The 144,179-nt window shown below is 43.0% G+C and overlaps 2 protein-coding genes across 2 annotated transcripts; both read left to right on the top strand.

The window, feature by feature from the left end:
- Positions 1-27,010: 27,010 nt before the first annotated feature.
- Positions 27,011-86,076, top strand: ARL8B (ADP ribosylation factor like GTPase 8B). Its single transcript, XM_003264925.4, has 7 exons — positions 27,011-27,296; positions 75,056-75,136; positions 77,013-77,086; positions 77,511-77,604; positions 78,881-78,948; positions 79,207-79,277; positions 83,806-86,076. Exons 1-7 carry the CDS (start codon positions 27,174-27,176, stop codon positions 83,853-83,855), a joined length of 561 nt encoding a protein of 186 aa, XP_003264973.1. The 5' UTR covers positions 27,011-27,173; the 3' UTR covers positions 83,856-86,076.
- A 6,780-nt stretch (positions 86,077-92,856) lies between these two features.
- Positions 92,857-125,576, top strand: EDEM1 (ER degradation enhancing alpha-mannosidase like protein 1). Its single transcript, XM_030801510.1, has 12 exons — positions 92,857-93,498; positions 100,673-100,745; positions 105,176-105,279; positions 107,345-107,516; positions 108,557-108,740; positions 110,645-110,819; positions 112,759-112,879; positions 113,703-113,873; positions 115,806-115,879; positions 116,754-116,850; positions 118,926-119,129; positions 121,433-125,576. The coding sequence occupies exons 1-12, from the start codon at positions 92,990-92,992 to the stop codon at positions 121,520-121,522; spliced, it is 1,974 nt and encodes a 657-aa protein (XP_030657370.1). The 5' UTR covers positions 92,857-92,989; the 3' UTR covers positions 121,523-125,576.
- The last annotated feature ends 18,603 nt before the right edge of the window (positions 125,577-144,179 follow it).

Raw genomic sequence — 144,179 nt, 5'->3', positions numbered from 1 at the left:
GGTGGCTCACGCCTGTAATCCCAGCACTTGGGAGGTCGAGGTGGTGGATCATAAGGTCAGGAGTTTGAGACCAGCCTGTCCAATATGGTGAAACCCTGCCTTTACATTAAAAATGCAAAAATTAGCTAGGTGTGGTGGTGTGCACCTATAGTCCCAGCTACTCAGGAGGCTGAGGCAGGAGAATCGCTTGAACTCAGGAGGCGGAGGTGCAATAAGCCAAGATCGTGCCACTGCACTCCAGCCTGGGCGACAGAGTGAAGCTCTGTCTCAGGGGGAAAAAAAAGTATCTACCACAAAGAAAAGATAAAAGCACAGTTCCTGACACGAAAACGAGTACCTGATCCGTTTTTTGCTATTATTGTCATTATTTTTATGAAGAGAAATTCATTAAATTGTCAACAGTGATTACCTCTAGGGAGTGATGCTAGAGGGTAAGGGAGGGGATGACAATTTGTATTGTCTACAGTATACACATCTGGGCTCTTCCATGCATTTACAACAATCAGACACCACTTCTATTACATGTTATAAAAGGTGTTTTATTTAAAAATACCCCTTGAGACCAGGGGCAGTGATTCACACCTGTAATTCCAGCACTTTGGGAGGCTGAGGTGGGAAGATCGCTTGAGCCCAGGAGTTCAAGCAGCCTGGGGAACATAGCAAGATCCTGTCTGTATTTAAAAATAAAAATAAAAATATCTTTTGAGGCTGGGCATGGTGGCTCATGCACGTAATTCCAGTACTTTGGGAGGCTGAGGCAGGAGGATTGCTTGAGCTCAGGAGTTCATGACCAGCCTGGGCAACATAGCTGAGCCTGTCTCTACTAAAAATTTAAAAAGTAAAAATAAAAACCCTCTCACGGGAGGCCGAGGTGGGTGGATCACCTGAGGTCAGGAGTTCGAGACCAGCCTGACCAACATAGTGAAACCTCATCTCTATTAAAAATACAAAATTAGCTGAGCATGGTGGTGCATGACTGTAATCCCAGCTACCTGGGAGACTGAGGCAGGAGAATCGCATGAACCCAGGAGGCGGAGGTTGCAGTGAGCCAAGATGGTGCCACTGCGCTCCAGCCTGGGCAACAAGAGCGAGAGGGAAACTCCATCTCAAAAAAACAAAACAAAGCAAAACACCCTCTCGTATCAAAATTTATTTCCCCAAATGCCTTTATTTTCTCCTACAAGCAACCATTAAAATAATAATGAACTCCTAAAAAAAAATCCGAAAGATCTATTCCAGTGCTTGTATTCCATAGCTTATTTTTGGCCCCAGACAGCGTGAAGAACCCGATGTTATCAACAGCGTTTTATTTGGACGCTCTGAATCCGTTTTCCCCTAGCACATCGGCAGAGCAGACCGCCTGCCTCGGCCTTGTCAACGCCAGGGGTATTTTGGACGGATGTGTCTATCCTGAAAGCTTCCAGCCTGGCTTTGAACTTGACTTGGCAACGGATGAAAACCTCCGCGAGCATCCCCAGACAACCCCGCTGCGCGTCAGAGCGCTGCTCCCGCGTCCTCCTGCCAGCAGAAGCCCCTGCAGTGCTCCCCGCGGCCACCAGCTGGAACCAAAAGGCGGCGCGCAGGCGGGGAGCCCACGGGGAGCCCAGGCTGGGGCGCGCGTCAGCTCCGCCTGACCTGCCACCTACCCTAGGCAGCGGGGGGCGGGGTGGGGGTGGTGGTGCGGGGAGTCACAGGCGTCCCTTCCGAAGCTGGGCTGGAGTTCATTTACAGCTCGCTTTTCTAGGACTGTCTCTTTATTCCATTATCAAAGATTACTTTAGGGGGTTCATAAAATCAAACTGAAGCGTTGTCAAAGGAGAGGAGTCCAAATGTCTCAGACTGGAAACCAGCCATTCTTCCATTCATTGGGAGACATTTACAGGCCCCCTGCCAGGGGTCAGTCCTGGGATACTGGGGATGCCACGTTGAGTAAGACAATCCCTACCTTCACAGGGCCTCCTTCTAGTTAATAATGATACAGTAAGGGAGGGTTGGAATGGAAGCATTTTGTTCTGCTTTTGGCTGAAGCACAGAGACAGATGTCACATGTCAGCGAGATATGTGAGATCCTCATGCAGGGCTTGCAAAAGGGTTGGCTTTGACGTGCTGAGCCCTTCGCCCCCACGGAGAGTATGAAAAGGGTCGAAAGAGGAACATTACAGGAAAAGACAGTATTTGGAAGGAGTTGATGATAAGCTGATCCTTTCCCCACCTTCCCCCCAACAGTGAGCAGGATGGGGGGCGGGGAGGGGGTGCCAGCCTGTCATCTTACACTAGAAAAAGGGGCTATAAAGGAATCACTCACAGGGGCTGGGGACACAGTGGACTCCTGTCTGAGTAATCTAAAAGTTGCAGGCCGAACACAGTCGCTGCAATCCCAGCACTTTGAGAGACTGAGGCTGGAGAATTGCTTGAGGCCAGGAGTTGGAGACCAGCCTGCACAACACAGTGAGGCCTTGTCTCTACAAAAAAGTTTTTAAAAATAAAATTAGGCCGGGCGCGGTGGCTCACGCTTGTAATCCCAGCACTTTGGGAGGCCGAGGCGGGCGGATCACGAGGTCAGGAGATCGAGACCACAGTGAAACCCTGTCTCTACTAAAAATACAAAAAAATTAGCCGGGCGTGGTGGCGGGCGCCTGTAGTCCCAGCTACTCAGACAGGCTGAGGCAGGAGAATGGCGTGAACCTGGGAGGCGGAGCTTGCAGTGAGCCGAGATCGGGCCACTGCACTCCAGCCTGGGTGACAGAGCAAGACTCCGTCTCAAAAAAAAAAAAAATAAATAAATAAATAAATAATAAAAATAAAATTAGCCAGGCATGGTGGCGCGTGCCTGTAGTCCTAGCTACTCTAGAGGCTGAGGCAGGAGGACTGCTTAAGCCCAAGAGCTCAGTCACTGTAGCTGTACAGCGAGCTACAATCGTGCCACTGAAAGAGTTAAACTGTCTCTCAAAAAATAAAAAAGACAAAATAAAATGTGTGGTACCAGGGCTGGCTAATTGTTCCGACTAAGGAACAAAGAGACATTGCCATATTGGGGTCATCCTGTCCCCATGGTTTGTGGGGGAAGTGTTCCTTGTCCCAGGGGACCATATGTGGATGGCCTGTCAAAGAGAACTGAGGTGGAGCTGCCTTAGATCTTGTCCATGGAGACCTTCTGGTGGAGTGAGGAGAAGTCAGCAGAAATAAGATAAACTAGATACTCTGGGTTCTAAAGGAAATTCTTAAGCCACCAGCTGGAATAGAGAGACATTTGCCTGAATTCAGTGAATTACAGGTGAGATCTTTCCAACGCCCCAGGAAAGAAAGAGCCAGCCCTAAACATCTGCCAAGCCCAGCAAGCACCAGCATCTACCATGGCAACGTTGGTCAACTCAACACTTTCCTGGCCCCCCTAACTACTCTCTAGCCTACACCCCACTGTCTACCTCCACTAGATCTGATGCTTCATGGGCATCAGTTTGCCACGGACACTTTTTTTTTTTTTTTTTTTTGAGAGGGAGTCTCGCTCTGTCACCCAGGCTGGAGTGCAGTGGTGTGATCTTGGCTCACCGCAACCTCTGCTTCCTGGGTCCAAGGGATTCTCCTGCCTCAGCCTCCCAAGTAGCTGGGACTACAGGCGTGCACCACCACAGCTGGCTAATTTTTTTTGTATTTTTGTAGAGACAGGGTTTCACCATGTTGGCCAGAATGGTCTTGAACTCCTGACCTCAATTGGTCCACCTGCCTCGGCCTCCCAAAGTGCTGGGATTACAGGCATAAGCCACCATACCCGGCCTGCCCAGGACACTTCTGATTTACATCCGCAGTCCTGAGGTAATTATTAATAGCACCCTCTTTCAATCTCAAGAGAGTCCCATTCTGGATGATAAATTACATGTTCGTCCTCCACATGGAAGGCTAGGAGGAGCTGATTAGGCAGGTGTAATGAGTTGAATCATATCCCCACAAAATGATATGTTGAAATCCAATATCTAGTACCTCAGATTGTAACCTTATTTGAAATAAGGTCGGGGGGGGGTGCGTTCAGGTGGGGAGGGGCGATCAATAGAATGAACAGTAACCTTCTAAAAAAAAAAAATACAGGGTGGGGCCTTACCATATAAAGCGAAAATGAAGAGGGGATAGCGAATTCAATAAAAAAAAAAAAAAAAAAAAAAAAAAAAAAAAAAAAAAAAAAAAAAAAAAAAAAAAAAAAGGTCTTTATAGAATCTAAGCAAATGACAAGGAAGTCATTAGGGTGCACCGTAACCCAATATGATGTCGAAAAGGAGAAATTTGGACAGAGACATACACACAGGGAGAATGTCAGGTGAAGACAGAGATTGGCGTGATGCATGTACTAGCCAAGGAATGCCAAAGATTGCCAGCAAACTCCACAAGCTAAGGAAGAGGCATGGAACAGATGCTTCCTCACAGCCCTCAGAAGAACACAAGTGTGCTGCCCTCTTGATCTTGGACTTCAAGCCTCTAGAATGGTGAGACAATACATTTCTGTTGTTTAAGCCACCCAGATTGTGTGCATTGTTACAGCAGCCCTAGCAAATGAATACATCAGGAAACAGAAGCAGCCGAGCTTGCCCTTTGTCCCTTCCCAAATGTCCAATCTGCAGCTGGCTCCAACTGAGGGCTAAGGGAAATATTTTACCTGAAATGCAATTTTTGGTTTTTTTAAATGTCTTTTTAAAAAATGATTTCAACTTTTATTTTAGATTCAAGGGGGTACATGTGCAGGTTTGTTACATGGGTACATGCGTGATGCTGAGATTTGGGTTACAGTTCATTCCATCACCCAAGTGGTGAGCATAGCACTCAATAGCTTTTCAGCTCTTGCCTTCCTCCCTCCCCATCTGGTAGTTCCTAGTGTCTATTGTTCCCATCTTTATGTCCATGAGTACCCAGTTTAGCTCCCACTTATAACTGAGAACACGTGGTGTTTGGTTTTCTGTTCTTGCATTAATTTGGTTAGGATAATGGCCTCCAGCTGCATCCATGTTGCTGCAAAGGATATGATTGTGTCCTTTTTTATGGCTGCATTTTATTTATTTTTTTTTTTAGATGAAGTTTCGCTCTTGTCATCCAGGCCGGAGTGCAGTGGCACAATCTTGGCTCACTGCAACCTCCACCTCCCAGGTTCAAGCGATTCTTCTGCTTCAGCCTCCCGAGTAACTGGGACTACAGGCACCTGCTGGCATGCCTGGATTTTTGTATTTTTAGTAGAGACCAGTTTTCACCACGTTGGCCAGGCTGGTCTCAAACTCCTGACCTCAGGTGATCTGCCCACCTTCGCCTCCCAAAGTGCTGGAATTACAGGTGTGACCCATTGTGCCCAGCTTGCATTTTAATTTCAGAAGACTAGACTATTTGTTACTGAACCTGAAATGTGTGTAGTGATTTAAAGGGACAGCAGGATGTTTTGTTACCTGAGTGACCAGGGGGACATCTGTTAGGAGCCAGTAGTTCTCCACACACCCAGCATCCAGTGAGACAAGCCACCACACTGAAGGAGGGGACATCAGCAGAGCAATGGTGGACAGGCTCAGGCTGGGGCTACTGCTTTTGGCACTGCCCCTACACACATAGATTCATTCAAATCATACAACTCTTATAACATTTTTCAAATAACTACTCCCGGAATACTTCAGCAGCCACAAATCCAGCTGATGCCACCACCAAGGTGGTTGGCAGTGCCTTGGAGTCAATAGCCAGTCTCCTCCTAGTCTTGCTTTCTCTCGCCCACCTCTAATGTTAGGAGACTCAGGCCAAGAAACATCTATATGTCCCCATCTTCTAAACCCATTTTAAATGGCATCTAGAAGTCCAACGTGACAAGGAAAAAACAAATCTTTGTTGAATGTACTAATCCCACACCTTCTTTTATTGACACAAAAACTGTTGAGAGGCCAGGAGTGGTGGCTCACACCTGTAATCCTAACACTTTTGGAGCCCGAGGCAGGCAGATCACCTGAGGTCAGGAGTTCAAGACCAGCCTGGCCAACATGATGAAACCCTGTCTCTACTTAAAATACAAAAATTAGCCGGGCATGGTGGCACATGCCTGTTATTCCAGCTACTCAGGAGGCTGAGGCAGAAGAATCACTCAAACCCAGGAGGCAGAGGTTGCAGTGAGTCAAGATGGTGTCACTGCACTCCAGCCTGGGCAACAGAGTGAGACTCTGTCTCAAAACAACAGTAACAACAACAACAACAAACCCTAAATTTGATTGGCTTGAAGAATGTGTGAAGGGTTTGACAAGATGATGAATGCCAATAGTATATCTGCTGGAGTTTCATGTACAAGATGAAGACAGGCAACGTCCAAAATTAGGTGAGACATGATTTCCTTGTATGTGGCTTAACAAATATGGACACTAAAACTCTGCTTTAAAAATAAGAATTGAGGCAGGGCACAGTGGCTCATGCCTGTAATCCCAGCACCTTGGGAGGCTGAGGCAGGTGGATCACTTGAGGTCAGGAGTTCAAGAACAGCCTGACCAACATCGTGAAACCCCATCCTTACTAAAAAAATACAAAATTAGCTGGGCGTGGTGGCATGCACCTGTAATCTCAGCTACTCAAGAGGCTGAGGTAGGAGAATCGCTTGAACCCAGGAGGTGGAGGTTGCAATGAGCTGGGATCACTCCGTTGCACTCCAGCCTGGGCAACGGGAGAGAAACTCTGTCTCAAAAAGAAAAAAAAAAGAAAGAAAAAAAAAAGAATTAAGACCAGGCATGGTGGCTCATGCCTGTAATCCCAGCACTTTGGGAGGCCGAGGTGGGCAGATCACTTGAGGCCAGGAGTTGGAGATCAGCCTGACCAACATGGTGAAATCCCCTCTCTACTAAAAATACAAAAATTAGGTGGGTGTGGTGGTGAATGTCTGTAATCCCAGCTACTCAGGAGGCTGAGGAAGGAGAATTGTTTGAACCTGGGAGGCAGAGGTTGCAGTGAGCTGAGATCATGCCACTCCACTCCAGCCTGGGCGACAGAATGAGACTCTGTCTCAAAAAAAAAAAACAAAAAAAAAACAGGTATCGATTTTGTCTTATCTGGAGATAAAGGATGGGATGTGGAATAGAGATTCAATTTCCATTTGGTTCATGAAATCTATAAGGCCATAAAACAGGTAAAATGAAAAGCTTCTTCCGTGATTCTGTTTATGTGTACATCAGAAGGAACTTCCAGGTATTACTGTAAGTCCTCAATGTATTGTTTTCACAGTACTAACTTAATGCTTTTATACCTAGATGTTTTACATTGTTAAGCTATCACTGTTCTCTTGGGAACTAAACACTTTTTTTTCTCCAAAGCTTTGGATTTGACATTGCATGTGACCTTCTATATAGTAATTGACATGTGCCAGGGCAGTCATGGATTATTAATAGAATTTACCCCCAAGTTCAAGCATCATGAGTAACTCTTGCTTATCCTCATAAAGTCAAATGGTAGGCATTTCCCATCATCTATTTTCATTCAGGAAGAGCACCCAATTTATTTAGCTAAACTGCATCCAAAGAGTAGAATTTTGTTGACCTCAAATAATTTCAAAATGCTGCTTTCTATTTCTGCATATGTTGAATACATTTTATAATTTAAAAAATCATCTGTTTTGGCCAGGTGTGGTGGCTCATGCCCGTAATTCCAGCACTTCGGAGGCTGAGGCAGGTGGATCACCTGAGGTCAGGAGTTTGAGACCAGCCTGGCCAACATGGCGAAACCCCATCTCTCCTAAAAATACACACACACACACACACACAAAAAAGCCAGGCGTGGTGACGTGCACCTGTAATCCCAACTATTTGGGAGGCTGAGGCAGGAGAATCGCTTGAACCGGGGAGGCAGAGGTTTCAGTGAGCCGAGATAGCACCATCGCACTTCAGCCTGGGTGACAAGAACAAAACTCAATCTCAAAAAAAAAAAAAAAAAAATCATCTGTTTTGAAGATAAAATAACCAATCTTGACATTAAAGACACGAAAATGAAAGCCAGGCACAGTGGTTCACGCCTGTAATCTCAGCACTTTGGGAGGCCGAGGCAGGTGGATCACTTGAGGTTAAGAGTTCGAGACCAGCCTGGACAACACAGCAAAACCGCATATCTACTAAAAATACAAAAATTAGCTGGGCATGGTGGCGCGTGCCTGTAATCCCAGCTACTCAGGAGGCTGAGGGAGGAGAATCACTTGAGCCTGGGAGGTGGAGTTTGCAGTGAGCTGAGATGGTACCACTGCACTCCAGCCTGGGTGACAGAGCAAGACTCTGTGCAAGAAAAGGAAGAAAGAAAGAGGAAGGAAGGAAGGAAGGAAGGAAGGAAGGAAGGAAGGAAGGAAGGAAAAGAAAAGGAAGAAAGAATGAAGGAAGGAAGAAAGGAAGGAAGGAAGGAAGAAAAGAAAAGAAAAGAAAGAAAGAAAGAAAAAAAGAAAGAAAGAAAGAAAGAAAGAAAAGAAAAGAAAGGAAGAAAGAAGGAAGGAAGGAAAGAAAGGAAAGAGAAAGAAAGAGAAAGAAAGAAAGAGCAAAAATGAAAAATGTGAAGGAGCCAAAACTGTAAATCAAGTATTTGGGAGGTGAAAACTGGAAGTTGTCTTGCATTAAATTCAGAAAGAAATTAATATTCAGTCTGTAAATATCTTTTAAAAATGGATCAGAACAGCCACATTTAAAACATATTGTTTTGCTGTCAGGCAATATTTTTACAAAGAACCTGGTCCCAAGCCTAAAAGTGAGCTTGACTCTGCAGTAAATATTTTACAATTGCCTCTACACACAGAAATCTCTTAAAAAATAGACACTTCTGAAGTCTTGAGTGCATGGTCATGCACAGAAGCTTAGATGTTGCAGTAATAAATATGGCCACAGTAGTATTGATAATCAATGTCATTTTTCCCCGTCTCCAGAACCTACATGGAGATGAGATCGAACAGATCTGAAGCTACTGTGTATGTGAATGAATACTCCTTTTGCTTCATACCTGAATGCTGCCAACCTAACTAACAGAGAGAGGCTCTCTAAAGGAAAAAGATATTTGGGAATAGAGCACTGGGATGGAGATATACACACCATAGTAAACTGTGTGTGTATTTAGAGAAGTAAAGGAAGAAAAAGGTTTTTAAAGGAAAGAAATGAACAGGATTACGTAATTGTTTTGAAAGAACCATCCTTGGCTACAAAGATCAATAACAAGGGTGATGCCAGTCTGAGGTTGGACAGGCAGTTACTGGGCAGATGTCCTTGCAGGAGTATCTTTTGTGTCAGGTTGACATGGCCTTTGTGTGAGACTGTAGTTTTTGTAGAGTCTCTTTTATTATCAGGCATAAAAGAATAAGAACCCTCTCTTCATGGTCTTTACTGGCTCTATTTGTCAGTGTTTTCTTTTTTTTTTTGAGACGGAGTTTCGCTCTGTCGCCCAGGCTGGAGTGCAGCGGCACGATCTCGGCTCACTGCAAGCTCCGCCTCCCGGGTTCACGCCATTCTCCGGCCTCAGCCTCCCGAGTAGCTGGGATTACAGGCACCCGCCACCGCGCCCGGCTAATTTTTTGTATTTTTAGTAGAGACGGGGTTTCACCGTGTTAGCCAGGATGGGCTCGATCTCCTGACCTCGTGATCCACCCGCCTCGGCCTCCCAAAGTGCTGGGATTACAGGCGTGAGCCACCGCGCCCGGCCTGTCAGTGTTTTCTTAACATTGCTCTGTCACCCAGGCTGGAGTGAAGTGGTGCCATCTCGGCTCACTGCAACCTCCACCTCCCTGGTTCAACTGATTCTCCTGCTTCAGCCTCCTGAGTAGCTAAGACTACAGGCACCTGCCACCAAACCTGGCTAATTTTTGTATTTTTAGTAGGGATGGGGTTTCACCATGTTGGCCAGGCTAGTCTCAAACTCCTGACCTCAGATGATCTGCCCGCCTCGGCCTCCCAAAATGCTGTAATTACAGGCATGAGCCACTGCACCTAGCTGACACCATTTTGATTCTGACCGCTTTCACAATGTTGTCCATCTATTTTGGGTTGTATATTGTGGTTTTTCTTTTTCTATTTTTTAGAGATGGGGTCTTGCCATGTTGCCCAGGCTGGTCTTGAATTCCTGGACTCAATGATACATCTGCCTCAGCCTCCCAAAATGCTGGGATTATAGGCATGAATCACCTTACCCAGCCAGTTTGTATGTTTATGCTTTGATTCAAAGTAACTTTGCATATTATTGAATTGATTTGCATTAAACACAAATTGTAAATAAAAACAAATAAATGACTGAAAGAGAAAAAAAGAAAAAAAAAGTGGCAGCAGGAAGGAAAGAACCAGTGCGCAGAGAGCAGTGGAATCCGGGTGCAGCAATAAATAAATGTATTGTCTGTAGAGAAGCTAAATACAGCAACAAACCAATACAAGTTAGTCTGCATTTTTTCCTCCGTCCTCCAACCTTGAGTTCTCTTATGTTTCTCCTTCTCCTCCTCCTCCTCCCTCCTCCCCCCTCCTACCCCCTTCTTCCACCTCCTTTTCCTTCTTCCTCCCTCCTGTCCTCTTCCTTCTTCCTCACCCCTGTCCTCTTCCTTCTTCCTCCCCCCCTACTTCCTCTCCTCCTCTTCCCCCCCAACCTCCTCCTCCCCCGCCCCTCTTCCTCCTTTGACAGGGGTCTCACTATGTTGACCAGGCTGGTTTTGAACTTCTGGCCTCAAGCGATCCTCCCACCTCAGCCTCCTAAAGTGCTAGGATTACAGGCATGAGCTGCTGCACCCAGCCAGGTCTACTTTTTTTTTTTTTTTTTTTTTTTTTGAGACAGAGTCTAGCCCTATGGCCCAGGCTAGAGTGCAGTGGCACAATCTCGACTCACTGTCACCTCTGCCTCCTGGGTTTAAACAATTCTCCTGCTTCAACCTCCCTAGTAGCTGATATTACAGGCACGAGCCACCATGCCAGGCTAAATTTTGTATTTTTTTTCTTTTTTATTTTTTTTTGAGACAGATTCTTGCCCAGTCGCTCAGGCTGGAATGCAATGGTGTGACCTTGGCTCACTCCAACCTCCACCTCCCGGGTTCAAGTGATTCTCCTGCCTCAGCCTCTCGAGTAGCTGGGATTTGAGGCATGCACCACCATGCCCAGCTAATTTTTGTATTTTTGGTAGAGCTGGGGTTTCCCTATGTTGGCCGGGCTGGTCTCGAACTCCTGACCTCATGATCCACCCACCTCGGCCTCCCAAAGTGCTAGGATTACAGGTGTGAGCCCCACAGCCCTAATTTTTGTATTTTTAGTAGAGATGGGGTTTCACCATGTTGGCCAGGCTGATCTTAAACTCCTGACCTCAAGCTATCCTCCTGCCTCAGCCTCCCAATGTTCTGGGATTACTAGCATGAGCCACTGTGCCCAGCCTCCAGGTCTACTTTTTATCACCACTATGCTAGCAATATTGAACACTGTCAGTGATAACACATTCCTCTCTGCTGGGGGTGCTGCTCCCACCACTCCCTACCTCTTTGGTACACCATTGCCCCAGAGATCGTTTAAAGGACATGGCAGTGGAAAATAGAAAAAGATTAAAAAAACTATTGTCTAATCTAGCGGTTTTCAACTGGTGGTTATTTTGCCCCATCCTACCATCCCCTCTCCCTGTCCTGGGGGTATCTAGCAATGTCGGGATATATTTTTATTTGTCCCAACTAGGAGTGGGATGGGGTGCTACCAGCACCTAGTGGATACAAGCCAGGGATGTTGCTCAGCATTCTGCAGTGCACAGGATGACTCCCAGCAACACATAATTGTCCGGCCCCAAACGCCAATAGTGCCAGGTTCAGAAAACCTGACCTTGACATTTTAATCGCAGGATGCACACGAAGCACCCCTTAACTTTGGGTGAGAAGGGCCCAGGGTGGATTCCCAGGGCCTATTGTTGTAGGCTGTAAACTCTCAGAAAGAGGGGATTATGTAGGTCGTTTTCTGGGTAGCTTGCCTGTCAAGGGAACACAGAAAGGAAGCTTATGCATTAGGCATTGGAATCTCAGATGCGAGGGGAAAGAACAGTATCATTTACACAGCCCCTTCTATGGGCAGAGCACTGTGCTGGGAGATTTTGTTTGTTGCTGCATTTGACTCTCTGAGAGGTAGATATTGGTATTCCCATTTTAGGCTCAGGGAGGTGAAGCAATATATCAAAGGTCAGAAGTGGGAGAATTGAGATGCAAACGCACACCTGCTTGATGTAAAAAATGCATGCATGCTTGCTTTTACCCATCAAACTACACCACTGATGGCTGGGTGCAGCAGCTCATACCTGTAATCCCAGTAGTCTGGGAGGACGAGGTGGAAGATTGCTTGAGCCCAGGAGTTCGAGACAAGCCTGGGCAACATAGTGAGACCCGCCCCCCGCCCGCGTCTCTACAAAAAATAAACAAATTAGTATGTATGTACTAATTTTGTATGTACTAATTTTAGTATGTATGTATTAGTAGGTATGGTGGCTCTCACCTGTAGTCCCGGCTACTTGGGAAGCTGAGGTGGGACATCTCTTGAGCCTGGGAGGTGGAGGCTGTAGAGAGCCAAGATCACACTACTGCACTCCAGCTTGGGTGACAGAGCGAGACCGTGTCTCAAAACAAACAAACAAAAACAAAACAAACAAACAAAAAAACCCTACACAACTGACCAGTAATCAGATCCAGCAAGAAGCAACCATGACCTTGATGAAGCTGCCCGCTTGAAAAAAAAGTTTCTATCCTGTACTTCTATTTTCCTTTTTTCTATTGTTCTCTGTACTTTGTTGCATTTTCTTTCACTTTCCTAACTTGGTTTCTTTCATAGATAGACTTGTTTGTGTTTTGATTACTTAGATCTATTTTAGATAAGATCTTTACCAGTGCACTTGACAGGAACCCAGATCCAACTAACTAGAGAGGGAGATTGATGGTATCTTTTTTTTTTTTTTTTTTTCGAGATGGAGTATCCCTCTGTCATCCAGACTGGAGTGCAGTGGTGCAATCTCGGCTCACTGCAACCTCCGCCCCCCCGCAGGTTTCAAGGGATTCTCCTGCCTCCGCCTCCTGAGTAGCTGGGATTACAGGCATGCGCCAACATGCCCGACTGTTTTTTGTATTTTTCATGGAGACGGGATTTCACCGTGTTGGCCAGGCTGATTTTGAACTTCTGTTCTCAAGCGATCCACCCACCTCGGCCTCCCAACGTGCTGGGATTATAGGCGTGAGCCACTGCGCCCAGCCAATGGAGTCACTTAAATGAAAAATTCAGAACAGCTTCAGGTCCAGATCAGTCAGGGTGCTCCACCAAAATAACACCAGAAACCTTTCTCCGCTGCTAAATGGTCACGCAGGTGTTTCTAGTTACAATGATGATCCTTGTCTTAGTGTTTATGCCACTTGATGTTCCTTTGTTTCCTATAGATATTCAAAACCATAGACTATCAAAATTGAAAGAGAGTTATCTCAGAGATGTGTGGCTGCAGCCAGGCACAGTGGTTACTATATAATCCCAGTACTTTGAGAAACTGAGGTGGGAGGATCATTTGAGCCCAGGAGTTTAAGACCAGCCTGGGCAACATAATGAGACCTTATCTCTACAAAAAAGTCAAAAAAGGAGCTGGATGTCATGGCACACGCCTGCAGTCCCAGCTACTTAGGAAGCTGAGGTGGGAGGATTGCTTGAGCATGGGAAGTCAAGGCTGCAGTGAGCTGTGGCTGTGTCACTGCACTCCAGCCTGGGTGATACAGCAAGACCCTGTCTGATTTTGAACTTCTGTCCTCAAGCGATCCACCCACCTCGTCATTAAAACAATTAAATTAAATTAAAAATAACAGAGATGAGTAGGTGGAACACAGGGAATTTTTAGATGAAGCAATTCTTTATGACACTGTAATTGTTGATACATAACGTTATACATTCGTCCAAACTCATCAAATATACAATGCTGAGGCTGAACCCCATTGTAAACTATGGACTTTAGTTAATAATAAGGTAGCAATATTGGTTCCTCAGTTAAAACAAAGGTAATTTGGGAAGCTATGGGGGTGAGAGGAAGAGTACAATGGAATCATCAGTACTATCTGCTCAATTTTGTATAAACCCGAAACTTCTCTAAAAAATATAAAGGCTATTTTATTTTATTTTATTTCAGTTTTGAGATGGAGTCTCACTCTGTTGCCCAGGCTGGAGTGCAGTGACACAATCTTGGCTCCCAGTAACCTCTGCCTCCTGGCTTCAAGCGATTCTCCTGCCTCAGCCTCCTGAGTAGCTGGGATTACAGGCATTCATCAACACACGCCCAGCTAATTTTTTTTTTTTTTTGAGACAGAGTCTCACTCTGTCACCCAGGCTGGAGTGCAGTGGCACGATCTTGGCTCGCTGCAACCTCCGCCTGCCGGGTTCAAGCAATTCTCCTGCCTCAGCCTCCCGAGTAGCTGGGATTATAGGCATGTGCCACCATGCCTGGCTAATTTTTATATTTTTAGTAGAGACAGGGCTTCACCATGTTGCCCAAGCTGATCTTGAACTCCTGACCTCAGGTGATCTGCACACCTCAGCCTCCCAAAGTGCTGGTATTACAGGCGTGAACCACCATGCCCAACTTATAAAGGGTATTTTTTTTTATTTTTATTTTTTGAGACAGGGTCTTTCTCTGTCACCCAGGCTGAAGTGCAGTGGTGCAATCTCGGCTCACTGCAGCCTCCACCTTCTGGGTTCAAGCGATTCTCCTGCTTTAGCCTCTTGAATAGCTGGGATTATATGCACATGCCACAACACCAAGCTAATTTTTGTATTTTTGGTAGAAATGGAGTTTCGACATGTCGGCTAGGCTGATCTTGAACTCCTGACCTCAGGTAATCCACCTGCCTCAGCCCCCAAAGTGCTAGAATTACAGGCATGAGCCACCGTGCCCAGCCTATAAAGGCTATTATAAAGAGAGAATTCTCATCTCTACCATGCAGGAATCCCTTCATCTTATCTCATTTCAGTCAGGTTGCTATGAAATGGGAAGGTTTTAGAGATAAAAGGTTCTTAAATTTTATCTTATCCAAACTTTTCAGTTCATAAATAAACTGAAGCTCAGAGAAAGGAAGTGACTTGCTGAAAGTCACACAGCCATTTAGTTTTCAAAGCCAAGAATTTTTTTTGAGACGAAGTCTTGCCCTGTCACCCAGGCTGGAGTGCAGTGGTGTGATCCTGGCTCCCTGCAAACTCTGCGTCCTGAGCACACGCGATTCTCCTGCCTCAGCCTCTTGAGTAGCTGGGATTACAGGTGCATGCCACCATGCCTGGCTAAGTTTTGATTTTTTGGAGAGATGAGGTTTCACCATGTCGGCCAGGCTAGTCTCAAACTCCTGACCCCCTGACCTCAGGTGATCCACCCACCTCAGCCTCCAAAAGTGCTGGGATTACAGGCATGAATCATTGCACCCAACCTAAGAACTCTTTAATTCAAGACACAGCTTTTCTTCCAGCAGCGTGGTCTTTTTATTTCCTGCACAGGACTCTTCGCACCACTCTACTTTGCACTGAGTATCTGTTTTCCACCTATGGAATTCTCATATGATTGGTTGTTCTTAAAATGGGGGTGACTAGCTCAATTTTTAAATAATGAAGAGGTGGGGCCTCATGGCTCATGCCTGGGATCACTTGAGCCTAGGGGTTTGAGGTTGCAACAAGCTATGATTGCACCACTGCCCTCAAGCCTGGGCAACAGAGCAAGACTCTGTCTCTAAAAAGCAAAATAAAATAAATAAAAATAAAATAACGGGCCGGGCACAGTTTCTCATGCCTGTAATCCCGGCACTTTGGGAGGCCAAGGTGGGCAGATCACTTGAGGCCAGGAGTTCAAGACCAGCCTAACATGTCTCTACTAAAAATACAAAAATTATCTGGGACTGGTGGGGCACGTCTCATAATCCTAGCTACTTGGGAGGCTGAGGCATGCGAATCACTTGAACCCGGGAGGTGGAGGTTGCAGTGAGCTGAGATTGCACCACTGCACTCCAGCCTGGGTGATTGAGTGAGACTCTGTCTCAAAATAAAAAAGACAGAAAGAATGATGAATGTTCCTTCTAAAGAGAATGTCCTAATAGAGTCTTGCTTCCCTTTTCCTGAAGGCCAAAACTCTTCCTTTAAAAGATGGAACTGACATTCTGCTCCTTGCAGATTTTGGGGAGGACCTGTAGTGACATCCATGGCTAATGAAAAATTGTGGCTCTCTAATTGACTTGGCCCAATGCAGAAATGTCCTGTAGATAAGGCTCAGGTGCTGTCACTTTCAGATGCTACTAGGTCGGTAATCAGGCCAGTGGGAACCTATGCAATGTGTCACACTCATTTCATTCTTTGGAGTCAAAACAATGATCACCTGAGACAAATGCAAAGGTAATAAAACAAATGCCTGAGAGATGAGATTTCAGGTTCCCCATGCTGGCTCACTCATTTAAAATGATTTTAGTAATTTAAGCAGAAATGGTTACTGTCCTTAAGAAGATTATGACTTAGCTGGGTGCAGTGGCTCACGCCTGTAATCCCAGCACTTTGGGAGGCCGAGGTGGGTGGATCACAAGGTCAGGAGACTGAGACCATCCTGGCTAACACGGTGAAACTCCATCTCTACTAAAAACACAAAAAACTAGCCGGGTGTGGTGGCACGCACCTGTAATCCCAGCTACTTGGGAGGCTGAGGCAGGAGAATCGCTTGAATCTGGGAGATGGAGATTGCGGCGAGCTGAGATCGCGCCACTGCACTCCAGCCTGGGTGACAGAGTGAGACTGTCGCTAAATAAATAAATAAATAAAGATTATGACTTAAATTCACATCTCTAACTGTGATATGTCCCTTCTCTGTGCCTCAGCTTTTCAGTAAGTAAAACTAGAATGGTCTTGAAGGATTCATTCAGCTGTGATGCCATAAAATTTTGCCTTTCTTACATAACAGCCACAAAGCAGATACATGAGTCAATCTTATCTCTCTCCCTTGTCCTTCCCCAACCACATTCCCAGGGCTCTGGGATTCCTGACCTTATAAAGGATGCATGAATGGGTCCATGTGTCTCAGCACGTGATCCTCAGTTCCCATTCCTGTAACTTAAATCTAGGCAAAGTTCAAAGGGAATAGCCACCCACATGACTTTGTACACTATTCCAGCGACTTCAGCAGAAAATACTTCCTCAGCTAAAACATCAGATAAGGGTGGTAACCTTACCCATATTTTACAGATAAGAAGCTAAGCCCCTGAATTGTTGATCATATGTCCTAAGTCACTATGTTCCAGAAATAATGACTAGGATTTAGAGAATGTTAATGCTGTGCTAGGGCTGTTTTTTTTTTGTTGTTGTTTGTTTGTTTAGATGGAGTCTTGGCCGGGCACAGTGGCTCGCGCCTGTAATCCCAGCACTTTGGGAGGCTGAGGCGGGTGGATTACTTGAGGTCAGGAGTTTGAGACCAGCATGGACAACATGACGAAACCCTGTCTCTACTAAAAATACAAAAATTAGCCAGACATGGGGGTGGGCACAGGTAATCCCAGCTACTTGGGAGGCTGAGGCAGGAGAATTGCTTGAACCCGGGAGGTTGAGGTTGCATTGAGCCAACATTGCACCACTGCACTCCAGCCTGGGCTACAGAGTGAGACTCACCCCCCCAAAAAAAAAAAAAAAAAGATGGAGTCTCACTCTGTAGCCCAGGCTGGAGTGCAGTGGTGCAATGTTGGCTCACTGCAACCTCAACCTCCCAGGTTTAAGCGATTCTCCTGCCTCAGTCTCCTGAGGTAGCTAGGACTACAGGTATGTACCACCATGCCCAGCTACTGATTTTTGTATTTTTAGTAGAGATGAGGTTTCACCATGTTGGCCAGGCTGGTCTTGAACTACTGACCTCAAGTGATCCACCCACCTGGGCCTCCAAAAGTGCTGAGATTACAGGCATGAGCCACCGAGCCTGGCCTGTGGTAGGCTATGTTCTAAGAGCTTGATGTGAACTCATTCATTTACTCTTCACAATAATCCTATGAGGCAGATAACAATGTTTTCTCCCTTTATAGTAAATGGAGGCAGAGAGAGGTTAAGCAACTTGCACAGTTCATACAGCTGCTAGGTAGAAAAGCTGGTATAAGGCCGGGCGCGGTGGCTCATGACTGTAATCCCAGCACTTTGGGATGCTGAGGCAGGTGGATTACTTGGGGCCAGGAGTTCAAGACCAGCCTGGCCAACATAGCAAAACCCGGTCTCTACTAAAAACACAAAAAATTAGCCAGACATGGCGGCATGTGCCTCTGTAGTCCCAGCTACAAGGCACAAGAACTGCTTGAACCAGGGAGGCAGAGGTTGTAGTGAGCTGAGATCATGCCACTGAACTCCAGCCAGGAGGGAAGAGGAGATTCTGTCTCAAAAAAAAAAAAAGAAGAAAGAAAAGAAAAGATGGTATGAAAATCAGTCATTTTAACTATGTAGACCATATTCAGGATAACTTTATCATCCTGTTTTTTTAATGTAATTTTTTAAAAACTGCTGGCATGGCTGGAATTATAATTTTATTTTTTTTACTCCTCGTTCTAACAGTATATTAGGTATTATCAGTAGTGGGGTGGTAAACAATCAACTCTCCAGGGGACAGGAAATACTGATTTGTAGTGTTTGCCAATTTCTGTGGTGTAAATATTTCCGCTGTGGCCAATTTCAAGCTACCAATGTGACATCAGTGAACACAGAGTTGAGATGTTCAGTAGCTCTCCGTTACATGACATTTCCATTATACAGATGCACTACCCATAAATAGCTACAGGAACATTGATAATAGCAAGCTACAGCAAAATAACTAGGAAATGATGAGTTTTTAGTATTTATTGCCTGTATATACTTATTTATTTTAGAGACTGGTCTTCCTATGTTGCCCAGGCTGGTCTTGAACTCCCGGCTTAATCAATCCTCCCACCTTGGCCTCCCAAAGTGCTGGGATTACAGGCATGAGCCACTGCTCCTGGCTGCCTTTATTTTTATTTTTTATTTTTATTTATTTATTTTTTGAGACAGAGTCTCGCTCTGTCACTCAGGTTGGAATGCAGTGGCGTGATCTCAGCTCACTGCAACCTCCGCCTCCCAGAGTCAAGCAATTCTCCTGCCTCAGCCTCCCGAGTAGCTGGGTTTACAGGCAGCTGCCACCACACCCAGCTAATTTTTGTATTTTTAGTAGAGACAGAGTTTTACCATGTTGGCCAGGCTGGTCTGCAACTCCTGACGTCAGGTGATCTGCTCACCTCGGCCTCCCAAAGTGCTGGGATTACAGGCGTGAGCCACCGCGCCCAGCCTATTTTTATTTATTTTTATTATTATTTTTTGAGACAGAGCTTTGCTCTTGTCACCCAAGCTGGAGTGCAATGGCAGTGGTCTTGGCTCACTGCAACCTCTGCCTCTTGGGTTCAAGCGATTGTCCTGCCTCAGCCTCCTGAGTAGCTGGAATTACATGCACCGGCCCCCATGCCCAGCTAATTTTTGTACTTTTAGTAGAGATGGGATTTCACCATGTTGTCCAGGCTAATCTCGAACTCCTGACCTCGGGTGATCCGCCCACCTCCACCTTCCAAAGTGCTGGGAATACAGGTGCTTGGCCTGCCTTTATTTTTAATAAAATGTATTTAACTGTACGTTAAGTGAATAAAGGGAGCTATTGAGTAATGCTTACATGTTCTCATTTTTGTAAATAAGAGAAACTCTCCCTGGGCATGGTGGTAGGTCCCAGTAACTTGGGAGGCTTAGGTAGGAGAATCCCTTAAGTTCAGGAGTTTTAGTGCAGTTTAGGCAATATAGCCTAATATAGACCCCGTCTTTAAACAAAATCATGAAGAAATAATGGCCAGGCGTGGTGGCTCATGCTTATAATCTCAGTACTTTGGGAGGCCAATGCCGGCAGATCATGAGGTCAGGAGTTCAAGACCAGCCTGGCCAACATGGTAAAACCTCATCTCTACTAAAAATACAAAAATTAGCCAGGTGTGGTGGCAGGTGCCTGTAATCCCAGGTACTCAGGAGGCTGAGGCACAAGAATTGCCTGAACCCTGGAGGCAGGAGTTGCAGTGAGCTGAGATCGTGCCACTGCACTCCAGCCTGGGTGACAGAGTGAGACTTTGTCTCAAAAAAAAAAAAAAACAAAACATAAAGAAATAGAAGCCTGGGCAACATAGCAAGAAGCTCTCCCTCCACAAAATTAAGAAATTAGCTGGGTATGGTGGTGCACACCTGTGGTCCCGGCTACTCAGGAGGCTGAGAGGGGAGGATGACATGGGCCCAGGAGGTCAAGGCTGCAGTGAGCCGTGATGACGCCACTGCACTCCAGCATGGGGTGACAGAGCAAGACCCTGTCGCAAAACAAAAAAACCAAAAAAAAAAAAAAAAAAACCAAAGAAACAAAAACTCTTTACCCCTTTGTATTTGTTTGCTAGGGCTGCTGTAATGAAGTACCACTAATTGGGTGCCTTAAAACCGCAGAAACTGACTGTCTTACAGTCTGAGGCTTAGAAGTCTAAAATCACAGTGCCCCAGAGCCATGCTCTTTCTGAAGCTCTTGGGGAAAATCCGTCCTCTCCTCTTCTGGCTTCTGGTGGTTTGCTGGCAATCCTCAGTGTCTCTGACTTGCAGCTGTAACAACTCAACCTCTGCCTCGGTCATCCATGATATTCTCTCTCATGTGTCGGTATTTCTTCTCCTCTTCTTAAAAGGATGCCAATCAAGTGGATGGAGGACCCACCCCATTCCAGTATGATTCATCTTAACTAATTACATCTGTAGTGACCCTCTTTCAAACAAGGTCACATGCTGAAGTACTGGGAGTTAGGACTTCCAAATCTCCCCTTCCCTCCTCTCCCCTCCTGCCTTTCTCTCTTTATTTTCCCTCCCTCCCTCCCTCCCTCCCTCCCTCCCTCCCTCCCTCCCTCCCTTCCTCCCTTCCTCCCTTCCTCCTTCCTTCCTCCCTCCCTCCCTCTCTCTCTCCCTTTCCCTCTCCCTCTCCCTCTCTCTCCTGACCTCTGGTGATCCACTTGCCTTGGCCTCCCAAAGTGCTGGGATTATAGGCGTGAGCCACCACACGCCCATCTTTCTCCTCTTCCCCCCTCCCCCTCCTCCTCTCCTTCCCCTTCCTCTTCCCTTTCTCCTTCCCTTCCCGTTCTATTTTTTAATTAGAGACAGGGTCTCACTTTGTTGCCCTGGCTGGTCTTGAACTCTTGAGTGCAAGCAATCTCCCACCTCGGTCTCCCAAATCCTGCAAGGATTACAGGCATGAGCTACCACATCCGGCCTTCAATATGTCTTTTTTTTAAGGAGGGAGGGGGCACAATTCAACCCCTAAAACCTCCTTACAGTCAATTTCCCACAGTTGTGCCATAGTGAGCTGCTGCTGCTTCTTTTTTCTTTTTAAATAATCAACAGACACAGAAAAACGAACCAAAAATATCAGTTGGATCACTCTCCTGGCTTCCCATCACACTGAGTAAAATCCAAGGTAGGCCCACCATGCCAACTTTCAATCTACTCCCTTCCTCCTTCTCCATCCACATCTGTTCCAACTCCCCGCTTTACTCATCTGTGCCAGCCACGCCGACTGTCTTTCTCTGCCCAGAGCATTCTGAACTCCTTCGCCCAAACTGGGTGTTTGCTGTTCCTTCTGCCTGGAATGTGCTTCCACCAGATGTCTGCCTGGATCTCTTTCTCACTTCCTCTAAGTCTTCCCACCCAGGGCCACCTGACCTGAAGTAGGACAGAGTCCTCTCCTGTTCCTTCTCTTGTTCAGCTTTCTTTATAATGTTCAGTACTACATGCTATTATGTCTCAGATTTATTTGTTTATTTTATTTTTTTGAGACAGGGTCTCACTTTGTTACCCAGGCTGGAGCACAGTGATGGCTCACTGAAGCCTCTGATCCCTCGGCTCAGGTGATCCTCCTGCCTCAGCTTCCCAAGAAGCTGGGACTACAGGCATGTGCACCACACCTGGCTAAGTTTTAAAATTTTTTGGTAGAGACAGGGTCTCATCTTGTCCAGGCTGGTCTTGAACTCCTGGGCTCAGGTGATCTCCCTGCCTCAGCCTCCCAAAGGGCTGGGACTGTAGGAGTGAGCTACCAGGCCTCATTTCTTAATTTGTTTATTATAGTATATGTCTCCCCCACTGGACTGTAGGCTCCATGAGGGAAGGAATTTTTTTTTTAATTTTAAAGCCTTAAAGATATTTTTAATTACCGTTACAGTAAATTATATTGTGACCAGGCACGGTGGCTCATGCCTGTAATCCCAGCACTTTGGGAGGCCGAGGTGGGCAGATCACTTGAGGGCAGGAGTTCGAGACCAGCTTGGCCAACATGGTGAAACCCCATCTCTACTAAAAATACAAAAATTAGCAGGGTGTGCCGGCATGTGCCTATACTTCCAGCTACTCAGTGGGCTGAGGCAGGAGAATCACTTGAACCTGGGAGGCAGAGATTGCAGTGAGCTGAGATCTCACCACTGCACTCTAGCCTGGGTGACAGAGCAAGATTCTATCTCAAAAAAACAAAAAGTAAATTGTATTTTGAACAATCCATTTATATGTTTGAAAAGTCAAAGTTTGCCTCTAGGGGTATGTTATAGAATAACTAAAATAGGCTGGGCACAGTGGCTCACGCCCGTATTCCCAGCACTTTGGGAGGCCCAGGTGGGCGGATCACTTGAGGTCAGGAGTTGGAGATCAGACTAGCCAACATGGTGAAACCCCGTCTCTACTAAAAATACAAAAAAGTTAGCCAGATGTGGTGGCACATGCCTGTAATCCCAGCTACTTGTGAGGCTGAAGCAAGAGAATTGCTTGAACCCTGGAGGTGGAGGTTGCAGTGAGCTGAGATTGTGCCACTGCACTCCAGTCTGGGCAACAGAATGAGACTCTGTCTCCAAAAAAAAAAAAAAACAATAAAATAAAATACGATAAATAAATAAAAGAAAAACAGAAAAGTCAAAGTGGTATAAAAGTTATCTAGACAAGTCTCATTTCCATTTCTGCCACCAGACATCCAGTTTATCCTACCCCCATAGGAAATAATTTTTGTTAGTTTCCCAGTATTTCTTTATGCAGATACCATACACATATGCTCATATATGTATATATATGTATAAGCATATGCATTATTATTTTCTCATCTTACATTCCAAATGTCATTATGTACACAGTCTGAACCCTGATTTTTTTTTTGAGACAGTCTTTTTTTTTTTTTGGAGAGGGAGTCTCACTCTGTCGCCCAGGCTGGAGTGCAGTGGTGCCATCTCAGCTCACTGCAAGCTCTGCCTCTCGGGTTCATGCCATTGTCCTGCCTCAGCCTCCCGAGTAGCTGGGACTACAGGCGTCCTCCACCACGCCCAGCTAATTTTTTGTATTTTTAGTAGAGATGGGTTTTCACCGTGTTAGATGGTCTCGATCTCCTGACCTTGTGATCTGCCTGCCTCGGCCTCCCAAAGTGCTGGGATTACAGGCATGAGCCACCACGCCCGGCTTTGAGACAGTCTTAATCTGTCACCCAGGCTGGAATGCAGTGGTGCAATCTCAGCTTATTGCAACTTCTGCTTCCTGGGTTCAAGGGATTCTCCTGCCTCAGCCTCATGAGTAGCTGGGATTACACGCATGCACCATCACGCTTGGCTAATTTTTGTAATTTTAGTAGAGACAGGGTTTTGCCATGTTGGTCAGGCTGGTCTCAAACTCCTGGCCTCAAGTGATCTGCCCTCCCAAAGTGCTGGGACTACAGGTGTGAGCCACTGTGCCCAGCCATGAACCTTGATTTTTTTGTTTCTTGAAAATATTTCCTGATTATTATTCCTTATCAGTTTACAGATAACTTTCTTCTTCTTACATATTTTTTTTACAGCTGCATAGTATTCCTTTTTGGGGACACATCCTGGTTAATCAGTTCCCTATTGATAGACACTAATTGCTTCCCATTGTAAACTAAAAATAAAATCCTGGGCTGGGCCCGGTGGGTCATGCCTGTAATCCCAGTACTTTGGGAGGCTAAGGCGGGCAGATCACGAGGTCAAGAGATCAAGACCATCCTGGCCAACATGGTGAAACCCCATCTCTACTAAAAATACAAAAATTAGCTGGGCTTGGTGGTGTGCCTGTAGTCCCAGCTACTCGGGAGGCTGAGGGAGGAGAATTGCTTGAACCCGGGAGGCAGAGGTTGCAGTGAGCCGAGATTGCACCACTGCACTCCAGCCTGGCAACAGAGGGAGACTCGTCTCAAAAAAAAAAAAAAATTCCTGGGCTGGGTGTGGGCATGGTGGCTCACGCCTGTAATCCCAACACTTTGAGAGACTGAAGCAGGAGGATGACTTGAGCCCAAGAATTCAAGGCTGCAATGAGCTATGTTCTACCATTGCACTCCAGCCTGGGCAACTGTGCTCCACTCTGTCACAAAATCAAATAAACAAACAAAAAAACTAAGCCCCCTCAACTGACTAAACAGATCCTTCCTAGACAAAGAGATCCTAGGAAAATCTTTTTTTTCTTTTTTTTTCTTCAGACAGAGTCTCGCTCTGTCGCCCAGGCTGGAGTGTAGTTGCGCAATCTCGGCTCACTGCAAGCCCCGCCTCCCGGGTTCACGCCGTTCTCCTGCCTCAGCCTCCCAAGTAGCTGGGACAACAGGCACCCGCCACCACGCCCAGCTAATTTTTTTGTATTTTTAGTAGAGACGGGGTTTCACCGTGTTAGCCAGGATGGTCTCGATCTCCTGACCTCATGATCCGCCCGCTTTGGCCTCCCAAAGTGCTGGGATTACACGCGTGAGCCACCGCGCCTGGCCAATCCTAGGAATATCTTAAAAACTGAGTTCCTTCCCTCGACAAGATGGGAAGTCAGTCACACCTGGTTATACCTCCTCCCTTACATCGTTTAGAAACAACAAACGACTGGCCAAGCGAGGTGGCTGACGCCTGTAATCCCAGCATTTTGGGAGGCCGAGGCGGGCAGATCAGGAGGTCAGGAGTTTGAGACCATCCTGGCTATGGTGAAAACCCCGTCTCTACTAAAAACACCAAAAATTAGCCGGGCGTGGTGGTGGGCGCCTGTAATCCCAGCTACTCAGGAGGCTGAGGCGGGAGAATGGCCTGAACCCAGGAGGCGGAGCTTGCAGTGAGCCAAGATCGCATCACTGCACTCCAGTCTGGGCAACAGAGCGAGACTCCGTCTCAAAAAGAAAAAGAAACAACAAATGACCAACATTAATGTTAAAATAGAGATCATAAGACTGACAGAACAGACTCTTTGTGACAATTAGATACCAGATTATAAACAGGACCTAAGGGCATACTAGGCAAGGGTTAAATTACTATGTGCAAGATTTTTCTTTCTCTCTACCAGCTAAACCAGCACTGGCCTGGAGATAAACACAATTAAAACAGTTACAACTCTCTGCCAGATGCAGGCTAACTGACCTGTTCCACAAGCCTAACTATGGCTTTGATTAGACAAGAGACTGATTTCTGTAACTTTCTCCCGTTAAGAGACAACTAACCATGCACCCATGCATTGGTTCTGGCTGGCTTTTTTTTTTTTTTGAGATGGGGTCTTGCTCTGTCACCCAGGCTGGTGTACAGTGGCATGATCTTGGTCACTGCAACCTCTGCCTCCTGGAGTCAAGCGATTCTCCTGCCTCAGCCTCTGGCATAGCTGGGATTACAGGCGTGTGCCACCATGCCTGGCTAATTTTTGTATTTTTAGTAGAGACGGGGTTTTACCATGTCGATCAGGCTGGTCTTGAACTCCCGACCTGAGGTGATCTGCCCGCCTTGGCCTCCCAAAGTACTGGGATTACAGGCGTGAGCCACTGCACCCGGCCTGGGATAATTTTTTGTATCTTCAGTAGAGACGGGGTTTCACCATGTTGGCCAAGCTGGTCTCAGACTGACCTCATGATCCACCCGCCTCAGCCTCTCAAAGTGTTGGGATGACAGGCCGTGAGCCACCGCGCCTGGCCCAGTTCTGGCTGGTTTTACAGAGGCCAAGCACTTGAATACCTTTCCCGTCCCTGATTTACTTTCTGATGTGGAGGGCCTGATTATAATACTTTTACTTTATTTATTTATTAATTGTTTTTTGAAACGGGGGTCTCACTCTATCACCCAGGCTGAAGTGCAGTGGCATGATCTCGGCTCACTGCAACCTTCGCCTCCTGGGTTCACACAATTCTCCCACCTCAGCTTCCCAAGCAGCTGAGGCTACAGGTGCATGCCACCACGTTCGGCTAATTTTGTATTTTTAGTAGAGATGGGGCTTCACTATGTCGGTCAGGCTGGTCTCAAACTCCTGACCTCAGGTGATCTGCCCGCCTTGGCCTCCCAAAGTGCTGGGATTACAGGCATGAGCCACCGCGCCCTGCCTGATTATAATACATTTAAATGTTAAGTCGCCACCCCCAAATGAACACAGATTATATGTAACATACAGATTTGTTCACTATGTATGTAAGACCACCTTCATACATATTAATAGCTCCTTCCATAAGTTAAATATGTTTACTTGGCCAACCCCTCAATATAAATTCTTGTTGCACCCTTCCGTCTCTCAAAGTGCTTACTTTTGTTTTTTTATCCTGAGGCTGCACGTCCTGCCTACAGGTTATAATCCCCTTCTTAAGAAATAAAGCTCTCCTTTCTGAATTTATAAACGGTGTGATTTTTAAGTTAACAGTATCTTTTGCTACTACCAAAAATGTAGGAGAGGAATTTTTATTCCTCGCCAACTCTTCCAGAGTCTTGAAGTCTTCCTGCAGGGTAGATTGTTAATGAACAATTATAGAAAAAAAAGAATGAATGAATTAACGAATTAATAAGTGGATGAATGACGAATGAACCAACAACGAAGGAATGTGGAGAAAGCCTCAAGGGGGCCCGCGGGTACGCTGTGCTGCGGGGCATGCCCACCAGGTGGCGATGCCAGCGGCGGGCGGGCCTGGCCAGACTGGCCGCGCCGCTCTTGCCGTGGGTGCCGACGGCAGCGCCGGGACGGACGTGGGGGGTAGGGCGAGTCATATGATCCGCTCGGCTTCCTGGGTCTGGCTGCTGCCGCCCGCCGGTGTCCGCCCGTGTCGCGCCGGGGCACCAAGGAGCCGTTGGGGGGTTCGGGCGGAGGCCCGCTAGTGTGGAAGTCGTCGACGCCGCCGCTCTTCCGTCCTTCCGTCCGTTCTCGTTCCCGGCCGCCATCATGCTGGCGCTCATCTCCCGCCTGCTGGACTGGTTCCGTTCACTCTTCTGGAAGGAGGAGATGGAGCTGACGCTCGTGGGGCTGCAGTACTCGGGCAAGACCACCTTCGTCAATGTCATCGCGGTGAGCGCCCGCCCACTCACTCACCCGGGGCTCCGCAGCCGGGAGTCCGGCCCGGCGCCTGTCGAAGGCCTGAGTTGGGGCTCCCCTCGGCGCGATGGGACTGATGGCGGGGGGCGTGCGAAGCTGGGCCTGTCATCTCCCGAGGGCCAGGATTTGGAATTTCCCGCGTGTTGGCGGCGCGGGGAGTAGCACTGAAATCAGCAGCGGAAGGGTTAAGTCAGTGTAGACATTTTCCAAGGGCTGTGTCCTCAACGCCGCGGGGGCTCGGAAAGAGTTAAATTGAGTTCGTCACATTTTTAAAGCGCTTGGGGATTGGGGTTTCCCTTGGGTTTGCCCAGTAGGGGCAGCCAAAGAGTTAAGTCCAGTCTGTCACTTTCCCAAAGGGTGGGATTTGACAAATCCGTCAGCCGTATGAGAAAGCGCAAGCATTAAGAGCCTCTCTTAAGTTGCCACTTTGGACCAATAGCCCCATTGTGAAAACGGGAGACCAGTGTGGGCGCCTTCCTGAATTCTGTGGGCAGCTCGTCCCATTTAATTCAGTTACTTGTTTTCACCCGTCCCCCAGGCGCGGAGACCAAGCTGATTGCTGAGCTCCAGCTAGCCCACGATACGTAGTATTTATTAAGCTAAGAGTTAATTGTCTTAAGCGAGTGGATAAGATGGATCTGCAGTCAGCGTAAAGTTAACTACCCTGCGAAAGAGGAGTTGGTCTTTAAATGGTGTTTTTCACTTGAAGAGAAAAGAAGGTACTGGGCAGGAACCAGGCTTAGCAGGCCCAGGGAATGGGTGGAAGGAAAATTGCGCTGAGGACTTACATAGAATGTGGTGTTTGTTCAGCAATGATTGAGTAGAAAGGTGATTATTTCGTTTTGCTTGTTTGGTTGGTTGGGAAATAAATAGGAGTGAAAGATTTCTCCTCGATCTTTATTTAGAGCCCAAGAGTTGCTGTGACTCAGTTTTAGCTGGTAGTGCTTGTACACGCCAGGGGAGTTTTAGAACTGTTCTGAAGGGAGATGGCAGCAGTTCTTCCACCTTTTCGATGACTGTTGAAATCCTGAAGACTAGCTGTCCGACTGGTTAGGTTACACAAGAATGATTCAAACACAGACAGCTTTCATGTTTGAGAAAATAGGTAACTTGTGATTCTTAGTCTTTGCAGTAATAAAGCAACAGGAGGGAGTAAGTCTTGGAGAAAAAGAGATTAGCAGAAACCCCAACGTTCTTTGAAGAATGATGTGTATAAGGAATATTTACCTGCTTGTTCGGCTCCTTTGTCCCCCAGGCTGGAGTGCAGTGGCGAGATCTCAGCTCACTGCAACCTCCACCTCTCAGGTTCAAGCGATTTTCCTGCCTCCACCTCCTGAGTAGCTGGGATTACAGCCGTCCTCCACCACGCCCGGCTAATTACTTTTAGTGGAGACGGGTTTTGCTTTGTTGCTCAGGCTGGTCTCAAACTCCTGACCTCCTGCGATCCGCCCAACTCGGCCTCTTAAAGTGCTGGGATTACAGGCGTGAGCCACCGCGCCTGGCCTCCTATCGTAATATTATGATTTTTTGCGCTTGGACTGACTATCTTTCCACAGGAATAGAAGAGTGGAATGTGTATCTAATACCACTAATTTTGTTTTTTTTTTTCTGGTAGAGACAAGATCTTTCTATGTTGCCCAGGTCAGCCTTGAACTCCTGGGCTCAAGCGAGTCTCCTGCCTTGGCCTCCCAAAGTGCTGGCATTACAGTCATGAGCCACCGTTCCTGGCCTAATACCACTAAAATTAATGAGGAAAGATGAACTTCGGGTTACATATTTATATTAGAATTTTTTTCTTTTCTTTTTTTTTTTTGAAGACAGAGTCTTGCGCTTTTACCCATACTGGAGTGCAGTGGTGCAGTCGTAGCTCACTGCAGCCTTCAACTCCTGGGCTCATGTGATCTTCCCTGTCTCAGCCTCCCAGGTAGCTGGGACTACAGGCATGTGCCACCACCATGGCTCGCTATTTATTTTTATTATTACTATTTTTTTAATAAAGTTGGGCTCTTGCTGTGTTGCCAGGGCTGGTCTTGAACTCCTGGCCTCAAGCAGTCTTCCTGCCTTGGCCTCCCAGCATACTGGGATTAGAAGCCCGCTAGAACTTTTATATAATATGGAAAAGATGAGGCATAAGCTTGAGTAAAGTTGAGCTCAGTTAACTGTAAATTTTCTCATATCCCCTCGAGATGAGAATTGGAGTCATCTTGTAAATCTTGTTCCTTTGACAACATTGAATTAATGTATCATGTAGATAGGTGTATTAATACAGCCAGTTGTATTTGTTGCAGTTGTTATGCATGGGAACTCTGAGCAAATCTTTGGGAAACTTCTTGCTGATTTTCATGCTTCTGTTTTCAGTAGACAGTGTAGCTTAATGAGCATGACCTTTGAAGTCAGACAACCCTGGATTTGAAATCTGGCTCTGCTGCTTAGCAGCCTTATATCCTCTTTGAGTCCTTACTTCTCCATCTATTAAGTGGAGGTAATGATATGTTTCTTACAGAGTTGCTCTAGGGATTACATGACATGAAAGATGTTAAGTGGCTAGCACTCATACCGGCCCACAGAAGGGGATAGGTAAATGGTAACTGTTGTTATTATTTGTAATTGGGCGTACCTGTTTAATGCAGGAACAATGGCTTGAAAAATACTGAGAAGAGACTCAACTGGTATCATTTTCTACTTTGAATCATTGTATCTGTCCAGATGTGGGCTGCAGTAGTGGATTTATGGATTGGGGAAAGTAATCGCATCATGTGTTCCCCCTACCCCCCCCACCATTAGATTATTATGTTTAACAACGACAAAACTTCTGCAAAGCTGTTGAAGTCAAAGTGAACCAGTGGCTCCACTATTATCTCTCTTTTTTTTTTGATGGAGTCCCGCTCTGTTGCCCAGGCTGGAGTGCATTGGCATGTGATCTTGGCTCACTGCAACCTCTGCCTCCTGGGTTCAAGCTATTCTTGTGCCTCAGCCTCCTGAGTAGCTGGGACTACAGGCGACTGCCACCATGCCCAGCTAATTTTTGTATTTTTAGTAGAGATGGGGTTTCACCATGTTGGGCAGGCTGTTCTCGAACTCCCGGTCTCAAGTAATGTGCCTGCCTTGGTCTCCCAAAGTGCTGGGATTACAGGCGTGAGCCACTGTGCCCAGCCCACTGTTACCATTAGACTATTCTTTTTAAAATTGTAATGGTGTGGGTAGCTTCAGTTAAAAAAAAAGTCACAAAGATAAGGTGATGGATGTGTTAATTAGCTTGGTTTAGTCATTCCACACTGTAAACATGTATCAGAACATCTCATTGTACTCCATAAATGTATACAATTATGATTTGTCAATTAAAAGTAATACTAATTTAAAAAAGAAAAAAGACATCTGGGCTGTAATTGGCTGTGGCTTTTAAGATGCTGGAAAGAGGACCTCAGTAAATTTCATACTTTTTTTTTTTTTAACCTCAAGGCTCTAACGTAACCCCTGATTCTTATAGAATATATTAAGGATGTAGTGATTACAATCCAAGGTAGTTATTAAAGATGATTTTACAGATTTTTAGGTAGAAACGAGTCCAAAATAGTAAGTTTAGCCTTTTAAAAAATCAGCTGCACTTTTTGTATTGTATATAAAATGTTTGCTTTATAGAATCAGAAATACAGATGTATTGAGTACTATGTGTCACTCTAGAAAGTTGACCATTTATTTATTCAAATTTAAGAAGCAACTTCTCAGGTTTGAAAAGCCTCAGCTGAAGCCAATTTTCTTTTTGTAAAAATCAACATTTTGTAAACAAATTAAAATGTCACTACATGTGCCTTAAACATTAAGGAAGATTTGATAGATGTCATTTAACTTACTCAAAAGGTTCATGAAGCTGAATTACTATTACATGTAAGGTTTGGTTTGAGTCTAAAAGATAATGCAGCTTAGTTGCAGAATGCTCAGACTTAAAATGCCTTTCCTTAGGAATTTAAAACTGAAATGATACCTAATTTAATCCAATTTTATGTAGAGACACTTGATATACATAGTGTTCTCTTTTGTTCTGAACATTATAAAAAAGAAACACCCTAGTCTTTACTTTTCTGACTAGTGTCAGGGAATGAAGTATTTTCCATTGCTAACTGTTCTGGCAGTTATTGTACAATAAGTCATGTGCCTGTATGTGTAATGTATATTGAGTAATCTTCATTTTTAACTGGGGCTCTTAGATATGTTATAGTTATTAAAAAATACCTAATAGGATTTACCAAAATAATACAGGATAAATCTTATGGACATTATGTATTGTTTAAATGGAAGTATAAAAATTTGTCTACACTTTTGCACATTGTTGATACCTGAAAGGTTAATCCAAGGAAAAGTTTATTACTGCTGAGAATTAGGAAAAGAAGATATTTGGGAAGACTGTAGAAATATGAACCTGGAATCATTTTTTAAAGAGATTGTAGAAACCTTAATGAAGTAGTCTAATTTTACCCTGATTTTTTAGATGTGGCTAGCAGATCCAGTGAGGTTAAGTGGAATTCCTAAGGCAACAAAGCTAATTAGCAGCAGAGATAGAATTAGAGTCTGGGGCCAGTGTACTTTCTACTTTTCCCACCTCTTTAGATCCAGCTGAGGTTAGAACCATAGAACTGTGGATTGGGAGATCTTAATCCATTAAACATCTTTTTTGTATTTAATTTAACTTAAAAAATCAGCTGCACTTTTTGTATTGTATATAAAATGTTTGCTTTATAGAATTAGAAATACAGACATAATTATGAGTACTATGTGTCACTCTAGAGACAGCATTTTAAATCCAGGCATCTTAACCATATTGACTAACATTTGAGGACTATATATTTATCTATGAACATGAATTAGGAGAAGGAATGATAATCTATAGAAAGTAAGAGTGGAATATTATGTTTGGATATTTAAATAACTGGCTAACAGGCATTATTGTGTTTTTGAACTACCTTTAATATCTTTAAAAAGCAGAGGGAGATCAAGACCATCCTGCTAACGTGGTGAAACCCCGTCTCTACTAAAAATACAAAAAATTAGCTGGGCGTGGTGGCAGGCGCCTGTAGTCCCAGCTACTCGGGAGGCTGAGGTAGGAGAATGGCGTGAACCTGGGAGGTGGAGCTTGCAGTGAGCCGAGATTGCACCACTGTACTCCAGCCTGGGCGACAGAGCGAGACTTCGTCTCAAAAAAAAAAAAAAAAAAAAAGCAGAGGGCCGGGCGCAATGGCCCACGCCTGTAATCCCAGCACTTTGGGAGGCTGAGGCGGCTGGATCATGAGGTCAGGAGTTTGAGACCAGCCTGACCAACATGGTGAAACCCCATCTGTACTAAAAATACAAAAATTAACCTGGCATTACTCAGGAGACTGGGGCAGGAAAATTGCTTGAACCTGGGAGGTGGAGGTTGCGTTGAGCCAAAATTGGGCTACTGCACTCCAGCGTGGGCAACAGAGTGAAAATCTGTCTCAAAAAAAAGCAGAAATAATTTTGTATTTGATTGCATTGCTTATTATTTAATTTCTTTGGAGATAAGAATGGCAAAAACCATTTTTAAAGAAAATGGGCTGTGGTTCAAGTCTAGATGTTTTACACATATGAAAACTCACTGGAGAAGCTAGTCTTCCAATAAGGTGGTCTTCAAGTATAGATTCCGAGTTGTGGAAAATGAGGCATCTTACAAAGGAACATCTCTACCTTCCATAAAGTTTCTACCCTTCATCCCCTCTCCAATTATTTGTTTTTCCTTTGCAGAACAAGAATCTTGAAAGCCAAATGTTCTCATTAAGAAGCTGTTAGAGTGCAATAATGCATTCTAAATGACTGTCTTAGAAGATATTTCACAAGTTAATGGATTTTTTTAAGTTTTTCAAAGATATAGTAAGTGGATGGTTATTGAACATGGATATAAAATACATTGAACCTATAAAAAAGTTACTCAAATATTATTAAAAATTTTTTTCTGAAATTTTTTTTGTGTTATCAAAACAATACAGGCTCATTAGCAGAGATGTGAAAAGAATAGTATAAGTTAGAAGAAGCCACTTACTTCTATCTAAGATTAACTACTGTCAACATTAAAAGCATTTCGTTTTTGTCTTCTTAATGTGTATATCCAGATGTCTTTTAAAAAGTTCTGAGATAATATTACTTATAGTGCTTTATATTCTGGTTTGTTACAGTGTATGCATTTTTCTATCTAAAACATTTTTCATGTCTTCATAGTTTATTCCATTGTCGTATATCTTGTAGATATACCATAACATATTTGGTAATTCCCTCATTGGACATTTGAGCGATTTCCTATGTTTTCCTTTTGTAATCAATTTGATCTGCATTTCCTGAGGATGTGTTCCAGAGTTGGTATTTCTGGGTCAAAAACGCATTTTATGTCATATGGCCAAATTGCTTTCCAGAAAGTGTACACTCCCACTGAGAAGGTCTGAACAGTTTTGTTTTTTTTTTTAGATAGAGTCTCGCTCTTGTTGCCCAGGCTGGAGTGCAGTGGCACGATCTTGGCACACTGCAACCGCCACCTCCCAGGTTCAAGCAATTCTCCTGCCTCAGCTTCCCGAGTAGCTGGGATTACAGGCGTTTGCCACCTCACCCAGCTAATACTGAACAGATTTCATATATAAAGTTGGACTTTGGTTAAGCACTTTGTCCTCTGGTATTTTTTAGGACAAACATAGTTTTGTTGATGAAGTAGAGCGGTATTTTAAAATTATCCTATTAGATACTGCTCTGTTTTGTGTTTAATATATTTTAAGAAGTTCCTTTTTATATTTCAGCAACTGCCAAGACTGATAACTATAGAGAACATAATTCTTTCTGAGACAAGTTCTTGCTCTGTTGCCCATGCAACAGAGTAGTGGCATGATCATGGCTTATTGCAGCCTCCACCTCCTGGGCTCTGGCTCAAGAGATCCTCCCACCTTAGCCTCCAAAGTAGTAGGGACCACAGGCGTATGTCACTACACCTGGCTAATTTTTTTAAAAAAGATTTTTGCTGCTGGGTGTGGTGGTTCACACCTGTAATTTCAGCATTTAGGGAGGCAGAGGCAGGAGGATTACTTGAGGCCAGGAGTTGAAGACCAGCCCGGGCAACATAGTGAGGCCACATTCTCCACATTCTCTCTCTCTCTCTTTTTTTTTTTCAGACGGAGTCTTGCTCTGTCACCCAGGCTGTAGTATAGTGGCATGATCTTGGCTCACTGCATCGTCTGCCTCCTGGGTTCAAGTGATTCTCCTGCCTCAGCCTCCCAAGTTGCTGGGACTGCAGGCACGTGCCACCTCACCCAGCTAGGTTTTGTATTTTTAGTAGAGACAGGGTTTCACCGTGTTGGCAAGGCTGGCCTCGAACTCCTGACCTCAGGTGATCTGCCTGCCTTGGCCTCCCAAAGTACTGGGATTATAGGCGTGCCTGCCTTGGCCTCCCAAAGTACTGGGATTATAGGCGTGAGCCACTGCACCTGACCAAGGCCATATTCTCTTAAAAAAAGATTGTTTTTTTTTGTAGAGACTGGATCTCAGTGTTGCCCAGGCTGGTCCCGGAACTCCTGGGCTCAAGAGATTCTCCTAGGCCAGGCACGGTGGCTCATGCCTGTAATCCCAGCACTTTGGGAGGCCGAGGCGGGCGAATCATGAGGTCGGGAGATCGAGACCATCCTGGCTAACACGGTGAAACCCCGTCTCTACTAAAAATACAAAAAAAAAAGCTGGATGTGGTGACGGGCGCCTGTAGTCCCAGCTACTCGGGAGGCTGAGGCAGGAGAATGGCGTGAACCCGGGAGGCAGAGCTTGCAGTGAGCCAAGATTGCACCACTGCACTCCAGCCTGGGTGACAGAGCGAGACTCTGTCTCAAAAAAAAAAAAAAAAAAAAAAAAGATTCTCCTGCCTCAGCCTCCCAAAGTGCTGAGATTACAGGCAGGAGCCACCACGCCTGCCCGAGAACATAGTTCTTTTTTGTTGACCTTCCAAGGCAAGCCATGTAAATATAAATATAGCTCATCCCCTTTACTTATCATGCTGCTATTTTGTTTTAGAAGTATTGGTAGATTGCGCTGGGCGTGGTGGCTCACGCCTGTAATCCCAGCACTTTGGGAGGCTGAGGCGGTCAGATCATGAGGTCAGGAGATCGAGACCATCCTGGCTAACACGGTGAAACCCTGTCTCTACTAAAAATACAAAAAATTAGCCGGGCATCGTGGCGGGCGTCTGTAGTCCCAGCTACTCGGGAGGCTGAGGCAGGAGAATGGCGTGAACCCGGGAGGCGGAGCTTGCAGTGAGCAGAGATTGCGCCACTGCACTCCAGCCTGGGCGACAGAGCGAGACTCTGTCTCAAAAAAAAAAGAAGTATTGGTAGATTGCATATTCCATAACCCTGATATATTTCAGTATAATCCTTACCTAATCTTGGACCTATTATGGTGGGATGCTGCTTGCTTGCGTGTGTTTTCTTTCTTTCTTTTTTTTTTTGGTGGGGGGGATGGAATCTTGCTCTGTTGTCCAGGCTGAAGGGCATTGGTGTGATCTCGGCTGACTGTAACCTCTGCCTCCTGGGTTCAGGTGATTCTCCTGCCTCAGCCTCTCTCCAGTAGCTGGGATTACAGGCGTGTGTCACCACACCTGGCTAATTTTTTGTATTTTTAGTAGAGATGGGGTTTTGCTATGTTGGCCAGGCGGGTCTTGAACTTCTGACCTCAAGTGATTTGCCCGCCTCAGCCCAGGCATGAGCCACCACACCCAGCCTATTAACCTATATTCTTACTTCAGTATGCAAAATGTAGCATAATGTTAAGAATGAGGTTGCTTAAAATCTAGGTTAGACACATTGTTAGGCCTGCCTTTTCTTCACTCTTTTCTTTTTCTTTCTTTCTTTCTTTCTTTTTTTTTTTGAGACGGAGTCTCACTCTGTCATCCACGCTGGGAGTGCAGTGGCACAGGGGTTCAAGTGATTCTCCTGCCTCAGCCTCACGAGTAGCTAGGACTACAGGCACCCGCTACCACGCCCAGCTAATTTTTGTATTTTTAGTAGAGATGAGGTTTCACCATGTGGGCCAGGCTGGTCTCAATTTCCTGTGATCCATCCACCTTAACTTCCCAAAGTGCTGGGATTACAAGTGTGAGCCACTGTGTCCGGCCACTATTTTCTTGAAAGCTGATTTTGTCCGGAGAATGTTTTAATGCGAATACATGGACTTCATCATTTGTAAATAGTTCTTATCAGAGGAAAATCTAGGAAAAGAAAAGAAACCTACATTTCTCTCCTTCATAATTTAGCTATTTCGTTTCTAGCTTTTGGCTTTCTTATTTTGATCTTATCTCAAAAAAAAAAAATAAATTTTTTTTTTTTTTTTTTTTTTTGAGACAGAGTCTCACTCTGTCACCCAGGCTGGAGTGCAATGGCGTGATCTCGGCTCACTGCAGTTTCCGCCTCCCGAGTTCAAGCGATTCTCCTGCCTCAGCCTCTTGAGTAGCTGGGATTACAGGTGCATGCCACCATGCCCAGATAATTTTTGTATTTTTAGTAGAGATGGGGTTTCACGATGTTGGCCACACTGGTCTCGAACTCCTGACCTCAGGTGATCCACCCACCTCGGCCTCCCAAAGTGTTGGGATTACAGGCGTGAGCCACTGCACCCAGCCTACCCGTTTCTTAAAAATATTAAATCGGCGTTACAGGTTTTCATTAACCTTTATATGAATATTTTGGTTACTGCCATTATTTTCTACTCTTAAGTGACTGAAATGTTTAATTTTGGTTTTTGTAATTTTTTTCAGAGTTCCAGTAATTTCAGAAATGAAATGATTTGACTAGTTTTAACCTTTGAATTTTTCTGTCATCCTTTCCTTTTTTTGAGGCAGGGTCTCACCCTGTTGCCCAGGCTGGAGTAAAGTTGCATAATCATGGCTCACTGCTGCCTCAACCTCTTGGGTTCAAGCAGTCCTCTGCCTCAGCTTCCTGAGTAGCTGGGGCTACAGGCATGTGCCGTCATGCCCAGCTAATTAAAAAAATTTGTTTTTTTGTAGAGATGGAATCTTGCTGTGTTGGCCCAGGTTGATCTTGAACTCCTGGGCTTAAGTTTTCCTCCTTCTTTGGCCTCCCAGTGTTGGGAGTACAGGCATGAGCCACGGTGCCTAAGTCCTACCATCCTTTCTGTAGTAGATATTGTCCTAAGTTAGGATTGATCATGTTCCCTATCATTATTATTATTATTATTTTTGAGACAGAGTCTCACTCTGTCTCCCAGGCTGGAGTGCAGTGGCGCGATCTCAGCTCACTGCAACCTCCGCCTCCCTGGTTCAAGCGATTCTCCTGCCTCAGCCTCAGGCTCCCCCCACCAGGCCCAGCTAATTTTTTTGTATTTTTAGTAGAGATAGGGTTTCACTATGTTGGTCAGGCTGGCCTTGAACTCCTCGCTTTAGGTGATCCACCAGTCTCGGCCTCCCAAAGTGCTGGGATTACAGGCGTGAGCCACTGCGCCAGGCCCCTGTCGTTATTTTTAACCATCAGAAATTATCTTGTTCTCTTGTTTCTAATAGTCCTTGTCCCTTTTCACAGAGGCAAGGCTTTATCATATTTTACAATGCTGTACCCCAGTGCTAAGAACAGTCCCTGCCACATGACAAGCTCTTTAAATACTGAATAAATGAATGAATGAATGAATAATAACAGCAAAGTGTATCTACTCTATGCATGCTTAAACTGTGTGCAAGGCATTGCGATAGATAACTTATAAATGTACCAGACAAGGTCACTTATGGTAGGGTATGTGCCATGTATAGGAGAGGAATATTAAGTGCCTTAAGATTGATACAAAATGCTATTGGAATTCTTCCCCGACCCACCCCATTAAGACATTGGAGGAGTTTTATTTAGTAAGGCTGTTTGCTGAATTTTGGTTGGACAGTAGCAGGAATGGCTTTTGAGCTGAGTTGTAAGAGTAGAGGAATTTCATTTATTCAACAAATATGTCAAGCAGTGTTTTCGGCAGCATAAATATAATGGGGAGCAAAGCAGACAATGTTCTTGCCCTTGTGGAACTTCCGGTATCATGTAGGGAGAAAAGGATATTCAAGCAGGAACAGTGGGAAAAGCAAAGGCACAGCTGAGGGAAATAAATTTTTTTGTTGGATTAGGCATAACCTTAGTGAAGGAAAAAGAAACAAAGGCTGCAAAAGTAGATTCAGTCAGCTCCCACAGGGCCTTGAGTGAGTGTGACATTAGGCATGGAGAGCCACTGAAGGTTTTTATTCAGAGGAATAAGATAAGACCGGTGTTTCCGAAGGATTAATTTAGCAGCAGTGTAGAGACCATCCACAAGGAAATTGGTTACAAGGTTATTACAGAGGTCTGGTTGAGAGACATTGGGGGAGACAGTTGGGGAGGAGGGGAAAGGTATACATTATTATGGAAGTAGGATGAGTACAAATTAGCAATTAAGTCAGAGGTACAGGACAAAGGGGAATTTGCCAAGTCCCTTTTAAGGATTTGATTGAATGGTGGGGAATAAGGTTGTACCATCAGCAAACAGCAGTTATAGGGTGGGGAAGAAAGAATGGGTTTAGAAGAAAAAGGGATGATTTGAGTATAAATTGTATTGTAGGCTGGACGTGGTGGCTCATGCCAGTAACCCCAGCACTTTGGGAGGCTGAGAAGGGTGTGGATCGTTTGAGCCCAGGAGTTCAAGGCCAGCTTGGGCAACACAGTGAAACTGGTCTCTACAAAAAATAATAAAAAAAAAAAAATTAGCTAGATGTGCTGCTGTGTGTCTGTGGTCCTAGCTACTGGGGAGGCTGAGGTAGTAAGGGGATGGCTTGAGTCCAGGAAGCTGCAGTGAGCCATGATGGTGCCACTGCATTCCAGCCTGGGTGACAGAGACCAGGTCTCCCCTGCACTGCATACCACACCGCACCCCCCTGGAAAAAAAAGTGTTACATAATGATATAAAGGGATTGCTGGATGGAAATGACAGGCTATGAATGCTACTTAAATGTAGTTTAAGTTCAGTGGCACAAAAACTGAGAATTAACATTTCATCCAATTCCTAATTTTGTCTTCAGGAGTAGTAAGAGATATAGGAAGTAGTTGAGATCCATTCCTAGTTTCTCTTCTAAAGAGTGAGTTGTAGGATCTTTTATTTCTACTGATTGCTGTCACTTACCGTACCCTGCTGATTACTCCTTTTGCCAATGTTTTGGACACAAGGACTAAGCAGAATGTTCTCCACTCCTCAGGATTGCTATTGGGCTATCTTGATTTATTCGTGGTATTTATGTACATTAATCTGTGGCCAGAATGCAGTCTGCCCAGAAGAGGTCTTTAATAGCTGGGACGAAGGCTGTATATTCAGAGTGGGTCAAATTCATTTGCAGGCTGGGAAGCCTTTGCTGTCTAATTCGAAGAGTAATTTTTCTATTTCTGGAAAGTGCCTGGCTTAGGTTTGTATAGTGACTTTCTAATGAAGAGAAAATTTTCTAGGTGTGATTTGTGTGCTTTAAACCTAAAGGATATTTGATTTCTTGACATTTAAGTTGGGATTTTTCTTTGGTGCCTGGTAAACATGTAGATAGTGTTAGAATATCATTTTTCTTCTACTCAGATTACAGTACTGATCATTTTACTGTGTGGTTGAAAAGACAAAGTGTGATCCTTGGTCCTCATAGCCCAGTTAGGTTCTTTGATATCTGCTTAGAGCCTCATTTAGAGCAGTCTAATAATGGATTTGTAGTGCTTACAGATAGCAGTTCATTTTGGAACATGTGGACATTACCATAAAACAGGTTAGGAAATGGCTGTTGCACCTTCACTATGTCATTCTTTTTGTTGAGATGGAGTCTGGCTCTGTCTCTCAGGATGGAGTGCAGTGGCGTGATCTCAGCTCACTGCAACCTCCACCTCCCAGGTTCATGCGATTTCGTGCCTTCACCTCCCAGAGTAGCTGGGACTGCCGGCATGCACCACCACGCCTGGCTAATCTTTGTATTTTTGGTAGAGACGGGGTTTCGCCATGTTGGCCAGGCTGGTTTCAAACTCTTGACCTCAAGTGGTCTGCCCACCTCAGCCTCCCAAAGTGTTGGGATTACAACCATGAGCCACCACGCCTGGCCTACTATGTTATTCTTTAGGCTAGTTAACACAGAGTTAGTTCCTAGACATCCTATTTTGTGTAATCATCCTTTCCTCCCATTTCCAATACAAAGAACATTCAATAAAAATTATTTGATTTAATTAATGAAACACATCTGATCTTTTTTTTTTTTTTTTTGAGACAGTCTCACTCTGTTGCTCAGACTGGAGTGCACTGGTGCAGTCTTGGCTCAACTGCAGCCTCTGCCTTCTGGGTTCAAGCAATTCTCTGCCTCAGCCTCCCTAAGTTCTGAGATTGCAGGTGTGAGCCATTGTGCCTGGCTCACTTAATTATTACTATTATTATTATTTTTTTGAGACGGATTCTCGCTCTGTCGCCCAGGCTGGAGTGCAGTGGTGCAGTCTCGGCTCACTGCAACCTCCACCTCCCAGGTTCAAACGATTCTCCTGCCTCAGCCTCCCAAGTAGCTGAGATTACAGTGCATGCCACCACGCTCAGCTAATTTTTGCATTTTTAGTAGAGACAGAGTTTCACCATATTGTCCAGGCTGGTCTGAAACTCCTGACGCTGTGATCTGCCTGCCTCAGCCTCCCAAAGTGCCAGGATTACAGGCGTGAGCCACCATGCCTGGCCTATTACTATTACTATTATTATTATTTTGAGACAGGGTCTCGCTCTGTCGCCCAGGCTGGAGTGCAATGGCGCAATGTTGGCTCACTGCAACCTCCGCCTCCCAGGTTCACGCGATTCTCCTGTCTCAGCCTCTCGAGTAGCTGGGATTACAGGCGCACGCTGCCCCGCATGGCTAATTTTTTTGTGTTTTAGTAGAGACGGGGTTTCACCGTGTTGCCCAGGCTGATGTCAAACTCTTGAGCTCAGGCAATCCACCCGCCTCAGCCTCCCAAAGTGCTGGGATTACAGGCATGAGCCATCATGCCTGGCGTATTATTATTATTATTACTATTATAATATATATTTTTGAGATGGGGTCTTGTTCTGTTGCATAAGCTGGAGTGTAGGGGCGTGATCTTGGCTCATTGCAACCTCTGCCTCCTGGATTCAAGTGAACTTGATTATTTTATAAAATGTTTTCACATAAGACATTATGTTATTCTTTTGGCCCCTTGTTTTAAGTAGACATTTATTGATTTATGTAAGATAAAGAAAGATTAAGTGACACAGTTAATTGTCATTTGGGTCTGAAATTCAATTCTAATTCAGCCTGAAGTGTCCTGTTCCATAAAACAGATGAGTTATGAGGAATCTGGGTTCCATTTTTACAAATCCTTTAGGGTCTTGCTTTGACTTCTGATAAATCTAATTCTTCTGCCTCCTGTCACTGAAATTAGTTTGGAAACTGGGCATGACTTTATGGTGTTCCATGTGCATTTTTTGCTTTCTTTGGCTCTTTGTGCCAATTGTTTTAAGTCTACTCTACTGGCTATTTAGTACTACCCTGTGTTATCTTTCCTAGGAACACTTACAAATTTTGGTATTTATTCTGGCAGGATTTGGAAAGGGGATTTAAATTAGCTAGTGAAAATTACAGCAGAATGGCTGTGGGCAGAAGGATAGAGGAAGTAGGCCTTTGAAGTAAATGTTAGATTGTGGTAATGATGGAGAATGAGATGCCCAAGATACTAGTTGATTTTCTTTGCCTACGATACTTGTTTTTGTCTGCTAGTACTCCTTTCCCCCTAGATGGCACTGTCTTACGCATCGTTCAGTAAAACTTTGCCCTAATTCTTCTCCTCACAGCACTTGATCAAAATTATATTTATTTGTGCAAATTATCTGTTCATTGGTCTCTACCTTCAGACTACAACCTCCCTTTCAATATTTATGGCCTTTAAATGAAGCAGTGTGCCTGCTGCTCTGTAATTGTTGACTTAAATAGAGTAAAGCAGTATAGGGTAATGTTTAAGTATGTGGGATCAGGCAGGCCTAAATTTAAATTCTGGGTATGCCAGGATTCTGTGATCTCCTCAAAGCTTCAGTTTCCTCACTGGTGATTTCGGCATGAGAATAGTTGCCCCATGAGCTCATGGTGAGGTAAGACAATCGGCGCAGTGACTGGCATAGAATGAGTACTCCTTAGGTAGGTTGATGTGATATTTGGGGATTAGGGCAGGATCATGTGCTCTACTAGATGCTAGATGATGTAGAACCCCCTCACCTTTCAAGTGGACACTTGAGTAGGAATTCAATTTCAGAAGGTAATGAAAGGTTCCTGAGTTTCAGAGTAGAAGTGTACTGGGCACAAGGGACCAGTTTTTAATTCTCTCTTTTTTTTTTTTTTTTTTTTTTTGAGATAGAGTCTCACTCTGTCACCCAGGCTGGAGTACAGTGGTGCGATCTTTTCTCACTGCAACCTCTGCTTCCTGAGTTCAAGCAGTTCTCCTGCCTCAGCCTCCCAAGTAGCTGGGATTACAGGCGTGCACCACCAGGCCTGGGTAATTTTTGTATTTTTAGTAGAGACAGGGTTTCACCGTGTTGGTCAGACTGGTCTCCAACTCCTGAACTCAAATGATCCACCCGCTTTGGCCTCCCAAAGTGCTGGGATTACAGGCATGAGCCACCATGCCCAGCCCTTTTTTTAATTTTTAAAAACTTTTTATTTTTTGTGGTGACAGGATCTCACTATGTTGCCCAGGCTGGTTCAAACTCCTGGCCTCAAGTGATCTCCCACCTCAGCCTCCCAAAGCGCTAGGATTACAGGCATGAGCCACTGTGCCTAGCCTGGTTTCTGATTCTGAGACTTCTTTTTAAATCTTCTTTCTTTGCTTATTATTGTTATTTTTTAATGGTTTCTGATTCTTGAAGGTTTTCTGTCATTCTGAGAGAGAAACTAAAATGACAGGTTTTCTTGTTTGTTTGTTTTGTTTTGCCATAACCCATCCTAGATGTGCCAGGATGTTAAGGGCAACTTGGTGAAAAATTTACTGGTTTATTTGGGTTTTTCTTCTGCTGATAAATTTGGTTGTAGTTAATAGTTTTGGCTTGGTGGAAGAGATAGTGATTGCTTTAAGTTTGTGTGGTTTTTTTTCTTTTCTTTTTTTTTTTTTACCAGAGTAGAAGACTAGCAGAACATCTGTTTACAACCTCTCAATTTATCATGGAGTTTGTATTTTGTTGTTCAGCAGTCTAACATTGGCTTCAAGCTTTTGTACAAATAATCACTCGTTCATTTGCCAACAAACAACTGCCAAATGCCTGAGGCATTACACTAAAGTGGAAAATCACTTTTAGGGCTTTTAAGTTTAAACTTAGGTTCAAATTCTAGTTTTGCGACTATTTAGCTGTGTGTATGTGACCTTGTGACCTTGACCTCAAGTTTTCTTTACTGTAATACAAGGCCAGAGTAAAATGAGTAATGTTGAGCTGTTATCATTATTATTTTTAAATAGTATAAGCCAATTACATATAGCTTAGCTAATAATAAGGATGTATTGTTGATGCAGTCATCACATGTGATTGAAAAACATTCTTGTCACTCCAACTTCTTACTGCTCTTACTGCACCTGCCACACTCCTCACCCTGATGATAGTAAGTGGAATTTTAGGCAGCTACTGAATAAATAATGATTTTACTATCTGGAAGGCACTGCAGTTTGGAACCTAGGAAGTGTACAGTGACTCAGTGTTTTATGACTGTCCATCATTTTAAGAGTTGAGTTTCACTGTGAAACAATGTCGAAAGCACTGACTGGGCTAATGGAGTGGCTTTACAGTGCTTACTGTTTCTTCAGTAATACCCAGAGAGAGCTGCAGTGTGGAAGAGCCATTGAAAGAATGTATTCAGCCCATGGCATTCTCTGCAGCCACACCACTGTACTCCAGGATCGCCTGAGAAGGGTGGAAACAGATGTCTCCACTGATATATAAGCAAACAGCTAAAAGATTCCATACACTGTAGTTTAAAATGATTTTAGGGAATTATTAATATTTTTAAAAGTTAAGTGTTACTGAATTTTTTACAGTGGAGGGGAACACAAGACAATCCATATGATACTATTAGTTCGGGAGATGAAGCTGCAAAATTGTGAGGCAGAAAAATGTTAAAAGTAGGCACTAAAGGACTAAGAAGTTAAAATCTTGGCTTTAATGTATCCAATGACAGGTGCCATGGTTTGCTTCCTCCAGAGTCTAACAGGCAAAACAGTATTTGTAAACATTTTCTTGCCTCTGCTATGCCTAGGCTAGCAGTCTTTAAAGGGAGGATTGCCTATTTATCTTATGATATACCTGTGGAACAGAATTTTAGGGGCTTCATTTATCTTCCAGGTAGAAAAGAGCTGATAAGGGGTTATGGAGATGTTGTCACCTGGCATTATATACTATAATTCTTGGTCACATTTATAAGTTTTTTTATTCTAATACAAAGGATCTGAGCGTCATTAGGAGCCTTGCAGACAAGTGTTTCTGGGTAACTTCTTAGTAACATCTTTGACATTTGTTTAGTTGCAGACCTAAACAGCCACTGATGGATGCTGCAGTTTCAGTAAGCAGTGAAGTTTATTTCCCTGGAAGTAGAATGAGGCAGACCCAGAATATTGTAGAGTGCTTGTCATCAGCTGTACTTCTTTATGGCCCAGAAAAATTCCTATGTAATTTTCCATAGAGAAATGGAGCTGAATGGGAAGCAGAAGTAGTTAATGGATGATATTGGACCTGGGAATTCTGAATGAGTCAGTTCAATTCCTGCAGGGTATCCTGTCTGAAAGAAATTAGGGCAGTATGCAGTGCAAGGCTTGCAGGGTTCCTAGGTCTTTCTGTTATATTCTTTCAGAGGTAGCAGTGGTCGGGAATAGCTTCTCACTGCACAAGATGTGATTAGTTTTGTTTTTTTTTTTTTTTTTTTGAGACGGAGTCTCGCTCTGTCACCCAGGCTGGAATGCAGTGGCGCGATCTCCACTCGCTGCAAGCTCCGCCTCCAAGATGTGATTAGTTTTTGTTCCTCACTTTGGGGAGCATGTGTGGCAGTGTTTAAAAATAATGCTCTCTTGTTGGTTCATAGGGAACAAAGCCTTCTGATATGGTTTGGCTGTGTCCTCACCCAAATCTCATCTTGAATTGTAGCTCCCGTAATTCCCACATGTTGTGAGAGGGAGCCGGTGGGAGATAACTGAATCATGGGGGCGATTTTCACCATACTGTTTTTGAGATAGTGAATAAGTCTCACAAGATCTGATGGTTTTGTGGTAAGGGGAAACCCCTTTTGCTTGGCTCTCACTTCTCTCTGGCCCACCACCATGTAAGAAGCCCCTTTACTCTTTCTTCATCTTGTGCCATGATTGTGAGGCCTCCCCAGCCATGTGGAACTGTGAGTCAATTAAACCTCTTTCCTTTATAAATTACCAGTCTCGGGTGTGTCTTTATTAGCAGCATGAGAACAGACTAATACACCTTCTTGTTTTTTTTTCTTTTTTTTGGCAAAATTTCAACACATTAGTCTTTAACTCTCTACTGAATGTTGCAGCAGTTTCCAGATTGCTTAAAACCGAACTACGGGTACAGTCCATAGCAAAAATATGCCATGAGGGGCTGTACATGTGCAGCCGTATGTATGGAGCTGTGATTTGTTGTAATCTGAAAATTCTAGGCTATAATGATTTGTTGTAATCTGAAAATTCTAGGCTATAATAATGGTTCCTGGGGCTCAAAGAAACCATGATCGGTTACCACCAATAACATTCTGGTGGGATATTGGTTCACGCCTGTGAGAAACACACATTTACCCATCCAAACCCAAAGAATGGACTTGGTGACATGAACAGCGGAAGTGAGACTTTTAATGGCAGTCTTGCAAGATCTGGTGTCTGGTAGGCGGTCACACCGGGGGCAGTTACAACAGGTAATTTATCTCCTAGCACGCAAGTCCCTCCCCCAGCTCCTCATTGGTTGAGTACTGTGGGGTTACAATCTTCCTAGACATTGCCTAAGTTTTATTATCCCCCTTATAAGGTTATACCCTGGTCCCTTTCCCTACTTCAGTTTCGATTTCCCAATAATGAAACTTTCTCCCCTTTTAGGGGCTGACCCCTCCTCTACATTCTGTTCACTTATCATGACCTTCGAGGTGCATGAGCCGTGTGGTTTGTTACATCCACAGGCTGGCTTCCAGTACTTAGATTTATTGTGCCTTGAAAATGGACCACTTAAAATGTTTTCTCACAAATTTCCTTCCTTTTCCATTTACTCCTTTGGTCTCATTTTCATCTAAACCCTTTTGGTCCTCAAATTGCTTTAGAAGTCGTTTACTTTCTTCCTTATAGGAGAGTGAGTTTATTTTGGTTTCTAATAGTAGCAGGTTATTTTGCTGGTAATTTATTGGCATTTGTTTATTAATAGCTGTTTTAATTAATCTCTGTGCTAGTCCCCTCACACACAAGATAATACTACATCCCACTGCTAAGACTCCAGCTACAATTATGAGAGATGTAAGGATTGAAGCCACCATGCCTTTCCATTTTCCAAACCAACCTTTTAGCCAACCTGTAAATGGGTTATTAATTCCAGCATTTTCTGCCTGTTCGTTGGCGAGAGTTGTCAGTCCTTGTAAAGCTTTTGTGATGGTCCCATCTGGGGCAGTATTGTTGGGAATGAAAGTATAACGTTTCCCACCCAGCATAACACTCACACCCACTTTTTCTGATATTTTGTCTAGTGCAAGCTTCTTTCTCCAGGCCATTGGGCTGGTGGCGTCTAACTGGCTAGCCATCCCTTTGAGGGTGTCCCGAGTATAACTGATGAATCTCTGTTGATTATAATAGATGTAGTTAATCAGTTCACATTCTTATTAATAGTTGACCACAGAAGAGTGCTGACTCAAACCCAGCAGCTATTTGGTTTTGGGCCTTAAATTTATTTGGCACCCCCCTAGGGACTCCTATTGAGTCAACATATATATTGGGATTAAAAGCGTTGGTCAAATCTCTCTTGCTTTCAGTGGCCGTATGTGTTTTCGGGTATCTTATGGAATGCCAGGTTGAAGGGAATGGCCAGTTGGACTAAAGCACAAGTCCTGGTCCAGTTGGATGGTAACAAGTTGCGGAGGTTTCTTTTCCCACAATACCACCAGACGTTAGCCTGGGGTATATGGAGAGCTGAGTGATTGCCATTGCCTGACTTACCAGTGATGTTTAGGATGTGGGTACAAGTTAAGAGTTTTCCCACGGGCTTACTGAAGTCTGCCCCCTATCTAGAGAGGCAAGAGGAGTGGTTCATATTCCCTAGAGAGAATGAGGGCATTGCTTTGGGATCTGACCTCTGCAGTGTGGGAAAGAGCAGTGACACACTCTTATGAATCTTATTTCCCCATGCATCCTTGTCCTGGTATAGAGCCAACATGCAATCTATTTCTTCAGCATCAGTATCCCATCCTAGGGGAAATGGAGCCACCTGTGCCTGAGGTCCTCCCACAGCAGACACATAGCAGTCACTCTTGTTGAAGGCTTGTACCGAAAATTTAATCCATTTGACCCAGGCGTTTATATCCCTGTACCCTGTCTCAGTTTCTAAGATTTGCCTTAAATCCTTTGCCTTAATTATTTTTACCCTTTTAGGGTTATTATTTGGCAGACTAAAGTGTTTATTAGGATCTGGAGTTGGAGCAGTTCCAGGCAAGTGGGAGGTTGAGTTTTTGATTAGTTTGAGAACAAATCACCCTACAAGGTCTTTCCCTGTGATGTCTGCCCCTAACGTATATACCTGAGATGCTACTTTTGGTTCTTGGCCTAGAATGGCTGGATTGCTAATGGCAATGAGTATAGGATTGTGTTCTAAATTTTGGCAGTTATTTGGCAAGGAGCCCTTGGACAGATGTAGTTTATTCTTTAAGTGTCTTCAGCTTGGAGTTACCCACCCCATGTTTACTATGCAACCCTGAATTGGGTGGTTCACCATACATCTTCCCAGCTGGGGCATGGTAATGCCATACTGTAATCTGTATCTGGTTCAGGGCAAAGATGTTTATTCACCTGTGAGAGCTATCTCCGAGTTTCAAAATTCCCACAAGGTGAGACCTGGCAGGCATCAAATCTTACAGTCTGGGGTGCTACCATCTTGGTTACATAGATTACAAACCTGATTGGGTAGAGAGGAATCCCCTACCAGTTTCCATTTTGACCTTCTGCTCTTTGTGTAGTAGGCCATCTCAGCCATATTAACTTCCAGAAATGGGGCCAGCCCATGTTTTCTTTTTAGATTTTTCTCAGAGTTAACTTTAAGGGTTCCTCCGGTGACCCATGTACTTTCCACTGGTCTTTTTCCTTCCCTTCCAAGGTCTCTTTTACCAGTCCCTTGACTTGAGTACAATGAGTCCACCCCTGTTCACCTGTTTGCATGGCCATGTTAGTGGTCAGGAGCACTTCATAGGGACCTTCTCAGCTTGGGTAGAGCTTGTCTTCTTTCCAAGTCTTAATCAGTACCAAGTCACCAGGGTGGAAGTGGTGAACTGTGAACTCAAGAGCCAGAGTTTGAGTCAGAAGTCCTTTTAACCTAAGGGATGACAGGGTAGAGGATATGGCCAGTATATAATTTCTTAAGAATTGATCCTTGGTTTCCAGAGTAGGAAGATCTGTAGCTCTGCCCAAATATGGGAGTCCATATAATAACTTGTAGGTGGACAATCCCAAGTCTTTTCTTGGGGCTGTCCTAATTCTGAGGAGTGCTATTGGGAGACATTTCATTCAAGGCATTTTAGTTTCTAAGATTAGTTTGGTGATATGCTTTTTGAGAGTTTGATTCATTCTTTCTATCTTTCCAGAGGAAGGGGGGGATACCAAGGAGTGTGATAATCCCATCTAATTGGTAAACCTTCCATAATTCCCCTTAATACCCTTGAGGTAAAGTGGCTCCCATTGTCTGAATTAATATTTTCCACCAGGCCAAATCTAGGTACATTCTGTTCTAAGTTTATTTTGACCACTTTCCCGGCAGTGGCTGTTGGGAGTGGAAAGACTTCCACCTAGCCAGAAAGGGGATCTCTGATCACCAGTAAATACTTTAGTTTTCCTACTTTGGGCATTTCTGTGAAATTTACTTGAATGCTTTGAAATGGTCTTAGTCCGGGAGGTCTTCCTCCTGTGGCCTGTTTTCTAATCACCTTTTTGTTTATCCTTTGACAAGTTACACAGCTTCCACATACTTGTTCAGCAAAAGTATAACTCCCTATACACTCATCATTCCTATGTATTGTATTACACAGAGCCTGGGGCCCCCATTGACTCCCTTTGTGTAATACAGATGTTAGTTCTCTCATCAGGGGTTTACTTATTTCTCTCCCATCAGGAAGTATCCATTTCCCATTTTCAGTTTGTGTGACCCCTATCTTAATTCTTCCTTCTCCTTTCTGGTAAACTGGGGCCTTAATACTACCTTAGGGATGTCTGGGATCAGGCTAAATAGTCTAATTTCTTCCACCAGGGAGGCTTGCATAGCATCTTTATCTGCAAGCCTGTTTCCTAAGGCTTATATGGTGTTACCTTTCTGATGACCGTTTATGTGAACTATGGCAACCTCTGCTGGAAGCTGGAGGCATTCTAAAACCTGTTTGACTAGTTCCCCATGTACCAATTCTTTTCCCCTGCTATTTATTAGGCCCTGTGCTGTCCAGATTTTTCCAAAAGTGTGTACCGCTGCATAGGCATATTTAGAATTAGTAAATATAGTGCTTTCTTGGCCTTCAAGGAGCTTTAGAGCCTGGTTAAAAGCATATAATTCACAGGTTTGGGCCAACCAACCATTAGGTAATCTACCTTTCTCACATAAGGAGTGTTTATTTCCATCAATGACAGCATAACCATTATGTCTCTTGCCATCTATCACTCTGGACAACCCATCCACAAACAGCCTTATCCCATCATGTTGTGGAGCTTCCCTAAGGTCAGGTTTAGCTTTGATTTGGTATTCAGTGATATCTAAGCAGTTATGGTCTGATGTCTCTTTGTTCTCCTTTCCTTTGTATAGGAAACTGGCTGGATTCAGGCAAGTATTTGTTGTTATGACCAAATCTTTTTTTTCTAGTAATATGGCTTCATATTTTAGAACCTGAGAATCCAGTAACCATCTCCCGGCTTTTTGATTTAATATATTCCTGACCTGGTGTGGGGTGCTTACTTAGGGCCCCACCAAAAGATAAGTTTCGACTCCTCTACCAGCAGGGCTGTGGCAGCTACTGCTTGCACACATTCAGGCCACCCCCGAGAGAGACAGGATCAAGAAGCTTGGAGACAAAAGCAATATGTTGCCTCTTCCCTCCCCAGGTTTGAGTGAGCACTGCAAGGGGCATGCCCTGGTCTACTGTTACAAACAGATGGAATGGTTTCTCTAAAGATGGGAGGACTAGGGCCGGGGCTGTAATGAGGGCCTGCTTTATTAGCTCTTTCACTGCCTGAATTTCTTCTGGGGACCATTGCAAGGAATCAGGTTCCTCCTCTAGTAGTTTCAGATACAGAATCTTTGTCTTTTGAGCATATGAGTTAATCTATAACCTACAGTAGCCAGTTAAACCTAAATATTTTCAGAGTTCTCTCTTTGTCTTAGGAAAAGGTAGACCCTCTCTTCCTGATATTCTCGCTGGGTTTATTCTCTTTCCTTCACTAATCAGGTGTCCTAAATATTTAACTTCTTTTTCTACAGACTGCAATTTGTTTTTAGAGACTTGCAATCCCGTCTTCTAGGAAATTATTATAGTGTTTTCTGATACCTTGGCCCTCCTCTCCCCAGAAATTAAAAGATCATTTACATATTGTAACAACTGGGTTCCCCTGGAAGGTTGGAATTCCTCCAGGACTTTTACTAAGACTTGACCAAATAAGTTTGGGGTTTCTATGAAGCCTTCTTGCAGCACAGCACAGTGATATTGTTGTTTTCTCCCAGTTATAGGATTTTCCCAAAGGCAAAGAGGTCCCTACTCCTAAGGTCTAGGGGACATGCCCAGAATGCATCTTTTAGGTCCACCACACTGAACCACTTATGTTCATAGGGTATCTTACTAAGGAGAATGTAGGGGTTAGGCACCACAGGGTGGCAGTTCTGGACAATTTGATTTATAGTCCAATCTATATCACCCATCAGGCTTTTTGACTGGGAGAATTGGAGTATTGTATGGTGACATGCAGGGTTCTAATAGTCCATCTTTAATTAATCCCTCTATTACTGGTTGGAGCCTTTTTCTCCCTTCAATAGAAATGGGATATTGTTTTCTGCAAACTACTTTTCCTGGTTGTTTTAGTTCAATCTGTAAGGGTGTGATTTTTAACCCTCCCCTGTTGCCTTTTTCTAAGCGACACGTGGGGATTATTTTGTCTTTCTTCCTCCTCTGTTAGGAGGCCCATTATTACTTTTATTTGTCCTGCCTGTATTCCTAATTCTAAACCCAATCTCACAATCAGGTCTCCACCAAGGAGGTTAGTGACCGCTCAATTTGTTCTGGTCCCAATCTAATTAACATTTTCTTGAATATTGGAACCTGAAATCTCTCCCCTTTCTTTAATCCCTGATACTGTCAATTTTTCCTTAGTTCGGTACCCCTTGGTTGGTAAATTAAGGAGGAGCAAGCCACCCCAGTATCAACCAAAAATGTCCCTTCTTTTTCCTCAGGTCCCACCTTCAAATTTGTCAAGGGTTCCTAGTGGGACCTACTCAGAAGGAACCTCTGACCCCACTAGTCTTCATTAATGGTCATGAGGGGGATTACCTTTTCTTCTTCTTCTTTTTTAATTTATAATTGAAGTTCTAGGGTACATGGGCACAACATGCAGGTTTGTTACATATGTATACATGTGCCATGTTAGTGTGCTGCACCCACTAACTCCTCATTTACATTAGGTATATTTCCTAATGCTGTCCCTCCCCCCTCACCCCACCCCACGACAGGCCCCCATGTGTGATGTTCCCCACCCTATGCCCAAGTGTTCTCATTGTTCAATTCCCACCTATGAGTTAGAACATGCAGTGTTTAGTTTTCTGTCTTTGGCGATAGTTTGCTCAGGATGATAATTTCCAGCTTCATCCATGTCCCTACAAAGGACATGAACTTATCCTTTTTTATGGCTGCATAGTATTCCATGGTGTATATGTGCCACATTTTCTTAATCCAGTCTATCATTGATGGACATTTGGGTTGGTTCCAAGTCTTTGCTATTGTGTTCTTCTTTTTTCTATTCAGGACATTCTCTTAAAATGCCCTGGCTTTCCACACTCATAACATCCACACTTACTCTTAGGAGTTTTTTCCTGCGTTTCCCTTCTTTCTCTGTGTCAGAATCTATCATACCCTTCTCTCTTTTGAGGGGGATTTTGATTTAACATTTTTCTGACTACCTCTTCCATAGTGGAAACCATGATTTTTGCTTTTTGTTTCTGCTTCTCTTCCTTTCTCCTTACAAAGACCTTCTGAGCTTCCCTGAATAATTCCTTAATCAGTTTTTTATTCTATCCATCAATCTTGTCTAATTTTTTCGTAATGTCAGGCCAACTCTGTGTTACAAAGTTAACCTTCAAAAGGCCTTGCCCTACCAGGTCCTCCGGATCTAATTTTCTCATGTGATTTTTGAGCCTCTGCAGGAATGCAGAGGGAGTTTTCTCTTTTTCTTGTTGAATCTCGAATGCCTTTGAGACATTTTGTGTCCTAGGAGTGGACTCTTTGATCCCTTTAATTATTCTCTGAGGTCCTGCATTTGGGCTTGGTCCCTGGGATTATTATTATCCCATTTGGGATCAACATTTGGAAATTTTTGTTCAGCTGGCAAGACTTCTTGCCCAGGAGGGTGTTGCCCCTCCCGGATGGTCATAGCCATTCTCCTAATCATTCCCCTTTCTTCTCCTGTGAATAGGCTATTCATGATAGCTATCATTTCAGCCCAGGTGTAAAAGCTGGGTCCTACGAATTGGTCCAGTGGTCTGCTAAACTGAGGGCATCTTCTAGGAGTGATTTCATTTCCTTCTTGAAATTCCTAACTTCAGTACTTGTAAGAGGAGCATTTACAAAGCCAATCTCTCCCTGTCCCATGGGAACTTCCCTAAGAGGGAACATTGCTAGATGCCTGCTGTGTGGAAGGGATAGGGAAGTTCTCAGTATCCCTCTTACACTGTTGTAATTCTTTTCTTAAATTTGGATAAGGATTTAAAGGAGCAGTTGGTTTGGCTCTCCTTTGGTCTCCAGATCTGTCCTCCTCACTGGGTGAGGGCTTTTTATCAGGTTCTTTTTCTTCCTCTTTGAGGGAGAACATGGGGGCTAATTTTTTGATCCAGCAGAGAGTGTTACCTACCTCTTCTTGTGAGGATGGAGTTTTATCATTCACATAGAGAATTAAAGCTTGGCACACCCAATCCTCATCTGAGCCAAACTTAGGCCAAAAAAGACTGAAGGCTTATGAATAGAGTCTTTGGGCCAGATAAAACAGCGATGCCTTACCTTTTGCTTTTCCTTGTCCCTGGTTCAAGGGTTGTCCCTTCAAACCTTCAGCATTCTCCCCAAAGGACTATCTGGGGGAATGTCAGAGGGAGTCTCTTTGGCTCCCTCTTTGCTTTGTACCCTAGGTCTAGGATTTCTGTTTCCCATTTTTGATCAGCCTCTGTGTCTGAGCTTTTTTCCCTGTGTACTCAACCCACGCTACTAGAGGTTTCTTGCACACCCTGAGAATCGCTTTGTCCGTCTCTGGCTGTTTCCCTTGCAGGAGAACGGAACCGCGGATTGGGACTCCGCACTTGCTTCATATCTAAGATACATCTCAGTTGCACACACTTGACCTCTGAAAATGCCCAACCACCAAGGCAGTACTTACAGTCTAATTTTCCTACCTGGGCTTGTGCACAAGGTTGCCTGGTTGCTGCAGTGCCTGCTTTTCTCCCTGTGTCGTCTCTGCTGCGTCCGCAATAACTGTCTTGGGTTTGTCTATGGCCTCTGCTGGGAGCCGGAATACCCAGACAGAGCAGGCCACCTAAATCGATGGGATGTGTCTCCCCCTTGACCGGAGTTCCACTCCATGCAGGCACAGAGATCCCATCTGGGCCCCCAGGTTTGTGAGAAACACACATTCACCCGTGCAAACCCAAAGAATGGACTCGGAGACACCATCCAGTATGTGGTAGGCAGGCACACCCGGGGCAGTTACGACAGGTAATTTATCTCCTAGCACACAAGTCCCTCCCCCAGTACCTCATTGGTTGAGTACTACGGAGTTACAATCTTCCCAGACGTTGCGTAAGTTTTATTATCCCCCTTAGAAGGTTATACCCTGGTTCCCTTACCCACTTAAGTTTCGATTTCCCGATAATGAAACTTTCTTTCCTTTTATGGGCTGACCCCTCTTCTGCATTCTGTTCGCTTATCAGGACCTTCTAGGTGCATGAGCCATGCAGTTTGTTACATCCGCGGGCTGGCTGCCAGTCCTTAGGTTTATTATGACTTGAAAATGGACCGTTTAAAATGTTTTCTCACACCCCTAATCCCTACCACATTTGGTTGGACAAACTTGACAATTTAGACCATTCAGCAAATGATAGATGTCTCTTAGTCAAGGTCTTGACCCCAATTGCACAAATCCTTTAGTTTGTAGAACTTTGCTGTGGATTGGCATGAATATTCTAGCTGCAGTGATATATCCCTTTTGCTTGCTATTAAGTGTCTTCTATCATTGTACTTGTTTTAGGACAGTGTGTCAATCCTTTTGAATATTGTGACCTACTTTTTGGTATGAGGGTAATGCAGGGCTGATAAAATGAGTTCAGAAATGTTTGTGCCTCTTCTGTTTTTGGAGATTATGTAGAATTCGTGTTATTCTTTAATGTTTGGTAGAATTAGGGCTGGGCACGGCGGCTTACGATTGTAATTCTAGCACTTCCGGAGGCTGAGGCAGGAGGATCACCTGAGGTTGAGAGTTCAAGACCAGCCTGACTAACATGGTGAAACCCCATCTCTGCTAAAAATACAAAAATTAGCCAGGCGTGGTGGCACACGCCTGTAATCCCAGCTACTCGGGAGGCTGAGGCAAGGGAATTGCTTGAACCCAGCAGGCAGAGGTTGCAGTGAGCCGAGATCACGCCACTGCACTCCAGCCTTGGTGACAGAGCGAGACTCCATGTCAAAATAAATAAATAATAAAGTTTGGAGCCAGGCATGGTGGCTCACGTCTGTAATCCCAGCACTGTGGTAGGCCAAGGTGGGCAGATCACTTGAGGTCAGGAGTTCAAGACCAGCCTGGCCAACATGGTGAAACCCTGTCTCTACTAAAAATACAAAAATTAGCTGGGTATGGTGGCACATGCCTGTAATCCCAGCTTCTCAGGAGGCTGAGGCAGGAGAATCACTTGAACCTGGGAGGCGGAGCTTGCAGTGAGCCAGGATTGCGCCACTGCACTCCAGCCTGGGTGATAGATCGAGACTCTGTCTCCAAAAAATGAAATAATGAAGTGAAATGAAATGAAATGAAAGAAATGAAATGAAATGAAATGAAATGAAAAAATAAAATTTGGTAGAATTCAGCAGGAAAATAATTCTAGTCCCAGGATTTCTTTTTAAGAAGCTTTGAAGTTAGTGATTCAATTTTTTCAGTAGAGAGAGGGCTGTTTTTTCTTCCAGTGTGTTTGGTAGTTTGTGATTTTCCAGAAATAGGTTCATTTCATCAAAACTGTTGAATTTATGAGCATAGTGTGTTTATAGTATTTTCTTATTTATCTTTTTAATGTCTGTGGAGTCTGTAGTGATGTCCTTACTGATATTGGTGATTTTTGTTAATTTTCCTTTGTTTATCAATTTTAATTATCTTTTTAGAGAATCAGCTTTTGGTTTCATTGATTTGCTTCAGAGTTTTTCTGTGTTCAGTATTATTTACTGCTCTTACCATTCCCCTCTGCTTGTTTTGGATTTATTTTGCTCTTTTTCTAATTTCTTAAATAGGGGGCTTAGATTGTTAATTTGAGACATTTCTTCTTTTCTAATATGAACATTTAAAGCTGGTCATAGTGACGTGTGCCTGTAGTCCCAGCTACTTGGGAGGATGAGGCAGAAGAATTGCCTGAACTCAGGAGCCTGAGGCTACAGTGAGCTATGATTATGTCACTGCCCTCCAGCCTGGGTGACAGAGCAAGACCCTGTCTCTAAAATATATAAGCCTTTGAGTCTATAAATTTTCTTCTGAGCACTGATTAGCTGCATTATACAAATTTTGACATGTTTCTCATTTAGTTCAACATGTTTTTATTTTCCCTTGAGGCTTCCTTCTGTGACTAATAGATTATATAGCCAAGTATTTGGTTATTTCCAGATAGTTTTGTATTAATTATTTCTAGTTTAATTCCATTATGGTGAAAGAACATACTTTGTATGATTTTTGCATGACTTGAATCCTTTTACACTTGGCGAAGCTTTTCTCCCCCCACCCCCCTTCTTGGAGATAGGGTCTTGCTCTCTTCCTCCAGGCTGGACTGCAGTGCTGTGTGATCACGGCTGACTGCACCCTCAACCTCCCAGGCTCAAGCAATCCTCCCACCTCAGCCTCAGCCTCCTGAGTACCTGGGACCACAGGCTCGCACGATCAGGTCTGGCTAATTTTTATAATTTTTTTGTAGAGACCGAGTCTTGCCATGTAACTTAGGCCGGTCTTGAATCCTAGGCTTAAGTCATCATCCCACCTTGGCCTCCCAAAGTATCGAGACTACAGGCATGAGCCATTGTGTCCAGCCAAAGCTTTGATTTGTGGCTCAGAATATGGTTGAGTGAACGTTCCCATGTGCATTTGAAAATAATGTGTATTCTTTTTTAATGAAATGTTCTATAACTGTGAAGTAGATCCAGTTGGTTATTGTGGTAAGTTCTATATCCTTGCTGGTTTTCTCCCTATCTAACATGAGAGGAATGTCGAAATCTCTAATTGTAATTGTGGGTTTATTTCAATTCTGTCAATTTTTGCTTTATGTGTTTTGAAGTTTTGTTAGGTGCATGCTCATTTAGGATGTTATACCTTGTTCTTGGTGAATTCATCCTTTGATTATTATGTAATGTCCCTCTTTATCCTTGGTATATTTTCTTGCTCTGAAGTCGGCTTTTTCTTCTGATATTAAAATAATTACTTCAGCTTTCTGTGATAAGTGGTTGCATAGTGTTTGTCTATCTTTTTACTTCTAACTTACCTCTCCCTAAATTATATTATACTTAAAGTGGGTTTCTCTTCTTTCCTCTTTTCTTTCTTCCTTATTCTTGCTCTGTTGCCAGGCCGGAATTCAGTGATGTGATCAAGGCTCACTGCCGCCTCCAACTCCTGGACTGAAGCAATCCTCCCACCTCAGCCTTTTGAGTAGCTTGGGACTAAGGGCGTGTGCCACCACACCTAGCTAATTTTTAAATTTTTTGTAGAGATAGAGTCTTGCTAAGTTGCTCAGGCTGGTCTCGAACTCCTAGGCTCAAGCGATCCTCCTTCCTAGGCCTCTGAAAGTGCTGGGATTACAGACATGAGCCACTGTGCTCATGTTATATATGGATGTGGATTTCTTTCTGCTTATGCTGCTTAGTGTTTGTTGTACTTCCTGACTGTAATTTTGTCTTTGGAAATTTTGGAAATTTTCAGTCATTTTTTTCAAGTATTTTTTCCTGAATGACTCTTATTCCAGGACTTTGACATGACTGTTAGTCCTTTTTATATTGTCCCACAGATACTGTTCATTTCACAGTTCTGTTCATTTTTTTAAAAAAATTTTTATTGTAAAATAACTTTTTTTTTTTTTTTTTTTTTTTGAGACAGCGTCTCACTGTGTTGCTCAGTCTGGAGTGCAGTTGTATGATCTTGGCTCAGTGCAACCTCTGCCTTCCAGGTTCAAGTGATTCTCGTGCCTCAGCCTCCCGAGCAGCTGGGACTATAGGCGCCCACTACCATGCCCAGCTAATTTTTGTGTTTTTTGGTAGAGATGGGGTTTCACTATGTTGGCCAGGTTGTGTCTTCAACATTTTTAAGTGTTCAGTGTTGTTAAGTACCTTCATATTGAATGCAACCATTACTGCTATCCATCTCCAGGAACTCTTTTTATCCTGTAGAACTGAAACTCTGTACCCATTAAACAGTAAGTCCTCATTCACCCCAGGGCCACCCTAGCAACCACTATTCTACATTCTGTCTCTGATTAGTCTTGCTCTGTTGCCCAGGCTGGAGTGCAGTGGCGCAGTCTTGGCTCACTGCTACCTGTGCCTCTTGGGTTCACCTGATTCTCCTGTCTCAGCCTTCTTTTTTTTTTTTTTTTTGGAAACGGAGTCTTGCTCTGTCGCCCAGGCTGGAGTGCAGTGGCGCAATCTCGGCTCGCTGCAAGCTCCGCCTCCCGGGTTCATGCCATTCTCCTGCCTCAGCCTCTCCAAGTAGCTGGGACTACAGACGCCCGCCACTACGCCCGGCTAATTTTTTTTGTATTTTTGGTAGACACGGGGTTTTACCGTGATCTCGATCTCCTGACCTCGTGATCTGCCTGCCTCAGCCTCCCAAAGTGCTGGGATTACAAGTGTGAGCCACCGTGCCTGGCCCTGTCTCAGCCTTCTGAGTAGCTGGGATTACAGGGGCACGCCACCATGCCCGGTGGATTTTTGTGGTTTTTTGTTGTTGTTGTTGTTGTTTTTTCTAAGTAGACTTGTGTTTTCACCATGTCAGCCAGGCTGGTCTCTAACTCCTGACCTCAAGTGATCCGCCCACTTCAGCCTCCCAAAGTGCTGGGATTACAGGCATGAGCTACTGTGCTTGGCCCAAGTTACCATCCTTTCATTTCAACCTGTAGAATTCCCTTTATCATATCTTACAGGTCAGGTCTAGTAGTAATTTCCTCAGCTTTTGTTTATCTGGGAATGTCTTAATTTTTCTCCAACTTTTGAAGGACATTTTAGCTGAAAATAGGATTCTTGGTTAACAGTTTTTGTTTTTTCATTTAGCACTTTGAATGTATTAGCCCACTGCCTTCTGAATTCTGAAGTTTCTGATAAGAAATCTGCTGCTACTATTGATTATTTATATTTGATGAGTTGCCTCTCTTGCTGCTTTCAGGTTAATATCTTTGTCTTTTAATAGCTTGTTTATAATTTGTCTTGGTATAGATCTCTTTAAGTTCATCCTACTTGGAGTTTGATGAGCTTCTTGGATGTTTATGTTCATGTCTTTCACCAAATTTGGGGAGTTTTGGGTCATTATTTCTTCAAGTTATGTCTCTGCCTCCTATTATCTGTCTTCTTTTAGGACTTCCACAGTGTGCATGTTGGCTTTCTTGATGGTATCCCATAGGTCCCTTGGGCTCTGTTCACTTTTCTTCGTTTTTTTTTTTTCTTTCTCTGACTCAGACTGAATAGTTCCATTTGTCCTATCCTCAGGTTTGTTGATTCTCCGTGTGCCCCATCCCCCCTCTCCCCCGCCCCGCCTGGTCTAATCAGCCTTTGTGTTCCTCCAGTGAATTTTTCATTTGCATTATTGTACTCTTCAACTCCAAACACTTTGTTTTTGGCATCTTTTTCAGTTTTCTGCCTCTTTTTTGGTATTTCTATTTTGTTCGTACATAGTTTTCTTGCATTTTTCTCTTTTTTGTTGTTGTTGTTGTTCTTTGAGTACCTTTAAGGTAATTTTGTGTGTGTGTGTTTTTTGTTTTTGTTTTTGAGACAGGGTCTTGCTCTGTCACCTAGGCTGGAGTGCAGTGGCGCGATCTCAGCTCACTGTAACCTCCGCCTCCTAGGTTCAAGTGATTCTTGAGCCTTAGCACCCCGAGTAGCTGAGACTACAGGTGCACACCACCATGCCCATCTAATTTTTGTATTTTTGTTAGAGATGGGGTTTCACTATGTTAGCCAGGCTGGTCTCAAACTCCTGACCTCAAGTGATCCGCCTGCCTCAGCCTCCCAAAGTGCTGGGATTATAGGCATCAGCCCCTGTACTTGGCCTAAGATAATTGTTTACTGGTCTTCCTCAGGGTCAGTTTCTGTTGGTTAATTTTTTTTCCTTTGAATGGACCATACTTCCCTGTCTCTTTTATGCTTTGTGATTTTTTTTTGTTGAAAACTGGAAATTCGAATCTAATATGTTGAAAACTGGAAATTTGAATCTAATAATGTGGTAACCCTGGAAATCAAACTCTCCCCCTTCCCCAGAATTTACTGCCTTTTTTTTTTTTTCAATTGTTCATTTGTTTGTTTGGTTTTTTTTTTTTTTTTTTTTTTTTTTTTTTGAGATGGAGTCTCACTCTGTCACCCAGGTTGGAGTGCAGTGGCACGATCTCATCTCACTGCAACCTCTGCCTCCCAAGTTCAAGGGACTCTCTTGCCTCAGCCTCCCAGTAGCTGGGATTACAGGCACACACCACCATGCCCAGTGAATTTTTGTATTTTCAGTAGAGTTGGGGTTTTGCCATGTTGGCCATGCTGGTCTCCAACTCCTGACCTCAAGTGATCCACCCACCTTGGCTTCCCAAAGTGCTGGTATTATAGGCCTAAGCCACCGCGCCCGGTCTCAAATGGGATTTCAGGCATGCGCCACCACGCCCAGCTAATTTTTGTGTTTTTAGTAGAGCTGGGTTTTCACCATGTTGGCCAGGCTGGTCTTGAAATCCTGACCTCAAGTGATCCCTTTCCCCTCTCCCCATCCCCAGCCTCCCAAAATGCTAGGATTACAGACATGAGCCAGCCACTGTGCCCAGCCATCATTCTTCATATGTTCAGTTATTTTGGATACTTTTGGATTCTTCTTTTATTCTTCATTTTTCAGTTGTTTTGGATACTTTGAGTACTGCGACACTCTAGGTTTTGTTTAAATCCTGTGGAGAATATTGATGTTATTTTGTTTTGTTACAGCAGGCACTTAACTCAGTTTAGGCCACAAGATCCAACCCACCTTCTATGGGCTTTGGTTCTAAAATGATGTTAGTTTTCAAAGCCTTGCTGGTGCTATTTGGGTCATTTCTGTCTGTGTGCCACACAGGGGTCAACCAGGAACTTGGGTGGTGGTCTACCTTATAGTTTAGTTCTTAAAGCCTTTGATGTGCTATTTGGGATCAGATCCATATGTCACAGCTTGGGGATGAGCCCAGGAGTTCATATATCAGATGTAGTACTCTAGTTACTTCCCTTCTGAGTTTCCTTGATACTGTCTTAGTCTCCCATCTCCCACTTCCTGGTCCTCTGCCTGGAAAGCTTGAGGCTCGTGCCTTTCCCTCAGTTGTATCTGTCTCAGGGGCCACAAGGTAGGAGAAGGAATCGCAAAAAAACAAACAAAACAAAAAAAACCCCAAAGCAACACAAGTTCTTTCTCTATACCACTCTACTCCCTCCCCTCCCCAAAGCACTTTATTTAAACCACAGTTTTCTGGTCAGAGAGGATTTTCTTCTCCATACGTACAGCTGGTCCATAGCTGCCTTAAGTGTGCACAGCTTCCAGGCTTAGTTTTTTCTGGGTGCGATGGCAAGAGAGAGGGTGGAAATAACGGATTTCTCCCACTCTGTACTATATTCCTCACACTCCCAACCTTCTCGCCCCCCATATACACACACACACACCTTACAGCAGAAAGAGAAATCTCTTGGAGCTTTATCTCTTCGTGGCTGGTATCCATTTCTAGCCATTGGGCTGCCTTTGTATCCAGACTGGAAGATTGGGAGAAAACAAACAAAAGTAGGAAAGAGCACCAGATTGATTGTGCTTCAAGTTCTAGTTCCATTCTCAAATCTATCTGCTACCATTTACTTTTCAGAGTCCTCAGATAGCTTTTTTTTATGTATTTTGAGATGGAATCTTGCCCTGTCACCTAGGCTGGAGTGCAGTGGAGCAATCTCAGCTCACTGCAACCTCCACCTCCTGGGTTCAAATGATTCTCCTGCCTCAGCCTCCTAAGTAGCTAGGATCACAGGTGCTCACCACTTTGCCACCACCCCGGGCTCATTTCTGTATTTTTAGTAGAGGTGGGGTTTCACTATGTTGGCCAGGCTGGTCTCGAACTTATAACCTCAAGTAATCTTCCCACCTCAGCCTCCCAAAGTGCTGGGATTACAGGTGTGAGCCACCGCACCCAGCCTGGGGCATGCGTTCTGTCCAGGATTTTAGTTTTATTCAGTGGAAGGAACAGGTAATGGTATTCAGTGGAAGGAACAGGTAATGCCACATTTCATGGACCCTGGGTGATGGTAGCAAACATTGAATGCTTTCCCTGTACCAAGCATTGTTCAAAATGCTGTATGTGTTTTAATTCATTTTACTTTTAAACAGCTCTGTGAGGTAGAGACTGTGGTTATCTCCATTTCATATTTGGGCAAAGTAAGGCATTACAAAGTTAAGGAATGTGTAAGAAGGGCACACTGATAGGCAAGAGGTAACGTCAGAGTTGTTACCTAGTGTGACTGTCTCCAGGGTCCATTATAACCACCAGAATAACACTGCCTGTATATCATTGTGTTTTAACGTTTATTACCTGAAAAACTGAACAGGGTCTCTTACGGTAATTCGAGAGCCACTGAAACTCTTTATGTTGTACTGAAATGGTTGTTTATCAGTTATATTACTACTATTTTAGCAGGCTTTATAAATGACATTTAAAATTTTATTTTATTAATCCTTTGATTCTGTCTTACTTTAATAGGTCTTGGTAAAGATGAGGCTTTTTAAATTTTAATGAATATGAAATTCATTCTGTTGTTTATGGCTTACAAATTTGTAGTATATGCTGAAGTCTTCCTCTGTAAGGGATTTATTTGGTTTTCTAAAACTGAAGGACAACAACGTATGGTGGCTCATGCCTGTAACCCCAGCACTTTGGGAGGCCAAGGCTGGAGGATCACTTGAGCGCAGGAGTTCGAGACCAGCCTGGGCAACATGGCAAAACCCTACCCGTGGGCATGCACCACCACGCCTGGCTCAAATTTCGTATTTTTGGTACAAAATACAAAATTTTGGTACAAAATACAAAAGTGAGCCAAATGTGGTAGTGCCTGCCTGTAATCCCAGTTACTTGGGAGGCTGAGGAGGGAGGATCACCTGAGCCTAGGAAGTTGAGGCTGCAGTGAGCCGTGATCACATCGGTGTACTCCAGCCTGGGTGACAGAGTGACTCTGTCTCAAAAAAAAAAAAAAAAAAAAAATGCCGGGTACGGTGGCTCATGCTTGTAATCCCAGCGCTTTGGGAGGCCAAGGCGGGTGGATCACCTGAGGTCAGGAGTTCAAGACCAGCCTGACCAATATGGAGAAACCCTGTCTCTACTAAAAATACAAAATTGGCCGGGTGTGGTGGCGCATGCCTGTAATTCCAGCTACTTGGGAGGCTGAGGCAGGAGAATCCCTTGAACCTGGGAGGCGGAGTTTGGGGTGAGCCGAGATTGCGCCATTGCATTCTAGCCTGGGCAACAACAGCAAAACTCTGTCTCAAAAAAAAAAAAAAAAAAAAAAAAAAAAAGAGAAAGAAAAAAGACTGAAGGATTTTTGTTACGTACATATCTTACTAACTTAGATTATTTGGGTAGCTCTAGAAATCCCCCTTTTTAAGTTCAGTAATAGAAACCTAGAAATAGATTTAGAAAGAAACTTTTTTACAATTTGTTTTTTGAACAAGCAGCATTTGTACTCATAGAAGGGCATATACAGTGACACGTCTTTTTCTCATTTTAGTTCCCAAAATACCCAATTTTCCCATGAAAGAAGAAAATAAACTTCTAAATAAAGTTATTTTCTTAATTTTAAAAAGTTTTTATGTTAGAAACGCAAACATTCAAAAAGTAGTACAAATGTTTAGAGACCAACCAGGACAATGTATCAAGGCCTGAAAATGTGACTGGTATACTAAATAACCTCAACACTCATGCTGCCTACTTTAGAACCCCACGCAGCCTGCATGTGAACGGTAATCATCTTTTTATATAAAAATGCAGGTGTTTATTAAGGATTATAGTGGACCTTTGATTTTCACAGGAAATATATCCAGATAACTTTAGTGACTTTACAAGCTGACAAATAGTGTTATTTGCTTGAGCTCTCTAGCACTTAAGATTTCTTTTAGTGTCCATTTTTATATTGCTGTTGGCTCATCAATGTTTCTGAATATTTGAGTGAAACTGCTGGGTGGTTGACAAGGGATACTCACTAGCATACTAATCACAGACAAGCAAGTTGAATTTTTATTCAGCAGTTTTTCGGATATGGATTTAGTAGCACCATTGTTAGAATGCTGTTAATGAAAGGTATAGTGATCATATGAAACAATCTTTAGAGACCTTTTAAAATGACTATTTTTCAGGAATAGAGGTGAGCAAGAATGAGTTTTCAGGCTCCTAATTGCAATTGTGGTTTGGAGAACATTTTAATGACTCTCTGAAGAGTTGTCTTTGTAAAGGAAGTTGCTGCAGAGTAGCTCCCTTTGTATTAGCAGGCAGTAGAGTTAGTTGTTTCAAGTGAGTTAGAATTTTAGAATTGGAATGACAGCATGTAATTAGTAGTTGGAGAGTTCCTATGCCATTATGGTTTATAGAAAGTTATCTAGATGTGATATGACCAGTTGATCCCCTGTAATAAAAACAAAAAATTATCTAGAGAATTTTTATCCGCTATATTCAATTTTTATAGCATAATGCTGAAGAAAATGTAATGAGTTTTTCACTGAGTTTCGTTGTTCCCATTCAAAAAGAACTATTTAAAAATCCATGTTGCTACTATTTGGGATGTTATATATCCTGACGGGATAAATAAAACTTGTCACTAGTGTTTTTTTTTTTTGAGACAGGGTCTGGCTTTGTCCCCCAGGTGTCTGTCCTCCAGGGTAGAGTGCAGTGGCACCATCTCAGCTCACTCTAACCTCTGCCTTCTAGGCTCAAGCCATCTTCCCACCTCAGCCTTCCAAGTAGCTTGGGACCACAGGCACACCCCACCACACCTGGCAAATTTTTGTATTTTTTGTAGAGACGGGGTCTTGCTTTGTTGCCCAGGCTGGTTTCAAGTGATCCACCCCCTTTGGCCTCCCAAAGTGCTGGGATTACAGGCATGAGGCACTGCACTGGCCTTTACCACTAGTTATCTTGAAAAAATAAATGATTCAGCCCCTGTCCCCTAAGGCAAATCTGATTGCTTGCCAGATTACCATAAACTCAACATCAAAAAAAGACAAAACAAAAACCCAGCAATATTAACACTGAAACTTGGAGTCTTGCCTTAAGGTGTGGTCCTCAGTCCGAAGTGTATCAAGAGCCCCACTGACATCAGAGAGGCAATGTTTGAGTGGTGTGCAAAAAACAGTACAGCAGTTAAGAGTTAAGTATTTCATCTTAAGGGTTTGAGCGGGTCTGTTTGTCTCATAGATGAGGCAAAGGCCTCATCTAAAGGCCAGCTGTTCGGGAGCAGGAAAGAAGAAAAGAAGCAAAGCCGGCAGTAAACACTTGAGGTTTGAGCTAGTATAGGCACTTAGGAGAAGTGGCAGTAAGGAGAAAGGAGACATCACCTTTGCATTCTGATTGAGTAAGAGGGCTTAGAGTTCTCTGTATCTAATATAATCAAAAGTGACATAGCTAGGACTGAAATTTAGATTTCTTGACTAATTTTCAGGTAGCACAGTGGGTAGGCACTCTACAGAAACATTCCTATTGTTATGTGTTGATTTAAGTTAGTGCTTAGGGTCTTAAATGTCACTACTTCAAGAAAGGCCTTCTTGGATACTCAATCACCTCATACAGTCTCCTCTGTTTTGCATAGCATGTATTTATTGGGTGATATTTGTATGTTTGTTTCCTAATTTCTCTTTTTATTGTTGAATTACTGACGGCTAAGTGAATACATAGAGGCAGAGACAAAGTAGCTTTAAGAGTTTATAAGACCACAGGAAAAAGTGAACAGCAGTAAGTGTTTATAAATCAGTTTGGCATAGATTTGTTATCTGTGTATGCTGTCAAGGTACACAAAATGCAGCTGTGTGAATCAGCTGCTAATCACTGGACTGGATCATTTGTGTAGCAGTCTTTTACAATTGGCCTGTCTACCTTAGAACAACTAGAGCCAGAGTTCATAAATGCATAGTATGAGAGCTATAGCCACTTCTTCGTCTATGCAGATGCCACAGATGAAAGAGAATGTCACTCATTGAACTCAGGTTGGAGCCACATTCAGTCCATTTGGATTAGTAAACTAGATGAAATGTTGGCATCCAGGCCACAGTCTACACAGGGTGCCTGTTCTTAGCAAGAATCTAAGGTCGCCTTTATCTTTCTGGCTAGTGTTTTTGGAAGAGTTAGATTTGCTTGAGTCTGTTGTGCATTGTGTCAGTTTTGAAATGATAATCTTGGAATGTTAGGACTTTGCAGAAGGTTTTATTTGATTTTCTTCAGAAAAATAATTTGAGTTTTTGGTTTATCTGGGATGTTGACCCATGGGGAGAATTTGGGCCATCAGGTAAAAGAAGTCTTAATTAATTATATCCCTAAGAAATTTTGAAGTATTTTAAAATTTTTGCATGCTACTTGATTCAGTGTGATAATTACAGAAGAGCACTTTCTTTAGAAACAAAAATCCATTGAAGTTTTGAGAAACTTTATTCTTTAGTAATAAGACTTAACTGCCCAAATGAATCTTTTATTTTTACTATGGATTCAGAGGAACATGGGCAGGTCTGTTCCATGGGTGTATTGTGTGATGCTGAGGTTTGGGCTTCTACTGATCTTGTCACCCAAATAGTGAGCAGAGTACCCAATAGATAGTTTTTCAGCCCTTACTCTCTCCCCACTTTTTGGAGTCTCCCATGTTTGTTGGGCTTATCTTTATGTCTGTGTGTACCCAGTGTTTAGCTCCCACAGCACGAAAAGTGCTGTGATTACAGGTTTGCGCCACCACGCCTGACCAGCTCCCACTTACAAGGAAGAATATGCAGTTTTTGGTTTTCTGCTTCTGTATTAATATCTCTGAATCTTTTAACATGTACTTTTTAACTAAAATCCTTTGGGAAGGAGTTATGTCTGTGTTGGAAGTAAATCCAAATTTGCATATAAAACAGATCAAATTATTGATCTTTGCAAAATTATTTAGGGATTGTCCATAGTGTTCTGAAATTGGGAGAAAATGAATATTGTATATGTGATTCTTGAAATGTTACTGTAGTGAATGATTATGAACATATTTCTAGCACTTTAAAAAGAGTGCTGCTGGGTGCCATGGCTCATGCCTGTAACCCCAGCACTTTGGGAGGCCGAGGTGGGTGGATCACCTGAGGTCAGGAGTTCGAGACCAGCCTGGCCAACATGGCGAAACCCTGTCTCTACTAAAAATACAAAAATTAGCCCGGCATGGTGGCACGCGCATGTAATCCCAGCTACTTGGGAGGCTGAGGCAGAAGAATAGCTTGAACCCAGGAGGCAGAGGTTGCAGTGAGCCGAGATCGTGCCATTGCACTCCAGCCTGGGCAACAGGAGCAAAACTCCATCTTGGGAGGAAAAAAAAAGAGAGTGCTGTAAAGGGAATATCATATTTGAATATGATGTATGTGTTTGCAATAAATACTGTGAAGAAGAGGAAAATAAAGAATAGAATATGGCCGGGTGCGGTGGCTCACGCCTGTAATCCCAGCACTTTGGGAGGCCGAGGTGGGCGGATCACGAGGTCAGGAGATCGAGACCATCCTGGCTAACACGGTGAAACCCCGTCTCTACTAAAAATACAAAAAATTAGCCAGGCGAGGTGGCGGGCGCCTGTAGTCCCAGCTACGCGGGAGGCTGAGGCAGGAGAATGGCGTGAACCCCGGGGGGCGGAGCCTGCAGTGAGCCGAGATCGCGCCACTGCACTCCAGCCTGGGTGAAAGAGCGAGACTCCTTATCAAAAAAAAAAAAAAAAAAAAAAGAATAGAATATGATTATACTTTGTCCCTCAGTATATGCGGGGGATTGGTTCCAGGACCCCCTCTTTATATCAAAATCTGTATGTATTTCAAGTCCCGCAGTTGGCCCTGCACATATGAAAAGTTGCTCCCCACCCCCCATATATTAGGTGTTTGAATCCCATGAATACTGTATTTTTGATCTGCATTTGGTTGGAAAAAATCCATGTGTAACTGGATCCATACGCACTTCAAACCTATGTAGTTCAAGGGTTAACTATAGTTATAACTCTTCTACTTTTCCTGAACTAATCGTCAGAATTCCTTATGGTTGATTCTGTTCATAAATTTTACTATTATTATTATTGTAGTAGGTAATACGTGGTAGTGGCATGACTAATTTATCTCCTATTTCCAGATGCACTTGATATAATAAAGAATAAGGTAGTGTTTGATTATTTCTATTTAAAATTTGTTTTATTTGGAAATCATTTAAAATTTATAGAAAAGTTGAGTAAGTAAATGCATTGCAAACAGCACTCATACCCCTTTCTAGGATCAAACTGTGGTTAACATTTTATCTCATTTGCTTTCTGATGTGTATTTGTATCACCTTACAGCATTCAGTTTTCTGAAACATTGGAGGGTGAGGCCCTTGTTTTCTAAGTATTTCTAAGTTTCTAAGATTAGGGATATTCTTTTACATGAGTATAGTTAAGTTACCAACTTTAGTACATTTAAAAGTTGATACATCATAGATTTTATCTATTCCGGTTTTTGTCAATTGACCTAATAATATCATTTGTTGCCATTTTTGTCCTTCAGTACAGGATCCAACTAGGATCAGGTACCTTTTGGATGCAGTGTAGGATCGTATACTGCTTTTAATTGTCATGTCTCTTTAGCCTCCATTAATCTGAAACATTTCTACAGCTTTTCTTTTCCTGGCATTGACATTTTTGAAAAATTCACACATAACCCTTCTTTTAAATAGAGTGTTCCTCATTTTGGGTTTGTCTGATGATTAGATTCTGTTATATATATATTCTCAGCTGGAATACTACATAGGGGATATTGTGTCCTTCTAATGGTGTGGTGTCTGTAGGCACATGATGTTAATCTGAGCATCATTGAGAATTTTGATCACACAAAGTGTTGCCTGATTTCTCCATTGTATAATACTAGTTTTTCCCATCTTGCAACTAATGATCAGTTTGTGGGGATATATTTTCAGACTGTGAAACTTCTTGCTCTTCATCAAAATTTCCCCCTAGATGAGTATCTTATTACCTTCCTTTTAAATGCTTTGCTAGCAAAAAAAAAAAAAAAAAAAAATTGTTTGTAGTTCTTTTTCTTACTAATGTAAACTGAAATAAAAAATGCTTACTACAGAAATGTAGAAAGCATAATACTAATTTGAAAAAATGAGTATTGGTAATTATAGTGACTTCATATATGAATTAAAAGTTCTTAGAAGGAAAAATGACTAATTTGGGTATTTAGTTGGTCATGTCCTCTCGCTTGCCCAGTGTGTGAATTTTGGAATTAAACAATTGAGTCCTGGTGTGTTTTGTTTTAAAAAGAAAGAAAAGACCACTCTGCTTAGCATGTGAAAAGTAGCTTCTTCTGTACTGTACCAAAAGAAAAAATCTAGTATGAGGCTTTGTCATGCTCCATATTTCGTCCTGTCTTCACAAAGTGGCTTGATAACCACACCCTTAAAAAATGATTCTTAGAGAAAAAAAAAAAGCCATGGCAGTTTGTTAAAGGAGGTATTTTTCTTTTTTCTTTTTTATTTTTTTTTTTTTTTTATTTTTTATTATTATACTTTAGGTTTTAGGGTACATGTGCCCAATGTGCAGGTTTGTTACGTATGTATCCATGTGCCATGTTGTTTTGCTGCACCCATTAACTCGTCATTTAGCATTAGGTATATCTCCTAATGCTGTCCCTCTCCCCTCCCCCCACCCCACAACGGTCCCCGGAGTGTGATGTTCCCCTTCCTGTGTCCATTTTTCTATTTGTCTTTTCAAGTTTATTGTATTGGATTGGACCGCTGCCATAGATGGACAGGTCAAGTAAAGAGAAACTTCCTTTCCCATGTTGTTGTTAACAGCTTGCTTGCTTCATGTCTTCATTTAAAAGAGCAATTGTAAAATCTAATCTAATCCATTTAGTACTACTCTACTTTGAAAGCACTAGAATGTATGAAGAGGATTTCATTGTGTTCTTTCCAGTGTCAGATATCACTGTTTACAAGCAGTCAGTGCATAGTACATCTCTGGTATATTAACCTGTTTACAAAGAATAGTTGCACCTGCCCCCTCACCCATTTCTGTTGTCATATCTTTTTTTTTTTTTTTTTTTTTTTTTGAGACGGAGGGTTGCTCTGTCACCAGACTGGATTGCAGTGGCGTGATCTTGGCTCACTGCAACCTCTGCTTCCTGGGTTCAAGCAATTCTCCTGCCTCAGCCTCCCAAGTAGCTGGGACTACAGGCACGTGCCACCACACCCAGCTAATTTTTGTATTTCTAGTACAGACGGGGTTTCACTATGTTGGCCCAGATGGTCTCCATCTCTTGACCTCGTGATCCGCCTGCCTCGGCCTCCCAAAGTGCTGGGAGTACAGGCGTGAGCCGCCGTGCCTGGCTGGTATCTTTTTTTTTTTTTTTTTGGTAATGCTCTGTGGCCCAGGCTGGAGTGCAGTGGTGCCATCTCAGCTCACTGCAACCTCCGCCTCCTGGGTTCAAGCGATTGCCTCAGCTTCCGGAGTAGCTGGGACTACAGGCACACCCCACCATGCCTGGCTAATTTTTTATATTTTCGTAGAGGTGGGGTTTCACCATGTTGCCGAGACTGGTCTTGAACTCCTGAGCTCAGGCAATCCACCTGCCTTGGCCTCCCAAAGTGCTGGGATTACAGGTGTGAGCCACCGTGCCTGGCTGTCTTAAGATATCTTTAGTAAAGTGTCCTTTCACTATGGGAGGTTCACTGCCTCATGTCTTCAGTCTTCCTGCTGTTAACTTTGGTTGCTGTCTGTACGTTCTTCACCATTTTCCATTTGTCTCATTTCTGAGATCTCTAGTAGAAAATGTAGGTAAGTGCTGCAAAGTGGAGTTGGCACTGATAGAACTTTCTGGGACAAGGTCTGCTTTAGCCTTTGGTATGCTAATGAATTTGGGAAAAGCCACATTTTTCTGCTGTTGTAGCACTCTTCTCCTTGCTTACCTGTATTTTAAATGAACGGCTTATAAATAGAACATAAAACCATAAATGTTAGGTCTGGAAGTGACTTTGGAGATACTCTTCCAATTTCCTTTTTCTAGATAAGGAAGCTGAATCCCAAAGTCACATGACTTGCATCTGGTTAGTAAGTAGCATAATTGTTAATAAGATTCCCTGACTTTGAGAATAGTCTTCTTTTCACCATCTCATTTTGCTTCAGATTTATTTGGTTCAACCAAATACCAGGTACACTGCCTTGCAACTTTGGCTTATAGGAGGGTAAGCATTGTGACAGTGACAGCTGCATCTGCCATCACAAAATCACAGCAAGTGCCATGTGTGATCGTGGCATTTAAGAAGGCAGGCATGAAAGCATACAGTAGTCCCTCTCATCCATGGTTTTGCTTTCCAGTTTCAGTTACCTATGATCAACCTCTGAAATAATAATGACTCTAAAGCAGAAGAGTACTGTGCCTAATTTATAAATTAAGCTTTGTCATAGGTATGTATGTATTGGAAAAATCATAGTGTACATAGGGTTAGGTTCTATCTGTGATGTCAGGCATCCACTGGGGTTCTTGGAATGTATCCCCCAAGGATAAGGAGGGACTACTTATTTTTATTTCTCTACTCTTCTCCCCAAGTCAGATTAACTGATAACTGTCCAGATCTTAAGAACAATATGACTTTAGGCAAGTGACTTAGTCTGACATTGCCTTGTTTTTCTCATCTGAGGAATGGAGATAATGCTACTCATTTCATTGGGTTGTTATAAGGATTAAACTATGCTGATTAATATTAAGTGCTTAGTATTATGTGTTTGTTAAATTTGTTAAAATAAGTAGAATGATATACCACTAAGTAGTATTTTCTAAACATCTGTTTCCCAAACCTGTAGTCTTAATTAAGTAGCTTCTTGACAGCTCAGACATAAATTCTCAGGTTATCTAGTGCCCAACTGCCAACTGAGTGGTTATAGTTGTTCAACACAAGCTTCGAAAAGTGATGATTAAGATTGGACACTAGGAAAGAAGTAGAAAATACTTCCAGGTCCATAAAGTAATTATTGCACAAAATTCATGCATCAAAGTTAAGCACGTTATTGGCAGAAGAGTTCCAGCATTTTCCTCCTTCATGGCCTATGTTTTTTTTTTTTTTTTTTTTTTTTTTTTTTTTTTTTTTGAGACACGCTCTCACTCTGTTGTCTAGGCTGGAGTACAGTGGCACAATCTTGGCTTAAAGTCATATTGTTCTTAAGATCTCAACCTCCACCTCCCAGGCTCAAGCAATCCTCCCACCTCAGCCTCCCTAGTAGCTGGGTCTACAGGTGCATATAACCATGCATGGCTAATTTTTTTATTTGTAGAGAGAAGGTTTTGCCGTGTCACTCAGGCTAGTCTTGAACTCCTGGGCCGCAGCAACCTGCCTGTCTCAGCCTGCCAAAGTGTTGGAATTACAAGTTTGAGCCACTGTGCCTGGCCCTAATAACTCTTACTTTGTTCAACAAATATTTATTGAATATCTTGCTATACTCAAGATATTTTGGAGTAAAAACTCAAGGACTTGATTAGCTAATTTTTGATTTTTGCATGTTAGCAGTAGCAACTGAATTACAGGAAAGTTGTTAGCATTGGCCAAGGTAAACAAAAGAGAGTATACCGCGCAGTATACTGCAGCCCCCTACATTATTTTATTATGAAGTGGTGCTGTAGTTGATGTTCATAATCATAAAGTTTTACCTCCACTAGGGAGGGCCCTTGAGTGTTATCTAATTTAGTTTTCTTGTTTTGCAATTGATAAAATGACCCTGAAACATTGAGAACACATGAAATCATGTTCTATAGGTTGTTTATGGGAAGTTAGCCAAGTGTGTATTGCCTTTTAGAAAGCTTTCTATGCAAGCTAGTTATAAAGTTTGGTACCTAAAAATTTTAGCTACTATTTCCTGCCTCTTCATTATGTAAAACACTTAATGATATGAAATAAATGAGCATTATCTCACATAGATCTCTCCTAAGAGATTAAAGCCTATCACAATAAATAAAATTACAATGAAAATATTTAAGAAAAATATAATCATGATTTAGTCATGTGGCCTTGGGACTCTACTACCTGTTCTATAAAATGGTAATGATAATTGTCCCTCCCTATATCATGACTGGTTTTTTAAAAATTTTGGTAAAATACACAAAACACAATGTATCATCTTAATCATTTTTAAGTGTGCAATTCAGTAGTGTTAAGTACATTCACATTGTGTAACCATCACCACTGTCCACTTACAGAAATTTTTTCTCTTTTCAAACTGAAATTCCATACCCATTAAGCAAATTAATATCTTCTGTCTTTATGAATTTGACTACTTTAGGTGCCTCATAAAGTGACATACAGTGTTGTGTATATGTGTGTGTGTGTGTGTGTGAGAGAGAGAGAGAGACTTCTGGCTCACTTCACTTAGCAAAATGTCTTCATTTCTTTTGAGTGTATATTCAGAAGTTGAATTGCTGGATCATATGATAATTCTATTTTTAGGTTTTGAGGAACTGCTATCCCATTTTTCATAACAGCTATACCATTTTACCTTCCTGCCAGCAATATACAAGAGTTCCTATTTCTCTGCATTCTTTCCAGTGCTTACTTTCTGTTTTTTTTTTTTTTTTTTTTTTTTTTTTTTTTTTTTTATCTTAATAGTAGCCATCCTACTGGATGTTAGGTGGTATCTCCTTGTGGGTTTGATTTGCATTTCCCTAATGATTAGTGAGTTGAACATCTTTTCATGAGTTTATTGGCCATTTATCTTTTATCATGGCTTAGTTTTGATATAACTAGTTTTGATATAATGACTAGATTTTCACATATAATCACATGTGAAAGTCCTGAGAATTATAATGTCTTATATAAGTGAAAGTAGTGATTATGGTTGTGTTAACATTTTTTTCTGAAATTAATAAAACTCCACTGAACAGTTAAAAGAGGCAGAATTCGAGTTCTGTAGAGGAAATTATTTGTACAGTTGGAATTCATTGTGCTCAAGATTTAAGACAATTTTGGAATACATGTGTATGTGGTAGCATAAGGCCATAGCAAACAATACTCATGACATTGAGATAAGAAACCAAAAAGAGAACAAAATTGATTACATAAAAGGAAAAACTTCTGTATGACAAAATATTTTATAAGCCTTATTAAAAGACAGACTTGGAAATGGTATTTAGCAGTGAATTTTAATAGTTACTGTCAGAATAATTTAAATGCTGAAAGTTTTATTTCTGATTTCATCTACTTTGTGAAAATGTACATCTAGGTGAACACATTTAAAAATTTTCATATGTATTTGTAATTTTTTTTAGCATAAGGAAATATGTAAAAAATTACATTAGTTTCAAAAATATCTTTTTTAGATGAGAGAATATATCTTTGTTGGGACAAAATAATGCATTTCTTTAAGAATTATGGCCATAAGGAACATATTCTTAAAGTAGATTGTTACCAGTGGTAAAAAATATTTACATTTTAGTAAATATTTTGCCCATTTTAGGGTACAAATGCAATGTTGATATTAGAAGTTTATGCAGTGTCATTATAAATGATTAGCCTAACTTCAAATGTTTTGTTTTGTTCAGTCAGGTCAATTCAGTGAAGATATGATACCCACAGTGGGCTTCAACATGAGGAAGGTAACTAAAGGTAACGTCACAATAAAGGTAAGTTATTTCTTGCCATATGCAATTTAAATTGTTAGTATAGACCCCTAGAAATATTTCTGTTTAATTTCTGTGTTTTTACTGAAAATTTGCAGGTTTTTAGTAATGAATGTGCATGTTTCACAAAAATAGGCTTTTTTGTTTTGTTGTTGTTGTGTGTGTTTTTTTTTTTTTTTTTTTTTGAAACAGTTTTGCTCTTTCACCCAGGCTGGAGTGCAGTGGCGCAATCTCCACTCACTGCAACCTCTGCCTTCCCAGGTTCAAGTGATTCTCCTGCCTCAGCCTCCGGAATAGCTAAGATTATAGGCTTGTGCCACCACGCCCAGCTAATTTTTTGTACTTGTAGTAGAGACAGGGTTTCACCATGTTGGTTAGGCTCGTCTCAACTCCTAACCTCAAATGGTTTGCCTGCTACGGCCTCCCCAAAGTGCTGGGATTACAGGCGTGAGCCGCCATGTCTGGCCAAGAATAGATTTTTAATCTATTTCGTTTTTCAAAAATCAAATCTATGACCTGAGCCTTAATGTCCATTTTGCCCAATTATTGTGGTTCACAGAAGCTGTTTGCTTTCTCTGTGGCTCATCTAATGAAGTTCCAGATTTAGTCTTGTTCATGTTTCTTTATGCTTGTTACTAGTTCTTTAGTTAAATTGGAAGCCTCTTGAAGATAAATACCATGACTTGAGACTTTGATGTAGCCCAGTGTCTAGTGTGATGCCCTACGGAGTAGACACAATAATAAAATGATTATGGGTGGTGGCTTTCATATGGATAAAATAATTTTATTTTATTTTTTTGAGATGGAGTTTCACTCTTGTTGCCCAGGCTGGAGTGCAATGGTGTGATCTCAGCTCACTGCAACCTCTGACTCCCAGGTTCAAGTGGTTCTCCTGCCTCAGCCTCCCGAGTATATTACAGGCACCTGCCACCACACCTGGCTAATTTTTTTGTATTTTTAGTAGAGATGAGGTTTCACCATGTTGGCCAGACTGGTCTCGAACTCCTGACCCCAAGTGATCCACCCGCCTCGGCCTCCCAAAGTGCTGGGATTACAGGTGTGAGCCACCACACCCGACCAAAATAATTTTATACAAGAGCCGGGCGCGGTGGCTCACCCTTGTAATCCCAGAACTTTGGGAGGCCGAGGCCGGCGGATCACGAGGTCAGGAGATCGAGACCACGGTGAAACCCTGTCTCTACTAAAAATACAAAAAATTAGCCAGGCGTGGTGGCGGGCGCCTGTAGTCCCAGCTACTCAGAGAGGCTGAGGCAGGAGAATGGCGTGAACCCGGGAGGCGGAGTTTGCAGTGAGCCGAGATTGCGCCACTGCACTCCAGCCTGGGAGACAGAGCGAGACTCCGTCTCAAAAAAAAAAAAAAAAAAAAAAAAATTTTATACAAGAAAAACACCTATGTGGAAATGTTGGCTACTTATTTACAGGATAATTTTAAAAGGTTAGGCATTAATATAGAACAAATCAGACAATTAAGCCTTAATAGATTCTGAATTGTTGTTTTCTGTCTTGGCATTCAAATCTGGATGGTGCATGGTCCTGTAGCTTTTAAATTGTTATCATGAAGACATATATTTTCAATAATAGAAGTATATTAACAGGCAAACTTTTGCACATAAACTAAATCTTTGCTCAAGCAAAATTTTAGATGTATTGTAAATGTATTAAATATGGACTTCAAGTTTAGAAGTGGCCCCAAGAATTCCCATATTAAGAGCTTGAGGTGAAGTTTTTCAGGAGCACTTTGCCTCTAACATTGTAGAAATAAATATATCTTCCTGATCTTTCTCTTTTTCTGTTACTTCCTCTTTCAATCATTTATTTAAAATATCTTTCTTAAGAATTGCCTTGTTTTCATTTAAAGATCTGGGACATAGGAGGACAACCCCGATTTCGAAGCATGTGGGAGCGGTATTGCAGAGGAGTCAATGCTATTGTGTAAGTGGTTTTTTTGTTTGTTTCCTTTTAAATCAATTTAGGCATCAAAGAAGAAAGTTTATTTTAGTATTTCCGGAGGCTCAATTTTTATCTCAGGCAATGAAAATCTTTCTTAGCTAATATCCTAGTGTAATTCTATTAACATGGGATTTAAAAAAATATTAATCATAGAATAAGATCTTTATGTTTTTTGTTTATGGAGCTAAGAGCTAAGGGGTATACATGTTTTACTATCATGTATCAATCTCTAAAAACAGTCTAGTTAAAAAGTATTAAAGGGTGCTGAGCCTTTCCTTAGGACATAGTTTATTTTGGTTAACAATTTCAATAATGTAAATCTTACGAAAATTAAAAATCAATAATACTAGTTGTCATCATCAAGGCATATGGAGAACGTATGTTGAGATCACTTCATTTTTTTAAGTTACATGATAGATGCTGCAGATCGTGAAAAGATAGAAGCTTCCCGAAATGAGCTACATAATCTTCTAGATAAACCACAGTTACAAGGAATTCCAGTAAGTATGGAATACTTGTTATTTTACATTGTAATCATATAATGATATTAATTATGGTAATTATGCAGTGATATTAATTAAGTTTGAAATCAGTAACATGTCTTCATTTTTAAAAAATCTGGAAGACTTGCTTACCATGTATTTGCCATATACTGGGCATTGTGCTAAATATGAATCTCATAACCAGATATCTACTAAACTATTATGCAGCAGGAGCAGTGCTTAGGCCCAGGGATATAGTGATGAGCAGAAATCAGTAGAAACATACTCCTTGCCGCCATGGACCTTATGGTTTAGTGGGAAAGGTAGATACTCTAAACACTTGAATAATGCAGCTTTAAGTGCTAGGAAGAAAGGTGCAAGGGGATATGAGAGTTGTAATTTAGAGAGGAGATGTGATGTAGTTTGAGGGAAGAAGGAGGGATTCACGAGGAAGTAATGCTTGAGCTGAGATCTGAGGGATACATACGAATGTGAGGTATATGACAGTTGGAGGGGAAGAGAGTTCCAGGCAAAGGCCTTTGGGTGGGAGGAAGTGGGAAACTGAGAAGAGGCCAGTCTCTAGAATATATTTAGGAATTTGCATTTGGATTAGGAATGCTCAACCAGTAAGTATATAATACATATCCAAAAAATTGCCAAAATTCGGAACACTTCTGGTCCCAGGTATTTTGGATAAGGGATAGTAAACCTGTATTAAGAATAGCAGAATGCCACCGGGCGCAGTGGCTCACGCCTGTAATCCCAGCACTTTGGGAGGCCGAGACGGGTGGATCACCAGGTCAGGAGATCGAGACCGTCCTGGGTAACACGGTGAAACCCCATCTCTACTACAAAAAATTAGCTGGGCGTGGTGGCGGGGGCCTGTAGTTCCAGCTACAGCAGGAGAATGGCGTGAACCCGGGAGGCGGAGCTTGCAGTGAGCCCAGTGGCCGCTGCACTCCAGCCTGGGCAACAGAGCGAGACTGTCTCAAAAAAAAAAAAAAAAAAGAATAGCAGAAAAAAAAGAATAGCAGAATGCATAGCATAGACTCAGAATATTTTAAATAGAAGTTGGCAGCCACATACTGAATTAAGGGCACCTACATTGTAGGAGTTAAGTGAATACCAGTGTGAGCAGTGAAACGAATGAGATAGGCCACCAGTTACACAAATATGCCTTAATATTGTGGAATGTGTTAACATATTAATTTTGTGTCTTCACATATCAAGATGATAGACTTCTGTGACTTTTTCTTACATAAAAGTGTGCTCTTAATATCTTTTCTTTTTAAAGGTGCTAGTGCTTGGAAACAAGAGAGATCTTCCTAATGCCTTGGATGAGAAACAGCTAATTGAAAAAATGTATGTCTTGAATATGCTATTTTAATAATTTGCTTCTAAATTACCATATTTTGCCCACTTGTTATGTTATTCCTAATGATCATAGCCATCTTTTTTAGGTAGATAAACTTGGCCTGTCAGAGAAGTGAATCCTAACATTTTAGGATTGCTACAATGATTTCTTCAGTATAGTAATAAAACTAATGAGTAAAATTAAACAAAGCGATAAGTATGACAGCTGTTCCAAGCACAAACTTACCCTCTTAATTCTTCTTATAGGAATCTGTCTGCTATTCAGGATAGAGAAATTTGCTGCTATTCAATTTCTTGCAAAGAAAAGGATAATATAGGTAAGAAATGACTGGTAATTTTGGAAGAAATGCGTATCATTGAAAGGAATGTCTATGCTTCTTACAGCTTATTATCTCGATTTCTCAGTAAGTGACTTCCTTTACAGAATACTGTTGCTTTTGCCTGAGAAAAAAGAATAGACATACCTTTTGACAACAAATATAGTGAATCTTCACTTAACATCATTGATGGCTTCTTGGAAATTGCAATTTTATCTCTCTTTCTCTGATATAAATATATATATAAAAATATATAATATATGTAATATTACATATATTACATTTTATCTCATATAAATATATAAAATATATATGTAATATATATTGCGTATATTACATATATAAATATATATTATATAATACATAATATATACTACACATATAGTGCATATTGCATATTACATATATAATTATTACATATAATACATATATATCATATTACGTAATATATATCATGTATTACATATAATATATGTAATATATAGTATTACGAAATATATAACAAATATATATAACATAAATATATATTATATATATTTATATATATTATATTATATATATTATATATATTTATATATATTATATTATATATATTATATATATTAATATATATATTATATTATATATATTATATATATTTATATAATATATATATATAATATATATATGTTTTTTTTTTTTGAGACAGTCTCACTCCTTCACCCAGGCTGGAGTGCAGTGGCGCAATCTCGGCTTACTGCAACCTTTGCCTCCTGGGTTAAAGCGATTCTTGTGCCTCAGCCTCTTGAGTAGCTGGGACTACAGACGTGCACTACCACACCCGGCTAATTTTTGTATTTTCAGTAGCAACAGGGTTTCACCATGTTGCCCAGGCTGGTCTTGAACTCCTGACCTCAAATAATCCAACTGCCTTGGCCCCCCAAAGTGTTGGGATTACAGATGTGAGCCCGGCCTATATGTTATCAAACTCTAGAACAGCAAAAAATTTTTTAAAAAGAGGAAATTGCACTTTTAAGTGAAATGACATACAGTAGGCCCTCATTTTGTTCAGTGTTATGTTAATGAGAAAAAAAATAGTTTTTTTATACACTATTTCACTTAAAGTGGCAGTTTCCAAGAACCTATCAATGATGTTAAGTGAGGACTTAATGTATAACATCCTGAATCTTCTTTGTACTATTTAAAGAAGTAAATGCAATAAAGTCGTGAGGCTAAGATTATGTGATACCAATTTATTGTATTAATTTTTGCAGAGCTAGTATCCAGCTGTGCTTTATAACAAAATGGCATTTTTGAAATAAGACTTTACAAAAATTAGTCTACAGGCACTAAACCATTTTTCAGTTATTGAGCCAGTATGTTACTGAATATGTTAGCACTCTATTGGAATTATAAGCCCAAAATACCCTTCATTTACTCAATGCCCATATTTCTTAGAACTGCCATAACAAAGTACCACAAACAATGTGGCTTAGAACAGCAGAAACTTGTCATTCAAAATTCTAGAGGCTAGAAGTCCAAAATCAAGTTGTCAGCAGGGTCGTGTTCTCTCTGAAGACTGTAGAAAATCCCTCCTTGCCTCTCTCTAGCTTGTGGTGGTTGCCAGCAATCCTTGGCATTCCTTCACTTGTAAATATACCACTCCAGCCTCTGCCTCACATTCATGCTTCTCCCCTGTAGTTGTCTCTGTGTCAGTGTATTATCTTTTCCTAAGGACGCAAGTCACTGGATTAGGGCCCACCTTAATCCAGTATGACCTTATCTTAACTAATAACTTGGCAGAGACCCTATTTCCAGTAAAAGTCACGTTCTGAGGTTCTGGATGGGCATGACTTTTTAGGGGGACAGTAAACATTCTAGCATAGTATCGTTACAGAATAAGTATTTATGGCTCAACTTTAGTTTCTTAACTTATTGGGTGTGAGATGATTTGATAAATGAATGTTTTGGAACAAAATGTAATAAATAGTACCAGAATAGTATATTTACAAAGTTTATGCTGATATTTTTTCTTTAGCTTTTGTATTCCAGTCTGTCCTTCCCTAATTCACCTTCCACCCTGCCTGCAAACATGGCTTTATTTTTTTTTTTTAAGATGGAGTCTCACTCTGTCGCCGTGGTTGGAGTGCAGTGGCAAGATCTTAGCTCATAGCAACCTCCACTTCCCGGGTTCAAGTGATTCTTGTGCGTCAGCCTCCTGAGTAGCTGGGATTACAGTTGCCCACTACCACTCCTGGCTAATTTTTGTATTTTTACTAGAGACAGGGTTTCACCATGTTGGCCATGCTGGTCTTGAACTCCTGACCTCAGGTGATGCACCTTCCTTGGCCTCCCAAAGTGCTTGGATTACAGGCATGAGCCACCATGCCTAGTCACAAACATGCTTTATTCAGTTCAAAGTGTGGATAGTTGTTCTGGCTAATTTTGGGCTTCCTTTAAAGACCATCCAGGGTGGTCTCAGCCTTAGTAACAGCTGGATAGACACAAATTTTCCTTTATAAATGGATAGAATAATTCACTTGTTACATTGGGAGCATTTATTTGAGAACAGACTCGTCAAGCACTTGTGGTTACTTAGACTTTATTTAAAAATTTTTTCTCTATGTGGCGGGGAAAAGTGTTTTAAAATTTAAGATATGCCCCATGAGAGCATTTATTTCTACATCAGTGGTTCTCAATGGGGAGCTTTTCCCCCAGGAGACTTTTGACAATGTCTGGAGACATTTTTGGTTGTCATAACTAGGAGGGTGATGCTGGCATTTAGTGGGTAGATACCAGAAATGTAGCTAAACATACTATAGACTCCACAGCAAACAATTATCCAGCATAAAATGTCAGTTATGGCAAGGTTGAGAAATCCTGTTCTACACTAACCATAATTTTTAGTCCATTATGCTATTTTGTAAATCCATTACTCCCTATATGTTTTCTGTTTTTCCATTGTTACAGACTAGTTGGATACTTTCCTGAAAAAAAAAAAATCTCTTGGGCTCATATATGGAAGTGCAGTAGAGCTGTGAGGACTTCTTTCGCTATTTGAGGCTGATCTTTATAGTTTGCTAAATAGCTCAGTAATTTTAGAACTCCTGGCTCACTTAAAATGTTATCAAGCCCAAGGAAACTGATCCAGTCTAATAAGATCCAGTCTAATAAGATTCAAAATAAGTATTTTGTAAATCAGTTCATCTGAGTATCTTATTTCTGTTATCTTTTTGCCTATTCATAAAGATCCGTTTGTCTTTAGGATATGAACTATCAGTTTCCACAGAGGCTTTGTGTAATTTTTTAGTGAATTTCTTTTTCTTTTTCTTTTTTTTTTTTTTTTTTGTGAGATGGAGTTTCACTCTTGTGGCCAAGCTGGAGTGCATTGGCGCAATCTTGGCTTACTGCAACCTCCGCCTCCTGGGTTCAAGCAATTCTCCTGCCTCAGCCTCCCGAGTAACTGGGATTACAGGTTCCCGCCGCCGTGTTCGGTTAATTTTTGTATTTTTGGTAGAGATGGGGTTTCACCATGTTGGCCAGGCTGGTCTCAAACTGCTGACCTCAGGTGATCCACCCACCTCGGCCATCCAAAGTGCTGGGATTACAGGCGTGAGCCACCGTGCCCGGCCATGAATTTCTTAAATATTTAAATTTGGTTATTTCACTTCAGATTTACCTTTCTCCCATTCAGTTCAAATGAGAGTGGCTTTGCTCTTATTGTGCACTGTTATCCCCATTTTAAGGTGCAGAGGTGCTTCTTCAGTAGTTGGGTTAAATCATTGTTTCCACAATGGTGAACAGGCTACGTTTGTTATAGCTCAGCCCTGTGTTGTTTCGTTAATGCATGTTAGCTGGGAAACTGGTAGTGAATTTACCCTCATCTTTCAGGCTTGGAGAATAGAGTGGTGCTTCTAATAGACTCTCATGTACCCTTTTGAAGAAGTGAGGACAAGAATTACCCAGCCCCAGATGTCAAAAGGGCATGGTGTGAACCCTGCACTAGCCTGGGCACTTGGAGCCTCCTCTCCCATCCCTCTGCTTTAGTCACATTGTATCACTCACGGTCCATCCAGAGCTCCACAGTGTTTCATGCCTTTTAAAATTCTTTTGCTGTTTTCTTTTTTTTTTTTTAACCTGGAGTTTTGTGGGGTGGCTTCCAAGCCCCAATAATTACTGCATCTTTTCTGTTTATTATACTTAAAAGCTCCTTGAGGGCAGACAGGGGTTCTTCCTTTTTTTTTTTTTTTTTTTTTTTTGCCTTCCTGGCAATTTGCATGCAACACCTGATCAACCATATGGGCAACGCATGAAAGATGGCACCAGCCGTCCTATACACAACTTAATTTTTAAATCAGAAAACCCTTCAGTCTCTGATAATTCCTCATATTCTCTTTAAGTTCAGTCAGGAGTATGGTAATACAGATGCAGAGAAGCAGAAGAGGTCAGGCATAGTATGTGCCTTGAATTAGCTGCATTTTAAATATTGTCTCTGTTTGATGTTTAGTTTTTTAACTTTAATGTCTTCGCTTTTCCCCTCTATCTTTAGATATCACACTTCAGTGGCTTATTCAGCATTCAAAATCTAGAAGAAGCTGAAGCATCTCCTGAAGTCTTCCAGTCCTTCTTGGCTATAATCCTAGAATTATTGTCCGTTCCTCTGAAGTAATTCCCAGAATACGGTCCTTCCTAAACCCAAGAAATTGCCTTTTTCAGAGTTTGTTTCTCATGTGCACTGCTGAAGATGAGTATCCCTAATCCTTCATAAAGAATCAGCTAGAGTTGTCATGATAAAGTCAGCACACACAAAAAGGCTTCTTACACATACCTGTCTTAAACCATGTGTAGAGCTTTTTAAAAAAAAACAAAAAACAAAAAAACTCATATACTTTTGACCATCTTAAATCAAGAAAATTGCATATTTCCATTCTGGTCTTTCTGGGCCAGATTTTTATATTGGTTTTCAGTAAATGTCTATCTATAATATTTCATTATAGAGTCCAGTAGCTTAATACTGACACTGACTTGATACAGCATGAAGTTTCTAGTGCCACACACAGTATTTAGAAAACCTTTACACGTGAATGACTCATGTGGGATATATATAAACATAATGTTTATTTTATCTCACAAATGCATGTGAAATGTATAATTACATCTTAGGAATCCAAAATGGTCTGCAGAGAGTGAGCGGAGGCACCAGATCAATGTTGGTTCTTTACACTGGTGAGATTCTACCTGATGAATATTAAAGATATTCTGCTTTCTGAGAACCCTTTATCACCAGATGGCAGTTGGGATATGGGAGGAACTAAAGCATCCTGTTTTGTATCTGTCCAGATCATTATTTCTATCTCTTGTTTTTTTCTTCCTGGTTCAGGATACTTTTTTAAGGGGTTGAGAATTGAAGATTTTCCAAAAGCTTTCATGAATTTAGAGCATTCCACCCAATATAATAAAACCTGTTAAGAATGTCAGTCTTTGTTCAAACTTCTGTTTGTTCTATCTCCAGTCATTAAATCAGTGCTGCTGCATGACACTCTAACTCCTGACTTTTTATATCCAGTCATGAAGTTGACTTTCAGCACAAAAGATACTTACAAACAAATAAAAATTTTTATTTTTCTCTCTTATTGATGTAAGGTTTGGCACTCTTTTGACTGGTGCCATTAGACATCTTGATTATTGTGACAACTCTAGACCTGCCTGCTTTATCTAATGTAATCATGCTTGACGTCTACAGGTTGTTTAATAATCAGTCACACAGAGAACTGAGGAACCGATGCTGTTTGTTTGCTTCTATGATACAGAGATGTCTAAAAACTTCAAATGGACATGTTTTGTAGTTTAGCGACTTCCGTATACATAAAGGGACATATTAATACTGGTTCATTTGTAAATTATTATTCATATAGACCACTGTAGTAGATAAAACTCTATGGTACACCTGCTTATGTGTTGCCTCACACTGTGTGTGATTTTGTTTCTTTTGTTAAGCAGCACTTATGTAGACTGCATTTCCAAATGTGTTGAGCACCCAGCGTGTAGTCAACAGTAAGTTCTTTTAATGAATACCAGTTTTAATTTATAGACTGCCATGGCCTTAAAAATATTCTGTACAATATACTGCACTGTGTTGCACAGACACTACTTGCTTTTCTCCATTCATGTTTTTATGAGTAGAATCTGGGCTTTTAAATTTCTCTTCTTATTCTTTGAAGCATGTTGCATACTTCCGTGGTGGGATGGATGGTTCTGTAAATGAAGGGATATTTAAACTTGCTACTGCTGTTTGACACCATTAATGGTCAGTGTGAACCATTACAAAGAATGTGGCAACTTGCTTGTGCCTAAAAGGAGGAATTGGAACTAGAATGTGTGACTCTGTGGGGACTGCATAGGTTTGTTAATTGACCTATAGCTAAACCTTAACGTGTTTGTGTGTCTATACATTGCTTTCAGCATTTCAAGACATCCAGACGCTATTACCAACATTTTCCTGTGCATTAACCTCTGCATGTGAAAACTTTTAACAGTTACTGAACTATGTAAATATGTGAATTTTTTTATTTAGGTGGATGCATTTTTTGTCTGTTTACTGCTCTTCTCAGCTTTATTCAATAAACTTGCATTTTAAGGGTTGTATTGGCAATTTTAACTTAAAATGTGCATCATGATGGAAGGTGCAGACTTTTTTGGAAGGGGATAGAAAGTTTCCAAGAGGAGGGTCTATAGACCATTTGTCAGAAATCAGCTCAGCCCTCAAAGAATTGGGTCTGTGGGCTAGTTAAAATAGAAATAAACTTTTAAAATATCCACAGAATTGATATTGTGATTTTTTAGGGGCGGGGGAAATGCTACTACTTGTCAACAGTCACAATACACCAAATTTAGGACTTTAAGTGGCAAGCGCTAGTAAAACATTTATGATCCAGTTTTTAAAAATCAAACCAAGACCCTGCTAAGCAAATGAAGTTGCAAGACATGCCTATTTACTGACTTCAGTTCAGAATGAAAATATTTTAAGTACCAAACATGCTGGTTTTCCCCCAAAGGCACATTTTTAGCATAAAGCTTTTTGCTAGTTTGGTATCATCTGCCCATAAAATAAGTCAATACTTATCAAAGCTATTGGAGAAATAATTTTGTATATTTTTATTTGTTTAGAAAAGTTCAATTGGCATTTTCTCCATATCCATACTATAATTCTGTATAGCCAACCCTTAGTGGCCAATTGGATGTATGATTTAGCATTTATTTCCCTAGAACATCACGTTTATGTATTTTTTGTTTTTTTTTTTCACTGCATTAGTGGAGCCTTGTAGTCAAGCATCAAGTTTCATCCACTTCTTACCATTCTCCTACCAAAGGAGGAGTGTGTGAGAGTTGGGGATGAGGATGGGGGAACGTTGAGGATACACATTTAGCTTAATTCTAAATGTGTATCTGCTTTTAAAAACTTATAAACTTGTAAAGTTGGTCTTTGATTCTGTCGAGTAAATTGGGTGTTTTGAGGAACTAATTGCTTTGTCTATTCGCTCCATGTAGGATTGAGTTACACTGATATCCTCTTTTGGTAATTCCAGCTGCTCCAAGGGTCTGGTGGGTTCAGAACTGGAATGGAAGCTTAAACATAATGTAGTGGGCATCATGCTGTAACATCCAGTTGGCCAAATGCTTTACTCTAAAAATGTGCCACAGTGGGGAAAGCACAATGTTTGATGTTTAAAATGTTTTTGTTATGTTACAAAGTTTTAAGGTTATGCCCTCAACTGTGTGCATAGCAGTGAAGAGACCTGAAGACAGTAAAGCCTTACAGACTTCCCTTAAGTTTGCTGCTCTGTAAGTATGCAGCCTGCTGCAGGTGTTTCCTGTTGGTTAGTAAATAACCTCCACACATTTGCTGTTTAAAATTCGGCTATTAATAAAATGTGTACTTTTGTCATTGCTCCTCTTGGGTGTTCTTAGGGAAACCAAAGCAGGTCATTGTCATGCTAGACGGACTGCAATGGGACATTTTTTAAAAATCTAAGCCACAGCAGTAGTCATTTATTATTCCATTCTATTAACCAGCCCTCTCTTCAGTAAGATAATTCTATTTTGAAATCCCAAGGCATCTGGCATTTAGGTAATGCAGATTTCCCAATAGGAATCAGGAGGGGGAAAAGATACTTTAGCTTCATTTTACTGGGGCTTACAGTAGGGATGTAGAAAAAGAGTTGTTAGCTTACGATGCTAATATAGCTTAATTCTGTGGAGAGTACTGGGTTGGCATTTGGGAGAATGGGTTCTTTCCTTGGCCATTAACTGATAGTGTGACTGGTGAGTTGAGAACCCCCTCGTGGCTCAAGATTTCCCATCTATAAAATGAAGAGGAGAGGATTTCTAACCATAACTTCTGCCACTGACAGGCTGATTCTAGCAGCCTAGAAATTTGCTTGGTGGTTAAAAAGAGAAAAGATACAAACACACCGATTTGTCCTAGTGAATATGTTAATATTACATGTTCCTTCAATGGAAGGTAATTCAAAAATACAGAAATATTTACATGTTATAACTTTAAATTTTAGCACAAAAGCTGGAGGTTGCAGACATTTTACAGAATGATATAGTAAATTTATTTTGTTTGAAGGAAATTCTGTAAATATACAGGCTTATATTTTGAAAGGCATTTACAAATTTTAGAACATTTTTCCCCAGATTGCAGAAAATGTTTGGTATGCACTCTGGAAAAGTATATACCTACTACCAATTTGAGGGTAGGTGGTTTAGAGCTAAGGTTTAATCCTTTATAACTGCTGTGTTGCTAGGTTTTTGGGTTTTTTTGTTTGTTTGTTTTGGTTTTTTTTTGAGATGGAGTCTTACTCTGTTGCCCAGGCTGGAGTGCAGTGGCGCGATCTCGGCTCACTGCAACCTCTGCCTCTCAGGTTCACGCCATTCTCCTGCCTCAGCCTCCCGAGTAGCTGGGACTACAGGCGCCCGCAACCACACCCGGCTAATTTTTTATATTTTTAGTAGAGACGGGGTTTCACCATGTTAGCCAGGATGGTCTCAATCTCCTGACCTTGTGATCCACCCACTTCAGCCTCCCAGAGTGCTGGGATTACAGGTGTGAGCCACCACGCCTGGCCAGCTAGGTTCTGCTAGAATTTATCTAGAGCTTTGGAGAAACCTGGAATGGTTAGAAAATACTACTCTTCAAAGTAAAGGGGCTGGAGGACCAACAAAACCATTGTGTCCCCTTTTGGACATGGGAAGTAGAACATTAACCACTTGCTAATTATAGCATCTCCCTTAACCAATTCTTACCTACAACTGTGGCCTGTCCTCAGTGTTGTACAATGTGTATCACACAATGTGCTAGCTTGTTTCTGTGGCTTAAGAGAATTCACCATTTCTATCTACTACCCAATACATGAATTAGATAACTCTTCCATTTGTATATTCTATAAGAAAAATTCAAATTGCTGTTATTTGTCATACTATTAAGCTAATTTATGAAAGTGCTAGCCCTCTCATTCAAAGAAGGGTTAAGGATTTATAGAATTCCTACATTCTCTGGAAGCATCAGTAACCTAAAGGCTAGAGCATGGTATGGGCATGTGCATGATGAATATTTTTGATGTATAGTTCATGTATTTGTTTCAGTGGTTTGGTATTAGAACTGCTAGAAGGGAATCTTTTTTTCCTTTTTGAGATAGTCTCGCTCTGTCATCAGGCTGGAGTTAAGTGGCACAATCTCGACTCGCTGCAACTTCCGCCTCCTGGGTTCAAGCAATCTCCTGCCCCAGCCTCCCAAGTAGCTGGGACTACAGTCACGTGCCACCATGCCAAGCTGATTTTTGTATTTTTAGTAGAGATGGGGTTTCACCATGTTGGCCAGGCTGGTCTTGAACTCTGATCTCAAGTGATCCACCTGCCTTGGCCTCCCAAAGTGCTGGGATTACAGTCTTGAGCCACCGCGCCTGGTGACTTGTGGTAATGTTAAACAAAAATTATGGGGGGTCATTTTTTGTGGACTGAGTTTCTGCACTAGGTCCTAGCAGACCAAAGTAGTTACATATATTAAATGCCACACAGTTAAATGGAAACTTTACAGACCAGTTTTTCCTGGAAACAGAAAATCCCAGTCTGTCTGAATCAGAATAATAAGGAAGTCCCTTCTTCTTTAACCCTTAAAAAAAAGTAACCCGATGTTAACCAATCAGTTATTTTTCATTGTTTTGTTTCCTTGCTCTCATCTTAAAAAACCCACTATTCTGCTGTTTCTCATTGGGAGCTTTCATTCTGTTTTGTAGAATGGAGGCTGCCCCATTCATAAGTTATGAATAAACGCCAGTTAGATCTGTAAGTAAATTTGTTGTAATTTTTTCTGACACTAGGAATTGCCAAATGACCCTTCACAGGGGAAGTACTAGTTTTTGTTTTTACCAATCCCTGTCCCCTATGCCTTTTTAAAAAAGAGATGAAGTCTCACTGTTACCCAGGTAATTGCATTGGCTATTTACAGCCATGATCATAGGAAACGCAGCTTCAAACTACTGGGTCAAGGGATCTTCCTGCCTCAGCCTCTCGAGTACCCTGTATCTTGCTAACAGAGCATGTTGACAAACTTGGATTTCTGCCCATCAAATAAGTTTGAACTGTAATTATATACTTTTATTTTTTAGGCCTTCAGCTTTGCAAAACCCCTGCTTTTGAAATACTTTTTTTTTTGAGCCGCAGTCTCGCTCTGTTGCCCAGGATGGAGTGCGGTGGCGCTATCTCAGCTCACTGCAAACTCTGCCTCCTGGATTCAAGTGATTTTCGTGCCTCAGCCTCCTGAGTATCTGGGATTACAGGCGCCCACCACCACGCCCGGGTAATTGTTGTATTTTTAGTAGAGATGGGGTTTCATCGTTTTGGCCAGGTTGGTCTCGAACTCCTGACTTTAAGTGATCTGCCTGCCTTGGCCTTCCAAAGTTCTGGGATTACAGGTGTGAGCCACCACGCCCAGCCGGGTGCTAGTTTTAAAAGTTTCAGAGTTGAAAAGTATTAACAATAGGGCTCACTATGTAGCACGGTTGTAAGTACTTTATATATATATGATGTAATCACAACTGTGATAAACATTGTCCTCATCACCCATTTTATGGATGAGGAAACAAGTCCAGAAAAGTAACTTCCCAAGGTCATTCTTAGGGCAGAGCTACGATTTGAACACCTGACTTCTGAATGTGAGTTCTTAGTTGTCATCTCTTTGGCATTCCCCAGAGTAAAGCCATTTTTACATTGAAAAAGTGCGTCCTTTCCTCTTTTATCAGTCCCTGATGCTCTTTTGAGATTACCGGAAAACCTGTCACAAATCAAACTGTTTATCTTAAAGAGTTGATTTTTAAGACTGGGAGTTTTCTGATTAGGTATGGGTGTTGTCCCAATCTTACCGGTTACATTTACCTTAAGGAGAGTCCTAATCGAAAGGACTAGCACAAAATAACCCTTTTTTTTTTTTTTTTTTTTTTCATTTCAGTTTCATTCCAGAAGGAAACACTTTCTGAACCTAGACCCTAATGCCTAGGCTATGCCTTGCAGGGCACTAATGTCAAAACTGTTGCTTTTGGGTGGCTTGGAAAGAGCAGAGGGACCTGTCTGCTCAAGGGCCAGCTATTTGAAGTGCAAATTGCCCTAAAGTGTAGTAACTCTCTTTCTTCCTAGAGCCAACAGGCTCTGAGAATTGAGCCCCCAACCTGATTTCTTCCATTATGGCTTGTGGAATAAGCCTTACAATGTTTTCTATGAAGATTAAATGAGCACACATGTCAAAGTGTTTGGAAAACCATCAGTTTTACTATGAAAAGCATCTTTCAGGAGTTGGATGGTTTTTTCTGGTTATTAAAAGATTTATTTTTGTAAGAGTTTTTCCCTAACATCAAGACAGGAGCTGTCCTCAATGGGGCCTGCAGTTAACCAGATCAAATTTAAGTTAAAATCTGCAATAAAGTAGCCCCGGAAGGAAACATACAACATGCAACTGAATATTCACATTCAGTTTGCAAGTTCCAGGAAGGCAGAAGTTCAGGATGAAGGGCTGGAGCTGGGCTGCCAGCACAGTCCCTAGGCATCCTTCACAGAGCGGAAAAAGCAGAAGCTGTGTAGTCTAAAGACCCTGGCTCAAGCTGTCTTCGTAATCTTTTTGCTGCTTGGGCTGTTCTCGATGTCTCAATGTTGGGAAAGAACAAGGCTCAGCCAACAGTAAGGAGCTTCCTATGTGCCAGCTACCATGTGCTGTAATCAAGTGTTTTCTTAGTTCCCTTTATACCTCCTCTATATATCAAAAAGTCGTGTACCCTGAAAATGTGATGAGAGTGCCACATGACAACTTATCTTCTTATGCACTCCCTTGGTCCGCCACTCAGCCAATATCAGATTTGGGGGTCTAGTCAGGTCTTGCTTCCCAAGCTTTTCAGAAACCCTGATGAAACAGGCATAGGGTCTAAACTTAGGGAGGGCAAACCTTACAGCCAACTCCAAATGCAGCAAGCAAAATAAACGGCTAAACCATTGAATCTTTATGTGAAAGCCATAGCCCTTTAGGGCTAACATTTGCAACCTTCTTAATTATTATAGGAAGTAGATACAGAGGGGTAAAGTGATTTAACTGGGAATCTACCCCACACCTCAAAGGTTAGGTCACTAAATGCGGGTGTACAGGAGAGATGGTAGGATGGGAGGGACAGGAGAAGACATGTTTAGATATATCTGGCAAATAATCTGGTGGTGGTGGGAGCCTTCATTCCCACCCCCAACCCGCCCCCCCTTTTAAAAAAAATCCTATTTCCGAGACAAAAGCAATATAACATAACTCCTGAAACTGCCAGTTTCTAAGAACTGCCCAAGAGTACTTACACGCACATTCCCGAGACCGTTGGAGTTGTTCGACAGGTCTAGGGAGGGATCTGGGGATATGTGTTTTACAAGCACCATGAGCGATTCTTAAAATTTGTGTGTTTAAATCAAAAAAGCATAATTGATGATACTGTTTTGTGCACTCCTTGAACTAAAAGATAGTATCCCACCGCTCCATAAACAGACACCTAAGTTATAAAACTTCTGCGCTCGACATGCAAAAATAGCTCCTTTTATACAGAAACGATCCTTTCCTTCTTTTCCTTATGTATCTTTTAACTGTCATCACTCCTAACCTAGACCTAGAGTGGCTTTTTCCGGTCCTAGCTCTGCCAGACACACGCTCTGCCCAGAGACCCGATCTACCCAAGCCCAGGCGGTCTAGTCTGTATCCAGCGTCCGGCGGGCGCTGCCGTGCAGCTCTCCCATTGGCTGGAAGTTCCTTCGCCTGGGCCGGCGCGGCTCCTGCTCGCCACGCCAGCCAGTCGGGCTACGGACCGCCCTGGGGGGGGGCGGGGCTTGGGAGTCGGGGCGGGGCCCGGGTGAGGGGCGGGGCCTCGGGGCGTCGCGGACGCCCTGGCTGCCTACGGCGTGGGAGGGAGTCCTGGGCCGCGCCCCGCGAGGCCGGGCCCAGGCCGGGCCAATCCCGGGCCACCGGGCGGGCGAACGAGGGGCCTGGCCGGCCCGCCGGAGAGCCTGGGGGTTGGGGACAATGGGCTAGTTCCTGGTGCGTCACGGGGGAGTTCCTTAAAGAGGAAGTGAGCCGGGCTACGGGGCGAGCGCGGGGTGCGGTGGTCGGCGGGGAGGCCCCCGCACTTTAAAATAATGCCCGCGGTGCCCGCGCGACCATGCAATGGCGAGCGCTCGTCCTGGGGCTGGTGCTCCTCCGGCTTGGCCTCCATGGAGTATTGTGGTTCGTCTTCGGGCTGGGGCCCAGCATGGGCTTCTACCAGCGCTTTCCGCTCAGCTTCGGCTTCCAGCGTCTGAGGAGCCCCGACGGCCCCGCGTCGCCCGCCTCGGGGCCCGTGGGCCGGCCTGGGGGGCTATCCGGGCCGTCGTGGCTGCAGCCGCCGGGGACCGGGGCGGCGCACAGCCCGCGCAAGGCTCCGCGGCGTCCTGGGCCGGGGGTGTGCGGCCCAGCCCACTGGGGCTATGTGCTGGGCGGCCGGGGCCGCGGCCGGGACGAGTACGAGAAGCGCTACAGCGGCGCCTTCCCTCCGCAGCTGCGTGCCCAGATGCGCGACCTGGCACGGGGCATGTTCGTCTTTGGCTACGACAACTACATGGCGCACGCCTTCCCCCAGGACGAGCTCAACCCCATCCACTGCCGCGGCCGTGGGCCCGACCGCGGGGACCCGTGAGTAGCCCCCGCCGCCCGGGGCCGCGTGCCCACGCGCTTCCTTCCGCCCTCTGAGCCGGGGTGCAGCCGTCTGTCCTCCGGGGCCCCCGAGGGCGCTAGGGCCGTTAGGGTCCTGGGCAGCTCCCCCGCGCTGTGTCCCCCCTGAGTCCCTGTGAAGACCCCCGAGCTTGAGGGTGCGGGGTGGGCCGGTGGCCTTCCTCTCCTGATTCTCCCGGAGTCTCCAAACTTCAGAACTGCTGTCCAGCTCAGTGTCTTACACATGAGAAAACTGAGGTTCAGGACCAGAAGGGACAGTGGCAGTGCCAAGGGCTGGCTTGGAGGGCTTTCCACTTCCATCCGAGCCCTTCCTCCGGATGAGCATAAACTAAATGAAATCTCCATGCTCGCCGTGTAAACGCAGCCTCAGAACAAGCCTTTACCCCTCACCCCCACCTCCATCGGATTGCCACACCCACGTCTTTTCTATGTTAAAAGCCAAGAGTTGACTTCTCTAAAGCCGTCCATTGAGTTTGAGGCAGAACGGGTTACAGCCTCTCCTTCACAGGGGCTGCTTCTTAGGCTGAAGATAGGTGGTGGGTAGGGAAGCTATGTGGCCCAATTTTGGGGTCCATATACTTGAGGTGAAATTCATTGGATGCCGAATTGCCAGTCAACGTCATTGCCCTGTACGATCTGTCCTATACATCCCCCGCCTCTGGTGGCGTGGTTGTCAGGGAAGGTCAGCCAGTCCTCCCTGTCCACCAGCCTTGTTTGCAAAGGCTGAGCTCCAAGGGTCACCACTGTTGACATCAAAGTCCAAGAGGGCAGTACACCCAGCTAAGGACCTCTTACCTGTAGGGAAGGAATGTGCATTGCCATAGACCCTGTTAGTCCAAATAGGTGACTCCCCTCCCCTGGATGGGAGTGGAGGAGTTGGTTTGCTCAGTGTCTTGGCACCGTCTGGGGCAAGCATTTTCCTTCACCTGGAGGAAAGCAGTGGAGTCCAGTCCTTAGGTTCTGATAAGGAAGCCTATAGAGTAAACAGACTTGGGTTTTCAAAATGATGTGGTTATCTGCACATTTATGTTTTAAATTGCAGTTTGAGAGCATGATTTCTACCTAAGCAAGGGGACATCCCAGGCTAAATTCAAAGGACTGAGCCTTTTCAAAATTCTAGGAAACTAATGAGTTTTTCTTGCTTAACCATAGCGTTTATACGTATGTGTATTTTCTATCCCAGTTTTCTTGAGAAAAAATACTACATTTTGAAAAAAAAGGATTTGGCCTTTCCACATTTTTTGTTTTTTTGAGACGGAATCTTGCTCTGTTGCCCAGGCTGGAGTGCAGTGGCGCGATCTCCGCTCACTGCAACCTCTGCCTCCCGGGTTAAAGTGATTCTCCTACCTCAGTCTCCCAAGTAGCTGGGACTACAGGCTCGTGCCACCACGCCCGGCTAATTTTTTGTATTTTTAGTAGAGATGGGGTTTCACCATATTAGCCAGGATGGTCTCGTCTCCTGACCTCGTGATCCACCCGACTGGGCCTCCCAAAGTGCGGGCATTACAGGCGTGAGCCACCGCTCCCGGCCATGGCCTTTCCAGATTTTAAGAAATGAATGAATTATTTGGATCACTTAACTAGAGGGGACTTTATACCTATGAATGTATTTTCTTTCTATCTCAGTTTTTTTTTTGGGGGGGGGAATAAACTTCATTAAATTGTGGTCTTTTTTTGTTGTCAGCCTACATCATGCTTTGGTGTTTTCTCTTTTTAAATCAACATCATTAAAGTTTGAAAAAAATCATAAAATCCCACCAGTGATTTTAAATTTATCTTTGCCACTAGTTCCTGCTCATATGTCTATGCATGTTTTACATAGTTGCAATCATAGTATGTGTACATATTTTGGATCTTAATTTGTGCTTTTCCACTAGTGCTCTTGGTATCACAAGAAGGGAGAGAGCACTTTCAATAAATGCCTTTATTCTTGCTTACTGACTGTTTCTCAGATTACCTTTTATCAGGTGGACTGAAGTTGAAAACAGTTTAACGGGGAATTGTGATAACACTTTCATTTGAGAATATGATGGTTTGGAGAGTGAGTTGATGATATTTTAATGTTTTTCTTTTTTTTTTTTTTTTTGAGACGAAGTCTCGCTCTGTCGCCCAGGCTGGAGTTCAGTGGCGCAATCTCGGCTCTCTGCAAGCTCCGCCTGCCGGGTTCACGCCATTCTCCTGCCTCAGCCTCTCCGAGTAGCTGGGACTACAGGCGCCCGCCACCACGCCCGGCTAATTTTTTATATTTTTAGTAGAGACGGGGTTTCACTGTGGTCTCGATCTCCTGACCTCGTGATTCGCCCGCCTCGGCCTCCCAAAGTGCTGGGATTACAAGCGTGAGCCACCGCTCCCGGCCCCGTGATATTTTAATGTTTTTCTTAATGAACCTTAAAAGTGCTTCTGGAGAACCTTAAGAATCCCTTCTTCCCAGCAAAGTAAGGTGGTGGTTGATTTAACTTGCTGGTCTTCGTGGTATGGTATGCCGTTGGCCTTTATTTCAGGATGAAGGCTGCTGATGAGTGTTTTGGTTTGGTTATGCATTGGTTTGGTTATGCATAAGTTAAGGTCAGGTTGCTTTGAGACAGATACGTTATTGGAAAGAGGGTGTTAGAAGCATTGAGGAGGTGGGGATGGCATTAGGGAAGGGTTGTGCCCTGAGCTGGGTAGGCCTGTTGGTTGGTAAACCTTTGTTGTCTTTGAGGAGGGCCAAAGAAGCCTTGCATAGACGCCTCACACTTGCCACTTACAAAGATTGGAAAAGTTAATTTTTTGTACTCTCCTTCAATTTAACTCCTCCCAGGCTTTGCTATTTTTTTTAAAATATTTTTTTTAAAATTTATTTTTAATTTTTGTGGGTACATAGTGGGTGTATATATTTATAGGGTACATGAGATATTTTGGCACAGGCATGCAATTTGTAATAATCACATCATGGAAAATTGGGTATCCAACCCCTCAAGCATTTTTCTTTTGTGTTACAAACAATCCAATTATACTCTTTTAGTTATTTTAAAATGTACAATTAAATTATCATTGACTGCAGTCCTCCTGTTACGCTGTCGAATACTAGGCCTTGAGGAAAGTTTAGAACCAGAGTATTGTCATGCTGGCTTTGAAACAGGAGGGTACTTCACATCCCCAAACTAAATAATCTGTAATAAAAATCTTTCGTATTTTTTTGTTTGTTTAATTGACAGGGTCTTGTTCTGTCACCCAGGCTGGAGTGTAGTGGCATAATCATAGCTCACTGCAGCCTTGAACTCCTGGGCTCAAGCAGTTCTCCTGCTTCAGCTTCCTGAATAGCTGGGACTAAAGGTGTGCCCCACCATGCTTGGCTAATTTTTTTAAACAAATTTTTCTGTAGAAGTGGGGTCTCACTTTGTTGCCCAGGATGGTCTCAAACCCCTGGCCTCAAGCAGTCTTCCCGCCTTGGCCTCCCAAAGTGCTGAGATTATAGGTGTGAGCCACCAAGCCCAGCCAAAAATCTTTCAGATTTTAAAAAACTGAATGTATTCTAATGATTCATTTAACAAGAGTGAATTTGCCATTAGAGTATTATATAAAAAGTACACATAGAAAATATCGGTGCAAAACACTCTTACCGTTTCTCTGTAGTCATATGTGCTCCAAACTTATCTTGCCTCAAGTACATGTGACTTGTTCTTGGGGAGGTGTCAGGTAAGGAGTTAACATGAAGTGAATAAAACCTGAACACTCTAAAAAGAGCAGATCTTTCTGTCTACAGATAACTGCAAAGTCAGTTCTTCTCACATCCTCAATTTGGGTTGGAGGATCCAAATTTAAAGTTTCTTTGAGTAAATGTGGATATTATATTTTTGTAATCCTGTGAAAGGTTAACTATAGTTCTGGCTTTTGGGCATGTGACCATTCTCAGTTTCTTCTCAGCTGTACTGCTATTAAAACAACAAAGCAAATCTCAAATTAAGCCAAACAAATATCGGCCCCTCAAATGCTTAGGTACTTCTGGCTCAAGATGGCCTCCTCTGCATTCCTCTTTCTTTGGAAAGTCCTGCCCTCTTTCAGAGTCAGGCTCGTCTTGTTTCCGTGACGCCATCTGTTTGAAGATGATTTTCCTTTATTTACTCAGTTCTCCTTTTGATTCCTTTCCTTTGAGCTGCGATTCCACATTTTAACCTTATTTGAGAATGGAGTACTGTTGTGTATTCATCTGCATTTCCCTTTGTCTTGTCTCTCCAGATTACCAATCCCTTGAACGCAGGGACTTTCTTATGTTATCTCTGTGCCTACACCACACCAGGTAGATTTCTGAACAGCTGTTACAGGTTAAGAATATGTGGGAATTTTTAAAAACACATGTTTGATTTTGTTAGCTACATAATCAAAAATTTTCTATCAAAGGCCATGGTTTTCTCCATCTTTTCTGTTTTGAGGTGAACCTTAAAAATTTACAGTGGGGTGAATGCCATGAACATTTGTACCTGGTGAAGTAAGTGGAGCATTTAGTCATGCGGTTCAGCCAGCTGGTTACAGGGAAAGGTATTGAGTTCTTGGCTTGATGTACTTAACGGTATCAGGTTAGGCTGGACATTGGCAAGAATATCTACAAAGAACAAATCCAGAGTCTTACCTGCATAGTGGGCTGGCATAAATGGAGTCATAATAATTTTCATGCTGTTAGGCCAGGAGAGTTTTATGGTGTTTATTTTTTTTCCTTCATCCTCACTCCCACTTCCCTCTCATTTTGGCACATTTTGAAAGAGGATGTAACAATTATTTGGTAAGAAAGAATTAAAAGTGTTCTAATGAATACCCCAGATCTTGGAGAGGATTTGTCTGACTAGAGTTGAGAGAAGGAACCCCACAGTTACTGCAAGTAATTTTTTTTCTTTTTTTTTACTGTGGCAACTCATTAATTTTTAGTGACTGGGCATTGTAAAAGGAATATTTTAAAACTGGGTCTATTTTAGTTATAGATTAGAAGGCAAAGCACAATAAAACATGGAAAGGAGTTCAGTGCTCACAGTGAGTACCTTCCTTCCATGGGCCTGTGCAGGTGGAGAGAGTGACACATGCCGCAGATCTGGGTGTGACTCAGGAAAGGGGAGTTACATGTGGTTCTCCTGATTACCATCTAGCTTCGATGCTCCATGATGAGGGAGCTATTTTCTTATGAGGTGGGCTGTTAAAGCCCATTCTGTTTCTAAGCAGCAGAGCAACATAGTGAAATATTTACACATAGCAGAACATTCTTGAGTTGGCAGAATTGGGAGTAAGGATCTCCCTGTCTCCGTTGAGACCCTCCTGCAACCCTTGTGCTTTTTATATCCTTTTTGGCTGTCACTTGCACTTGAGAGGCATATTTGAATCCATAGCTCTCGCTTTGAGGGGACCTTTTGCTATCGTGTAAGTTTATTTCCAGAAAATCAACAAATAGAAGAAACAGGTACAATTTTCCAGCCAAGCAGTTTTCTGACTTCCCAGCTTATAGGAAATGAGATAGCCCTAGTTCCTAGACTATAGCCCCCATGTATATCTTGTTTCAAAAAAAGTATTTAAAAAAAATTTTTTTTTTTTGAGACGGAGTTTCGCTCTTGTCACCCAGGCTGGAGTGCAATGGCATGATCTCGGCTCACCGCAACCTTCCGCCTCCTGAGTTCAAGTAATTGTCCTGCCTCAGCCTCCCTAGTAGCTGGGATTACAGGCGCCTGCCACCATGCCCACCTAATTTTTGTATTTTTAGTAGAGACAGGGTCTTGCCATGTTGGCCAGGCTGGTCTTGAATTCCTGACCTTGGATGATCCACCCACCTCCGCCTCCCAAAGTGCTGGGATTACAGGTGTGAGCCACCGTGCCCAGCCTAAAATTTTACTATAAATTCTTTGCTTTAGATTAGGTGGCATAACAGCATAAAACAAGGCAACTGGAGGGTTCAAATAAAATCAGACATTGGAGCTGTTATGCCTCTTTCACATAAGCCCCATTTCCCCCAGTTGAGGCACAGGCCTTTCAGAGAGCACAGCAGGCCATCACAACACGAGAGGTTCTGTGCACCAGAAGCTTCTCTCACTGGAAAGTGAGATAAGGACCCATTCGGGCGATCCAAGGAGCAGATAAAGTGCTTTGGGATATGATGGAAGACTGCAGATATCAATAAATCTTGCTGGAAATAAAACTGGAGCTTTTTTGCTTTGGTTGCTAATAAAATCTTTAAATCTTATGTCTTCTCTTACTATCATTTTTTCCAAGCTTCTGCCCTTATTTTCTGGATTTTTGGGAATGGGACAAATAAATAAATGAAATTCCCAGAATTTCTCAAACTGTCCTTTATTTTACTAGTTCTTCATCCCTATTCTCCCAGATGTATTAGTTTTTTTGTTGTTGACTTTTTTGTTTACAAAGAAATACCACAGTGCCTGAGGAACTTCACCCTCGTCATCCTGAAGTTGGTTTCTTAAGGTTGTTTCAGAATGGAAAATTGGTGTAGATTATGAGGGTGAGAGGTGTGTGGCAGAAACGTTTATATAGCTCCAGTTAAGAAGGGAGAAAGGCCTTAATTCCTGCCTTGGTTCGTGTTAAATGATATCTCAGAATTAATGGAAATAATGGAGACCCTTTGGATGAGTTATTAATGAAGAAATGGTGTAAAGAAGTTACTTTATACCCCCAACCATAGGGCAGATGAGTAATATTGACACTGTCAATTATTTACTTCTTTTTGTGTGTAATATAGGCTGTGGTGTCTAATTTCTGTATTAAAGTATTACAGGTGGGTCATATGACAAGGGCTCTCCTTTAGTTCCTAATGATTGTGAAATCAGAGCTTTTTAAAGTTGGACAGGGCCAAAGAGATTGTCTATGGTGATAAACCTGAATCTCAGAGAGGAGATGACTCACCGCCTCCTGACTTCCTATGAGCATTCTTTCCGTTCTGGTACAAATGTGTCTCCACAGTTCTGTGACTCGATTCTACTTATGGACACCATAGAAAGTGTTGCTTTGGGGGTAGAAAGACCTTTGCCATATTAATTCACCCATAATTAGTTCCTGAATAAATAAGAGTTGCTGGCAACTATAGTTTCTGATGGGTGTTTAGTTTTATTGTCTTCTCTTTTGAAATAAAATCTTTTTGTTTAATTTTAATTTTCTTTTTCAGTTCAAATCTGAACATCAATGATGTACTAGGGAACTACTCATTGACTCTTGTTGATGCATTGGATACACTTGCAGTAAGTGTTCACCTTTTTTAAAAAAAATTAATTCAGGTGTTTTGGAGTTGATTATCCCTAGTTCCCTCCAGCAGTGGGAATTCCAGGGAGCCTGATAAGTCAAAATGTATCGTTAGCTTTGATAACTGTTATTTATTTTAATGACCTTAATGGGGAGAACAAGAAAAGTGTTGAAGGTTAAATGAGGGGAAATGTGATTCCATTAGGAAAAGGAGAAGAAATATATGATTGATTTTAGGGAACCTATTTTTTTTTTAACCAGTTTCTATTTTATTCCCTAAAAGAACCCATAGAGAAGCTCATTAATATTGATAATTACAGTAGTTGGTATTCCAGGAGTAAAAGAGAGAAGATCTCAGGGTTGGCAGGTACCCTGAAATACCATCTAGCCACTGGCTCCCCCAAGAGCAAGTTGGAGCCCTAGCGCCAGTCCTTATGTGGGGCTCCCTAGAAACTCTTATCTTTGATTTGCTACTTCCTGTTTCGTGGACACTCCATGTCTGAGCTGCGAACGTGGGTGCTGGCATTACCGCCTCATCCTGTGGTTTTGCCCATTGACTCTGGAGAACTAGAGACCTTTGAGCAGATATGCAGAAGCACCTTGAAGGCAGTATGGCACTCGGTACATGGTGCCATGTCTGTGTGCTTCATCTGCTTCACTTTTTGCCATTAAAGCAGTTTCCAGGGGACTGTATTCCAGCATAGTGTTGTTTTAAAATCTTAGTAAAGGTGATTTTACAACCTCTTTGCTTTCCTTCATTGTCCAGCAAGTCTTTACCATGCGAAATTTCTTATTGCAGTCTAGCCCAAATGTTGTACTTTTATTTATTCTTGTTTCTTTTAACATGCCATAGAAGAGTTTAAAGCCGTCTGTTAGGAGTTAGAATTGGGGGCGGGCGCAGTGGCTCACGCCTGTAATCCCAGCACTTAGGGCGGTTGAGGTGGGAGGATCGCCTGAGGTCAGGAGTTTGAGACCAGCCTGACCAACATGGTGAAACCCCTTCTCTACTAAAAGTACAAAAACCAGCTGGGCATGGTGGCGGGCGCCTGTAGTCCCAGCTATTCAAGAGGCTGAGGCAGAAGAAATGCCTGAACCCAGGAGGCAGAGGTTGCAGTGAGCTGAGATTGCGCCACTGCACTCCAGCCTGGGCAACAAGTGAGGCTCCATCTCTGGAGACACACACACACACAAAAGAATTGGGTAATGTGCTAGCCAAGTTTGCATTATGATTGTCTAGTATCTTGCTAGTAGTAGAATTACTAGAACTTGAAAAGAGCTTGAGAGATCATTCTACGTCCTCATTTTATAAATAAGTGGTAGAAATAGGACTAGGCCCTTGGTCTAATAGGAAATCTGGGGTACTGATTTAGTATAATTTAAATTACAAAGCAACTTAGTTTCCCCATATCTCCTTCTGAAGTTATTGCTGCGCTGTTTCAGTCATTTACCATCACTGAACAAAATGTGCCCAGACAAGTATGTTCGACCTTAGAGCTAATTTGTTGATGATACCAGAGGCTGACTCAGCCTACAAGTGTTGCTTAAAGGAAACGTCCTAAGACTCATGTATAGCTCATGAAAGCTTACTCCTTCTCCCTGAGAGCTTTGTCTTCTTCTTCTTCTTTTTTTTTTGAGAGAGTCTCGCTCTGTCACCAGGCTGGAGTGCAGTGGCGTGATCTTGGCTCACTTCAACCTTCGTCTCCTGGGTTCAAGTGATTCGCCTGCCTCAGCCTCCCGAGTAGCTAGCCTTTTTTTTTTTTTTTTTTTGCCCCATTTTGTTTTTTTATCCCTCTACCTTGCCTGCTATTCTGTTGTTCATAATACTTTCCCCCACACTTAATGGTGTCTGGTGCATAGTAGCAGTGCAAATGTGTGTTCAAAAAATGAATTCTGACTAATGAGGCATTTCCCAACACAGATTCCAAAGATACTTACTCCCTGAAAGAAGAGTTCTATTTCTAAATGAACTTGAGAAATTCTGTATGTCTGGTCCCACTATTAGAGAGCCACAGTGCCCATCAGCATTTTAAAGACTCTGAGAAGTCCTACAGTCAAACAAACAAATCCATTTAGCTCCCCTGTCCCATTCAGCCATTTTCAAACATGAGTGTGTGATTTCAGAACATAGTTCCTCAGGGTTCTGTAGCTATCTGACCATAATGATAAACTACAATAAGTAAGAGTTGTTGACTTCCTTCACCATCCTCACTTGATTTGAGTTCATGTCAGCACCTGCAGCTTTACCAGATATTGTTGCTGGTAAACATCTGTTAGAAAACAGACCCATCTCTGTGGTTTTCATTGTAGAATATCCGGCCTTTAGTGCTTCAGGCTTATTTTTCAGGTGTTAACGTCTGTTGAAGTTTTCCTTTTCTTTTGCTAACATTTAAATAGGCTTTAACAGATGTGCTAGGGAAACATTGTGAAGATAGCAGTCCCCTGACCATTGGATGCAACTTGCAGCATTATTGCATCATCTTCTAAAAAGAAAGAACTGAAAGCTAGAAATGTCTGTACTTACACTGTAGGTTACAGCAAAATAACGAGGTGGAAAAAATGTAACAGACGAATAAATATTAGGAAATAAGACATACTTGAAAGTAGTAATGTCTGATGAAGAAAGAAGTAGTGTCTCAGTTAATTTAGAAAGTTTATTTTGCCAAGGTTAAGGACACACCCATCACACAGCCTCAGGAGGTCCTGATGAAATCGCCCAAGGTAGTTAGGCACAGCTTGGTTTTATACATTTTAGGGAGACATGAGACATCAATCAGTATGTGTAAGATGTACATTGGTTCAGTCCAGAAAAGTGGGACAACTTGAAGTGGTGGGGGTGGGGTGAGGGGGCACTTCTAAGTCATAGGCAGATAAAAGACAAATGGTTACATTTCTTTTTTCTTGTTTTTTTGAGACAGAGTCTTGCTCTGTTGCCCAGGCTGGAGTGCAGTGGTGAGATCTCGGCTCACTGCACCCTTCACCTTCCCAGGGGTTCAAGCAGTTCTTGTACCTCAGCCTCCCAAGTAGCTGGGATTACAAGCATGTGCCACCACGCCTGGCTAATTTTTTATATTTTTAGTAGAGACGAGGTTTTGCCATGTTGGCCAGGCTGGTTTTGAACTCTTGGCCTCAAGTGATCCACTCGCCTTGGCATCCCTAAGTATGGGCTTACAGACCTGAGCCACCGTGTCCAGCTGGTTGACTCTCTGATTAGCCTTTTGCTGAATATACAATTTACCTGTGACAAAGGTAGAGGAATAGTCACTTATGCCTTTGTCTGGCTTAGTGAATCTGCAGTTTTGCATAAACACTAGGGCAGAGGAAGCAATCAGATATGCATCTTTCTGGGGTGAGCAGAGGGATGACTGAGTTCTGTCCTTTGTTCATACCTGTGAAGATAAACTGTCAATTTACATTGCCAGGGTGAAATTCAGCAGAATTGTTTTGAGGGGAAGATCTTGAGGCCCACAGGGAATTTCCTTGTAGGTAAATTGTAAGGAACATATATAGCTTTTTTTTTTTTTTTTAAATCTATGTAGCTATCTTATTTAGGAATAAAATGGGAGGCAGGTTTGCCTGATGCAGTTCCCAGCTTGACTTTTCCCTTTGGTTTAGTGATTTTGGGGTCCCAGAAATTTATTTTTCTTTCACAGTGTGTCTTTATGATGTCATTGTAGTCTCAGGGTTGTCATAAAATTTTGAGTGGAGTGAAATAATTTTGATTCAGGTTAATCTATAAAGTTTGATGCCCAACTGTGCTTCACATAGGAGAGAGTAGCTTAGTGTGACATCATACCTACATACCCAAAATAGGAATCATAATTCTAGATCACTTTTTAAAAAGGACATAGAGCTGATTATTCATATGTTTTGTTTCCTTTAAATCAGTCACTGGTTTTATCCTGTGCTCCAAAAGATATTACCACTATTTCTCGAAGGGTTTAGACATCTGGATAACAAGCAACAAGTTCATTCAATTTTCCACATGTTTTGGTCTCCTGGGAGCCAAGCACCCAAGCCGCTGCTTTATTTGAGGAGCAGAGAAAAAGACATAGTTTCGTTTCTTCAGTTTTCTGATTTATTTGTATATCTGCCAGAAGTTTTAGAACCCACAATGCCTGGCATGTTAAATAAGATCATAGTGAAGTTTGCTGGAGAATGGAGTTGGGAAGATGAGGAGTGCCAATGATTTTACAAGGAATTACTTTCAGTTTTGTCCTTTGGAGATAGGACTCTTGAGTTGGAGGAAATGGGCCTGCCATGTGCTGGGAATATATTCTAAGAAATAACTGCTTTTCTATCTCTTGTGTTTCTACTCCTATGGTAACAAAACCACATACAGACATTTAGGTGATGTGACTGGGCTGCTGTGATGATATAGCCTCAGTTTCATTTCAAGTTGCTGTAATGACCTGTGTTCCTCTTTTTAAAGATAATGGGAAATTCATCCGAGTTCCAGAAAGCAGTCAAGTTAGTGATCAACACAGTTTCATTTGACAAAGATTCCACCGTCCAAGTCTTTGAGGCCACGATAAGGTAAAATACTGAATATTCATATAATGAATTGGAGACTTCTTTTTATGTGTTTAAAGAAAAAAATACCTGTGAGGGTCTTTTCACCACAAGATCCAGGCAGGGAGTCCATATGGGCTTTATGGGTGCAGTGTGCATTTTTCATGTTCATATCTATCTAAACTGGAACAATTATTTCAAAGTAATCACTTTCCAGACTGAAGGGAAAGACACATTTGCATTTTGTTTTGTTTTTATAGATTAAACTCTTGTTTTTTTTTTAAATGGAGTCTCTGCCACCTAGGCTGGAGGGCAGTGGTGCAATGTTGGCTCACTGCAATCTCCATCTCCCAGGTTCAAGGCATTCTCATGTCTCAGCCCCCTGAGTAGCTGGGATTACAGGCACTCACCACCACACCAAAGTTTTGTATTTTTAGTAGAGATGAGATTTCACCATGTTGGCCAGGCTGGTCTTGAACTCCTGACCTCAAGTGATCCGCCTGCCTTGGCCTCCCAAAGTGTTGGGATAACAGGTGTGAGCCACCATGCCTGGGCACATTTATGTTTTAACGGGGGTGTAAAATAGGTGTCTGTCTAGTACAGAATTTCATGGTTTCCCTTTATAGTCTGATTTCATTTCCTTCTTTCACCATGTCCTAGGACAACCCCTACATATTTCTGAAGGAAATGAGTTTCCCATCTTACCACCCATGGAAAATCACTGCTTACCATTTTAGTATATTTCTTTGTTAGGTGTCTCTCTCACTTCTATTTCGCTCTCTCTCTCTCTCTCTTTCTCTCTCTGTTTAATGGATTGGGATCATGCTGCATACCCAGTATATTGTGTATTGCTTTCTTTGATATATTGTGGTAATTTTCCTGTTTACATCTTTTGAAAATTGTATTAACTGCATAGCATTCCAGTTCACAGATGTAATACTTATTTAAAATTAAATTGGTGAAAACCTTTAAAACCTTTGTTCTGACATATGTCACAGTCTACTTCAGATCTTTAGAATGGGACTTTATGGGTCTACAAGGACGTAGGTGTAAGCTGGTAGCCTGCTGCCTCTTAGTAGGTCATTTTTTCCTCCTCCTCTTCACCTTGCCTCTTTACCAGATGTTACGGTGTTAAGGAAGTTGCTTGGCAGCCAAAACAACAAAAATTACTTAGTATTTGTTGCCTTACCTTTCTCTGTTTTTTTTTTTTTTTTTAATTTGAATTAAATTAAAAATTTTTTTTCATTTTAGAGCAGGGTCTTGCTCTGTTGCCCAGGCTGAAGTGCAGTGGTGCTATCACGGCTCACTGCAGCCTTGAACTGCTGGGCTCAAGCAATCCTCCTACCTCAGCCTCCCAAATAGCTGGGACTATAGGCAAATGTCACCATGCCCAGCTTCTGTTTTTTTTATGAGTGTTTTCCCCAAGTGAAATAAATCAAGAGTAATTTAATAATACTAATAGGTAATATTTATTCTGAGAGCAATTAGTACACTCTTTTTTTTTTTTTTTTTAAGAGATAGGGTACTGCTCTGTTACCCAGGATAAAGTATAGTGGCATGATCATAGCAGCCTTCAATTTCTAGGTTCAAGAGATCGTCCTGCCTCAGCCTCCCAAGTAGCTGGGACTACTGGTGTGTGCCACTACATCTGGCTAATTTTTTTTTATTTTTAATAGAGACAGGGTCTTGCTTTGTTGCCCAGGCTAGTCTTGAACTCTTGGCCTCGAGAGATGCATCTCCCTTAGCAAAGTGCTGGGACTACAGGCATGAGCCACCACACCCAGCCAACTCCCTTTTCTTAATGCCCTAAGATTTAGATTACCAAAACTGTTAATATTTTAAATAGTATTATTTTTGGTAGTCTCAGATAAATTATTCCCTTTCTCTCTTTTAGTAATATGGTTAACAAAAATCAATCGTGTATTATTAGAGCTAGAAAGGAATTCAAGAGGCCATTAAGTCAGGTCTCTCTGATGTCAGGCAGTTCTGAGTCTATGTGGATATGAACATACTTCTGTCTTTCTGAATTGGATTATGTGCATTTACAAGCAACATGATTGTATTATCTTTTTGTTCTTCCTGTTATTAGGGTCCTGGGAAGCCTCCTTTCTGCTCACAGAATAATAACTGACTCCAAGCAGCCCTTTGGTGACATGACAATTAAAGACTATGATAATGAGTTGTTATACATGGCCCATGACCTGGCGGTGCGGCTCCTCCCTGCTTTTGAAAACACCAAGACAGGGATTCCATATCCTCGGGTGGGTAGACTGGTTTGACCCTTTGTGTTTGACAATTCACTATCTTCCTGAATTAAAATTCTTTGTTTATTAATTTATTTGGGAGAAGGAATGGGATGGAGGTAGACGAGAAAAGCAGTGTCCTTAGAAGAATTTGGCCTTAAATATGATGTAAATACTTTAAAATTTATTCAGCCTTTACTGAGCATCCGTTGTATGAAAGGCAAACAGTGATATATCTGACTTGTTCCTTCCCCTTAAAGAGTTGATGTTCTGTGAAGTTCAGTATTCTTAAGTCCATTTACATGTGTGATTTACATTCTCTGCTACAAAGCAGTGTGGGGAGTTTGTCTTCATCTCTGACTTGGGTCTGTTTTCCCAGAGATCCTCACATGGGTATTGTGGGAACTCAGTGAGTGTTCTTTTCAATGCTTCACGTGGATCTTTCAAATAAAGGCAACACAGACCAGCAAGTTAGCTGCTGATTTAAATGCCAGGATCTGGAATTAGATTATATATTTGTGACATCTGATGTGCCAAGCCCAGAACTCCTCTGGGAATTGAGTCAGCCTTTTAGGTAACTGGCTGAGAACTGCCAGAGCACAGAGTCTTCATGAAGAAACTGGCTGTCATATTCTGGTAGTGCCTCCTTTCTCTCCCAGTTTGAGGTTTGTTTAGGTGCTGAGCAGGAGTGAGTTCATAGTGGTTCATTTAAAATTTAGAAGAAATTCTATAGTTTGCCTTTGTGTCTAACCCTAAAGCCTGGTGCCTGTGTTACCATGAAGAAAACCTGCTGGAAAGAGAAGGTTTAGTGAAGTGTGTAGCCATTCCCTGAAGACTTGCTCTTATTAATAAAGCAAGGCTCTGCTGTTCTTACTGTCTTGTTTGTGTGTTTTAAATTTAATTCCCGTATTCACCTCAGATGTATCTTGGAAGGCAGAGGGCTGACTCTCACCGTGGTAAGCTTGGTTTATCAGCTGAGTGTAGTCTCTGAGACCCGGCTTTTCAGCCTTGTCGATTCCTTGAGTTTTGTCACAGTCTTTGTCTCTTCCCATCCCCAGGTGAATCTAAAGACAGGAGTTCCTCCTGACACCAATAATGAGACATGCACAGCGGGAGCCGGTTCCCTCCTGGTGGAATTCGGGATTCTGAGTCGACTCCTGGGGGACTCCACATTTGAGTGGGTGGCCAGACGAGCAGTGAAAGCCCTTTGGAACCTCCGGAGCAACGATACAGGATTACTAGGTGTGGCACCTTTACTTGCCACTGGGACTGCACACTGCTTGGTCCCCTTTCCTTTCATCTTCTCTGGGCTCTGCACCCTTTTCACTCTTCAACTCAATTGACAACTCAGCAAGAATTGTGTCAGCTGTATCTAATTTCTTTATGTGACCCTTTGCAGAGAGGCTGCATGGTCTGATGGAAAAGAATAAAGCTTTTGTGTTTGAGGGCTCCCTTCTGATTTGGATCCCCTGGCATATTCCACTTGAAAATTATTGTTAATGGAAATGCCATAAAAAGAACTGCCTCTGAGGCAGATTTTATTGCTTCAATATAAGGTTCTAAATATAGGAATTTAGAGTTACTGATGGAGCAGCTTTTTCCTTTTAAAAAATCTGGGCCTGTGGTAGTAGATTGAAAGTCCAGATTAAACCTGTATGAGGTGGGGTTTTTTTCCCTTGAGAATGTTTGGTCAAGATGTTACTTAAAAATTATTATGGAAAATTTCAGAACGTAGTAGAAAGTATGATGAATAATGACCCATGTGTACTCATCATTTATCTTCACTAATTATGAGTATTTTGCTAACTCAAGGTGTTATTTTATTTATTTATTTTGAGATAGGGTCTCACTGTGTCACCCAGGCTGGAGTTCAGTGGTGTGATCTTGGCTCACTGCAGCCTCCACCTGCTGGGCTCAATGATCCTCCTGCCTCAGCCTCCCAAGTAGCTGAGACAACCGGCATGTGCCACCATGTCCAGCTACTTTTGTTTATTTTATGTAGAGACAGGGTCTCACTATGTTGCCTGACTAGTCTCAAACTCCTGAGTGCAAGCAATTCTCCCACCTTGGCCTCACAAAGTACTGGAATTACAGGTGTAAGCCACTGTGCCCAGCCTAGGTGTTATTTTAACTCATGTAACTGTCTTAAGTTCTGAAATTTATGTATACATTTGTTGTATTTAACAACAGCAATAGAAATAAAGAAGTCACTCAAATTGTCAGCCTATCACCAAATAGTTGACCAGTGTCACTTCAGATTGTCAACTTTTTAGGTTTCCATAGACCCTTTCAGCCTGGCCTGTGTAACTTTTATATATTTTTCATTATAATATAAACAAATATTTTGATTCTGCCTGATAGTTGGCAGATCAGTTGTTTCCAAGTTGTTGCCTTGCATTCATAATAACCACTTTTGTTGTTGTTTTTATTATTAAAAAAATTATCTTTTCCCTTTTTTTTTTGTCTTTTGAGACAGGGTCTCCCTCTGTCCCCCAGGCTGGATGGCTGTGGCACAATCTCTGCCCACTGCAACCTCTGCCTCCCAGGCTCAAGTGATCCCTGGGATCAAGTGAACCCCCCATCTCAGCCTCCTGAGTAGCTGGCACTACAGGCACCTGCCATTGTACCCAGCAAATTTTTTGTATTTTTGGTAGAGACAGAGTTTCACCATGTTGCCCAGGCTGGTCTCGAACTCCTGAGCTCAAGCGATCCACCTGCCTCAGCTTCCCAAAGTGCTGGGATTGTAAATGTGAGCCATCATGCCTGGCCACTTTTTCTTTTTAAAATAATCTTTTTTTTGGATAAATTCCCAAGAATGGCAGTACTGGGTTTAAAGTCTGTGAAAAACTCTTGGGTTTTGAAATGCATTGTCAATCTGGAAAAGCAAAATGACAAACCTATTTTTATTTTGCATTAAATGTTTATCCCCGTGTTTGTGTCAGTAAACGTTATATATTTAGAAAGATGTCTAGGCTAAGTTAGTGATAAGACTGATAAAAATGTTAGGTCCAAGCAGCCACTCCTTCTCCTGTATGCCAAGGATAAAGGTGCTGAGGAGCAGTGTGGTTGGAGTAGGTGGCCTGTCTCCATCCATGTCCTCTCTGATGAGACAGTTGGGACCTCAAGAGCCTTGTTTATTTTTGCAGGCAATGTCGTGAACATTCAGACGGGCCATTGGGTTGGAAAGCAGAGTGGCCTGGGTGCCGGGCTGGACTCCTTCTATGAATACCTCTTGAAGTCTTACATTCTCTTTGGAGAAAAAGAAGACCTAGAAATGTTTAATGCTGCATATCAGAGTATTCAGAACTACTTAAGAAGAGGGTATGTCTCCCTAACATCTCCTCTGTTGCCTTGTAAAGCAAATAGAATGCATTCTGAAGTATTTGTATTTTTTTAACATATAATCACAGGGTCTGTTTATCTCTGCCCTCATCTTACCACCTCTCCTAGTTGGTCAGTCATCTGGGGGCACCAAGAGCTGTTAGCTTTCTGTCGCTGCATAGCATAGTACCCCAGAACCTAGTGGCTTAAAACAACAAGCATCATCTCATGAAGTTTCTTAGGGACAGTAATCCAGGAGCAGCTGAGCCAGTCACTCTGGCCCAGGATCTCTCCTGAGGTTCTTGTCAAGTTGGTGGCCAGGGCCACAGCCATGCCAAGGCCCGATGGTGCTGGGAGATCCCCTTCCAGGCTCACTTCTGTTGCTGGCAGGCTTCAGTTCCTCATTGGCTGTTGGCTGGAGGGCTCAGTTCTTTGCCAGAGTGCCTCTTTGTAGGTAGCTCATGGCCACTGGCCTCCCCCAGAGTGAGTGATCTGAGAGAAAAAGAGAGAAAGAGGCCAAAATGGCAGCCACAGTGCTTTCATGGCTAATCTGGGAATGATATACCAATACTTCTGCCAGACCATTAGTCACCCAGATCAAAATGATACATTCAGTGTGGGAGGGGGCTATGCAAGGGTGTGACTCGCAGGAATAGAGGTTCTCGGGGGCCATCTTAGAGACTTGCTGCTACTACAGGGGCTGACACATCCCAGTGTTTAACTGTGGCTTTAATTGCAGGTAGATCTGCAATGCAGGACAATGTTTTGGTTCTATTACTTTCCAAAGAATTGTTAGGATTGGTCTTTATACTTGGTGATAGAAAAGACAGTTACCACCTTTTTTTTTTTCTCTCTGAGTTTGTTTAAAACGTTATTCACCATTTTCTGTTGTGCCTCCAGGATGACAGGAGAGAGAGAGCCATTTGAAGCTACAGTGGCTTCTATGTAGTGTCACTCTCTTTCCCAGATCTTTCTCTTTTTTTTGAGTCAGAGTCTTGCTCTGTTGCCCAGGCTGGAGTGCAGTGGTACGATCTTGGCTCACTGCAACCTCTGCCTCCTGGGTTCAAGCGATTCATCTCTGCCTCCTGGGTTCAAGCGATTCTCCTGCCTCAGCCTCCTGAATAGCTGGGATTACAGCTGCATGCCACCTTGCCTGGCTGATTTTTGTATTTTTAGTAGAGATGAGGTTTCACCCCGTTGGTCAGGCTGGTCTCAAACTCCTGACCTCGTGATCCTCCCGCCTCGGCCTCCCAAAGTGCTGGGATTACAGGCGTGAACCACCACACCTGGCCCCCAGATCTTTCTTTGTATGTATTTCTATGTTAAGTGTCCAGTTTCAGTGCAAGTTACAGCTGCTGAGCTTCCTGCTTGGATTTTCCTGGGTCCATTTCTACATTGCTTTTGTAGGAACCACTTATCTGTGCTGTGTTTAAGTAAGGGGCCTTTTGGGTGGAATTTATTTATTTTTGCTTTTCAAAGCCACAAACTAAATTGAGCAGTATTCCCCAAGGGTCTTGCTGTGATGCATTTCTCTAGGCCCATGCTGTAGGGCATTAATAGAGAAGAGACTCTTTGTACCAAAAGAACCAAGCTTTTCTGCTCAGGTGAAATCCAGCATAGGCCCATACGGTATACTGAATTCTCTTATATGGCAGGGCTCTTAAACCCAAAACTCAAAGTGCTTTCTGCAGAATACTGTGAAATCCTGACATATTACAATGGCTGCATTAGGAACTTTGATCCTGTGGTAAATATTATCTTCTGCTAGAGTCTAATGTAGATAGTTAAAGGCAGTCTGTCTCCAAAGGTTTAAGGAATGAGTTAGGAGAAAAAATTAATGTTAATTCCATTTAAATGAAACTACCAGCGGCTGCTGGAGAGGTAGAGATCTGTCAGTGAGCTTTCTTTTCACCATTGAATGTGCTGCTTGGGTTTGCAGGCGGGAAGCCTGCAACGAAGGAGAAGGAGACCCGCCACTCTATGTCAACGTGAACATGTTCAGTGGGCAGCTGATGAACACCTGGATTGACTCTCTGCAGGCCTTTTTCCCTGGACTGCAGGTATTTTGCCATCAGATTTCCTAAGAATAACCAATCACCAAAAAGGGCTTCTCCCTCCTTTTCTTTCTTTTTTAATACCCTGAGCGTTCTCTGTCTCCTTTGGATTTGGGAGGTCACTAACACTATATGTCTTCATCTCTCTGTTAGTGAAGTTAGTCTCCAGAATATTGAACAGAGCCATTCCACACAAGTGCAAAACCATGCTTGAGAAGTGACTGTGTGTGATTTTTGTTTTTGTTTGTTTGTTTTTGTTTTGAGATGAAGTCTTGCTCTGTTGCCCAGGCTGGAGTTCAGTGGCGCAATCTTGGCTCACTACAACCTCCGCCTCCTGGGTTCAAGAGATTCTCCTGCCTCAGCCTCCAGAGTAGCTGGGATTACAGGCACCTGCCACCACACCTGGCTAATTTGTTGTACTTTTAGTAGAGACGGGGTTTCACCATGTTGTCCAGGATGGTCTCGAACTCCAGGCCTTAGGTAATCTGCCCACCTCAGCCTCCCAAAGTGCTGGGATTACTGGCATGAGGCACTGTGCTGGGCTGTGTGTGATTTTTGGATAATCCATCACTCAGTTGTTTATTCCTTGTTCATTAGTACACGTAATCTCTTTTTCTGTGTGCAGTTCACATCAATTTGGCATTAGTGGCCAGATAGGGAGGGCATTTATTTGTCTGGGTTGTCACTTTTGGGTTGGTTTTGTCTTTAACCGTATGTGTAGGTCAAGTAAGAACTCGGGGGCAGAGGAGAGCCCAGGCAGGCCCTTTGTACCATGTCTTGTCACTCTAGGAATGGTGTCTCAGCCTGATGACCTGTGTCCTCTCCTTAGGTGCTGATAGGAGATGTGGAAGATGCCATCTGCCTTCATGCCTTCTACTATGCCATATGGAAACGATATGGTGCCCTCCCTGAGAGGTATAACTGGCAGCTGCAGGCCCCTGACGTTCTCTTCTACCCACTGAGACCAGAGTTAGTGGAATCTACATATCTCCTCTACCAGGTACTAGAGTTGTGTGTTTTTGTTTTTTTTTTTCCTTTCACTGCCTCCTCTGACCCCAGCAGTTCGTTCTTAATGAACATTTGCTGAGTGATTTAGGGTTATGTTGTTTCATAGTGACTCTGATCGAGTTACCCCCTATCTGTAGTCTTGTTAGTGTTCAGTGTCATTCGTGACTTCACAGGACAGAGAAGGCATCTGCAGTCAAATATATTTTTAACCTCATATTCTACAAAGCTGAATCATGTTTTTACCATAGGACTTATATCTCACATCTTTAAGTATTCATGAGGAAGATTTTGTACTAAGGTGTTTTCCAAATGTATTTGACCAGAAGACTCGTTTTTAGGATGCAGTTCTGCATCAGTGTACTGTGGAGCCCCGGTCTGTGTAACAACTATTCAGACAAAAAGAACATTCATTTTCTTGGTTATAAAGGAAATCATCTGGGATTCATCTGGATGCCTGTTATCCTTTAATGTTTGTGTATATAGATATGTAATAGTGTTCATCCTTTGTGAAATTACTTCAGTGGCAGAGGGAATGTGACTTTAACTGTGAAATGTCTTCTTCCTGACGGTTGAAGCCAGATATTTATACTTCTGTGCATGCCATACATATATACACACTGAGAGTCCTCCTCCATTCACATGCACAGCAGCACGAGTGGTTAATTCACCAAGAAACTGGCCTTGGTGAAATTCAGTAGGCCTGTAACAGATGCCCACCGTCGGCCAGCCCTAGCAAGCAGTGCCTGAGTTTTAGAAACTTTGATAGTGGGGAGTTTTAGAAACTCTGATAGTGGGGAGTTTTAGAAACTCTGATAGTGGGGAGTTTTAGAAAGTCTGGTAGTGGAGCTAACACTAAGATTTGAATTTATTTATTCAACCATTTTTTTATACCAAATCCTTGCCATTTGCTTCAGATGAAAAAAGGGGAAAGAAATCCTGTGAAACCGATAGTAGTCCTCATGCCTAAAAAGGGACCTCGTGAGTTTTAGGTAACCTCTCGAAAGAGGGAAAAGATAATAGCCACCTGTTTGGCCTGTCTGAGCCCAGTAGGAAGGCTGTACACGGAGGATGGCGTGCCGGTTACTGGCTGATTTCTCCTCTTAAGCTTAGTCCTGTGGCCTGTGAGCTTACTCCTCTTTGTTTCTGTCACTGCTTCTTTCATGTTTTCAGCTTCTCCTTCACGTTGACAGAGATGTCTTGCACTCTACAGCTTTACCCTCCGAAGCCACACCCTGTGCACTTTTAATCTGGAGACTGCTAACCTTGTTTTCTTTGTTGCTGCAATCTGGCACTAGGCATGAATTAAAGATCTCCAACTTTTAAACTGTTTGTTGGATAAAGGCTTATCTTCCTAGAGAAGTTTTTTTCTCTAGTAAAACCATCTAAGAGCATGTGTGAGAAGGAAGAGTAGGCAACTGAGGACTGATTTCTCAGGGGGATTAGAGAGGAAAGGGTGGCGGCCTCCCTTTACACTTTGGAAAGTCGTGTTCCCATCAGCCTTTCCTCATGGTGCCATAACTGGAATGGTGGCAAGGTCCTCTTTCCTGTGCCTGTGTCTTAAGTTTCTGGAGAGTTCTGAGGCAAGATAGAAATTGGATTTGTTCTCAGATAATGGTGCTGTCAGGGTGGGCATTGTTTTATTTCTAATCATGATGGCAACCAAAGTAGATTATTGTTCTACCCTGGAACAGATGGTCTTACCCCTGGCTAAAGTTAAACAAGTCACAGGTACGCTTTGATGTGAACTGACAGAATACCTTAGTCCTCTAACCGTTGTGACCCTGCAAGATAAATGACCTGGGCCCTGTTTCTTATTTTGGCTGGCGACTCGTCTCCATGGGGAAGCCCCGCAGTCACCATGATGTTTGTCGATAGCATGTCTTCCAAGCCCGTGCTGGATCACATTCTCTCGTGTTCTCTCTAGGCAACCAAGAATCCCTTCTACCTCCATGTAGGAATGGATATTCTGCAGAGTCTGGAAAAGTACACAAAAGTCAAGTCAGTTTTCTAAGTTCCTACCTTTTTCTGTCAGCCACTTTTAATTTATTTCAAATTGTTTTGGGGAGATATCCTAGTTTGCATTTTAATTTATAGAACCAGGTCATTAATGTTACATTTACAGGGAAATTGCTTACCTTTTGGTCTAGTAGAACCTTTCCATTGTAGTGAGAACTGCCCTTTTTTTTCTGTGAGGTTCTAGCAGATTATGGGTGTTCATTCTAACTTCTTTCCTCTAGTTATATAATAACATATACGCTAAAATGTTTAGGGAGTACAGAAAATATAAAGCAGTAGAATATTATCACTGTAATCTCCACATACAGAGAAAACTGTACTCAGTATTGAAATGTATGTACTTATAATCTTTTAAATATATTTTATATATGATGTGTGTATATATGTATATATAAGAAACATACTCTATATTTCAATTTTGTGACATGCTTTTTTTTTACCTACTATATCATGTTTTTTTTAAAGTACTATCTTAAATAATAAGTCAGTACTCAAATAATAAGTTAATTCTCAATAATAAGTCAATTCTACGAGTATTAGGACTAGAAATTTAAATGAGTACTTTTAAATTTGTTGCCAGTCATTTTCTTGGTGCCATGTTACGCTTCTGGCCAGCACCCTGCCACCACGCCCACACCCTGTAACTCACCTGATAATTTAGCAGCCAAAAGCACTTGCTAAGTAAATTTTCAAACAACCCAGGCTATAAAAAAGGAGAGCTCTTCAATGTAAACATAGTTTCAAATGGTGCTGGATGACTGGTTGATTATTCTGATAAGAGAATGTTTCTGCTTTTTAAGTGAATTAGCAGGTGGGAAGGAAGAGAGGCAGGACTGACCAGATGATTGTTTTGTAGGTGTGGGTACGCCACGCTGCATCACGTCATTGACAAGTCCACAGAAGACCGGATGGAGAGCTTCTTTCTCAGTGAGACCTGTAAATACTTGTATCTGGTATGTGTGTTGCAAGATGAACCCAGGAATATTTAGTATTGCTTAGAGCAAGCATTCGCATAGTCTTCCATCTGACAGATACTTACTGGGCACAGCTACATGCTGGACATTGTGCATCCCCAGGATGCAAATGCTGTCAGAACCAAAGGGTATTACTATCTTCTTTCATGGTTTCCAACTTTGTCGAAAAGTCATTTGTCAAGTAAACCAAGAACTGAACTCATGATTACAAACTGTGGGAAATGCTGGTAACGATTGATACAGAACCAGCGTTAGTGCGGTGGTCGGGGAAGACGCCTCTGAGGAAGAGAGGTGTGTTCATAATGGCTTCTCACTTCTCTTGATGTATGTGATCTTGGCCAAGACCTGCAGCTCAGCCTTGTCTCTGTCCATACACACATCCTCAGGCACATGATTGTGTGTGTGTGTGTGTGTGTGTGTGTGTGTGTGTGTAGAGAGAAATTTCTGGACCTGGATGAAACCTTTGGTATTACCTAATGTTCATATGTTCATTATTTCCCTCACGAGAACTACAGCCTACACAGAGGTCAGGCGACTTGCTCGAAGTATGGCAGTGGCTGTGGCAGAGGTGAAGTGTGAACTGTGTCCTGACTCCCTGTCTGGTGCTCTTTTCACCCCACCGCTCTGCCTCGTGCACACAGACGCTCTCATGCCCCCTGCCACTTTCCTCAGTATGGCCACATAGAAACAGAGGGCAGGATTTCCAGGTTAGAAGATAGCATGGCAACTGAGAACTTTGGCAGAGGGTCAGAGATAGAAGCAGCTGTGATAAATTGTGTTTATCTAGTTCCGTGGTTCCTACGCCTGGGGCTAGTTGGGTCCAAATCACCCTGGGGCCCTTGCTAAGATGACAGCCATGTTGAGTCAGAATCTTTAGAATAAGCGGGCTCAGAAATCTGTCATTTTGACAAGTGCCTCCAGTGGTTTCACATGAGCCAGGTTTTGGAGCTGCTGGTCTAATCCGTTAAGATGATACTCTTCTGTGTCTGGTGTCTTTTCACAGATGACTGCAGAGGTATGTCCACCAGCAGCCTATGTGGTCTGTCCAGGGGGAAGACAGCTGTCCTGCTGTCGATTCCTGTGTGTGCAGTGGTTCTTGCTCTCTGTGCAGGTGGCTCAGTTCTGCTAAATCAGGCTGGTCAGAGCCTAGCTGCATATTTCCATCCAGCAGCCAATGGTGTCAGAAGGACGTTAACAGGGCGAGCTTTAGAGTAAAAGGAAGATGACCCTGTAGGGTGTGCTAGGTGAAAGAACCTGGAGTCTGGGGAGAGGAAAACCTGTGGTCTGCCCTGTTCTTCTCTTGTTACTGTGTAAACATTGACAAGCTGCACTGAATCTTATTTTTCCTCATCTTGAAATAGCTTAGGTGACCAATAAAGTTTCAGAGAGTTTCTAGGTATTCATTCATTCATTCACAGAACACTTGCCTTCTCCTGCACTGTTGCATCCCATATTGGGTTAGATGTTCTTTCTAGATGCTTTTTCGTTCCATGTCACATGCACCATTGAGGGAAAGGATTGTGCCTTGTGACCATTGCGTCTTCAGAGCCCAACCCTTGTTGTGCAAGAAGTGAAGTGAATGTTGGCAGATGTGTTGGCCTATGTGCTAGGCCCAGGGGATATGGCGGTGGATAAAACTTGGTCCCTCCCTGTCAGCATTTAGAGTTCAGGGTCTAGGTGTGTGTGAAGTTGGGTGTAGTTCTAGAATTCCGGCCGGAGAACTCTTAGGTAGCACATGGGAATCATCCAGCGAACTTTTATAGACTACCTGTGCTTGGGCCTTAGCCTTGGAATTGCTGAGTCTCTGTGTATGGGCAGGATATGTGTAGGGTAGAGGCAGGTCTAGGCATCTGAGTTTAGATGAAGCAGGTGATTCTGCCTTGCAGCCTGGGTTGGGCACCACAGTTGTCAGTTAATTCCTTTTCACCCAGTTGTCACTGAGAAGCATGAGGCCCAAGCAAATTCTACTCCCTGAGTAGCTGGGACATGCCCCTATGATTCAGTTCCAAGTGTGCTACAATTATTGGTTGTATCTTTTTCTGCATTCCCTCTAGCTGTTTGATGAAGACAATCCAGTACACAAGTCTGGAACCAGATACATGTTCACAACAGAGGGACACATTGTATCTGTGGATGAGCATCTTCGGGAATTGCCATGGAAGGAATTCTTCTCTGAAGAGGGAGGGCAGGACCCAGGGGGAAAGTCTGTGCACAGGCCGAGACCTCACGAGTTAAAAGTCATCAACTCCAGCTCCAACGTGAGTTGCTTTTTCCAGGGGTGATTTGCATATAGAGGAAGAGAAAATACTATGAATTCCTTAGTTGTTCAGACTTCCTGACAGAAAATTGATGGTGTACACAGATTGGGAGATTTGAAAACACCTCCTGAAGACACCATTTACATAGATGTTGTCAGGGTGTAGGGAAACCACAGGAGCAGCGGCGGCATCATCCCTGCTGGCTGCAGGTGCCAGTGGAGAGAGTGGCTACAGGATCCTAGAAGGGGGGAGTCTTGTGGGAGGAGCGACCACTCAGCAGGAGCCACCGCTCAGATCTGACTTGCTTGGCCTTGTCTGGAGGGAGCCGGCAGAGTCAACATGTGACCCCTCCCCGCTCCCCTAGTTGCCTGCTGGAGCATCTTGGCTGCCTGGGACAGAAGCTGGAGGCCGAGGGAGCCTGTTGATATGATCCATCAGTGGACCTGGAGGGGCAAATGGAAGACATTCAGCAAAATCATTTACCAGCAGCAGAAGGGAAAAAAAGCGGTGGTAGTCACGATGGTCCCAATGAAGATGCTCTTCGAAGTGCAGCAAACACCCACATTCATTTAAAGTAGGGCTTTACTCCACATGCCTAGATTGTCCTGAGAAGTGGCAGGAAAAATTTGCAAATGGAAGTCCTTGCATCCCTAGTGAAAGTTTCAGGTATTTGTGTTGATTTGAATCAAATAGGATGATTTGGAAGTGAGGATAGGGAAATGCAGATCAGTCAAAATTTCAAATCTTGTTATCCCCCAGGGCCTTGGTGGTCAGAAATTCGGCAGCCTCCCCACAGATGGGTTGCCTTGGCGTTAGGGGCACCCTTTCATCGCAGACTGTGCTTCAGTGCTTTTCCATGAATCCCCAGTGAAGCTCTTCACCATCAGTCTATGAAGTAAATCGATAGGCCGGAGTGTAGATAACCACCCCCATCCCCATTTCCATCAGTCATGGAGCGCTGATTGAGTGGACAAAGCATAATCGGGAGGAAGGGGAAGGAGAGTGAGAGGGGGAAGAGTTAATAACAGCCAGCACTTGCAAACACATACCAGGGTTAACCTTTGCACCACTCTAAACGCTTACATACATTAATCCGTTTACTTCTAACAACAGCCCTGTGAGGGGTGGGTACTTTTAACATCTCCATTTTACAGATGAAGAAAGGGAGGCACAGAGAGGTTCAGGTCCCACGGTGGAGCCAGGATTTGGACCCAGGCAGTGTCATCTCTTTTAGGAAGGAGACATCTCTGACCTGCCACATTCACTAATAGATCTGATCCCATGATTCCAGGCACCAGGGATTCAGGCCTTCAGAAGGGCTTCCAGTTCTGGATAGGGGCATGGCCTAGTGGGGAATCCACTTCCATCCTAGGCGTTTGTCTGTAGTGCTGTTGAAACACAGAGGGTAGGGAGTAATCTCCAGAGAAAATCAAGGCAGGATTCCCTGAGGAGGTCACTTGCTGGAGATCCTTGAAGGATGAAAAGGGGTATCCCAGAAAGGATGTTCAGGCAGAAGGAGTAGCACCTGCAGAAGCATAGAGATGTGGGCTGTGCGGGGGCAGTTGGGACCAATGGAAGGACCTGCCAGTCTTGATCTTGCCGGGGATGAGGAGCAGGGCATAGTAAGTTCAACTATAGGGCATGGGGAAAATGTTTCTTTGGAGATGAAGTGGATAATGAATGTATTTAGACAACTGCTTCCAGGGATGTCACAGTTGGTTAGTTCTCAAGATGTGCATCTCCTTTGAGGAAAAAAAGTGGTGGGGGTGGGGGGGGTTTAATTAAAAAAAAATAGTAGTCTTAAGCATTTAGCGTTTAATTGTGAATGAGAAAAACATAGCTCAGAAAAACAAAGTATTTTCAAATAGCAGAAATGTTTTCTGAAATTCTGGGTGGACTAAGGACCCCAGGGATGTGGCTTTCAGTCCTGGCCACTAAGCAGTTGCTGTGATGCCTTTTAGCCTCCCTGGATCTGCCATTTCTTTATAAAGTGAGTGAGGATATTAAATTATGTCAGTGGTCTTCACCTGAGGGTGATTTTGCTCTCAGGGAACATTGGAACAGTGTCTGGAGACGTTTTTGATTTTCACAACTGAGGCATAGGAGTTGCCACTGGCACCTAGTAGGAGAGGCAAGGGGTGCTGCTGACCGCCCTACAGTGTACAGGCAGCTTCCACAACAGTTACTTACTTCCAAACGTCAGTAGTTCACAGGCTGAGAAACCCTGGCTTAAGTCATCCAGTCACATTTCCTGAGAGAGCAACATATGAGTTTTTAATTTTCCCTCGTTTTTGTCTTTCTAGTGCAATCGTGTACCTGATGAGAGGAGGTACTCCCTGCCCTTAAAGAGCATCTACATGCGACAGATTGACCAGATGGTTGGTTTGATTTGATCTGCTCTCTGTGAGGCCTCATCTTGAACCAGACCTTAACAACCGAAGCCAGACCATGCCAAAATCCAGCCTGAAATGGAAGGGGACAGAAGTCTTGCTGTCCATGATGGTGTAGGAATTTCTGTGCAGCACCTCACCACATCTGGTTAATCTTTGCACACTTCAGTGTTTCTCTCCTGTTCAATAAAATGCCCTGTTAAGGATATAATTTGAAGAGAGAAGATACATGGAAATTGGCCTCTTATGACATGTTGATGTTATAAGCACAATACATGGGGCATCTTTGGATTGATGTTCACAGCTTTATACTTTAGAACCTAAGTCTCTTCACTTTGCTGGCACCTGCTATACTGGAGTATTGCTATGTCTTTAAAAAAATTTTTTTATTATATTTTATTTTTTTGAGACAGGGTCTTGATATTTTTTTGAGACAGGGTTACCTGGGCTCAAGTGATCCTTCTGCCTCAGCCTCCCGAGTAGCTGGGATTACAGGTGGGCACCACTGTACCTGGCTAGCTACTTCTTTGTTAGAGGATTGAGAATGAAATTTCTGCAAAAGGGCTTGTGGTTCATTTGGTATCCCTACTTAATTGCATTGAAAATGTCATCCTTTCTGTTGTTAGATAATTGGGCTCTTCCCCTGATATCCAACCATGATTTTGGATCACATGGGAGAAAAAAATCATCCAGTTTTTCATGTTTGCCTCAAGTAATCTTTACAGTGTTACAAATTATTTGCTTAAGAATAATGGTTTTAACCAGAATTCTTAACAGATAGTCTCTTAAGTTATTATGTTATGGTCTAAGAGGTTAACTGACAGATCTTTTGGATGGTATTTTGCATTTTGAATATGAACTTACCTGAGGAACTCCCATAGTTCCAGAATCAGGTGACTTTTAGGGAGAGAACAATGCCTAAGATTGTCTGAGCTTCCATCTTTCTCGTATTTCCTAAGCAAGGATTCTCAGTTCTGACCATATTTGGGTTAGAGTTCTGTTTTGTTTTTGTTTCCTGTGTCTAGTGCCAATTAGCTAAATCAGGGAGAAAGAAATGATCACGTGACTTTTAGCATCCTTGAGCCATTTCTCTGTAATACAGGCTTTAGATTAGTGCCTTATATTGGTTTTGGTTTGGGCCACTGGATGTCGCAGCTACTGCTATGATTTGAGGAGGCCTGTTTAGCCACATGGTGAGACCGTGGTGAAAGGGGATGGAAATTGCTTGGCCAGTCTTTGCCTTTCAACCTGTAAAAGTAAGCATGTAGAAGGAGGAAGTTGTGCTAAAATGCCTTCTTTCTTTTTTTGTTATTATTTTCTTAGCCAGAACATCTCTCTTTGAACTCACACTGATACACACCTGCTACTCTTACACAGTGCAGCAGGGTTGACTCTTAGTCTGGCTTCCATGAAGCGTCATGGGTGGAAACGCATTCTAGTAAAAAGGGTAGGAAATCCCTAAAACTTCCAGCCTCATGTACCATGGTTCTCACCTGTCACTGTTTTCCCACCTCTAAGGATTTCATGTACATCTTTTCAAAGCTAGAAATAAACACTGTCTAAGTTTATGTTGCATTTTTAGTCAAAAGGGAGAAATCTTATTCCTTCTTGAAAATTTTAAGTGTTATGGTTTTAAAAATATATAGTTCAGTTCTTTTGAGATTTTTGAAAAGAGTATTTTCAGTAATAAACGTGCCATCTCTATCTCTTAAACATTTGTTACACCAATTGTTTTAAAATAGAAAAAATAAAATGCTTCTATTTTACCTTTTTTCATTTCAGAAGCATTATTCTGTTTATTAACAGTGTCCCATCTACTGAATAGAAAACTTTGAGAATAATATATATATTTCAAATGTTTTTACTGATTCATTAAAAGTGTTAAATACACACACACACGCATGCGTGCACACACACGAGCATACTTGTACCTTTGTCTCTGGGCAAACAGGTGGGACTGTTAGTGACCCATTTGGGAAAATAGAGCATCTCAGAGAAGGAGGTGAGTTCTTTGTGCCTGTGATTTCTCTTGGTGCTCCCCTCCTCTCCCGCTCTGGCTTCTGTGGCGGCAGTGGTGGGTAAGCACTCCAGTGTTCTCTTAATGAGGCGCTTTGCCTGTCACTCGAGCAAGCATGGGTGTTCCTTCCTCCTCATGCTCCTGGAATAGGGAATAGGTATCTCATGCTTGCAGACTACAGAATGCTGCAGGTGCTTCCCAGGGGCCACAGGCTGTCAGGAAACGTGTTTTATGTTAAGTCACAAACCCACTTGACTTCTGGGTACTGGAATTAATACCCGTGGGTGAGACTGAGGGTAAGTGAGTTAGTACATATTAATCCCGGTTGTTGAGCTTCCAGACTACCCAGTCCAAAGTTTGATGCTGCGTAGTCAGTGGTTTGTGGGGCTGGATGCCGGAAGGTTCTTTGAGCCAGTTTCAAAGGTTACTTTTTTTTTTTATTCTTTGAAAGTCAGAATGTTAACAACTGTGATATATCCTGCAGGGCTTTTGCAGTTTCTTCTGTTCTGTGTTCTGAAATACTGGATAGAGAATGGCTGAGGAGGAGATTACCAGAGAAGTTGCTTTGCTCAGTGCTTTGCCCCAGGATTGCCTCAAATCTGAGTGGACTTCATCCTTTGCGGCACCTCTGAGCCTGGCCCATCTTCCTATTCCCACGTGTAGCTAGTGTCTAGTGTCAGCTTTGCTCAATGTGGTGGAAACATTTTGCAGAACTGTTGTAGAAAGCTGCCTTATAGATGGCTTGACGAAGTGTAATTCTCTCATAACAAACTTTCAAATCATTACAGGGGACGCTTAGCTACTTTAGTTGATGTGACCGGGGAATCCCTTCTAGAAGAACAGGTGGCAAGGAAGGGTTTGCTAGCTCTCCATTTGCACTGGCCATTGTGAAAAACCAGCTTCTGTATCCAAATCTTCTCTTCATTAAAAAAAAATTTTTTTTTGCAGCGCTTGTGCCGGAACTTACTCATTGTAACTGAATCCTCAGGGCTTTTCTTGTTTTAGATCATGGACTGTGCACGTGACACTTAAATAATTTTCTATGTATTTAAAGAAAAATGCACCAGGATGGTGTCTGTGCACATGACTATTAAAGGAGCGTCTGTAGGAAGTACCTGGTTTGGTCAGTGCAGTTGTGCAATCTGAGGGCCTTGTTTCCTCCTCCCCTTCCCCCTTCTCCCCACCAAAGAAAAATATCCCTCTTAACGATTTCTTAGTTCAGTTTACTGAATGATTACCAGCTGTAATTCCTCTTTGGATTGTGTAGACTCAACATGAGACATTCCTTTCTGCTTTCTGGAGGGCACCAGAGGCCTTTCTCTTTGATAAATTTTTTTTGTCTGTTGACAAAAACAAAAATCTTTTTTCAAATTTAGTGCTGGTGAAAAAGGTAGGGCTGAGTGATTACCTTAGCCACAGGGTGGCTGAGCAGGAACTTGAGAAGAAAATCCTGAGCTTTCCTGTCCATTCCCAGCATCCAGCTCCTATTCTAGTGCCTCTTCCCTGCAGGGCAGGGACCCCTTGGGAAAGCGAGGAGGTGGGACGGGCTGGGCTGTGTCCCAGGATTCACAGGGCTCAGGGTTATGCTCCCGCTTGGATCTGGATGTGAATCTGGTAAAAATGTCAAGTACCTGTGGAACTCCCTGATTCTATACCCTCTTCCTTCTTTCTGCAAGGCAGAGGAATAGTATTTTTAAAGGTTATTTTGTTTTAATTTTAAATAGCAAAACACAAGCTGCATTTTTATTTATTTTGCATAAGAAAGGCAAATCTTTTTACAAAAAAAGTATAGAGTTGGGAACTGGGAAAACTTACGGAAATACACAAATGCTTCTCTCTCTGTAATGTGCAATATGCTTTGCAACTGTAGATGATATTTTATGTTTAATCTGTAAATAAGAAATGTATTTAAATTAAAAGGGATCTTTTTGTAAAAGGACCAAATGTTCTTTTATAAATGTAATAAGGAATATCTTGCTCTTTAAAATTTATTAGGATTTTTATGAGTAATTTTTATTAAAATATTTTTTTGAGCTATCATCTTGTTTCTCTTTTACATTCTTATGTAGACACATTACATGCAAGACAAATGGGAGAAAAATCTCTAAAGGAAGTGCCCATCTAGATGAATAAAACCTTGCTTTTTATAGCTAAGCCCTAAGTAATACCTCCCTCATGGAATTCCACTACATTTTTGTATGTCACACTCTTCCATTAAATGCCCCTCACATGCGGGTCAGAACTGCTTTTCATGACTTTTGTCCCAGCCCTGGCCTTCCCCTCTGCATCAGCGTCCTTTCTCTCGGCCACTGAGTTCATTGTCTATTCTTATTGCCAATTAGCTGAGTGTATCTGGGATCTAAAACCAGTTCTCTGTGTTATCTAAGCAAGGCGCTTCATTTCTCCTCACCTCTGAGAGCAGTGGCACTTCACGATCTGTGTGGGTGTAGTGGCCCATGGGAAGCGTGTGGGTGGAGGGTTCTGGAGGGCTGGCCTCCCTCCCTGTGTTGCCACCGGGGACCATGGTGGGATCTTGAGGAAGAGACCTGCTCCTGCTCTGTGACATCTGTGTCCCAGCCTTGGTCACAGACAATTCTGATGGGGTTTTTGTTTTTTTTTTTTCTTTTGAGACAGAGTCTCACTCTGTCACCCAGGCTGCAGTGCAGTGGCACGATCTCGACTCACTGCAACCTCTGCCTCCCAGATTCAACTGGTTCTCCTGCCTCAGCCTCCCTGAGTAGCTGGGACTATAGGCACATGTCGCGACCCCAGGCTTATTTTTGTATTTTTAGTAGCGATGGGGTTTCACCATGTTGGCCAGGCTGGTCTCAAACGCCTCACCTCAGGTGATCCGCCCATCTTGGCCTCCCAAAGTGCTGGGGTTACAGGTGTGAGCCACCACACCTGATGGGCCTTTTTAAAGGCCACGAAGCATGATAGGGCGAAGGAGAGACTCTCAAGGCTGGAGGAACCTTGCTCACATTGAGCTCTACTATTGTGAGGGGTGGTGGGGTTGTGTTTGTGAAGTCTCGTGGCTTTGTGATCTTGACAAAACCAAGCAAGTCCAGTGGGCCAAGGGACCAAATCAAGAGCCACAGGGCTCTTGCCTTCCTGCCTTTCCCGCTCCAGGCTGGCTCAGTAGTGGGAGCACCAGGCTCTTGCCATCTGTGGAGCAAGTGGAGCCCAGCAGTCCCGTGTGAATGCTGTAGTCAGTGTCTGCTAGAGTAGGGGGACTCTGGGCCACACCGTGCTGGGTGCAATCCCACCTCTACCCCTAACTTAGCTGTGTGCCTTGGGCAAGTTACAGACTTGATGGACTCAGTTTTCCTGTCTAATAAATGGGTTGATAATAATAGCCCATACTCATAGGATAGTTGTGAGGACTGGGTAGATTAATATGTGTAAGGCACTTAACGTGTTTCCTGTAATTATGGTCCAGTTGGATTTGACATCCAGGATCAGACCTAGGGCTGAAACAGGGATGCTGGAGGAAGAGTAAGGACATGGACTGGCCATGGGGAGGCTGGGCTGGCTTCCTAGATTTGTCCTGGATGTGTGGCTTGGGTCAAGGCACTCACCTTCACACAGTTTCCTCACTTTTAAAATCAGAGATGATAGCGCATCAACTCCTAGGGTTCCTGTGATGGCAAAATGAATTAGAAGCTACATTTGTCAGCGTGTGAGGTGGCAGCTGCTAAAATGTTTACAGGTTATGTCTCTTTGTCCCTTAAAGTTTTCTTTTTTTCTTCTTAAAGTTTAATCAAGGAAGTATGCTAATGGCTCCCTAACTCAGAAACCCAGACCAGGAGGTGCAGAGTGGTTGGGTGTGGTGGTACGTGTGCCCCAGTGCCCCTGGTCTTTGTGCTTAAGTGTCTGGCACAGCCTGCTCAGCAGTCAGTGGCCTACAGAATGAACAGTCCCTCCCTGCTCTGGCTCTGTGTGTGTGTGTCTGTGTGCTTGTGTGCACTCATGTGCATGTGTGTATGGTTTAAAATCCTGTTACATTCAAACCTCACTCAAGTCCTGAGCAGTAAATTCTATGATTCCATTTCTCCAGCAGAGGACACTGGAAAGTAAACGATCTGCTTCCTGTCACAGCTGAACCAGCTGGAAGCAACAGCCTGAGGCTCTCTTTTAGATGCTGTCAACCTTAAATGGCGAAATTCAGAAACTATGATTAAGTATATTAGATATATGATTAAGAGTTTATTAGAGCCCAAAGCCGGGAATAACCAGTTATCCAGGGAACACAGACTCCAGAAAAATGGGGTCAGTGCTCCCAAGTTAGAAGTCAAGGTCTTGCTTACATAGGTAGAAGACAAAGATATCTAGTAGGATTAAAACATATTCCGTAAAAGGATGGTTTATGAGTTACAACAGTTTTAATTTGTTACAGTTTTGTTTCTTTTCTGTACAGCTTGTTTTCATGTCCTTTCCAATTTAAGAGTCCATTTAACATTCCTTCTTAAGACAGTGTGATAGTCATGAAGTCTTTGTGTGAGAAAGGTAAGAGGGAAGTTAATCTATAGTGAAGATCAACAGCGAAGAGGGAAGGAGTCTTCCCTGGTGCCGTTTAGTCACTTCTTACAAAACAATGTAGGTAAGGAAGAAGGGTAATCTATAGTCAGAAAAATAAAGATTACAGATGCCTGAACTCAGGTCCCATAATCACATTTCCTTAAGGCTTGAAATATTTAAAAGTTCCAACAGCTTAAATTTGAATTACTTATTTTCATGGTGCCATTGTGGATGGTTTGGTTCTAGCCCCCGTATGAAGAGAAGGCATGTCGCTGTGTCTCCGCAGAGGGAGTGGCTCAACCTTTGGTGGGAGACCCAGGTAGCCCCTCCCCAGTGCTGGAGGGATGAGTCTGGGACTGGGCTGCGCACCTGATTCTGGCTTGCCAGGAACCCAGCACCAGGCCCTCTGCAGCTGCAAGGGATGAAGACCCCAGAAGGCACACTGTGAATGCCCTTTCTCCACAATTCAGAATATTCTCTCTGCCTGTTTCGGGGGGTAGGAAGAAGGCTACTTTTGGGGACCTACACTGCCCCACACCACAGAGAGCTCCTCTTTAAAGAGCTTGGTTCTCAAACATCCACCTTTTCAAGGTAGAGTCTCTCATCATGGGGTGCTTTGAAGAAGCTCTGCTCCATGGCTGGGTGCCCTTCAATGATGGGCTGGTCAAATTCTCGAAGAAAATGACCTGATCATTTGAAAAGCTTAATGCCTGCTTAATAAGGCACCAAAAAAGAACGAGAGCCAGGTGCCATTGTTAGAAAAACCATCTGGACGACCCTAAACTGATTTTGGGGGTAAATACTGACATTTTAAAGACTTTAACCCTTTTAAATATATCCATTGAAATCTATAAACCATCGTAATTCATTACCCACTATCACCTATTAAAGAATATATTCCAATTTATTTATTGGGAATTTTAGATTGTTTCTTTTTCTGCTTGAATTAGTATTTATATTTCTTCAGCCCTACAGAATTTTATACTGATTTAATATATTACAATTCTATAAAATCCTTAACAATTTTCTATGTTCATAAGTTTCTAAGTATTAAAAAAGTCTTTAGAATTGAGCTAACATTACCATTAGTTATATAAACAGCATATATTTTGATAGTTATTAACAAAATAAAAATTTATTAGAAAAGTTTCCTTTTGTTAAATGACAGAGTTTTTTTTTTCCACCTCTTTAATTGAATTGTATGTCTGTGGATGAATACTACTTACTGTTGGAATGAGATGAGTTTCAGCATGAATTATTTTCCTTTTTTTTTTGAGACAGGGTCTTCCTTTGTTGCCCAGGCTAGAGTGCAGTGGAGCAACCACAGCTCACTGCAGCCTTGGACTCCTGGGGTCAAGCAATCCTTCTGCCTCAGCCTCCCAAGTAGCTGGGACTACAGGTGCGCACCACCATGCCAGGCTAATTTTTGTGCTTTTTCGTAGGGATAGGGGCTTGCCGTGTTGCCCAGGCTGATCTCAAACTCCTGGGCTCAAGCGATCCTCCTGCCGCAGCCCTCCAAAGTACTGGGATTACAGGCATAAGCCACTGTGCCTGGCCCTTATTTTTTATTTTATGGATGTAATGTATTCACACAAATAAGTGCACGGAAATAGAGTTTTTATTATAGATATTACATATGGATATCTATCTATACATAGATACAAATATCTTAATTGTATGTCTGAATAATGTCAAAATTTACATAATAATTTATCATAAGAACTTCTTTTTTAAGAATTCTGTGCTGATAAATTAGGCTCTCTTTCAATTTTGTTGTAAGCAGACTTGGAAAACACTGACTTGCAAAAAGGTAGTTATTCAGCTATTAGAGTCATTCATTTTTGTAGTTTCTGGAACATATTCCAGAAAGGTCCTCCAAAACATACGAAATGATTATTCATTGTACCTGTTGTTTTATTTAGAGAGACTCATGTAACCTGAAACACTCAGAATGTGCTGGGAAATTTAAAAATACAGTTGACCCTTGGGCAACACTTAGGGATGCCAACCCCTGCTCAGTGGAAAATTCGTGTTAACTTTTGACTCAACTTAATCACTAATAGCCTACTGTTGACTGGAAGCCTTACCAATAATGAAACAGTCAGCTATTACATATTTTGTATGTCATATATATTATATTTATACAATAAAGTAAGCTAGAGAAAAGGAAGTAGTATTTTAAAAATCATAAGGAAGAGAAAGAATATGTACTATCCATAAGTGGAAATGGGTCATCATAAAGGTCTTCACCCTCATCTTCACGTTGAGTAGGCTGAGGAGGGGGAGGAAGTGGAGGGGTTGGCCTTGCTGTCTCAGGAGTGGCAGAGGTGGAAGGGATCACACTGTGTGTGTGTGTGTGTGTGTGCATGGGTGTGTTTAGCCAGGGTCTCCCACTGTTCCCAAGGCTGGAGTACAGTGGTGCCATCTTGGCTCATGGTAACCTCTGCCTCCTGGGCTTAAGTGATCCTCCTGCCTTGGCCTCCAAAATTGCTGGAATTACAGGTGTGAGCCATGACGCCCAGCCTACCAGTATTTTAGGCAGATAATGCAACGCTTGAACTCACCACATTAGCAACAGGAGGTGGCTATAAAATTATTACAGTAGTTCAGCATGTACTACAGTTAATTTATGCAGTTATGGTTTAATACTGCATCTTTAAATTTAATTACATAAATGTACAGTGTGTTCATGTAAGTTTTAATACATTTTAACTATAATAAATTCACATGTGTTTTATGGTAATAAATGATAAAATAGACTAGTAGCTATATATATTTTATGCATTTATGACATATATTCTTCTTAAATGTTTTCAATATTTCTAGCCTACATGATTTGTCTTTTTCAAATTGTCAAAAATCCCCCCAAATTTTCCAATGTAGTTATTGAAAAGATCTGTGTATTAAGTGGGCCCACACAGTTCAAACCCATGCTGTTCAAGGGTCTACTGTGCTATTGACTTCAACACATTTTTGAGAATAGTTTTTTAAAGTGCCTTTATCTTGTCACCTCCTTTAACTATATTTGCAACAAAACCTTAGAGCTGTAGCTCCAGCTCATTCAATTTAGAGAATGTATGCATCGTATAACTTAATTGGCTAAGCCAGTCCTTGTTTTCCAGCCAATCAACCCTATCAGCCTTATTTGTCGAAATAAAGATATAAAAGGTCTGATCTAACGCTAATAGACTGAGTGGAGGAGCCCAGCAAGGCCTGTCTGTCTAGATTCTTCTTGGCTTCTCTGTGCATCATTGCTTTCCTTCTGGGTGTGGGACAGGACCCTCTCTGGAATGGGGGTCTTAGGACCCGCAGTCAAAGAAGGTAGGTCAGGTAATTTTTTAAAACCTATTTATTATTGTTATTATTCGTAGAGACAGGGTCTCACTATGTTATCCAGGCTAATCTCAAACTCTTGGCCTCAAGCAATCCTCCCGTCTTGGCCTCCCAAAACTCTGGGATTACAGGGTTAGCCAGTGCAGCCAGCCAGATAATTTTTTTATTTCTTTTTTTAAAAAATATATATTTTAAAAGTTTATTTAGAGATGGGATCTCACTATGTTGCCCAGGGTGGTCTTGAACTCCTAGGCTCAAGCAATCCTCCTGCCTCAGCCTCCCAAAGTGCTGGGATTACAGGCATGAGCCACCGCGCCTGGCCCAGATAATTTCTTTATGGCTGGTTTTTACACAGAAAGGCGGAGGGAAAGTTAGAGTAATATTTTTAAGTTTTATGGGGGACGTTGGGAAAAAGTGTTCTGGTTTCTGTGGCCTGCCTTGGAAAAGAGGGGTTCTAGTTTCTATGGCTAGCCTTGGCAAGGGCAGTGGAACTGAGAGAAGGGAGGGCAAGAGAAGGTCAGAGAAAAACTTTTGCTTCTGAGGCCTTCATTTTTGGGGTATTGTTTTCAGATCCCCAACAGTAGAGTTTAATGAAAACACAACGATGTGCACCACGCAAAGCCAGCGAGACTTGCTGGACCCCCGAATCTCAAAGACTATGTCCTGAACACGCTCAGGCTCACCTGGGTGGCTTGGAGAGCACAGAGTAGGAAGGCTGCCGGCCAAAAAGAAAAATAAAATTTTCCTGCTCCCAAGGAAAGGCTCCTAAATATAGGCTAAGATTTTATGCGTGCATTTTCATAAGCCATCCACTCTGAAAATAGGCCATTTTCCACCAATGGGCATCAAAAATATCCCGTGGGATGATTGCAGTTAACAATAATATATAGAGTCACATAGCTGGATGGAAGTTATTGAGCTCTCCCAACACAAAGAAATGGTGAATGTTTGAGATGATGGATATGCCGATTACCCTGATCTGATTACTATACATTATGTGCATCAAAACATCACTATATACCCCATGAATATGTACAATTATTGTCAATTTAAAAAGTCCTTTGCCATTTAGGTTATAAAAAATGGTTGCAAATACTGCTCACTTCCACAAGAGACCACTATTGCTTCACTTTTTCTAATGGTGCCTTTAAAAAATACAGTTTGAAAAACCCAGTGGTACAGAAAAAGAAAATAGTGTTGTATGTTTTCTTTTTGTTTTGTATTATTTTGAGATGGAGTTTCACTCTTGTCACCAAGGCTGGAGTGCAATGGCAATCTCGGCTCACTTGCAACTTCTGCCTCCTGGGTTCAAGTGATTCTGCCTCAGCTTCCCGAGTAGCTGGGATAACAGGCGCCCGCCACCATGCCCAGCTAATTTTTGTATTTTTAGTAGAGATGGAGTTTCACCATGTTGGCCAGGATGGTCTCGAACTCCTGACTTCAGGTAATCCGCCCACCTCGACCTCCCAAAGTGCTGGGATTATAGGCGTGAGCCATCATGCCCGGCCGTGTTGTATGTTTTAAAGACAGTGTGCACAAACCTAATTTCATGGTCCTCAAGATCTTGTTTCTAAATCTTGGTTTGTGCTGCTAATTGAAACATGAGTAATAGTGATGACCACAATGATGACATTGTGAATCTCTATAGGGTCTTAGTCCGAAGATCATAGCTCTTTCGTATGTATTATAGTTAACACAATTGGCCAGGCATGGTGGCTTACACCTGTAATCCCAGCATTTTGGGAGGCTGAGGCAGGAGGATTGAGCCCAGGACTTTGAGGCTGCAGTGAGCTGTGATCATGCCACTGCACTGCAGCCTGGGAGACAGAGTGAGCCCCTGTCTCTAAAACAAAACAAAACAAGCAAACAAAAAAGACTCACAATACTGTGATGTGTCAGTATTCTCATTTTCCAGAGAATAAAACTGAGCTTCAGGGAAATGCCACAAATTGCGTAGCTGGGTGGTAATATTTCAGTACCAAGGATGAGTGAGAAGAGGGAGAAATGGAGACCTATTATTTGGGAAGAGCAGCTTCCTCGGCATTGAGTGGTTTAATTTTCATCCCACGAAGCTGCTTTCAGCCTGATATGAAATCAGGTTGAAGATACAGCTTGGGAAGATGCCCAACGTCTCTCAGCACTCACAGAATGTTGCACAATTGGGAGTTTCCCGAGACGAAAGCTCCTGCAGCCTCTCCTCCCTGCAGCCTCTCGTCACTAGCTTCTACTCTGGGTGTTGGCAGCTTCCGGTCCGGTGGAGCCTCATCTCCTAGGGCCTCCTACTAGTTCCCGCCCTGCCTGCAGTTTCCATTAACCCATTTGGCAGACAGAAGGCAGGATTTGGAGTCAACGTTTTAGATTTAAATCTGGACTGTGCTCATTAGCTGGGTGAATTAGTAAACCTCTCTGAGTCTCAGTTTCCTCATCTGTAAATGCGGCTAATTCTAGCTATGTCACAGGGTTTTGTGGGAGATTCAAGCAACTATGTGTATCAAGGGCCTGGCATGTGGTGGATGGGTCTGCTGAGAAAATCCTTTTTCCCTTTCTTCCTCCTTTGCCCTCTGATCAGCTGCCTCTGTGGTCATTATGCCTGGTTCTGACAGCACTTCACAGAACACTTGTTTCTGACCTATAGGGTTCTGGCACAACCCTATGGTCCTTGGGGGCAGTGGTTGGCATGATTGCTAAACAATTGCTGGATGGCTTGGACAGAATCTACATTGAATTGTCTCCCAGGGGTGAGGGATGGGGGTTCTGAAGTGAGTGGTCAAAGGATCACAATTTGAGAACCACAGCCTTGGGAGTTTGCTAGGGGAACCTGCACCAAAGGCTTACCTTCGGGGACAGATTTAATCACACTTTAATTTAATTTAATTTGCAATTCTGGCTCCTCTAGGTGGCTCCCTGCTGCACCTTCCTAAGGACTCTCTGCCATTCAGTAGGTGCTGTATCACCTTGGGAATAACTATTAGGAAATGCTGTATTTGACAGCAGGAAGGCTCAGTTCTCAAACTATGGTTCCTGGAGCTACAACAGCAGTGGTGGCAACCCTTAGGCCCCACCCAACATTGAATGGGAAATTCTGAGATGGGACCCAGCAACCTGTGCTGTAACGAGCACTCCAGGTGATTCCTCGGGCCAGTGGCAGAAACCCTCCTAACCCTGACAGATCTTGGAATCTTGTCTCTTCCAACCTTACGCTGGTAGGGGTAAGAGTGGGGTGGGGGTTTTGCTCCACTCTTCTGAGTGTGCAGGTGGTGAACATTTATTAAGCACCTACTAGGTGTGCTGACCGCTGATCACTCATTGTCCCATCCATCTTGCCCGGTCAACTAAACCATATATTTAGAGTTGAGAGGTAGATTGGTGTTTGATATGGTTTGGATCTGTGTTCCCGCCCACATCTCATGTAGAATTGTAGTCCCTAGTGTTGGAGAAGGGGCCTGGTGGGAGGTGAAAGGATAATGGGGTGGTTTCTCACGGTTTAACACCGTCCCTCTTGGTGCTGTCATTGTGATAATGAGTGAGTTCTAGTGAGATCTGGTTGTTTGAAAGTGTGTGGCACCTCCCCCATCTTTCCCTTCCTCCTGCTCAGGTCATGCGAAGTGCTGGCTTCCCCTTCGCCTTCCGCCATGATTGTAAGTTTCCTGAGGCCTCCCTAGAAGCTGAGCAGAGGCCACCATGCTTCCTGTGCAGCCTGTGGAACGGTGAGCCAATTAAACTTCTTTTCTTTACAAATTACTCAGCCTCAGGTATTTATTTATAGCAGTCCCAGAATGACCTAATGCAGTGTCTCTGATTCATTCATTCTTTTATTCAACTAATACTGAACAGTATTATGTGCCAGGTATTCTGGGTACTGGAGATATAGTGATGAGTTATGCCTTCACAGAAATAAATACATGCAGAAATAAATACATGAATAAATGCATGCAGAAATGAATGAATACATGCAGATATGAATGAATAAATACATGAAGAAATGAATGAAAAAATAAATACCTGCTATAATGCCAGAGTGGCAATAGATTTGAGGGCAAAGCAGAATCAGAGGATATAATGTTCGGTGTGGGAGAGGGGAACGCGCAAAGAGAAGAGGGGGCCGCTTGCTTTTTCTTGGATGATATAAAGGATGAATCTCTGTTTGCCCTTTAATCCTTGCTCTGAGAAAAGCACCTTGATTTTCTTCCCACCCTGTCAATTCAAAAGTTTCCACCCTCCTTACCCCTACAGTTTTAGGGATAGGCACATGGCCCATTTCTGGCCAATCAAAGCATTCATCTCTCTGCCTCTAGCAGTGAATGCTTCTGCACTGGCCACGAGTTGCCTAAAGGAGATTCAATCCTGGGGCTTTTCCTAGACACTACTGGAAAGAGAGAAATGAAAAACCTTCCTTCATAACTGCTGATGTCACTGGGCTGTGAGGCTTGGGGCTTGGGGTTTCTGGGGACTACGGAGAGGGAGGAGGCTCCCCGAGAAACGAAGCCTACCTAGAGAAAGTGAGGCTGAGAGGAAGGGAGAGTCCTCATTACTAGATCAGGGGTCCCCAACTCCTGGGCCACAGACTGGTAAGTCACGGTCCCTAGCCTGTTAGGAACCGGGCTGCACAGCAGGAGGTGAGCAGCAGGTGAGCAAGTGAAGCCTCATCTATATTTACAGCCACTCCCCTTTGCTTACGTTACCACCTGAGCTCTGCCTCCTGTCAGATCAGTGGCAGCATTAGATTCTCATAGGAGCACGAACCCTATTGTGAACTGTGCACATGAGGGATCTACATTGTGCACCCCTTATAAGAATCTAATGCCTGATGATCTGTCACTGTCTCCCATCACCCCCAGATGGGACTGTCTAGTTGTGGGAAGACAAGCTCCGGGATCCCACTGATTCTACATTATGGCAAGTTGTATAGTTATTTCGTTATATATTACAACGTAATAATAATAGAAATAAAGTGCCCTATAGATGTTATGTGCTCGAATCATCTCAAGACCACACCCGCCTACCCCCAACCCCTGGGTCTGTGGAAAAATTATCTTCCACGGAACTGGCCCTGGTGCCAAAAAGGCTGGGGACTGCTGCACTAGATCCAGGCGTGCCTGAAGCACTTACTCCTGGACTTTTGAGTTTCGTGAGCCCATACATTACATTTTCGGCAGAATGTGTTTCAGTCCTTTGAAACTCAAAGGGTCATAATACTAAACCCAGGGAACATGCAATTCAACACCTGTGTCTGCCTCTTTCAGGGTGTCAACTGCCTCCTCTGCAAGAAGGGCTGATTGAGAGGATGCAGGAAAGCGAGAGAACCTGTGAGGCTCTCAGCCCGTGGCCAGCAGTGGGTGTTCAGGAACTAGTGGCTGGATTCCGGAAAATAATAAGCTGTCAAGCTGATTTTTGTTACCTTAGCCTCATGGTGTTCACGTTTTGTGTTTAGGAAACACGTGACTGAGTTCCCAATGACAGAATGAGTGGCTGGTCTATTTTTTCTCTCTCTTCTGATACTCCAGATGGTACAGTGCACAAGTGTGCCGAGCAGAGACATTTTTCTTTTTCTCAATGAAATACAATTACATCGAATTCACAGCATTGATGATATTCATTGTCTCAAATCACTGTGTTTTCTGTGGCTGGCTTGAGAGATGTATAATAAGGTACTGATAAGGATTTTCTCTTTCTAACCTAAATTGTGTGCAAATAGATGACACCTTCTTAGGGCAGCACTTTCTCTCGTCTCAGAATTACAGAAAAGTCATTCATTCTGGGGCCAATTTACATTGCTTGTGGTTTTTTTTTCCCACATCCATCAATTTCAGAACAGATTTATATGATGACAGAAGTAAAATTCTCTCAGTGCAGACATCCAAATGATTTGCTTTTAATAATATGCAAAACAGGGGTGGAGATGAGGGAACAGAGCTGCCAGGCTTGGCCGTGCATAAATGAGCTTCAGATGGAGGAGGCAGGCAGCACTTCCTCCAGCTGAGAACAGCCCAACCAGATTGCAACCTCGGCAGCCTGAGATGGGGGTGCCATGGGGTGAGGGCTCTGGAGAAGCAATCAGGACTGACCAGTGCTTAGACTGGGAATCTGCCCAAGTAACAGAAATAGCCCATTTCTGCATTTTAGCTACTTGGAGCAGTTGGTCTCTGTCTGTCACCACCATCTTCACTGTTAGCATCCATCTTGCACGGTGCTTTTTAATCTTTTTTTTTTTTATTGACTGCCCTCTGGGAGGCTTTTTTTATATATATATTTTTTCCTAATCCCTTCTAATCTCCCACCAAATTAAAAATTAATTTTCTTAGAGACTGAGTCTCACTATACTGCTCAGGTTGGCTTTGGACTCCCAGGCTCAAGTGATGCTCTCATCTCAGCCTCTCAAGTAGCTGGGACTTCTTGTGTGCACCACTGCACCTGGCAAATTTTAATACAACAGATATACTATATACTTGTTTAGGTACTGTATGTAGATCCACGTTTAATACAGAAAAATAATTATTTCTTTTTTTTTTTGTCTCCAAGAACCATTTTTGTCCCTTTGGTGATGTCATCCCATTAAGGATACATGATTTAGTGCTTACTCTGCATGGCAACAGTCAGTCCTCTGAGTGCTTACTTATAACAACTCATTTAATACTCACCACGACCCCATCAGATTTCCCCATTTCAAAGTTGGTGCATTGATGCACAGAGAAATGACTTGTCCAAAGTCACAGACAGAGCTAGTAAGTAGTTGCCTGGAGATAACCAAAATGCAAAGATTGAGAGAACAGTTTCTACACAAGACCTCCCTCACTTCTGACACAAAATACCAGGAATTTCAGCCAACTACAAAGTTAGAGGGAGAAATCCTCTCCCCAAATCACCCTCAGGTTTGACAACTTGCTAGAGGGACTCGTGGAACTCATTGAAAGCTAGTGTGCTCATGATTACAGCTTATACCCAGAAACAGATAAAGATTAATTAGGCAAAGGAAGAGAAGCATGGACCAGAGTCTGGAAGAATTGCAAATGCAAAAATTATATTGTTTTCTTCTATTTTGCCCTCCTGGCATTGATGTGTGATTACCAACCAAGGAATCCTCACCTAAGCTTTGGTGACTAGAGTTTTTATCAGGGCATAATTATGTAGCATAATTGATTTATTGATTGATTGATTGCCTACCTTAACAGTCCCCAACCTTTTTGGCACCAGGAATCAGTTTCATGGAAGACAGTTTTTTCACAGATGGGGTTGGGGGGATGGTTTCAGGATGAAACTGTTTGACCTCAGGTCATCAGGCATCAGGTTTTCATAAGGAGCATTCAACCTAGATCCCTCGCGTGCACAGTTCGCAATAGGGTTTGATCTCCTGTGAGAATCTAATGCCACTGCTGATCTGACAGCAGATGGAGCTCAGGTGGTAATGCTCGCTCACCCAAGGCTCACCTCCTGCTGTGCGGCCCAGCTCCTAACAGGCCACAAACTGGTACTGGTATGTGGTCCAGGGGTTGGGGACTCCTGGTCTATGTGGTTGAACTCAGACTTTAGGTCAACTGATACAGCTTGGCCAAAGGCCCCACCCTAATCACAGGGTTGGTCCTTTCTGGTGTGGCCAGCCCCCACCCCATGAATGTCAGGTATAGCCACCTCCACCCTAAGATCTGGTGTGGCCGCACCTCACCTTAAACAAAGAATTCTTTCCAAGTCTTCTGAAGGAACCAGCCCTGCCGACACCTTGACTTTAACCTGATCTACCTGTTTCTGGACTTTTGGCCTTCAGAACTGTAAGAGAATACATGCGTGTTGTTTTAAGCTACCAAATTTATGGTAATTTGTTATAGCACTTTGGGAGGCTGAGGCAGGAGGATTGCTTGAGCCCAGGAATTCGAGAACAGCCTGGGCAACATGGCAAGACACTGTCTCTATAAAAAATACAAAAATTAGTTCGGTGTGGTGATGCACACCTATAGTCCCAGCTACTCGAGAGGCTGAGGTGGGAGGATCACCTGAACCCAGGAAGTGGAGGTTGCAGTGAGCCAAGATTGTGCCACTGCACTCCAGCCTGGGCAACAGAGCAAGACCCTGTCTCAAAAATAAAATTCTAGTAATTTATTACAGCAGCTGTAGGAAACGAATACAGGAGACACAGAGAAGGTGAATATTTGCCTGAGGCCCTAGGGCTAGGAAGTAGTTGTTCTAGAATTTTAACATAGACCTCCCAGACTCCAAAGCCTAGTTCTCCCATCTACAGTCCGGAGATGGCTTGTTCAAAGCCTGCAGGCTTGGCACTTCACTCCTGCATTGAGGTTAACTATTGCTAATTGATCCTGCTTTTTGAGACGGAGTTTCACTTTGTCGCCCAGTCTGGAGTGCAATGGTGCAGTCTTGGCTCACCGCAACCTCTGCCTCCCAGGTTCAGGCGATTCTCCTGCCTCAGCCTCCTGAGTAGATGAGATTACAGGCACCCACCACCATGCCTGGCTAATTTTTGTATTTTTAGTAGAGATGGGGTTTCACCATGTTGGCCAGTCTGGTCTCAAACTCCTGACCTCAGGTGATCCACCCGCCTCAGCCTCCCAAAGTGCTGGGATTACAGGCGTGAGCCACCATGCCTGGCCTGATCCTGCTTTTTCTTTTTCTTTTTTAACTGATCTGAAGATGAGGGTCAGAATCCTTGTTGACATGATCCTCTTGGCAGCCACTAGCTGTAACCCCTCAGGGATGGCCTGGGATCAATCTACCACCTTGAGACTCATAAGAAGAATGGCAGCACTATTCTTGAGCAGCCATCTTCCATTGTTTCTCTCCCTGAGTTTGTAACACCAGTTCACTTAACAATAACAAACACTCCTTATAGGACCGCTCTTTGCACTTCCTGACACTGACCTCTGTTACAGTTGGCCTTTACCAACTATGATTTATCAGATATTCTAGCTCTTGGCATACATCCTGGAGGACCAGCTCTTTCAATACTGCCTTGCATCTTCTATCTTTTATCACTACCTTAGTTCAGTTTCCTGGAAACAGAGCTGGAGACAGGGACTTGGATGTATGTGATTTCTGGCGGGGAAAAAAGCCCGTGAAAGAGTGAGGGAGCAGGATAGTTAAGGGCAGGGAGCTATGCAATGATGCGGATGTGGGTGGTCTCACCTTGAACTACAGCACCATCTCCTTGCCAGGCAGGGTGTCACCCCAGGTGGGGGTGTGCATGCAACTTTCTGGCAGAGTGGGTTTCTGACATTTGAGGACAAGGGGCCACTGTACACCATTAGTGGCCAACACTCCTGGTGGGCAGCGTGGGGATGGGGAAGCGTGGGTGCCCTCCCAGGAAAGCAGATCTGGGTGGGGCTCAGAGCCTCCCAGCATCGCCTTTCTGAGTATCTGTTTTGCTTCCTTTTGGCAATCTGTGAAAAAGTCACTTTCGTTCCTGGCTGAGCCCCTGGTTCTGGGGACGTTTAATCTCAAGTTAGAGAGCAGAATTTCCTCTGGCTGCTTAATCTGTGCTTCTCTAATATTGGTGAGCTTCGTTCTGTGTTTACATGAGGCAAGATTTCTAAATGTTTAATTCTTTTCTCACTGTTTGCATCTGCTGCTTCCGTGTGCTCAGGCCTCTGGCTCAGTGACGACCATCAGGTGCTGAAAACCTGCTTTGTTCTCTAAGCATTATGGAAGGTCATGGGAAAGACCAGGAGAGCTTCCGGCTGGTGGCGGCCTCTGGCTGACAGTTGAAGGTGAAGCAGGCTGTTTCTGCAATAGCTCCAGCGATTCCTTTTACTGGTATTTATGGCCTTGTAGAATCCCCTCTTCTGGTGTGTGGGCTGGATCTCAGGCGCTCTCTGTAAGCTCATGTGGACCCTAAGTACAAAACTGCTAGCGTGACTCCTGAGGTCAATGGGCTAACCCAGAAGCACAGGAAGGAACAGCGACGCTGCCTGCAAGGACTTTCACAGGATGAACCCTTATGAGCAGGTGCTTCTAATGAACAGAATTTGGCAGGAGTGATGGCATGTCCCTTCCAAGTTTAGGATCCAAGACTGTGACTTCTGTCTTGCTGACACTCTTTCTTGCCCTCTTGCTTGCTTGCTGTGATGACGCAAGCTGTCATGGTGTGAACTGCCCTGTGGAGAGGTCCACGTGGTGAGGAATGGAAGGAGGCCTCTGGTGAGTACTTGCATCCTGTCATCAACCACCAGCATGAGCCTGGAAGCTGATCCTGCCTTAGTTGATTTTTTTTTTTTTTTGAGACAGAGCTGGAGTGCAGTGGCGTGATCTTGGCTCACTGCAACCTCTGCTTTCTGGGCTCAAGTGATTCTCCTGCCTCAGCCTCCTGAATAGTTGGGACTACAGGCGCGCACCACCATGCCTGGCTAATTTTTGTTTTTTTAGTAAAGATGGGATTTCACCATGTTGGCTAGGCTGTTCTCAAACTCCTGACCTGAAGTGATCCACCCACTTCAGCCTAGTTGATTCTTAAGATGATTGCAACCTTGTCAGAGAACCGCAGCCAGGGAATCCAAACAAGTTGCTCCTGAATTCCTAACACACAGCAACTGTGACATAATCAGTGGTGCTGTTCTAAGCTGCGAGGTTCGTGGGTAATTTGCTGCTCTGCAGTGGATAACTAGCACAAAGAGTTCTGGGAGGTGGAAACAGACAAAGCCTGTATTGTGCTTCTGTAAAACTTACTATTATATGGAAATCATTTTCCCAGGCCATTAAAAACTAGTCATAAATATGATTTTTCACAAATGAATCATAATTTATTTAGCTATTCTCCTATGATTGGCTATCCTGATTGCCGTCATTATTTTCTGTGATGAATAATGCTACCAAGATTTGTATATAAACTGATCCAGGCCAGGCATGGTGGCTCACGCCTGTGATCCCAGCACTTTAGGAGGCCGAGGCGGGCAGATCACGAGGTCAGGAGATTGAGACCATCCTGGCTAACATGGTGAAACCCCGTCTCTACTAAAAATATAAAAAATTAGCCAGGTGTGGTGGGGAGCACCTGTAGTGCCAGCTACTTGGGAGACTGAGGCAGGAGAATGGCGTGAACCCGGGAGGCAGAGCCTGCAGTGAGCAGTGATCGTGCCACTGCACTCCAGCCTGGGTGACAGAGGGAGACTCCGTCTCAAAAAAAAAAAAATTAATTAATAAAGGAAGCTCCTTCTAGGCCAGGCATGGTGGCTCATGCCTGTAATTCCAGCACTTTGGGTGGCTGAGGAGGTGGATCACTTGAGGTCAGGCATTTGAGATCTGCCTGGCCAATATGGTGAAACTGCATCTCTACTAAAAATACAAAAATTAGCCGGGCATGGTGGCACATGCCTGTAATCCCAGCTACTCGAGAGGCTGAGGCAGGAGACTCACTTGAGCCTAGAAGGCAGATGTTGCAGTGAGCTGAGATCGCACCGCTGCACTCCAGCCTGGGTGACAGAGGGAGACTCCATCTCAAAAAAAAAAAAAATAAAAAGCTCATTCTAGACTGGAAACCTTTGGTTCTAGATCCCTAAGATGGATTCATATCTGTCTCTCGATCTGCAGACTCTAGCTCAGGGCCTGACACGTAATAGGGCCCATTTATTGGTTACTAGATGATGGAAAAGCCTATGGAAATGCTGGATGGGCCTTGTTTCAAGACTTCTAATGTGTGCTTCCAGGAGTGACTGCCCATTGTACAACTACTCCTCTTCAGCCTGTGACTTCTGAACAGTGAGTAGAAATGTGCACTCAGACCTCAGCATGCATCGGAATCACCTGGGAGCCTTGTTCAGATGCAGATTCTGGACTCCATTCCCAGGGATTCAGAATCAGCAGGTCTGGGGTGGGGCCTGGGAGTCTGCATTTCTAACGAGCACCCTAAGGATGCCATTGCTGCTGGTCTTTAGGCCACACTGTGGAAGCACCAGAGCAGTGGACATCTGCCACTCTTTGGTCTTTTCTTCTTCATTCTCTTGCAGCACCGCCTCCTCCTCACCCTCTGTAGTCTGGGTGGGGCTGCCAACCAAGGGTGCCCAAACACTGCTGCACAGGGGTGGAAATAGATCTCAGGTTGGTCAGATAGGTGAGTGGTGCACAGGTCAGCATATAACTTGGGTAGGGACATTCAGAGTGTATTTGGAGTGATTAAGGTAGACACAGAATGATAAAGAAAATTTCCTTTTGGAGCTTGAGAATAGACAGGATCAAATAAGCCCGGAGATTGGCTGAGAACGAAGTTAACGAAGCCAGGGAAATGGAGAAACAGTCTCCTCCGGACGAGTTTCAGCCCCAGATCTAGTCATTCATGGACTTCCTAGAAATGGGCACCAAGAGTCTCGTCTTTTGCTTAAGCTTGTTTGAGTTGGGTTTCTGTCTTTTACAAAGGGAAGAGGCCTAATTCAGGATTCTTATGACCTGGAGGATGCGAATGTGGGCGTTAGCAGCAATGCACTAATAGATGTCTCTTTGTAAACTCGTGGGGATTCTAACTATAATCTGCTGGCACAGGTGCTGAGACCAACAAGCGAACCCTCTAGCACAGGAAGGACTGCAATATTGCTTATAAGGCCTTTCACCACTTGGACGCCTGTTAGCAGAGATCTCTGCAGATGGCCAGAAGTGTCATCAGCCCAGTTCTCTGCCTCAGGCTTGCTCAAGGAGTACTTGTACACACAGAAGAGGTTTAGTGCAGGACTACGGAATGATCCTCTGCTTACTTGAGGCTGGGGAAAGAGGCAGCCTGAGGTCCCTTTATTAGGGGAAAAGGCTTTGCTTCTCCAAAAGGAAATGAAGCTGCAGATGAAGAAGCCTCTGGGAGAAAGGCTATTA

Source organism: Nomascus leucogenys, chromosome 21 (genome assembly GCF_006542625.1).
Source record: "Nomascus leucogenys isolate Asia chromosome 21, Asia_NLE_v1, whole genome shotgun sequence".
In the NCBI taxonomy this organism is placed as follows: domain Eukaryota; kingdom Metazoa; phylum Chordata; class Mammalia; order Primates; family Hylobatidae; genus Nomascus; species Nomascus leucogenys.
Note: the sequence above shows the minus strand (reverse complement) of the source record. Positions and strands in the feature narration are given on the sequence as shown.

What these genes read in the sequence shown, in the direction of transcription:
- EDEM1 (XM_030801510.1), top strand. Translation starts at nt 92,990, where the DNA reads ATGCAATGGCGAGCGCTCGTCCTGGGGCTGGTGCTCCTCCGGCTTGGC. An exon ending in CAGAACTACTTAAGAAGAGG is followed by an intron (nt 110,820 to 112,758) that starts GTATGTCTCCCT and finishes TTGGGTTTGCAG; the next exon opens with GCGGGAAGCCTGCAACGAAG. An exon ending in CCTTTTTCCCTGGACTGCAG is followed by an intron (nt 112,880 to 113,702) that starts GTATTTTGCCAT and finishes TCCTCTCCTTAG; the next exon opens with GTGCTGATAGGAGATGTGGA.
- ARL8B (XM_003264925.4), top strand. Translation starts at nt 27,174, where the DNA reads ATGCTGGCGCTCATCTCCCGCCTGCTGGACTGGTTCCGTTCACTCTTC. An exon ending in CCTTCGTCAATGTCATCGCG is followed by an intron (nt 27,297 to 75,055) that starts GTGAGCGCCCGC and finishes TGTTTTGTTCAG; the next exon opens with TCAGGTCAATTCAGTGAAGA. An exon ending in AGAGGAGTCAATGCTATTGT is followed by an intron (nt 77,087 to 77,510) that starts GTAAGTGGTTTT and finishes CATTTTTTTAAG; the next exon opens with TTACATGATAGATGCTGCAG.